At 42.1% G+C, this 144,179-nt stretch overlaps 1 protein-coding gene and 1 long non-coding RNA gene across 12 annotated transcripts; one reads left to right on the plus strand and one right to left on the minus strand.

The window, feature by feature from the left end:
* Positions 1–2,784: 2,784 nt before the first annotated feature.
* Positions 2,785–62,843, minus strand: LOC139539751 (kelch-like protein 25). Of its 11 annotated transcripts, none has more exons than XR_011668007.1 (4): positions 62,726–62,842; positions 49,351–51,202; positions 17,434–17,512; positions 16,365–17,084 (listed from the first exon to the last, which is right to left on the minus strand). XR_011668007.1 is itself a non-coding variant. In XM_071342993.1 (3 exons), the coding sequence occupies exons 1-2, from the start codon at positions 62,820–62,822 to the stop codon at positions 49,389–49,391; spliced, it is 1,911 nt and encodes a 636-aa protein (XP_071199094.1). In that variant the 5' UTR covers positions 62,823–62,843; the 3' UTR covers positions 2,785–4,840; positions 49,351–49,388. The 11 variants fall into 11 exon arrangements, 7 of the variants coding, with proteins under 7 accessions (XP_071199094.1, XP_071199096.1, XP_071199099.1 ...); XR_011668009.1 differs by lacking the exon at positions 62,726–62,842 and adding an exon at positions 55,230–55,437; XR_011668008.1 differs by lacking the exon at positions 62,726–62,842 and adding an exon at positions 55,226–55,437.
* Positions 58,800–60,635, plus strand: LOC139539266 (uncharacterized). Its single transcript, XR_011667902.1, has 3 exons — positions 58,800–59,232; positions 60,176–60,320; positions 60,485–60,635. It is a non-coding gene; the product is annotated as an uncharacterized lncRNA (long non-coding RNA).
* Positions 62,844–144,179: the final 81,336 nt, after the last annotated feature.

The raw sequence follows: 144,179 nt of genomic DNA on the forward strand, positions 1-144,179 counted from the left end.
GCACAGCCCTCCATGTGCTCGCCAGAGGTAGCCTGACTGCCATTAGGTACCGAGATGAGATCCTCAGACCCCTTGTGAGACCATATGCTGACACATGCACATGCACAAGCCTTCTTCACCACACTGTCTGTGTGGGTGGACCATTTCAGTTTGTCTGTGATGTGTACGCAGAGGAACTTAAAACTTTCGTCCTTCTCCAATGCTGTCCCTTCGATGTGGATAGGGGAGTGCTCCCTCTGCTGTTTCCTGAAGTCCACAAGCATCTCCTTTATTTTGTTGATGTTGACTGAGAGGTTGTTTTCCTGACACCAAACACCGAGTGCCCTCACCTCCTCCCTGTATGCTGTCTCGTCGTTGTTGGTAATCAAGCCCACTACTGTTGTGTCGTCTGCAAACTTGATGATTGACTTAGAGGCGTGCATAGCCACACAGTGGTGGGTGAACAGGGAGTACAGGAGGGGGCTAAGCACGCACCCTTGTAGGGCCCCAGTGTTGAGGGTCAGCAAAGTGGAGATGTTGTTTCCTACCTTCACCACCTGGGGGCGACCCATCAAAGTCCAGGACCCAATTGCACAGGGCGGGTTGAGAGGATACTATGGTGTTGAACGCTGAGCTGTAGTCAATGAACAGCATTATTACATAGGTATTCCTCTTGTCCAGATGGGATAGGGCAGTGTGATGGCGATTGCATTGTCTGTGGACCTGTTGTGGTGGTAATCAAACTGAAGTGGGTCTAGGGTGGCCGGTAAGGTGGAGGTGATATGATCCTTGACTAGTCTCTCAAAGCACTTCATGATGACAGAAGTGAGTGCTACGGGGCGGTAGTCCTTTAGTTCAGTTATCTTTGCCTTCTTGGGTACAGGAACAATGGTGGCCATCTTGAAGCATGTGGGGACAGCAGACTAGGCTAGGGAGAGATTGAATATGTCCGTAAACACACCGGCTAGGGATGCCGTCTGGGCCGGCAGCCTTGTGAGGGTTAACACGTTTAAATGTCTTACTCACGTCGGCCACGGAGAAGGAGAGCCCACAGTCCTTGGTAGCCAGCTGGTCTGCGCATGCTCTGAGGACGCGGCTAGGGATGCCGTCTGGGCCAACAATCTTGCGAGGGTTAACACGTTTAAAAGTTTTACTCACATCGGCCATGGAGAAGGAGGGGGGGGCGCAGTCCTTGTTAGCGGTCTGCGACAATGGCGCTGTATTATCCTCAAAGTGGGCAAAGAGGGTGTTTAGTTTGTCTGGAAGTGTGACATCGGTGTCCGTGACGTGGCTGGTTTTCTTTTTGTAGTCCGTGATTTCCTGTAGACCCTGCCATATACGTCTGGCTGTATTATCGGTGGGGATGTACTGTAGCATGTAGTCATTGTGCAAATACAATGCCAAAGCATGCGTATTCTGTTAGAAAACATGAAAGGACACTGAAACAAGGCATTTTGTGTTCCCTTCTCTGAACAGTAAGAAAGGTTGATGATATTTTGTTATTCAAAACAGTAGGCATTCGTTGCACTTTGAAATCCTGTGAAGTTTAGCAAGACTAAAGTGTTGCTTGAGGGTTTTCTGAACTGGGAAGAGAGGGGTGGATATGCTAAAATATACACAAGTGAAGATTCAGGATTGCTCAATTATGAAGCAGCTTATGAAAACACCTGTAACAACTCGGATGCTCCATTTCAATTAGAGAGCAACCTCCCTGTGAATGCTAACATGCTATTAGGGTCATACACAGACCATTTCATGTAGCAGTTTGGAAGTATGCAGACTGAAAGTAGTTAGGTAGAGTACTTTATGATATGGTAACACCTGTAGTCAGGAGTAAATTTGTGTGGGGGTTACAAGGGACGTCCTGGTGCACCAGGAGTGCCACCATCTCAGGATGGAAAACAGCATATAGTGGGAATTGATTACATTCCTGTTTGAAATTAGTATGGAAAATCAACTAGTTTTATGAACAGTGCCATCCCAATCTAACATGCAGGACAAGCCCACATCCTTGTACACATACCATCTTAAATGGTCATAATGAAAAGAAAAAGGAACGTGATATTAGCAGTCTCTTGTAAAAACCTAAGGGCATTAAAGTATGTGTGTTGGAGGGAGGGTGATCTTGGATGATATTGGATATCAGCGATGATGAAGGGCAGCAGGTGGTCTGTCCAGACGGCTGAGAGGCAGGTGGGATCGTCTCCTGGCAGAAGACTCACCTTCCACCTGCCCAGAGGACTTGCTACGCTGCCTGGCGACGCCTGCCTGTGCCCTTCATTGGCTGCCTTTGGAACTCCTCCTAAAGCTTCTGGGCTGACAGCCACACAGGCAGATTAGAGGTGAGGGTAAATGTGTCTGTAATGAGCTAAAAACAGAGTTGCAACAACCTTGTGGACATACTGTCACTCTGAGTGTCAGATTGAGAGATTGGTGAGTGGGTTGGTGTTATTATTTGAACGGGTTTAAGGATGAGTGGACATCTAGATCGAATATTCCCATTTTCACTACTTAAAAAGTGACCGGTGGACCATACTTCTGTTTTTAAACTTTCCTTTTAGCTAAAAAAAAAAAAAGAAAAGCTGTGAAATCTACAGTTTGCATTTATTTTCCCTGAGGGGAAATATCACTGTTGTGGTCAGCTTCCAAACCTGTCACTCCCAGCCTAATGGGTCATGCTAATATCTTCTCGCTGTAGCAGAGCAAACGTTACAGGAAAAGATCCTTGTATCCCAGGAAAGAGAGGATTGCAAGGCAAACAGTTATAAATAAAACTCTAAATAATTGATTTAGGCAGACAACATATTCAGCAGAGCAAGGTTTATTGTTACTGTTGCCTTCACTGGGCTAGCTTTAGGGTCTTTATATTGGTGCTCATGAAGGAGCGATTCTATATACAAGTGAAAATACAGAATAGGTCATTTGATGCAGCATGCTGCAAGAGTAAGTGTTTTGAATCCTATAGCAAAATAAAAAATATCGACCGAACTGTGCTTCCAAAAAATCTTGCATTAAATAATGAATCTTAGCGTTCAAGAGAACATATTTCTTGCATTGTTGTTGCTACAGCCAGTGAAGTGGACACCTCCTTCGACTACTTCTACTACTTGGCTAGCTTAGCTGTGCCTATTACCTCTTCTATTAACGTTCTCATCAGACTAACCACATCAGAAAAAGGATGAAATTCCGGAATAAATCCCTACTGGTCTTAATCTAACTCTAATTACGATCATAAGATGATTTTGTCTACTTCAAAGCCCTCTGGAATGTCTGCATTAGAGGTGTGACAAATCAGGACGGCAGGCTGAGGCACTCATTTAAGCCCCCGTCCCTGTACTTATGGAACCAACCAGTAGTCAATGTGAATTAAAAAGTCATTTATTCAAACACTTTAACAGAGTGAATTTATGACAAACCTTTCTACCAGTATTAGGCACAAGGAATTCAGTTCACAAGGAGGCCTTATTACAGTCCTTGAAGGCACCCCCCACATGGAAAAGTAACTGTAGTTTAAAAGTGAGTCTTTATCATATATATATATATATTTTTAATTCCTCCTACGGGGCTTCTGAAGAAAAAGGTTGTAGCTTCTGGGCGGCTATCATTCCACAAATAAACTCCAGAAATAAACCAAATTCACCCCCCAAAAATCCCAGTATCAAAGCTTAGTACCCTCATTGACATATTATCAAATGTATAGTGCCAAGTGCAAATGTTGTATAACTAAAACACACATCAACCACAATGTACCCACTGGGTACAGATGCAATTTCAACATCTAGTTTTGATTTTACATTTGGTTGAGTTGTCAACAAATGTGAATTCAACATGAAATCAACAAGAAATGTCACCATGTCCATTGGATTTAGGTTAAAAGGTGGGTGAAAAAAAGAAAATTCCCTTACGATGATTACTTTTTGCTAATCCAATCAGTTTTCCATGTTTTCAATGTAATCACATTTAATTTTGGGGGTGAAATGACATGGAAACAATCTTGATTAAACCAGTTTTTGACCAGTGAGTAATGGGTATTGTTTCATACCTTCAAGAAATGCTTCAATGATAAGAGGTCTACAATAGCAAATTGTGCTGTGGTGTTGACAGGATTCCCAGGCTGAATTGTTTCATAGATACGAAGTAAATACAGTACAACTGCTTATACTTTAACATGTATTTCCCCTGAAAGTTAGATGATACGTGTTGTGTTTCTTTGATATACAGTATCTCATTGTTTTAAAGAGTTGACTTGCAATGTAGTGTAGGGCTGCTTGTTGGATCTGAGTGTCTGCTGAGGCTCATTAATCGTGTGTGCTGAGAGCCTACAGCAAAGAGCCAACAAACAGCACCACATTTTATGATGGAAGGGATAGTGTTCCTGCTTACTGTAGTTTATTAATTGTCATTTACAAAAACCAATCACCCCTTAAGACTACATCGCCTGGGTTCAAAGCTGGAATGATCTAATTGGGGATCCCTCAAATAATAAGACATTTAAAAATGGCCTCAGTTAGAAATACTGAGCAATAATACCCACATCGGTTGTCTGTCTATAAACGGTCTGTTTCTCACCATGGTCATGAATAAGACTGTTAGGAAGCATGGTATGGATGTCTCCTTGTGCTGTGAGGGAGAAGATCCAGCGAATGGCATCCCTCTTGGAGGACCTTGTGTTCTGCCGTTGGATCACACACCCCTCAGATAATCTGGAACAGTCTTTACCTCCGAGGGGGTGTTTGGCGTAACAGCTATAGCTGGGCGACCCTGGCGGAACCAACCCTTCGCTTGACACATCTCGTTGCTCTACAGGCAGGCAAGCCCCAGCAAGCCTCTGCTAGTCACTATGGCCGGAAACATGTGACATCTGTGAACAGAGAGGCGGATGGATACACAGTGAAACCAAAGTCTCATGTCTCAGAGGCAAAACACTGAAACAGACAAAACAGCGCCAACGAGGAATACAGACTCAAGAAATTAACACAACTTATTGGTTTATTCAGATCCCCATTTAGATTTTGCCGAAGCAGCAGCTATTCTTCCACAGATACACTGATAGACAAGAACGGTCACACAAATGTAAAATACAACGATATACAAACAATACAACTAAAGAATGTGTAGACTGTTTAGTGTGTGCATCATTTCAGTCCCTATTGTGCCATGAGATGTTTTCTAAATTTTTAATGGTAATTTTGCTTGAGTAATTGGAGATGGAAGGGAGTTCTTTGCGATCATGGCTCTGTATAATAAATACTGTGTGTTGGCATGAATTCGTTTTGGACTTGGACTGTGAGGAGACCCCTGGTGGCATGTATTGTGGGGTCTATATGGGTGTCTGAGCTGTATGTTATTTGATTATGCAGACAATCTGGAATTTTCATCACAGTAATATTTCTCATAAAAACTAGGAGAAGCAGTTAATCTCTCGTCAACCCTCGGGGCTCACTGCATCTCAGTGCAATAGGCGTCATTACGGTCCCTGGTTTGAATCCAGGCTGAATCACATCTGGCCGTGATAGGGAGTCCCATAGGGCGGCGCACAATTGGCCCAGCGTCGTCCAGGTTTGGCCAGGGTACGCCGTCATTGTAAATAAGAATTTGTTCTTAACTGACTTGCCTAGTTAAATAAAGGTAAAATAAACCAGGAATGACTGGCATGCATGCATGTTGTTGATGTTAGTTCTGTATGTGCAATTAAACCCCCTGTAGGTTTAAGTCCTTAGATCACAATATCTACTAAGCTAATGTATGGAATTGTTATAAGTTGGTCATAAAATGTATAATTTAGCTATTTAATTTAGATTTTTTTAGGACCTATGTAGGTATATAAAAAAAAGAAAAAACATTGAATATAGCCTTTACTGCTAGAGCCCATAGAAACGCATTGAATAATTCATAAATGGCAAAACACAGTAAAAAAGTAAATAATAAGAAACAAGGTTTTGAAGTGTCTGTCCTAAATCAGAGAGATATAATAAAACTCAGGTTTGGTCATATTATTTTGGGCTCATTACACCATATGCACTTTTTACAGCCAGGTCCTGGGTTACCTTCAGATGACTCCCCTGAAGCTTGTGTGCGTCGTAGAGCAGGTCAACCGACATCTTCATGCTCATGAGAGTCTCACTTGTCGATATTTGTAGCTCACACGGTTCGGGTTTTGCAGACTATATCATGACCAATTTCTTTGCCGGATCTTCTCATGTGTAAAAGAAAGTCCACTTTCACAAGTCCAATGTTTTGGAATGGGTGCAAACTTTATAACGGCGGAAAGAGGGGATTGAGCCACTAAAGAAATGTTAAATCTCTAGCATAAACACACGGAGCTATTCAATATTCAAAATGATGTTACCGTTTGACGCTGTGGAGCTTCAATTGACTTTAGGGGGTTAAATGAAAGGCATGCTGCTCTGTTTTAGTTCTGAATTGTGTAAGTGCAAGATTATTACTGTACATTCATGTCGTGCAAAGCATTTTTTCCAAGCAGATCCGCGTCATGTGAATCCCCCCCAATGATGTACACAGTATTGAAAGAGGCACATTATTTTCCTGTCAAACGGGCTCACAGTTTGTACATCTGCTGTTGCATTCTTCTGGTTTTGGCTTTGAGGCAATCTCTTTCGCTCACTCCTCCACCCACCAACCAAACCCCTTTGTCAGCATTCCACATATTGTGTAGATGCAGCATGATCAGCGCTGGAATTAGAATGAACTGCAGCCCAGAGAACAATGGGCCAGTGAGCTCCACAGAAACACAGCCACACAATGTGAGAATGGCTGCTCACATTAAACAGGTACAGCGCCTTCATAGAGTATTCACACCTCTTGACTTACATTTACATTTAAGTCATTTAGCAGACGCTCTTATCCAGAGCGACTTACAAATTGGTGCATTCACCTTATGATATCCAGTGGAACAACCACTTTACAATAGTGCATCTAACTCTTATCCTATCCTATTTGCTTGTTCTACATTTTGTTGTAACAACCTGAATTCAAAATGGATTCAATATATATTTTTTCTAACCCATCTACAAACAATACTCCATAATGACAAAGTGAAAACATGCTAGTTGACATGTTTTGCAAATTTATTGAAAATGAAATACAGAAATATCTCATTTACATAAGCATTCAATACCCCTGACTCCATTCATGTTACAATTACCTTTGGCAACGATTACAGCTGTGGGTCTTTCTGGGTAAGTCTCTAAGAGCTTTGCACACCAGGATTGTACAATATTATTTTTAACATTCTTCAAGTTCTGTCAAGTTGGTTGTTTATAAATTGTTAGACAGCCATTTAAGTCTTGCCGTAGATTTTCAAGCCGATTTAAGTCAAAACTGTAATTAGGCCAGTCAGTAACATTCAATTTCATCTTGGTAAGCAACTCCAGTGTACATTTGGCCTTGTGTTTTAGGTTATTGTCCTAATGAAAAGTGAATGTCTCCCAGTGTCTGTTGGAAAGCACACAACCAGGTTTTCCTCTAGGATTTTACCTGTTTACCTCGATTTATATATATTTAAAAAAGCTTGCCGATGACAAGCATACCCATAACATGATGAAGCCACCACCATGCTTGGAAATATGAAAAGTTGTACTCAGTGATTTTACCCAAACATAAGGTTTTGTATTCAGAACATAAAATGAATTGCTTTGCCACATTTTTTGCATTTTTACTTTAGTGCCCTATTGCAAACAAGATGCATGTTTTGGAATATTTTTATTCTGTACAGGCTTCCTTTTCAGGCTGTCATTTCGGTTAGTATAGTTTAGAAATTACAATGTTGTTGATCCATCATCCATATCACAGCCAATCTGACTCTAACTGTTCTATGGTCCTCATTGGCCTCATGATGAAATCCCAGAGCGGTTTCCTTCCTCTTCGGCAACTGAGTTAGGAAGGACACCTGCATCTTTGTAGTGACTGGGTGTATTGATCCACCATCCAAAGTGTAATTAATAACTTCACCATGCTCAAAAGGGATATTCAATGTCTGCATTCATTTTTTTAGCTGCCCTTTCTGAGGCATTGGAAGACCTCCCTGGTCTTGTGGTTGAATCTGTGTTTGAAACTCACTGCTCGACTGAGGAACTCTACAGTTGAAGTCGGAAGTTTACATACACTTAGGTTGGAGTCATTAAAACTCGTTTTTCAACCACTCCACAAATTTCTTGTTAACAAACTATAGTTTTGGCAAGTCGGTTAGGACATCTACTTTGTGCATGACACAAGTCATTTTCCCAAGAATTGTTAACAGACAGATTATTTCACTTACAATTCACTGTATCACAATTCCAGTGGGTCAGAAGTTTACATACACTAAGTTGACTATTCCTTTAAACAGCTTGGAAAATTCCAGAAAATTATGCCATGGCTTTAGAAGCTTCTGATAGACTAATTGACTTCATTTGAGTCAATTTGAGTCAATAGGAGGTGTACCTTCAAACTCAGTGCCTCTTTGCTTGACATCATGGGAAAATCAAAAGAAATCAGCCAAGACCACAGAAAAAAAATTGTAGACCTCCACAAGTCTGGTTCATCCTTGGGAGCAATTTCCAAACACCTGAAGGTACCACGTTCATCTGTACAAACAATAGTACGCAAGTATAAAGACCATGGGACCACGCAGCCGTCATACCGCTCAAGAAGGAGATGCGTTCTTTTTCCTAGCGATGAACGTACTTTGGTTACGAAAGGTGCAGATCAACCCCAGAACAACAGCAAAGGACCTTGTGAAGATGCTGGAGGAAATAGGTACAAAAGTATCTATATCCACAGTAAACCGAGTCCTATATCAACATAACCTGAAAGACCGCTCAGCAAGGAAGAAGCCACTGCTCCAAAACCGCCATAAAAAAACAGACTACGGTTTGCAACTGCACATGGGGACAAAGATCGTACTTTTTGGAGAAATGTCCTCTGGTCTGATGAAACAAAAATAGAACTGTATGGCCATAATGACCATTGTTATGTTTGGAGGAAAAAGGGAGAGGCTTGCAAGCCGAAGAACACCATCCCAACCATGAAGCACAGGGGTGGCAGCATCATCATGTGGGAGTGCTTTGCTGCAGGAGGGACTGGTGCACTTCACAAAATAGATGGCATCATGAGGAAAGACAATTATGTGGATATATTGAAGCAACATCTCAAGACATCAGTCAGGAAGTTACAGCTTGGTTGCAAATGGGTCTTCCAAATGGACAATGACCCCAAGCATACTTCCAAAGTTGTGGCAAAATGGCTTAAAGACAACAAAGTCAAGGTATTGATTGGCCATTACAAAGCCCTGACCTCAATCCTATAGAAAATTTGTGGGCAGAACTGAAAAAGCGTGTGCGAGCAAGGAGGCCTACAAACCTAGCTCAGTTACACCAGCTCTGTCAGGAGGAATGGGCCAACATTCACCCAACGTATTGGGGGAAGCTTGTGGAAGGCTACCCGAAACATATGACCCAAGGTAAACAATTTAAAGGCAATGCTACCAAATACTAATTGAGTGTATGTAAACTTCTGACCCACTGGGAATGTGATGAAAGAAATAAAAGCTGAAATAAATCATTGTCTCTACTATTATTCTGACATTTCACATTCTTAAAATGAAGTGGTGATCCTAACTGACCTAAAACAGGGAATTTTTACTTGGATTAAATGTCAGGAATTGTGAAAAACTGAGTTTAAATGTATTTGGCTAAGGTGTATGTAAACTTCCGACTTCAACTGTAGATGAGGTAATCATTCAAATATCATGTTAAACACTATTATTGTACACAGAGTGAGTCCATGCAACTTATTATATGACTTGTTAAGCAAAGATTTACTTCTGAACTTTTTTTAGGCTTGCCATAACAAGCCACATTCCACATTATTTTGATATTTTGGGATATTGTGTGTAGGCCAGTGACACAAAATCTCAATTTAAACAATTTGGTTGCTTACCAAGATAACATTGACATTTCCTGGGTGGCCTGGCTACAGTTTTGACTTACACTGAACAAAAATATAAACAACATGTAAAGACTTGGTCCCATGTTTCATGAGATTAAATAAAATATTTTCCATACGCACAAAAAGCAAATTTCTCTCAAATGTTGTGCACAAATTTGTATACATCCCTGTTAGTGAGCATTCCTCCTTTGCCAAGATAATTTATCCACTTGACAGGTGTGTCATATGAAGAAGCTGATTAAACGGCATGATCATTACACAGGTGCACCTTGTGCTGGGGAAAATAAAAGATCAGTCTAAAATGTGCAGTTGTGTCACACAACACAATGCCACAGATGTCTCAAGTTTTGAGGGGCGTGCAGTTGGCATGCTGACTGCAGGAATGTCTACCAGAGCTGTTGCCAAATAATTTAATGTTCATTTCTCTACCATAGGCCGCCTCCAACGTAATTTTAGATAATTTGGCAGTACGTTCAACCGGCAGGCATAAGCTACGGACAACAAACACAATAGATACCGTGACAAGATGCGGATGCCCATTGTAGTGCCATTCATCCTCTGCCATCACCTCATGTTTCAGCATAATTCATGAATCCATTTTGCAAGGATCTGTACACAATTCCGGGAAGCTGAAAATGTCCCAGTTCTTCGAGGGCCTGAATAGTTACCAGACATGTCACCCATTGAGCATGTTTGGGATGCTCTCGATCAATGTGTATGACAGCGTGATCCAGTTCCCGCCAATATCCAGCAACTTCGCCCAGCCATTGCAGAGGAGTGGGACAACATTCCACAGGCCACAATCAACAGCCTGATCAACTTTGTGTGAAGATGTATCTCGCTGTACGAGGCAAATGGTAGTCACACCAGATACTGACTGGTTTTCTTATCCACGCCCCTACCTTTTTTTAAGGTATCTGTGAACAACAGTTGCTTAACTGTGTCCCCAATCATGTGAAATCCATAGATTAGGGCCTAATGAATTTATTTCAATTGACGCAGCTTTCCGAGCTAAGCACCGTTAATTCTCTCCACGTAACCTTGACATGTTTTCACTGCACTCCAACTGAATGCTAATCATTTCCCTTTGAGAGTGCAAAGGCATTAAAAGAAAGATTCAACCATTTGGAATGTTATATCGTTTTTGGGCATATCGATTCCCAGGATAATTTCATGTTTTCATGTGTTTCACAAGCTCTTCCCGTTCACGCAGGCCGGAATAAACCTGGTATGAGGTAGCATTGTGATGAAGCCACTCCCACTACTCTGCAAGTTAATAGTATGATTACTTTAAGATCTCAAAAATATCCATTATACATGTCAGATTTCAATACAGGCCAATGTCTTTTCTATAATGAGATATTGATTATATTTTTGTAATATTCCTACCTCGAAAAATCAGTGACATGGATGCCAAAGAAAGCCAGGTTCACCCAAGAAATTGACCAAGAAAAAATAAATATTTTGTCTGTTTCATAATTTTCTTTCACCTGAACGTCTCACCGGTGAAAGCATCCAAGCAAGCTAAACAGCGCCCCTCTGACTCAGTATGTGTAGGCCATCTATCTGATGCTGTCAGGTCAAAAATAGTGACATTTTTTGCGCACTTAGCACTGAATGCAAGTCAAGCCAGCAAGCATTTGGCCTCTCTTGATAAAAAAAGTATAAAATAATAGCCAATCAGTGTTGAGCTAAACTGAGAGAGCTCAACTATGCATGAATGATCCTGGTGCACAAAAAAAATTAAAGTGTAATGGGAAACCAGTTTGGATTTGTCTTCACACCAATCGAATCACGTCAAAATACCAAACATCATTGACAGAAAATAAACGAGAATTCTTGAATCTCGTTGTCCCCAGGTGGTTAACTAGCTATCTAAAAATGGCCCTTTTCTAAACTAGCCATGGATGGGGATAGGGATTTGGTTTTGTGGTTTTACTTAATTCTCCGTACTGGCCAATGATTATAAACGCAGTTCTTATCCAACCATAAATTCATACATTGTGCCCCTGGCTTGATAGGATGGGAGTTCAATATGTAGCTAGATGTAGTACGCTAATGTTAACTAGTTGGCTCATTGTGCTCATGAAAGGAAGTTAGGATAGCAAGCAAGCATTTTAGCCAGGTAGCCTAGGACAAAAAATATATGACAGTCATAGACCATTTCGTCAACATGTTTTTTCTATTTGCGTGCATGCACGCACACATCAGAACCAATGACAGACACATATTTATCTTATGTTGATTGGACTAAATTGTTTTTGGTATCTTTCAGTTGGCACTGTATAAGACTTAGCATAGGTGATTTGATGTTGAAATGTTGCTGAAATAGTGGAGGCAGCTCTTGCTTTTGCTACTTGCAGTAATTCCGTGGTTCTAAATCAATAATTGTTTAGTAGTCTGAAAATGTCGGAAGAATGTACTTGCTTGACCATGCTGTAGGTCATGTAACTGTTTGTTACATGCAAAATGCTTTGAAGACTCGTTTTGTGATGAAACAAAATGTGTGGTTAATTTTATTCTGCCAATGTGTGGTCTTATTGTATCGGTCTTAAGCACAACCAGTCAAATGTTTGGACACACCTACTCATTCAAGGGTTTTCTTTATTTTTACTATTATAGAATAATAGTGAAGACATTGGAACTATGAAATAACACATGGAATCATGTAGTAACCAAAAAAGTGTACCACAAATCAAAATATTTTATTTGAGATTCTTCAAAAGTAGCCACCCTTTGCCTTGATGACCGCTTTGCACCGTCTTGGCATTCTCTCAACCAGCTTCATGAGGAAGTCACCTGGAATGCATTTCAATTAACAGGTGTGCCTTGTTAAATGTTAATTTGTGGAATTTCTTTCCTTCTGAATGCGTTCGAGCCAATAAATTGTGTTGTGACAAGGCAGGGGTCATGTACAGATGGCCCTATTTGGTAAAATACCAAGTCCATATTATGGCAAGAACAGCTCAAATAAGGAAAGAGAAACAACAGTCCATCATTACTTTAAGACATAAAGGTCAGTCAATGCGGAAAGTTTCTTCAAGTGCAGTTGCAAAAAACATCAAGTGCTATGAAAAACTGGCTCTCATGAGCCGCCACAGGAAAGGAAGACCCAGAGTAAGTTAGATACCAGCCTCAGAAATTGCAGCCCATCTACATGCTTCAAAGTTCAAGTAACAGACATCTCAACATCAACTGTTTAGAGGAGACTGCGGGAATCAGGCCTTCACGGTCGAATTGCTGCAAAGAAACCACTACTAAAGGACACCAATAAGAAGAAGAGACTTGCTTGAGTCAAGAAACACAAGCAATGAACATTAGACTAGTGGAAATCTGTCCTTGGTCTGATGAGTCCAAATTTGAGATTATTTTTCTTATTTTATTTTTATTTCACCTTTATTAACCAGGTAGGCCAGTTGAGAACAAGTTCTCATTTACCACTGCGACCTGGCCAAGATAAAGCAAAGCAGTGCAACACAAACAACACAGAGTTTCACATGGGATAAACAAACGTACAGTCAATAACACAATAGAAAAATATATATACAGTGTGTGCAAATGTAGTAAGATTAGGGAGGTAAGGCAATAAATGGGCCATAGTGGCGAAATAATTACAATTTAGCATTAACACTGGAGTGATAGATGAGCAGAAGATGAATGTGCAAGCAGCGATAATGGTGTGGAAATTAGCAAAAAAATTATAATAATATGGGGAGGAGGTAGTTGGGTAGTCTATTTACAGATGGGCTGTGTACAGGTGCAATGATCGGTAAGCTGCTCTGACAGCTGATGCTTAAAGTTAGTGAGAGAGATATAAGACTCCAGCTTCAGTGATTTTTGCAATTCGTTCCAGTCACCGGCAGCAGAGAACTGTAAGGAAAGGCGGCCAAAGGAGGAGTTGGCTTTGGGGATGACAAGTGAAATGTACCTGCTGGTTCCAACCGCTGTGTCTTTGTAAGATGCAAAGTAGGTGAACGGATGATCTCCGCATGTGTGGTTCCCACCGTGAAGCAGGAGGTGTGATGGTGCTTTGCTGGTGACACTGTCTGTGATTGATTTAGAATTCAAGGCACACTTAACCAGCATGGCTACCACAGCATTCTGTAGCGATCCGCCATCCCATCTGGTTTGCGGTCAGCGGCACTATTATTTGTTTTTCAACAGGTCATTTGATGCAGCACTCCATCACTCTCCTTCTTGGTCAAATAGCCCTTACACAGCCTGGAGGTGTGTTGGGTCATTGTCCTGGCCTCCACAATCACCCAACCTCAACCCAATTGAGATGGTTTGTGATGAATTGGACCGCAGAGTGAAGGAAAAGCAACCAACAACTGCTCAGCATATGTGGGAAGTCCTTCAAGACTGTTTGAAAAGCATTCCAGGCCAAGCTGATTAAGAGAATGCCAAGAGTGTGCAAAGCTGTCAACAAGGCAAAGGGTGGCTACTTTGAAGAATTTGAAATACAAAATATGTTGATTTGTTTAACACTTTTTTGGTTACTACAATGTAGAAAATAGTAAAAATAAAGAAAAACCCTTGAATGAGTAGGTGTGTCCAAACTTTAAAACTGATTAAAATGTTTTTCCCACTTCAATCTACACACAATACCCCATAGCGACAAAGCAAAAACAGGTTTAGACATTTTTGGAAATATCAGATTTACATAGGTATTCAGACCCTTTACTCAGTACTTTGTTGAAGGACCTTTGGCAGCGATTACAGCCTAGAGTCTTCTTGGGTATGACACTATAAGCTTGGCACACCTGTATTTGGGGAGTTTCTCCCATTCTCCTCTGCAGATAAAGAAGCGCTGTCAGGTTGGATGGGGAGCGTTGCTGCATAGCTATTTTCAGGTCTCTTCAGAGATTTTCGATCAGGTTCAAGTCCGGGCTCTGGCTGGGCCACTCAAGGACATTCAGACTTGTCTCAAAGCCACTCCTGCGTTGTCTTGGCTGTGTACTTAGGGTCGTTGTCCTGTTGGAAGGTGAACCTTTACCCAAGTCTGAGTGCTCTGGAGCAGGTTTTCATCAAGGATCTCTCTGTACTTTGCTCCGTTCATCTTTGCCTCGATCCTGACTAGTCTCCCAGTCCCAGGCCTCTGAACGCAAGGCACTACAGACTGTAGTGCGTACAGCCCAGTACATAACCGGGGCCAAGCTTCCTGCCACCCAGGACCACTAGACCAGGCGGTGTCAGAGGAAGGCCCTAAAAATTGTCAAAGACTCCAGCCACCCTAGTCAGACTGTTCTCTCTGCTACCGCACAGCTAGGTCTAGGTTCAAGGGCTTCTAAACAGCTTCTACCCCCATGCCATTAGACTCCTGAACATCTAATAAAATGGCTACACAGACTTTTTGCATTGCCCCCCCCTCCTTCTACGCTGCTGCTACTCTGTTATTATCTATGCATAGTCACTTTAATAACTCTACCTACATGAACATATTACCTCAACTAACCGCACATTGACTCTGTACCGGTACCCCCTGTATATAGCCTCGCTATTGTTATTTTACTGCTGCTCTTTAATTATTTACCTTTTTTAAGGTATATTCTTCACTGCATTGTTGGCTAAGGGCTTGTACATAAGCATTTCACTGTAAGGTCTACATCTGTTGTATTCAGCACGTGACAAATACAATTTGATTTGAAAACATCCCCACAGCATGATGCTGCCACCACCATGCTTCACCGTAGGGATGGTGCCATGTTTCTTCCAGACGTGCCGCTTGGCATTCAGGCCAAAGAGTTTAATCTTGGTTTCATCAGAGCAGAGAATCTTGTTTCTCATGGTCTGAGAGTCTTTAGGTGCCTATTGGCAAACTCCAAGCGGGCTGTCGTGCCTTTTACTGAAGAGTGGCTTCCGTCTGGCCACTCTACCATAAAGGCCTGATTTTGGTGGAGTGCTGCAGAGATGGTTGTCCTTCTGGAAGGTTCTCCCATCTCCACAGAGGAACTCTGGCGCTCTGTCAGAGTGACCATTGGGTTCTTGGTCACGTCCCTGACCAAGACCCTTCTCCCCCAACTGCTCAGTTTGGCCAGGCGGACAGTTCTAGATAGAGTCTTGGTGGTTCCAAACTTCTTCCATTTAAGAATGATGGAGGCCACTGTGTTCTTGGGGACCTTCAATTCTGCAGGCACTTTTTGGTACCCTTCCCCAGATCTGTGCCTCGACACAATCCTGTCTCGGAGCTCTAAGGACAATTCCTTCAACCTCATGGCTTGGCTTTTGCGCTGACATGCACTGTCAACTGTGGGACCTTACATACAGGTGTGTGCCTTTCCAAATCATGTCCAATCAATTCAATTAATCACAGGTGGACTCCAAGTTGTAGAAACATCAAGGACGATCAATAGAAACAGGATGCACCTGAGCTCAATTTCGAGTGTCATAGCAACGGATCTGAATACTTTGTAAATACGGTATTTCTGTTTTTAAAAAAATGTATAAGGTTTGTTTTTTAATACAATTGCAAAAATGTACACTTAACAAAAATATAAAACACAACATGTAAAGTGTTGGTCCCATGTTTCATGAGTTGCAATAAAAGATCCCAGAAATTTTCCATACGCACAAAAATCGTATTTCTCTCACATTTTGAGCACAGTATAAGTCATTCCCCAGTGAGGGACATCACTGAGATTAACCTCCAACATTCATAAACTTGTTCAGTAGATGAGGGCAAATTTTGTCATGACATCCACAGGTTTTTAAAATGTTTTTATACATAGGAGTTTACAGGTTTTTGTTCCAGCCCTTTACCAACACCTCAATCAACTAATTATGGTCTAAATGTAAGACTTGCACACAGTGCAATTCCCCAGAAGTCAAATCTGTATTTTAGCGTATTTTAGCATCATAAATCATAAATGAGCATCATAAATTACAATGACCTGAACAATCTGCATGATAAACAATAACATGGATGAATCTATTTCTATATCAAATAAAAGTTTATTGGTCACGTCACAGATTAGCAGATGTTATAGCTGGTGCAGCGAAATGCTTATGCTTCTAGCTCCAACAGTGCAGTAAGTATCTAACATTGTGATGTTGCAAACCCCTGAAAAAAATCCTGGGATATGGTGATTGTCCTGGTGGCTGGGGGGTTCTCAAGTTCTTTACATCTGGCCAGGTGTCAGGGTGGGATCTCCTTCAACCTGGAACAAGCACAGATAAGAGGGGAGAAATTAACCTCACTGCTCAAATTTCAGTGCTGGTTCAAGTTGCTGAAGCCACAACAACCTCTTAATGTGCAATTGTTTTGTTAAGTTTTGCATATTTATAGACTTGTTGTTTACATTGAGTAGTAAAATAACTTATCCTCTAATTTTAACTAGTAAAGCCAAACCCAATGGTACAACACAATATCGTAAGAGAAAGTCAGCAAACGTTAGGTAAACAGACTCAACAGAATGCACAAATAACTTGGCTGGCAAGCAAGCCTAGATTGAACAGAACACAACTGGCTGGATTTACATTTTTCAATCAGACGTTGAAATGTCTTACCTCCAAACGAGTCAAGCATGACTGTTTCCTCCTGCTAAGCCAAATGCGTGAAATGCCAATCAGGTGCTCTCTTTAGTCCCTGAAAACAAATGGGAAAACTAATTTGCCACATGTCTTTAGCTGGCTAGCAAATTAGCCAATTCATGATAAAAAAAAATAATAATAACGTCTGGGTCTTCACAATTAACACTACGGAATCTACGATTAGTGTTCATTTCCGGTCACAACTTGTAGACTTGTTTACGTGCTGCTGTGCGGTTTGTTGCTCACCTTACTTTTCTACCTGCCAACTTCACGGTTTAAATTTTTTAATTACCGTTTATATTTTTATTTTATCCCCTTGCTCAACTTTTTTCATTCTATTTTTTTCACCCTTTTTCACTCAGGACCTCCACTAGCTGAAGCTAAATAGTAACATTAACATGATGCTTTCTTATTGCAGTCGCTGTACTCATAATATACAGGAGAACGATCACCTTATGGCGAGGAAAGCTGTGCTGCAAGCCCAGCTTCAGATGCAATCGTTAGGCAAGGGTAGGAAAGGATGAAACAGCGTATACAGTATAAATCCCCTCGCACAGTCCCCACAGCCAGACAATGTTCTCATGGCTTCTGGAAGGAAATGCTGTAGGAATGCTCAACCGGTGTCGCTCATTCAGCCGACAGAAACTTTCAACGGGTCTCCCCATTAAGCAGCGGGTCGGAGTTAGAGGCCGAACCTTCTCTGGTCTCTGACTCCTCCCATTACGGGGTCTGAGACGCCGAAGCCTCCCACCATTAGCTCTGACAAATTGAAAACCCTAGTCATTGGCGACTCCATTACCCGCAGTATTAGACTTAAAACGAATCATCCAGCGATCATACACTGTTTACCAGGGGGCAGGGCTGCCGACGTTAAGGCTAATCTGAAGGCTAATCTGAAGATGGTGCTGGCTAAAGCTAAAACTGGCGAGTGTAGAGTGTATAGGGATATTGTTATCCAAGTCGGCACCAACGATGTTAGGATGAAACCGTCAGAGGTCACCAAGCGCAACATAGCTTCAGCGTGTAAATCAGCTAGAAAGATGTGTCGGCATCGAGTAATTGTCTCTGGCCCCCTCTCAGTTAGGGGGAGTGATGAGCTCTACAGCAGAGTTTCACAACTCAATCGCTGGTTGAGAACTGTTTTCTGCCCCTCCCAAAAGATAGAATTTGTAGATAATTGGCCCTCGTTCTGGGACTCACCCACAAACAGGACCAAGCCTGGCCTGTTGAGGAGTGACGGACTCCATCCTAGCTGGAGGGGTGTTTTCATTTTATCTACGAACATAGACAGGGCTTTAACTCCCCTAGCTCTACAATGAGATAGGGTGCAGGCCAGGCAGCAGGCTGTTAGCCAGCCTGCCAGCTTAGTGGAGTCTGTCACTAGCACAGTCAGTGTAGTCAGCTCAGCTATCCCCATTGAGAATATCTGTGCTTCGACCTAAGTTGGGCAAAACTAAACATGGCGGTGTTCGCCTTAGCAATCTCACTGGAATAAAGACCTTCTCCATTCCTGACATTATTGAAAGAGATTGTGATACCTCACATCTCAAAATAGGGTTACTTAATGTTACATCCTCACTTCCAAGGCAGTTATAGTCAATGAACTAAAGGCTGATCATAATCTTGATGTGATTGGCCTGACTGAAACATGGCTTAAGCCTGATGAATATACAGTGTTAAATGAGGCCTCACCTCCTGGTTACACTAGTGACCATATAGCCCACGCATCCCGCAAAGTCAGAGGTGTTGCTAACATTTACGATAGCAAATTTCAATTTACAAAAAAAACCTGACGTTTTCGTCTTTTGAGCTTCTAGTCATGAAATCTATGCAGCCTACTCAATCACTTTTTATAGCTACTGTTTACAGGCCTCCTGGGCCATATACAGCGTTCCTCACTGAGTTCCCTGAATTCCTACCGGACCTTGTAGTCATAGCAGATAATATTCACATTTTTGGTGACTTTAATATTCACATGGAAAAGCCCACTCCAAGGTTTTCTGGAGCCATCATTGACTCAGTGGGTTTTGTCCAACATGTCTCTGGACGTACTCACTGCCACAGTCATACTTTGGACCTAGTTTTGTCGCATGGAATAAATGTTTTGGATCTGAATGTTTTTCCTCATAATCCTGGACTATCGGACCACCATTTTATTATGTTTGTAATCGCAACAAATAATCTGCTCAGACCCCAACCAAGGATCATCAAAAGTCGTACTATAAATTCTCGGACAACCCAAAGATTCCTAGATGCCCTACCAGACCCCCGCCACCCACCCAAGGACGTCAAAGTACAAAAATCAGTTAACCACCTAACTGAGGAACTCAATTTCACCTTGCGCAATACCCTAGATGGAGTCGCACCCCTAAAAACATTTGTCACAAGAAACTAGCTTCCTGATATACAGAAAATACCCAAGCTCTGAAGCAAGCTTCCAGAAAATTGGAACGGAAATGGCTCTACACCAAATTGGAAGTCGACTAGCTTGGAAAGACAGTACCGTGCAGTACCAACTTAATTGAGGAAAATAAGAACAATCCAAAATGTATTTTTGATACTGTCGCAAAGCTAACTAAAAAGCAGCATTCCCCAAGAGAGGATGGCTTTCACTTCAACAGTGATAAATTCATGAACTTCTTTGATGAAAAGATCATGATCATTAGAAAGCAAATTACGGACTCCTCTTTAAATCTGGGTATGCATCCAAAGCTCAGTTGTCCTGAGTCTGCACAACTCTGCCAGGATCTAGGATCAAGGGAGACACTCAAGTTTTTATGTACTATATATCTTGACACATTGATGAAAATAATCATGGCCTCTAAACCTTCAAGCTGCATACTGGACCCTATTCCAACTAAACTACTGAAAGAGCTGCTTCCTGTGCTTGGCCCTCCTATGTTGAACATAATAAATGGCTCTCTATCCACCGGATGTGTACCAAACTCACTAAAAGTGGCAGTAATAAAGCCTCTCTTGAAAAAGCCAAAACGTGACCCAGAAAATAAAAAAAACTATTGGCCTATATCAAATCTCCCATTCCTCTCAAAACATTTTGAAAAAGCTGTTGCGCAGCAACTGACTGCCTTCCTGAAGACTAACAATGTATACGAAACGCTTCAGTCTGGTTTTAGACCCCATCATAGCACTGAGACGGCACTTCTGAAGGTGGTAAATTAGCTTTTAATGGTATCAGACCGAGGCTCTGCATCTGTCCTCGTGCTCCTAGACCTTAGTGCTGCTTTTGATACCATTGATCACCACATTCTTTTGGAGAGATTGGAAACCCAAAATGGTCTACACAGACAAGTTCTGGCCTGGTTTAGATCTTATCTGTTGGAAAGGTATCAGTTTGTCTCTGTGGATGGTTTGTCCTCTGACAAATCAACTGTACATTTCGGTGTTCCTCAAGGCTCCGTTTTAGGATCACTATTGTTTTCACTATATATTTTACCTATTGGTGATGTCATTTGGAAACATAATGTTAACTTTCACTGCTATGCGGATGTCACACAGCTGTACATTTTGATGAAACATGGTGAAGCCCCAAAATTGCCCTCCCTGGAAACCTGTGTTTCAGACATAAGGAAGTGGATGGCGGAAAATGTTCTACTTTTAAACTCAGACAAAATAGAGGTGCTTGTTCTAGGTCCCAAGAAATACAGAGATCTTCTGTTGAATCTGACAATTAATCTTGATGGTTGTACAGTCGTCTCAAATAAAACTGTGAAGGACCTCGGCATTACTCTGAACCCTGATCTCTCTTTTGACGAACATATCAAGACTGTTTCAAGGACAGCTTTTTTCCATCTACGTAACATTGCAAAAAATCTGAAACTTTCTGTCCAAAAATGACGAGGAAAAACGTATCCATTCTTTTGTCACTTCTAGGTTAGACTACTGAAATGCTCTACTCTCCGGCTACCCGGAAAAAGCACTAAATAAACTTCAGTTAGTGCTAAACATGGCTGCTAGAATCTTGACTAGAACCAAAAAATGTGATCATATTACTCCAGTGCTAGGCTCTCTACACCGGCTTCCTGTTAAGGCAAGGGCTGAGTTCAAGGTTTTACTGCTAACCTACAAAGCATTACATGGGCTTGCTCCTACCTATCTTTCTGATTTGGTCCTGCCGTACATACCTACACGTACGCTACGGTCACAAGACGCAGGCCCCATTACTGTCCCTAGAATTTCTAAGCAAACAGCTGGAGGCAGGGCTTTCTCCTATAGAGCTCCATTTTTATGTTATGGTCTGCCTACATATGTGAGAGACGCAGACTCGGTCTCAACCTTTAAGTCTTTATTGAAGACTCATCTCTTCAGTAGGTCCTGTGATTGAGTGTAGTCTGGCCCAGAAGTGTGAAGGTGAACGGAAAGGCACTGGAGCAAGGAAAGGCACTGGAGCAAGGAACCGCCCTTGCTGTCTCGCCTGGCCGGTCCCCCTCTCTCCACCCCTATTACAGGGGCTGAGTCACTGGCTTACTGGTGATCTTCCTGTCTGTGTTGGCGCCCCCCCTTGGGTAGTGCCGGGGCGGAGATCTTTGTGGGCTATACACGGCCTTGTCTCAGGATGGTAAGTTGGTGGTTGAAGATATCCCTCTAGTGCTGTGGGGGCTGTGGGGGCTTTAGCAAAGTGGGTGGGGTTATATCCTGCCTGTTTGGCCCTGTCCGGGGGTATCGTCGAACAGGGCCACAGAGTCTCCCGACCCCTCCTGTCTCAGCCTCCAGTATTTATGCTGCAGTAGTTTGTGTCGGGGGCTAGTGTCAGTCTGTTATATCTTGAGTATTTCTTCTGTCTTAGCCAGTGTTCTGTGTGAATTTAAGTATGCTCTCTTTTTCTCTCTCGGAGGAACTGAGCCCTAGGACCATGCCTCAGGACTACCTGGCCTGATGACTCCTTGCTGTCCCCAGTCCGCCAGGCCGTGCTGCTGCTCCAGTTTAAACGGTTCTGCCTGCGGCTATGGAAACCTGACCAGTTCACCAGACGTGCTACCTGTCCCACACCTGCTGTTTTCAACTCTCTAGAGACAGCAGGAGCGGTAGAGATACTCTGAATGATCTGCTATGAAAAGCCAACTGACATTTACTCCTCAGGTGCTGACCTATTGCACCCTCAACAGCCACTGTGATTATTATTATTTGTCCCCGCTGGTCATCTATGAACATTTGAACATCTTGGCCATGTTCTGTTATAATCTCCACCCAGCACAGCCAGAAGAGAACTGGCCACCCCTCATAGCCTGGTTCCTCTCTAGGTTTCTTCCTAGCCACCGTGCTTCTACACCTGCATTGCTTCTACATTGCTTGCTGTTTGGGGTTTTTGGCTGGGTTTCTGTACAGCACTTTGTGACATCAGCTGATGTAAGAAGGGCTTTATAAATACATTTGATTAAATTTGATTGATTAGTTAGTTTAGTTGTCCATCATAGCTTTCACGTCTGACACGTCCGAGATTCTTTTTAACGTGTAAATTCAGATGGCCACACTTGCTTCGCCCTCATGTTGGTGCTAGCAAGCAGGCTAGGTATAAGCCAATCCAGTAGAGTCTGGAAACTATATTGAGCTTCGATTGGTCAACAGCAAAAGGATGTCGGAGTATTTGCATAAATGTCAGCTTTCCCCCAACTATGGTCCCACACTGTTTATGTCCCTCTCCTATTTTCGCCGCTCGCATCGCTCCAGTCATTAAAAATGGGCTTCTGTTATTTCATCGTCCCCAACGTGGATCTTGTGTTAGCTAGCTTGGCAACAGGCTGATAAACACCAGTGACTCAACATTGGAATTAATATGAAATAATTTGAACATTAACATAATTTGGTGAATAAATGTTTTAGTTAGAAGTGTTATTACTTATTCTTTTGGATTTCTCTCTCCCACAAGGGGACTTATGTCCGCCAGCACGCAGGAGGATGAATACAAACTCGACAATCCAACCATCAAATATACACGCCCTTATTAAGATAGAAGGGGTGAGGGTAGTCACTAGTTACCACAGGCACAAAGTAATAGTTTCAGCTAAACCCCACCTAGTTCTACAATAACTTTACCTTTTCAATGCACTCACTGTTCCAAAATGCGACTGACCAGTTCAAATCGGTCTTATGTAGCAAAATTTGAATAAAAGTAGCGGCGCAGAGCTACAAAATGGTATATCATACACTGCAATTAGGAACAATGGGAAAGTCATTCTGCTTTGAAAGTTGAACAAATTGTAAACTCACTTGAGAAAAGGACCAACTGGGAGCTCTCGCTTGTCTACACCCATTCAGCATTGTTCACACCCTCTTAAACCATACCCACCCATCTCTTTAAGGATTCACATGAGGTCATGTGCTAAACAGTGAGTAGTGTTTAGACAAAGACTAAAAAGGTAAAAGTAGTAGCCTACAATAAAGGAACAAATCCAGGTAAACAGTGTCCAGATAAATGTTATAGACACACTTGTATAAATTGATGGGTTATGTGAAATAAATGCTATAACCCCCAGCCACATTCAGTGGTGGAAAAATATACTAAACTGTCAAGGAAATTGAAGTGACTTATGATTTTTATATTAAACCAGACGGCACAATTTATTGGAGTGTGCCCCTGGCTCTCGTCACCACTCAGACATAATTGACAAACAAAGCATTTGTGTTTAGTGAGTCGGCCAGAACAGAGGCAGTAGGGATGTTCTCTTGATAAGTGTGTGTGAATTGGACAATTTCAATCAAAATGTAACAAGTACTTTTAGGTGTCAAGGAAAATGTATTGAGTAAAAATAATTTTCTTTACAAATGTGAAGTAAAAGTAGCCCCCCAAAAATATAGAAAGTAAAGTAGTGTACAGATACCAAACAAAATACTTCACACTACTGCCCAAATGCTTTCACACCAGTACATTCACATACTTTATAAACTGTTACACATGCACTTATCACAGTATTCCATACATAAGTTAAGGCCATGCAACCTGAGTGAGGTACACATGTACAGTACATAAAGATGCATACGCCAAATATTTCTGTAGATGACACTTGATACAGTCACACGATATTGTTGTGGTATGTTACAACCACACATACCAATATTTCGCTAAGTGAGTGGTCTCTACAGAATGTGTAAACGGTACAGCCAAATGGTTACTTGCATAGTAGCAATATCAGAAATAGACATTTATATTAACACTAACTATTAGTGATTGATGAGGTAGTTATATGTTTACAATCAGGGGTAAAGTGGGTGAGCAGCAGGATACAAACATTTAATATTAGCAGCAACGTATGGTGTGTGTGTGTGTTAGGAGAGTCATGTGAATAGAGGCACTGCAGATAGAGCTGATGACTGGTCCGTCCAAACCACGCATGAACAAGGGAATCTATTTTGGAGAGCCTGTTTCTGTCTAGCCCCTGGTGCAGGGCATGTGATGTTCATAGCTTCTTCGCAAAACTCCCTGACCGTGTCAAAAATATACATTTGTCTAGCTGTGTCCAGTTCAGGTGGTGATTTTACAGGCAGACTATGGGAGGAAGGATGCGCAGAAGCTGAAACATGGTCCCGACATTCCGAAAGCTCCTTGGCGACAACACCAGGCACCAGAGCATCGAAGCTGTAAAACAGGGAATAACAAAATTCAGAAGACATTACAACCCTGCACAACATCAATTCACCTCCCAAGTATAGATAAGAATAACCTCAATGAAAATAATTTACCTGATGTGCTGGAACTGCTTGCTCTGTGGCAGCAGCTTGAAGTACGGAGTCAGGTGTTGTTGCCAGCCATAGCTTTCCACCAGCACTGTACCATACTCCAGTCCAACCAGCTGTGAGATGTTGACCTTTCACAGTGCTGTCCTTCACAACACTAGCAATCTCAGACAAAGTGTTCACTCTGGTCTTTCTGAAGCGCCGCTTGATGAGGCCGAAGCACCAGTCGGGGGCAAACTTGGTGAGTTTTGATAACTATTTCATTTTTTTTGGTGACTATGACTATGGATTAGAGTCAGGCGTATTCTACTGATTGATGCTGGAAGACAAATACCAGATAAATATTTTTGCCTTATTATATAATAGATGCGAAATGGCATTCTGAGGTATCACTACACAGTTCATACAGGGAATGTTAGCTACTGTAGCTAGCCAGCCATCTAACGTCAGCTGGCTAGCTAACAGCAAGCTTTAACTAGCAATACAAACCGATTGTCATAGCTAGCTAAAGTTATCCAATAGGTTCAATGTTAGCTAGCTAACATTTGGCTATAACTAGCAATGCGGAATGGCATTCTGAGAACTACACCAACGTTACACACACACGTTAATGTTAGCTAGCAAACAGCAAGCTTTAACTTGGGGCATTTTGTTTAGACGTCACATTAAGTAGCTAAAATATGAAATATAATCCCAATCCATAGTGTAACGTTACTAGCAATACAAACCAATTGTCATAGCAAGCTAAAGTTAAAAGAACCTAACGTTATTTGGTTAGCAAGCCAGCCATCGAACTCCAGCTGGCTAGCTAACAGCAAGCTTTAGCTTGCAATTAAAATGTTAACAAAATTAGAAATGTATAATGTCTGAATCTGTAGCTAGATTCTTACCTGTATACATGGATGAAAGCTTCATGGCAGACTACAACCCTTGTGTTTCCGTTTAGTTCGCACAGCTTGTTTGGCCGGTTGTGTTCCACCGATTTCAAAACGTGTTATTTTCAGGAGAGAGTCAGCATTGCATGGCACGATCGTCATCCAGAAATTTGTCCATCACAACTTTTTCCCACTGACCTTTGTCGATAGCATCTGATAAATTCAGGGCAGCAATGTTATTGAGAGCAGTAGCAACATATTTGCAGTTCTCCATAGTTAAAGTTATATCTTTCAAAAACTGCATTACGAGCAGCTCATTATATAGAAAAGATGCAACACTGCAGACCAATCCACACTCACATGTATGTCCAGCCCACTCGTTATCTCAGCCAATCATGGCTAGCGGGAAGGTTGCTGTCTTTCTGTGGCTAAACCAAATAGGCTCGTAATTCAACAATTTTTTTCGTATTTAGAGGACAAAAAAGTTTGATATTAAAAAAAGGCACATGAAAGTTCACATTCCAGGAGGCATTTTATGGCTGCGCTCACATTGCCTTTGTTTTCCTTAGAAATAATAACTTTGGACATGTCTGTTCCTATCAAAGTACATGCCTTATTTTCTGTATATCGTGTTGTTTCTACTGTAGCATAACCAAATGTATGCATGTATGGAGCATAATATATTTCGTTTTAAGTACTGGTGAAAAATCATGCGTTCCAATTCTTGCATAGATTGTAATGGACGTGTGTAAAATACTTGACAGTTGTACTAACCCTAAGCTGTTCGCCAGCTACGTGTGGCACCATGTTTGTTGACATTATACCATGCATTCTGGGTGTCACAAACATCTCAGACCAAAGATTGTTATCAAATTCATGTGAAGGGATGGTTCACTCATATTTGAATGAAGTGAAGTGAATGATTGTAGACACACCGCCTTCAACATGCATACTGCAAACAGACGAAACTCATGTCTCATCTTTAGTTGACACGGGAAAAAAACACCTCCGTGAAATTTCAATTTTTTTTGATCAATGGTGAGCTCACCCGTGATGTGATTAATTGTAAATAGTAATTGCTATTAGCCTATTCATATTATGGTTTGTCAGCCGAAAGTTAACACAAGCGGTCATATTTGGGTAAGTCAATCTTTCCTCAGATAACGCTAAGAATAATGTAGCATACATTTTCTGGTTTGGATGATTGTGTTATGCGGACACGGCTTGTGTGGATGTCTGAACATTGCATCCAAAAATAAACTGGTCACATTTAGGACATTACGTTTCAAAACAATGTTCTAAATAAGCGTTCTAATCACACCAGTTTGAGCGTATGCTGCAGGGACCACTGTATAATGAACACACCCGTGTTGGTACATTAGCGACATTGCTAACCTTAAATTAAGCCCAAAAAGCAAAACTGTTTTATGAATGTTTACGATATAGCCAATTTTGACTGTGGCAACCAGGGGTGAGAGCTGAATGTTGCGAGGCTTTCTGGTAAATGTAGGAAACTGCAGAGGAAGCTTGTGGAGAGGATTGCACAATCTTGGAGGGTAAGGGAAAATGCTGTTTTATAAAATAAACAGTAAGATATGTGATTTAGCGGGTGTATTTTGTGTATTTTCACTACAGTACATGTAACGATGCTCGTAATGTATAAAAAAAATTAAAAAATTCTTATAAATATCAGCAAGCAAACAATTTCAGAGCACACCGGTGTACTGGCTATCCAGGTATCTAGAGGAAGGATAAATCTACATGCTGTGCTTACACACCTTTGATAAATACTACAGACAAAGTATAGAGGGCTTATCACAGCCTGTTATTTTCATGTCATTCAAATCTGTTCACACAGACTCAAGAATAAAGCAATAAGGTTTCCCTCATGTTGGCATATTTATTGGAAAACAGCAGCATGTTATGGATCTGACTTTTCTGCTGCAATTCTCATTACCGCAACGCGTCCAGCTCTGTCTGAACGTATGTTATGTTGTAATTTAAACAGAGCCAAACTAAATTAAAATATCCTGAAATAAATGTATGGATGTTCTAATAGATGTTTTCAAATGACAAATTATTAACTGAATATTCATGTATAATAATGAAAAAAAGTGGAAAAATTAAGTGTCCATGACTGATGTTCTCATCCGCCGCAAAATTTGAAGGACTGTTTACACAGAGAATTAATAAAGTTTGATTTTGAATGAAGCAACACATCTGCCAGTACCTTCAAGATGGCTACCAGGTAAGGAGATCTTTATATTTCTCCAGTTAAAAGTTAAACAATCTCGTCAGACTGCGTACACGACAGTATTGATTATCATTACCGATACAGGTAGTTTTCCAGATTTAGAAAAACGTTAAGTTTTTAAATCTATGAAAATATAATTCATTAATGTCTAATTATGTACATTGAGGTAAAAAATAAAAAAAGGTGCTTAGTCATCATGTCTTCTCCATTGTTAGCAAAACATGCTAAGGTTTCTCATCTACGCAAAACCATTCTCACTGCAATTTAAGGCCAGTTGCGGTAGAGAGAACTTCTGTTTCGTTAATGAGAATTTAATCAGACTATTTAATATATATAATGAACTATTAATTTAAATATTATTTACTAACTGTTGATATTTTGCTTTATGTCCTGTTTAATTGCAGACAGTCAAGTCAGCAAGTGACAAAAAGAAAGCTTTAGCGAAGGCTGACAAAATTCAGAGAAAGTTTACACCAACCCAGAACTGCTGGAAGAGTACAGAAGGAAGGCAAGAGAGGTTAGGGGTTGGAGAAGTTACAACAAGAATAATTAGCATATATATGGTCTATAGGAAGCCGATGCCCTCATACATGCCCTATAAGAAGTCAAAACCCTACAGTGTTTAGAAGTCTACACAAGCGTGCGCACATCCACCAGGCACACTCACACACAGAATCAGTAAGCCATTTAGATTATACTATAGGATGTCCACAGTCTGTAAGCCATTCAGTCACTACTATAGGATGTACACACACACGTCAGTAAGCCATTCAGTCTTTACTATAAGATGACGTGTCCATAACAGTAAGATTTTTCCCATGTTTTGAGAAATGCTCATTTCATGTCATGCTTCCTTTCCATTTCTAGATATCAAAAACAAAATTTTTAAGTCAAGAAAACTCAAGATCTGACAAAGCAGCAACATGAAAAGAAAGCACAGTGGCGGGAAAACTCAAGGTATTACAGAAAAAAATAAACATCTAAAAGCTGTATTGGACATAATACCATCAAGCGAGGAAGACGATACACTTCAACATGTTCAAGAAGCAAAATTAAGAAGTTATTCAAAATCGTCAAGAAGACAAGAGAACAGCCATTCTCACCTCAGCAGGTATATGTCCCTGCCATCAACTCCTAAAAGAAGAGACACCAGGACCAATGAAGACATCTACCCCAAAGGACTCACCCAGAAAGAGGAACCGAAGAAAGAAAACAATCAAATTGAGGTCAAAGTTGCACTACACAGAAAAGCTGCTGGAGAAGACCAAAGAGATTGTCAACCTAAAGAAAAGACTTGAGATGATGGCCAAGAGGAAGCAGGTAATTGACAACATGGAAGGCAGATAGGTCCAAAAGAAAACTACAAAGAGAGGTCATCAGAGAACATTATCCAGTAACAGCCAGAGAAGACTAATGTGCAAACTCATTAGCCACTTCCTTCATCAAGATGAAGTCTCCACTGTAATAAATGGTAAATCAGGAGAAATTCAGAAAAAGAGCCAGACATTCCATAAGAGCCCGGACGTACACTATGGAAGATTTGTCTGAGAATTCAAGGCACAACCTTTCAAAAGGCTCTACTTGCACATCATCATCTGCACATCCATCACTCCAGTGTTAATGCTAAATTGTAATTATTTCACCTCTATGGCCTATTTATTGCCTTACCTCCCTAATCTTCTACATTTGCACACACTGTACATAGATTTTTCTATTGTGTTATTGACTGTACGTTTGTTTGTGTAACTCTTGTTGTCTCACTGCTTTGCTTTATCTTGGCCAGGTTGCAGTTGTAAATGAAAACTTGTTCTCAACTGGCCTACCTGGTTAAATGAAGGTGCAATAAAAAACATCTTTAAACTTAAGCCACTTTGGATTGGCCAGAAAAGAGTCAGACAGAAACATGTGCTTGCAAAACGCATGAAAACTTTGGCTGAAAGATAAAGAAGCTGCACTAGAGCTTGGGGTCATAGACACATCAAGGGACACTGTACAGGCCAGTGTGTGTGTAGTGACAATGACATGTGCTCTAATGTTTTTGTATGCGTTTTGTTTTTAGCCTGTTTGTTATGTACTTTTGAAGCACTGCAAAATGAAATTGATTTAACTTAAATCCATGGTTGTACCAATATGATCTAATTTTCTACATTAAAATGTCATGTTTTTAACCATACCTCAGTCTTAGTATCATTACCAAAATCAACCTCATTTCCTAACCTGTGTTCATTTAATTTTAATGAATGGAAAATAGTTTGCTTTTAAATGCATATGCAGAATCTTAAAGTTACATTCTTTCAGGCTTGCCACATTTTGAAAATATGTCAGGTTAATGAAATATCAAAAATATTAGGTTGAAGATGTTGCGGTAATGAGAGAAGTCAGTCAAAATCAAATAATTTTTAATTTAAATATATTATTTCAGAGTTTCAAGTAACTTAAATCTATTGTTATTTATTTTTTAATGTGAAAATGTATTAGCTTTCCTAATGGTCTTGACGTTTTCAGACCGTTGCGGTAATGAGATTAAGGACTTGTTTTGGAAAATATGTTCAAAGAGGTGTTAAATTGCCAGTAAATGTTTTAAATTAATGCTCAAACACTTCAGACCTTGTTATTAATGCCCAAAAAGGAAATTTGTTGATGCATGTCTTTAAAGATTATGTTTGAAATCAAGATTGTGAGAATCACCCTAGCACACTCATTTAGCCAACTTAATTCTGTAATTATAATAAAATGTTGCATTGCTTACAAATCTTCCACGTCGCTTGCTCAAAATGGAGCCTCTGACAGAGCTGCTTTGACTAAGTGACAATTAGAGGTCGATCGATTAAATCGGCTTGGCCGATTAATTAGGGCCGATTTCAAGTTCTCTTAAACGGAAATCAGCATTTTTGGACGCCGATTACATTGCAATCCACGAGGAGACTGCGTGGCAGGCTGACCACCTGTTACGCGAGTGCAGCAAGGAGAAAAGGTAAGTTGCTAGCCAGCATTAAACTTATAAAAAACAATCTTAACATAATCACTAGTTAACTACACATGGTTGATGATATTACTAGTTTAACTAGCTTGTCCTGCATTGCAAATAATCAATGCGGTGCCTGTTAATTTAATCATCGAATCACAGCCTACTTCAACTTCACAAAAGCGCATTCGCGAAAAAAGCACAATCATTGCACCAATGTACCTAACCATAAACATCAATGCCTTTCTTAAAATCAATACACAAGTATATATTTTTTACACCTGCATATTTAGTAAAAGAAATGCATGTTAGCAGGCAATATTAACTAGGGAAATTGTGTCACTTCTCTTGCGTTCAGTGTAAGCAGAGTCAGGATATATGCAGCAGTTTGGGACAGAATTTTACATAATTATGACATAACACTGAAGGTTGTGCAATGTAACAGCAATATTTATACTTCTGGATGCCACCCGTTAGATAAAATACAGAACGGTTCCGTATTTCACTGAAAGAATAAACGTTTTGTTTTCTAAATGAGTTTCCGGATTTGACCATATTAATGACCTAAGGCTCGTATTTCTGTGTGTTTATTATATTATAATTAAGTCTATGATTTGACTGAGCGGTGGTAGGCAGCAGCAGGCTTGTAAGCTTTCATTCAAACAGCACTTTCCTGCGTTTCCCAGCATCTATTCTCAATGCTTGAAGCACAGCGCTGTTTATGACTTCAAGCCTATCAACTCCTGAGGTTAGGCTGGCAATACTATAGTGCCTATAAGAGCATCCAATAGTCAAAGGTATATGAAATACAAATGGTATAGAGAAAGTCCTATAATAACTATAACCTAAAACTTCTTAACTGGGAATATTGAAGACTCATGTTAAAAGTAAATCAGCTTTCATATGTTCTCATGTTCTGAGCAAGGAACTTTAGCTTTTTTACATGGCACATATTGCACTTTTAATTTCTCCTCCAACACTGTTTTTGCATTATTTAAACCAAATTGAACAGGATTCATTATTTATTTGAGACTATAGATTTTATTCAAGTATTAAAATAAGTGTTCATTCAGTATTGTTGTAATTGTCATTATACATTTCTTTTATTTTTTAAAGTCTGATTAAATCGGAACCGTCTTTTTTTGGTCCTCCAATAATTCGGTATCGGCGTTGAAAAATCATAATCGGTCGACCTCTAGTGACAATAACAAGCTATTTAGAAACGCATAGTCCTTCCTTGTATGTAGCAATGTCACAGAATTTAATACAATTTTAGACAACGCCTTTTAATTAAAATAGGCATTTATGTTCTCAAATTAGTCTCGCAAGTAAATCGAATACTAACGTCCATTTGGATATGCGAATAACTGTGCCCATCCCTACTTAAACAGCATCGAACAAGAAATTATACGATGAGTTTTGCTTTTTCTGTTGATGAAATGGGTTAAAGCACTTTAGAGGATAATATTTATGAATAATCCTGGAGATTTAACCTTCAAAGTTAGACTGTCAGAAGCTGGACTGCATTCCTTTACTATCAAAAGGAGTAAAAGGCGGAAGACAGTCAATTACCTTTTAACTTGTTCTGTATCAACCTACTATTGTGTATGGCTCTCAGACAATATGGAACATGCCCTGGAAGTTGAGACCAATAAGGTTTCATTAACAAGTCTATCAATGCTTTGTATTTTAACATCTCTGCACATCCTGCTTTCACACCCCACACAGAGTGTGGAAGAAAGGCAATTTTCTTTAAAGAAGAAACAATAGCGGATTTGGCATATCACCGGTTCATGGTAATTGTATGATGAAGGATCTCAGCCTCCTATTACAGTGTGCTGTGTAACGGCTCATGATATCCTTATCTGGACACCGGTCTAGACTGGAGCAGAATGAACATAGCTCTGCTGCATAATGCGATAAGGTTTGAAATTTCAGGGCGGATAGGGATAGTAACGAGCCAGTGGATTCCAGGAAAGGGAAGTTCAGTGCAATGCCATGTCAGCCTGTTCAGATTACTGTCAATTTACATAGGGCAGGCTGAACAAGCAACGCCTAGATCCTCCTATTCTGGGGAGAGGAAGCTGTGTTTAATATATGTAGACAGGGTTTGTGAGGGAGAGTCTAGTATGCTCTCTGTTCCCTGTGTCTAGCTACCAGCTGCATGGCGTTGCAGTTGGAGCACCAGTACATTGGGCCAAAACACCATGTTTCCTGCGACAGTAACATGTGCCACAGAGAGATCAGATTAATATCCACAAAATATGATGTAGTGCCTCTGCAACAGCCACACAATTAGCTGGTTTAGTCTTTCTGGAAGCAGGGGGTACTGGTTGGCATGGTGTCACTACTGCTTGTTCTGGCAAATGAACTGGATTACTGATCTAGGCACAGTCACAATGCAGCTACCCAATACAATCCCTCTGGACTGGAGGTAAAAGAAGCAGTAACATAAGTGTACCATGCTTTCAAACACAATGTCACGTGGTGGGACTGGGACACACATGGAGCTGCAATTTTGTTTTAAAAGCTGCAATATGCAACTTTTTGGGTGTCCCGACCAAATTCACATAGAAGTATGTGTTATAGATCTTTAATTCTCATTGAAAGCAACATAAGTACAATATCTATTGCCATTTCTATGCTTCCGTTAAGTCTAGTTTGAGTCTTAACCTGGTTTAAAAAACTGAAAGTAAAAACGGCTGGAAAATATATTTCACAGCGGTTTACATGGTGCAATGACGCCACACCAGGGGTGTCCAACCCTGTTCCTGGAGAACTACCTTCCTGTTGGTTTTTGATCCAACCACAGTTGTAACTAACCAGGTTCAGCTTATCAACCAGCTAATTATTAGAGTCGGGTGTGCTAGACTAGGGTTGGAGTGAAAACCTACAGGAACGCAGCTCTCCAGGAACCGGCTCTACACTATACTTGCTTTTTTAGTCAAACTGAAATTAGGTGAACTATTAGAATTTTAGCAACCAGGAAATGGCAGAGCAATTTCTGCATAGTGCATCTAACTAGCAAAGCTCCGCCAGTGCCATGTAAAGGGTTGGTCACATGTTTTATGAACTGAAATAAACAATCCCAGAAATGTTCCATATGCCCAAAAATGTTATTCCTCTCAAATTTTGTGCACATTTGTCAAGATAATCCATCCCCATGACAGGTGTGGCATATCAAGAAGCTGATTAAACGGCATGATCATTACACAGGTGCCCCTTGTGCTTAACACAATGCCACAGATGTCAAGATGAGGGAGCGTGCAATTGGCATGCTGACAGCAGCAAAGTCCACCAGAAATGTTGCCAAAATTTCCCTACCATAAGCCTCCTCCAATGTCATTTTAGAAAATTAGGCAGTATGTCCAACCGGCCTCACAACCACATGTAACCACACCAGCCCAGGACCTCCACATCCAGCTTCTTGATCTGCAGGATCTTCTGAGTCCAGCCACCTGGACAGCTGATGAAACTGAAGAATGTTTGTCTGTAATAAAGCCCTTGTGTGGGCAAAGAAAAATAATTGATTGGCTGGGCTTGCTCCCCAGTGCGTAAGCCAGTCTCCCAATTGAAATGGACTGATATCCTTGCGATCAGCCAAAACACACAAAGCTGAAAGTAATACCTTTCAAAAAAATAGCAACAACACTTTATTACGGATGGCTATGAGAACTGTCACAGTATGGTCAGACTTTACTGACCAAATGATTGATACTTGCAAAACAGAGATTATACAGCTTTTAAAAAAGGAGAACTCACCCCAGTCATCATTCACTTGGAAAGGTTTTGACAAACTGACTACTTGGAAAAGTAGCATCCTATAATGGTGCCACATTGAGCTCTTCAGTACGGGCCATTCTACTTCCAATGTTTGTCTACGGAGAGTGGATGGGCGTGTGCTCAATTTTATACACAGGTCAGCAACAGCTGGGGCTGAAATAGCTAAATCCTCTAATTTGAAGGGGTGTTCACATAATTTTGGCCATGCATCTCAGTGCTAGAGGCGTCACAATAGACCGGCTGTGATGCAGCCTGCATTCAAACCATGGACTGCAGTGACGCCTCTTGCACTGCGATGCAGTGCCTTAGACCGCTGCGCCACTCGGGAGCCCAAAATATATAAATCTATTGAGCTCACAAGCAACGAATGAATCGATTGTGGTGAGATATGGTTATGCACCTCAATGGATCGTAAAGGAAACCACTCATGCACTTATGGAGATCACAAATATCATGGATACATTAGAACTAGTGGATATATGGAGGCTGAAAAACCCTGACCTAGTGAGATATACATGGGAGGCTTAACTTCTCTAGGATAGGCAGCATTTGGAATTTTGGATGAAAAGCGTGCCCAAATTACACTGTCTGCTACTCATGCCCAGAAGCTAAGATATGCATATTATTAGATTTGGATAGAAAACACTGAAGTTTCTAAAAAAGTTTGAATCATGTCTGACTAACAGAACTTATTTGGCAGGCGAAACCCCGAAAACAAACCATTCAGATTTTTTTGAGGTTACTCTTTTCAATGGGAATCCAGATTTCTAAGGGACCATCTTGCAGTTCCTATCACTTCCACTGGAAGTCAACAATTGGTTGAGGTTTTTCCTTTAAGAAAGCTTTCAGGCGCGTGACCTGAAAGCTAGCTACACTTTGTTTTCCTCCGGTATTGAACACAGTATATCCCGTCTTCAATTTCATCGATTATTTACGTTAAGAAATACCTAAAGTTGTATTACAAAAGTAGTTTGAACTGTTTGGACAAAGCTTACAGGTAATTTTGTAGTCATGTTGGAACCGGTGTTTTTCTGGATCAAACGCGCCAAATAAATTGACATTTTGGATATACAGTGGGGAGAACAAGTATTTGATAACCTGCAAAATCGGCAGTGTTTCCTACTTACAAAGCATGTAGAGGTCTGTCATTTTTAATCATAGGTACACTTCAACTGTGAGAGACGGAATCTAAAACAAAAATCCAGCAAATCACATTGTATGATTTAAGTAATTCATTTATTCATTTATGCTGTCGGGGCTGGTTTTACAGTAATTAATTTGAATTTGGTGCTCTGCATTTTCTCTGGCTTTTTGCCAAGTGAGACAGTAGCGTCCTGCCTAAACTCAGATTTTTGAATATAAACTTTACCTAACAAAACATACATGTATTGTGAAACATGAAGTCCTATGAGTGTCATCTGATGAAGATCAAAGGTTAGTGATTAATTTTCTCTATTTCTGCTTTTTGTTACTCCTCTCTTTGGCTGGAAAAATGTGTTTTCTGTGGCTATCTACTGACCCAACAAACGTTTGGTGTGCTGTCGCCGTAAATCCTTTTTGAAATCAGACATGTTGGCTGGATTCACAACAAGTGTAGCTTTAAAATGTGATTTCATGAAAGTTTTATTTTTATAGTAATATATTTGAATTGGGATCTCTGCATTTTTACTGGCTTTTGGCCAAGTGGGACGGTAGCGTCCCACATATCCTAGAGAAGTTTCTAGAGAAGTTAAGGTACATGTTCCATAAGGCATTTCTGCCAAAAAACGCATTTTGATTTTTAAAAAAAGTTTACATTCAAACGGCTCTCCTGTGAAGTGGTGACCGGCAACATACGCCTAGTTTCCTGGAACGGGTCACAAATGTGGAAAAATTCAAGGGGTCTGAATACTTTCCGAAGGCACTGTATTATGCGACACTTGTCATGAGGTTTTAGTCCAGAGAGGCTAGAAAAGTGAGCAAGATATCCAAAGACTGTGCAGAATCACAGAATGCAGACTTAAGAGCTTTTGTTTTTAACACCTTGATGTTCTTGTTGCACTTAATTTTAATAGCTAGCATTTTGATGGCCATAATAGATATGGAGACAACTGACAGCCTTGTTTTACTCCTCTTAAAATACTTTGACAATTTATTTACTATTTTACACCTGGGGTTGCTGTACATACAGTTGGTTAAAGTTATGAGATTCACTGAAATTAAAGTAATCCAGGCATTTTTTAAATATAAATTCAGTCGTACTTTATCAAACGCCTTTTCGAAATCTTTCATAATGTTCCATTATTTCAAGTAATTGTCGTATATCTCGAATATGTCATCCATGTAAAACAAACCTGTCTACCAGATATTGTTCATCTTGATCAATCCTTATTCTGTGCTATGCATTTTGCAGGATTTTCACATCACATTGTTTTTTAATAAAATGGACTGGATTTTTACTTACCACCTGCATCCTGTTTCAGTAGTAATGAAATCAGACCTTCTTGAATACCTGAAAGGTCTACCATTTTCATAAGAGTAATTAAACACGTTAATATGTACTTTGATGTACTCAAAGATCTGCTATACCGCTACTGGTATACCCTCAAGCCCTGGTTTTTCCAGACTGAAAATATTTAATTGCCTCAAGTTCCTCCTGTAAATTGGCCTTCACACAGGTCTTTCTGTAAATGGTGTTAATTTGACGTTTATTATTTTGAAAGAAATCCTTAGTTAACGAAGCTAAGTGGCGAAGGAGACTGAAAAGGAAACATGCTTCAAATATCTTGCTTCCTCTTTCAAAATATAATTTGTTGAATCATGGATGACTTATTTGTAACGATTCTGTAAATTATTTTTGGTAGCATTTCTATGTTGAAGATTAAAGAGATTGGTAAAATGCATATTTTCCATCCAATTCGCTTTATATTTTGTATTAAACTCAGCAATAAAAGAAACGTCCCTTTTTCAGGACCCTGTCTTTCAAAGACAAGTCGTAAAAATCCAAATAAATTCACAGATCTCATTGTAAAGGGTTTAACCTGATGAGGACCAGAGGGCGCTATTTACACTTTGGGGGGAAATCGTTCCCAATTTAAACGGCATCGTACTCAATTCTTGCTCGTACAATATGCATATTATTAATACTATTGGATAGAAAACTCTAGTTTCTAAAACCGTTTGAATTTTGTCTGTGGGTAAAACAGAACTCATTTGGCAGCACACTTTCTGACCAGGAAGTGGAAAGTCTGAATTCGATGCTCTGTTTAAGCACCTGCCTATAAATGGGCATGATACGTATGACTATACGTGCACGTCATACACCTTCCCCTAGATGTCAAGAGGAAGTGAGAGGAGAAAGGAGTTGATTATCTTGGCCTGAGATGGAATTAACCCTCTTGGAATGACGCGTCCTCCATTTTTTGTTTTCTGCAAGCGCGTGGAGGGACCTGTAATTGCCTTCTGAAAAGCTGTCTTTACAGGCGAATACGATCTCCGGCTTTGATTTTATTTGATACATGTCACAATATCATCGTAAAGTATGTTTTTTCAATATAGTTTTATTAGAATATTGATATTTTTTCGGGACGTTAGGCGTGTTGCGTTGTCTGTGTTTGTTGACGATGGAGAGCTACTTGCCACTTGGCTAGTGCGCTTGCTAATTCAAGAGGGACAAAGGACATTCTAAAACCAAACAACGATTGTTCCCGACAAAGGACCTCTTGTACAACATTCTGATGGAAGCTCATAAAAAGTAGGACTCATTTTAAGATTCTATTTCATATAATCTGTCGAACTGTGTACTATTAGTTTTGCGCTCAGGTTTTGGTCACTATCTCGCCATAACCTAAGCCTTATGTCGTAAAGAAGTTATTTTTAGAATTCTAACACTGCGATTGCATTAAGAACTAGTGTATCTATCATTTCCTATACAACATGTATTTTCTTGTAATGTTTATGAATAGTTATTTGGTCAGAATAGGTGAGAGTCTAATAGAAATATCCGCACATTCTGGGAAAAAGATGCTACGTTAGCAGTGTGTAACCACTGATTTCAGCTCTAAATATGCACATTTTCAAACAAAACATAAGTGTATGTATAACCTGATGTTATAGGACTGTCATCTGATGGAGCTTATCAAGGTTAATCAAAAATTATATATCTTTTGCTGGTTTGTTACGATCGCTAACGTGCCTATTGCTATCGCTAACGTGCCTTGATGAATGAATGCGGTAGTGTGGTAGGCTATTGTAGTAAGCTAATATAATGCTATATTGTGTTTGCTGTAAAACACTTAAAAAAATCTGAAATATTGGCTGGATTCACAAGATCTTTGTCTTTCATTTGCTGTACACCATCGATTTTTCAGAAATGTTTTATGACGAGTATTTAGGTATTGCACGTTGGTGTCTGTAATTACTCTGGCTGCTTCCGTGCTATTTCTGACAGTAGCTGTTATTGTAGCTGCAATGTAAAACTGATTTATAGCTCAAATATGCACATTTTTCAAACAAAACATAGATTTATTGTATAACATGTTATAAGACTGTCATCTGATGAAGTTGTTTCTTGGTTAGTTAGGTTGGCTTTGTGCATGCTACCTGTGCTGTGAAAAATGTCTGTCCTTTTTTTGTATTTGGTGGTGAGCTAACATAAATATACGTGGTGTTTTCGCTGTAAAACATTTTAAAAATCGGACATGTTGGCTGGATTCACAAGATGTGTATCTTTCAAATGCTGTATTGGACTTGTTAATGTGTGAAAGTTAAATATTCCTAAAAAATATATTTTGAATTTCGCGCTCTGCCTTTTCAGTGGAATGTGGGAGGAGTTCCGCCTGCGGAACCCCAGAGCCAGACAGGTTAAACACCGTATACCATGCTTGTTCAATGAACCATAAACAATGAATGAACATGCACCTATGGAACGGTTGTTAAGACACTAACCGCTTACAGACAATAGGCAATTAAGGTCAGTTATGAAAACTTAGGATAGTAAAGAGGCCTTTTTACTGACTCTGAAAAACAGCAAAAGAAAGATGCGCAGGGTTACTGCTCATCTGCGTGAACGTGCCTTAGGCATGCTGCATAGAGGCATGAGGACTGCAGATGTGGACAGGGCAATAAATTGCAATGTCCGTACTGTGAGACGCCGAAGACAGCGCTACAGGGAGACAGGACGGACAGCTGATCGTCCTCACAGTGGCAGACCACGGATAACAGCTGCACAGGATCGGTACATCCGAACATCAAACCTGCGGGACAAGTACAGGATGGCAACAGCAGCTGCCTGAGTTACACCAGGAACACACAATTCCTCCATCAGTGCTCAGACTGTACGTAATAGGCTGAGAGGCTGGACTGAGGGCTTGTAGGCCTGTTGTAAGGCAGGTCCTCACCAGACATCACCGGAAACAACGTTGCCTATGGGCACAAACCCACCGTCGCTGGACCAGACAGGACCGGCAAAAAGTGCTCTTCACCGATGAGTCGCGGTTGTGTCTCACCAGGGGTGATGGTCAGATCCCCGTTTATCGTCGAAGGAATGAGCGTTACACCGGGGCCTGTACTCTGGAGCGGGATTGATTTGGAGGTGGAGGGTCCGTCATGGTCTGGGGCGGTGTGTCACAGCATCATCAGACTGCCTGCAATGACAAGCTCAATCTCAACACTGTGCGTTACAGGGAAGACATCCTCCTCCCTCATGTGTTACCCTTCCTGCAGGCTCATGCCATGGCCAGCGAAGAGCTCGGATCTCAATCCCATTGAGCACGCCTGGGACCTGTTGGATCTAAGGGTGAGGGCTAAGGCCATTTCCCCAGAAATGTCTGGAAACTTGCAGGTGCCTTGGTGGAAGAGTGGGGAAACGTCTCACAGCAAGAACTGGCAAATCTGGTGCAGTCCATGAGGAGATGCACTGCAGTACTTAATGCAGCTGGTGGCCACACCAGATACTGACTTACTTTTGATTTCAACCCCCCCTTTGTTCAGGGACACATTCCATTTCTGTTAGTCACATGTCTGTGGAACTTGTTCAGTTTATGTCTGTTGTTGAATCTTATGTTCATACAAATATTTACACATGTTAAGTTTGCTGATAGATCTATTTATGCCATACATCAACCTCAGCTCTGTAGACTTTGCTGAGAAGAGACAAGCACTAGATAATTTATTCTGATATTGACCCTACGTAGCATGTTTCTGGTCACAGGTTCAGGACTGGTAAAAAAAAAAAAAAAAACGCAGGCCTACTCAGATGTGGCGGTAATTAATGCCCATGCAGTGTTCAATGTAGAATTGTTACTCAATTTAGAAAATTCCAAGGAATGGGCATAAACTAAATTGAATGTGTGTATATCGAAAAGAGATTGGTTTGTAACCCTCAACTTGCCAAATTAAGCCCAGTTTCAAATAATAACTGAGACGTGAATCACGTCGCACCATTCTGTTATGACATGTTTTTTTTAAACTATAAAATAGGAGTCTTGACCATAAGAGCCCAGGAAACAAGTGTTTTGTCTACCAAATTAATAAAACAAGCACCACACTGCTGAGGTTACTACCTTTTTGAAGATTGTGTGCCACGACATACCCAGTTGATATTACGGTTTCAATAATTTTATCTTAAAATGGCATACACAAATGCATGTATTTTTCGTCACCCTTCCCAGAGTACTTGGGGTGGGGTGTACTCGAACAGTCAAAAGGTCAAATGCCTATCCCGAGCAGACAGAAAATCCACAGAGATGAGATGACTTGGGATTAAATAATGAAGTCATGAAACAAATGTAATATACACAACTGACATTTTTGTAAAGTAATGTGAATTAATAAGCGGTCACTACCATCATGGGACTATTAATTGTTTTATTCTGTGTTACACTATTCAGCCCACAAGAGCACATGTAACTTTTTACATTTATCTTGAAACCAAAGTGTTATAAAATATAGAACAGACACCGAACCGATATCAAAAAGCACTAACAGTAAAACTAAAGCAGGTAAATGGTCATGTGTTTAACATTGCCCATTTAGTATTCTCTACAGTGTGGATGCTTGGGGTGGAAAGTTCTGGTGAAAGAACAGGCAGACTGTAGCCTGAGGTGTGTAGCAGCATGGCAGACTCCCTCTGAGGACCATTAACTGTAGTGGAGCTCAGATGTCTGTGATATGACTGACTGGGTGCTGGGCATCTGTCCAACATCTCTGCAACTTTGTCAAATTGCCCAGGGTATTGGTGGTAAACTCAGATTGGTTCATTAAAACCTCCTTAGGCTAGGGGGCATTCCCAAGGTAACATTCCCAAGGTAAACAGACTATTTCTCAGGCCCAGATGCTAGAATAAGCATATAATTGACAGATTAGGATAGAAAACTCTAAAGTTTCCAAAACTGTGAAAATATTGTCTTTGAGTATAACAGAACTGATTTTGCCTCTTATTTGGAAAAATCCCTTTTCCATTGCCTGCCCCTCCATTTAAAGGGGTATCAACCAGATTCCTTTCCCAATGGCTTCCTCAGGCTGTGACCAGGCTTTAGACATAGTTTCAAGCTTTTATTTTTAAAAATGAGCGAGATTAATCAAAACGCATCGGGTGTCCTTTGATTAGTTCATGCGCCCGAGAGTTGTAGCTCGACATTTTCTTTCTCTGTAGTATTGAATAGTTTACCGTCCGGTTTAAATATTATCGATTATGTATGTTAAAAACAACCTGAAGATTGATTATAAAAAACATTTGACATGTTTCTACGAACATTACGGATACTTTTTGGAATTTGTCTGCCCTTCAGGACCGGAACGAGCCTGTGGTTTTCTGAACATAACGCACAAACCAAATGGCGGTTTTGGTTATGAAACTAATCTTTATCGAACAAAAATAACATTTGAGTAACTGGGAGTCTCGTGAGTGCAAACATCCGAAGATTATCAAAGGTAAGCGATTAATTTTATTGCTTTTCTGACTTTCGTGACCAAGCTAATTTGCGGCTAGCTGTTCTTACTGTTTTGTCTAGTGATTGATACACAGACGCTTGGATTGCTTTCGCTGTAAAGCATATTTTATGGATTAACAACAAGCTAAGCTGTGTTTTGGTATATTTCACTTGTGATTTCATGATTATAAATATTTTTTTGAATTTGGCGCTCTGCAATTCAGCGGTTGTTTACGAAAATGATCCCGCTAAAGGGATCTGTGCGTCAAGAGGTTAAAAGACACCATTACTGTATTTCTGTTCAGAATTATGGTCAACCATCATTATATAGTTGCCTCTGGGTCTGAGGTTCATAAAAAAACATGCTTTAAAATATAATAGCATTGGGTGGGAGCAGAAGACCTTTAGTGCAGTGCCTTGATTCATACAGTAATATTTTTATAATTTAACCAGGCAAGTCAGTTAATGACAAATTCGTATTTACAATTACGGTCTACACCGGCCAAACCCAGACGACGCTGGGCCAATTGTGTGGCGCCCTATGGGACTCCCAATCACCGCCGGTTGTGATACAAACTGGATTCGAACCAGGGTGTCTGTAGCGACACCTCAAGCACTGATATGCAGGGCCTTAGACCGCTGTGCCACTCGGGAGTACTGTAACTAGGTTACTTTAGTTTGCTGAGCGTGAAAGCGATCACGATGTTATAGTATCCCCTTATTTTCTGCTCAGGCGTAATTCAATTAAATCTGAACTCACTGTGCCTAACCACTGAGCTGGAAAACCCCCATCTCCAAGCCAGACAGACACCTCATAGCTTTGACACTGTTTTCCTCTTCCTCCCACAACCAACCACTATCACGTTGTACAGGAAGGAGTCAGCTGTAAGACACACTCAAGCCAATAAATACAATCAGCTCAAGGCCCTGTGGGTGACTGTTTCACAAACATCAGGAATGAGAAGAGGATACAGGCCTTTGTACAGTCACCATGTTGGACTGACGAGAATTCACCCCTGGGACACAGCTAAGCCGAGAGAGGCATCATCCCTGTGCCAAGAGAGCATTCTAATAGATCTACACCTCCCTATAGACATTCATTAGATTAAAAACGAAGCGCTTTGGGAGGGCAAAGCCTGTGAGACCAGCACTTTACAGCATTCTTCAGACACACTGGCAGGCCAAATTAAGCCCATCAGTACTCCAGATACATTTTCCATAATGTTTCTACCATGTTGGTATTGAAAAGGGTTTACCTAGGGGTCATGATAGGGGCTGTACCAAATGTTTGATGTATTATATTAATTGATTATACTTGTTTTATTAATAGAAGGGGAGGGGTTATAAGACCCCACCCTCCTTACATTTATAGGGTCCTAGACTACAGATTAACAATATATACTCATTCTAGAGGTTTAGTATTGTTCCAGTTTTCTAGGCTCTCTGCTTCTTATGAAGCATTTCTGAGAAATAAATCAACTTGGACATTTACTGCTAAGCTTTTATATAGCTATATAAACAAGAGTTTTAGTGTTGAGTAGGCATGGTTTTGGTCTCAGGAGTAGAAGATAATGACGTAGGCAGTGATATCCCTAGGGCTGGACTTCGGGTTTAATAAAATAATTTGGGACCTTTTAAATTTTGCAGAACTTACTCAGAAACATACACTATGTTTCTGTTGTCAACTTCTGTCTGCAAACGCATTAAAGTTTAATATTATTTAATTAAATAGTCATAATGCTAATTTCACCAATATTGACAAGGAAACAAACCAACAGTAAAGGCTTTTAATATTATAACAAATTTCCTAAATTATATTTCATAGAATCATTCCTCATATTGGATTGGATTAATAAGCATGACTATTCGACCACCCGAAACCATCCAGTGTAACCCTAGTCCTCACAGGCTGGCTTCTAGTCAGGGGGACAAACAAGGTTAGATAAAGTTATTGCTAAGTCCCCATTAAAATGTTAGAGCTTCAAGCCCTGAGATCTGATTAAGTGTAAGAGGGTACCAAAATGTCTGACAAGAGGCTCCAGTCGAATCTAAAATGATTAGGATACGCACGTCTGGCATAAAATGTGCCTACTGAGTACTGACATGCTCTTCTATTCACTGGTTTGGTCCAACACTATGGATCAACCATGTTGCTGGGGAGTCAAGACTGTCTTAAAGTTCAGTACCAGAGAGATACTTGAAAAGCAGGTGGAGTGTGGCTAGATGCAGGCAGGTAGTCTACTCTCCCTCGTCCCCTTTAGCCTTCTGCAGTTGTAAAAAAATAAATAATAATAAGTTAATAAACAGGATTCACAGGCCTACTCACAGACCAAAGCATGTGGGTGTCTGTACTGTGACCACCTCACCGACTCCTTTACAGGGGAAGTCGGTTGCAGTCATTCAAAAAATTGTGTTTAGGGAGAAATGGATGTGTGGAGAGGGTGAGGATTAAACAGCAGCTGTAAGCTCAAATCAAAATCAAATAGTATTTGTCACATACACATGGTTAGCAGATGTTAATGCGAGTGTAGTGAAACGCGTGTGCTTCAAGTTTCAACCATGCAGTAATATCTAACCTAACAATTTCACAACAACCAGAGAGTCACCCAGCTACTGTCTCCCAGGCAGCCCAGCCGCCACATTCAGTCAGGGAGAGAGGAAGGGCAGCCACCCTGGGGATCCAGCCTCTGTAGCCTGGCCCCCAGGGGCTAATTATGAAGCTGGGCCATCTGCTCCTTTGAAATGCAGCCCTGTGATGTTGGCTGTAAGGTGAGTGTTAATGATTACACAGGAGACTAAACCTCAGCTCACAGCACAGGGGTAATGTGAACTAAGTTAGTTGTTTCTGTTCTCACCAGCCTGGTAGATGACTGGACATGGACTTGAGCCTCCCTGTAGCAACATCATCCATTAAGACTACAGGGGTGATTGGGTTTGAAGGTCTTTTCAGCAATACCCCAATAGTAGCTCAGCACCAGCAAACACACTCACCTACCTCTCAGATAAGAACCATAGCATTGCACAATTCAGGCACATGCATAACCGTAAATAACTGCGATGGTCTCATTTATTCATGATAAAAACAGGACATCATTTAAGAAACTACAGGGCTGTACTTTAGACTATTTAATTGGGTTATGGTACATTTGGGAGCTACTGGCTTTCACAAGTGAACAGCACCCACCCCCATTAGAGTTGCTCTCTGGTCACTCCATGTAAAACCGATTGAGCCCCAGCGTGTTCTCCAATAGGCTAATAGCCAATTGACTGGAAAACCTCTAATGCAGCTCACAAATAAATGTCTGAGTGGCTTACTGCTCTGCTGATCCTGAGAGGCACAGCGATTTCCCCCTGATAAACCTTCTAGCCTTTACTGCTACTATAGTACTAGCAACCACTCCCAAAAGCCATCATCCAGGTACTGCAGAGTTTGTACTTTTCCTTATTCCCACTCCACCCCCCCCCTTTCTAGTGATGCACCGATATGACATTTTAGGCCAATACCGATATTTTCCTTGCCCCAAAAAATGTATATCCATTTTTTTTATCAAAAAAAATAAATACCCGATATCAATTTTTTTAGCTGCCTTAAGCGTACAGTTAAATAGTTAACACACACACGGACGGACACAGCAGTCTAAGGCAACGTCTAAAGTATAACAGAACTCATATGGCAGGCAAAAACCTGAGAAAAAATCCAAACAGGAAGAGGGAATTCTGAGGTTGGTCGATTTTCAACACAGCCCCTATTGAACACACAGTGGGATATGGATGAGTTTGCACCTCCTACGGCTTCCACTAGATGTCAACAGTCTGTAGAACCTTGTCTGATGCCTCTACTGTGGTGGGGCTGAAGGAGACATAGTCAGGTCTACCATGACCTGGCCATGCTCTGACCATACGCGTTCACATGAGGGAGCTCTGTTCCATCGCACATCTGAAGTCAATGTAATTCTCCGGTTGGAACTTTATTGAATATTTATTTAAAACATTCTAAAGATTGATTCAATACATCGTTTGACATGTTTCTACTGACTGTTACGGAACTTTGACATTTCGTCTGCTTTTAGTGAACGCGCTTCCTGACTTTGGATTTGTTTACCAAACACACTAACAAAAATAGCTATTTGGACATAAATGATGGACATTACCGAACATTTCTTGTGGAAGTGGGAGTCCTGGGAGTGCATTCCGACGAAGATCAGCAAAGTGAAGATTTATAATGCTTATTATGAGTTATGTTGACTGCACAATTTGGCGGGTAACTGTATGGCTTCCTTTTGTGGCGGAACGCTGTTCTCAGATTATTGAATATTGTGCTTTTGCCGTAAAGCTTTTTTGAAATCTGACAGCGGTTGCAAGTGTATATTTAATTATATGTAAAACATGCATCTTTCATCAAAGTTTATGATGAGTATTTATGTTATTTGACGTGGCTCTCTGCAATTTCTCCGGATATTTTGGAGGCATTTCTGGACATGGCGCCAATGTAAACTGAGGTTTTTGGATATAAGTATGAGCTTTATCGAACAAAACATATGTATTGTGTAACATGAAGTCCTATGAGTGTCATCTGATGAAGATCATAGGTTAGTGATTAATTTTATATGTATTTCTGCTTTGTGACTCCTGTCTGGCTGGAAAAATGACTTTTTCTGTGATTTTGCAGTGACCTAACATAATCGTTTGTGGTGCTTTCGCTGTAAAGCCTATTTGAAATCGGACACTGTGGTGGGATTTACAACAAGATTACCTTTAAAATGGTATAAAATACATGTATGTGTGAGGAATTTTAACTATGGGATTTGTTTGAATTTGGCACCCTGCACTTTCACTGGCTGTTGTCATATCACACAGTTTACGGGATTGCAGCCATAAGAAGTTAATGGTGGTCGGACCCATCAATGTGAAGCTAGCCACATTAAGGACTAGCCACAATAGTGGACGCTGTTAGCCTTCAAAATAAAATGGCATAATTCTACTATTTGTATTCATTTGCAACACTGTCAATGACACTTACAAATTCCACTTGTGCCTAACCCTTATTGTGGCTAGATTATGAACAATTTTATTTATCTAGGCAGGTCAGTTAAACACAAATTCTTATTTACAATGATGGCCTAGGAACACTGGGTTAAATGCCTGGTTCAGGGGAAGAACGACAGATTTTTTACCTTGTCAGCTCAGGGAGTCGATCTAGCAACCTTTCGGTTACTGCTCTAACCACTAGGCTACCTGCCGCCTCACATAACCGGGTGCGATCGAGCCTCACTAGCCAGATTAAGCTAGCTGCTTATAAAGTTATCTTTGGGCAACAGGCTTAAGTTGCTGACTGAAGTTCAATTTCAATAGCTGAACAACAAGTGGCAACCTAGCTAATACTTACAAGGATTCCAAAATCATTGCTAAGAATAATGAAAATGAGTGCAGGTAATTGTTTTCAGGCTGGTTGTATTGGTGCCAGCTAGGTACCAAGCTAAAGCTAGCTACCCCAGAAGTTGCGGTCGAACAAATAATGCTTAATTACCAACACGGTATTGTAAACACATCGTTCGTGGCTGGTGTTTGCAGACTTTTCTATACAGCTTTGACAGTGCTACTGTATCTTTTTTTGACACGCAAAGACAAACGGTGTTCTATAGTATGTATGCCGTGAAGCTAATATCAGTGACGTCATTACTGTGTAACTCCGGTAGCGCAACATCTGAAAAATAGCGCACCTGGTAGTGTGTACCAGTGCTCAACAAGTCGGCGAAAGCCAACATCACCCACAACAGAGAACGGTTGGTTGTCAAGGGCAATGAATTCCATCATCTTGGCTTTAACGGATTTTGCCTTTGAGTGGGCACGCTGAAATTTTGTTACTCTTTCAAATGACTGCTCAATCCACACAGCAGACATTGTGGGCTAGTTTAGGACTACTGTGTTGCACTTAGAGCGCAAATTTTTACGTGGCATCATTACGTCATGTACCTACGTTATATAGGTATGCATGGCAGCTTTGACATTGGTTTTGCATATTATCTAAAAACGTTAACATTGGTATCGGCCGATTCCGATATGTTCACCGATATATCGTGCATCCCTACCCCTTTCCTTGAGTAGCCACACCTCTCCTCAGCACACACAAAATACAATATGGATTCCCCTAATGACTTTAAACAGCAGAACTTAGACAATCTTAGCAGTCTGGCGTTCACTTATCCTGAGATCAGTCTGCCGAGTGTGTACATGTCAGCAGCTAGCAGACTTCTGAGGCGCTTTCACTTGAAAGCCTTTAAATTAGAAAATACATCCAGCATTTGGGGAAATATAGTACACATCTTATGGAAAGTGCTCCATGAATATGTTCAAAGGATTTACACAGTGCACATACTTTTTTTTTTACTATTACAAAACAATATGCATATGGCTTACCCAGTTCTGGAGACCACTCCTTGTTCATGTCAAGGCTGCTAGGCAGGTAGATGTTTCCAGGTGCTTACGAACGCAGTGGGAATTAGTGAGTAAGGCACTGTGGTTATACTGTTCCAGCTATCAGACGTGGGGTCATAACAGTCTAGAGTCTTGCAGCGCTGCGTCCCAAAGTAGCCCCCCACCACGTACAGTTTGTTCCCAGAGGCCACCGCATGGCAGCTCATTCTTTTAGAAGTCATGTCCCCAACACGAGACCACTGGTTGGTCTCACAGTCAAAGCGGTAGGCGGAGGCGGCGGTGAACTCCGTGTCTCCGCCCATTATGAAGATCTGGCTGCCCAGAACAGCAGCGGCTGTATATCTCCACGGTTGTGGACATTCTGCTGCGATGGCCCAGCGGTTCTCTAGAGGGTCGTAGCACTGCACCTTGGAGGCCTTGTCTCTGTGTATGGTGGTGCCACCAAATACAAACAGCTTTAGCTTGGCGCTGACCACAGCTGCATTGCTAACACCATCTCTGAGCGGCGCCATCATGGTCCATTTGTTGGTGAGTGGGTCATACCGCTCTACCTGTTTGAGGGAGACTGAGGGGGAGGCAGGGAAGATGCCTGCTATGGCAGTGTGGCCACCCACCACATACAGCCAGTTCTCCAGTTCAGCCGAACCATGGCCAAACCGTGCTATCAACATGGGAGCGCCTTTAGACCACTCCTCGTGGACCGTGTCATAGATCCAAACATCCTTGGACACCCCGTTCTCAGAACCCCTCCCCCCAGTCACGTAGACCTTACAGCCAATTGCACAGGCGCTGAACTCCTTCCTGGGACTGGGCAAGTCCGACTTAGGAATGATCTCCTTGGCTTTGTGGTCCACCTGGTAGATCTTATCACACATGAAGGTCTGTCCTCCCAAGATGAGCAGTGTGTGGCCTGCCTTGCGGGGCCGGGCACAGGGGCTGGTGACCACCCCATCGTTTTGCAGGATCTTCTTCTTGCACTGCATGGCCTCCTCCACTATCTGCCGGCTCCTCTTGTCTGACATCACCAGCTCCTCGCAGGCCACCGCCTCGATCAGACACTCAGAGGGCAGCAGGGCCAGGCGGATTCCACCCAGCAGCTCAGGGAGGTAGTCTCTGCGGCCGTCCAGGTCGTAGCGTACCCAGCGCATCACAGAGTTGAACACGATATGCTCGTCCTCGATCTCCAGCTCGTCGCTGAGGATCAGGTCCAGCAGCTTGTCTTTGTTGAGGCCGTAGAAGTCCTCTGTGTCCCGCAACGCCTCAAAGTGCACCAGGCACATCCTCCAGGAGAGCTCATACAGCTGTTTGCACTGGTGGGCATCAGACAGTAGCATCATACCCAGGCAGTTGGACAAGTGCAGGTTCTTCTCCAGGAACGCCGCAGCAGCGTCTCTGATGTCGTGGAACTGCAGCATGTCTCCCGCCTCCAGCAACGACTCTGCGTTCTCCTCGTTGATGATGACACGTGACGAGTAGGCAAAGTCCAGCAGCAGCTCCAACACCTCTGGATGCACACTGTCTCTGAAGTTCACCTTGTTGTCCAGGCTCTCACGGAGCCCGCCGCTGAACATCGCCTCAAAGTAGCGGCTGCATGCGGCGAGTACCGCCCGATGGCAGGGGAAGGAGCGGTCCCCCGCCCACAGCGTCACGTCAGTGAACATGCACTGCTTGCGGAGGGTGTTGAGGTGGGTGAGCACGCTGTCTGGATGCGAGGGCTTATGGAACAGAGAGATGTTCATGGAGCACGTGCTGGTCCGGGACTTACGGTTTTCGTGGACGCTGACTGACATGATTTCAGAGCCCTCCAGGGAGTCGCTTGTCCTAATTTCTCCAACTACGGATAAACAAAAACAGAAAATGAGATGCAAAACAAACTGGTGGATGTTTTTCCCAACATACAATTTACTTCTAAAGTTGATCTCAATGGGGATTTATTGTTAAATCAAATAAACAGATTCTTTACATCTACTCATTGGCCCAAAGTTGAGGGCGGACTTAAAATATCAATTACATTTTTTTATTTATCCAACTGATCATAGACAACCAAATGGGGGAAATGTATTCAATTACTAGGCAACATCTAGATCATGTGATAACGTGCTGCTTATTTGAATGCCATTCCTACATTGGAATAATGCCTATTACAACACCGCTAAGCCTAATTGCAGAAAATGAATCATCCTAAAGTGCATATACCTATTTAAATCAAAGTTAGGCCTATGATTTGGGTTAGGCTATCTATTGAAATCAATCCAATTAGTGCATCTAAAAAAAAAATCTTCAGCAAAGTCTAATTTAAATTAACAGTGCTTAGTAGGTACAACATGATATTTATCACCTGATGTCTGAAATTATTCAGCAGTCTCAGCATTTTTTATTAGAGCTCACACACACACACTGCAGAGAAGGCCCACAGAGTAGTGGGCAGAATGCACTCCTCAGCTATATTGCACATTCAAGCCACTTAATGAATCTCCTGAGTAACGCATAGCCTAATTGTTAAGAGTTTGTGGAAAAACCTTTCAAAATCAACCTTCCTTCAAAGTAACCAACGCCTATTTATTAAATTGTAGTAGATACAGTTCCTAGCCTATGTAATGTCTTAGATGGCCTACATGCATATTAAATCATTAAGCAGACTCCCTGGCACGTTTCATAGCAGATCAGCAAATATACAGTTGAGCCAGTTTATTAATAGTCAGTCAACACAGGGCATCCCTTTTTAAAACGGTTTCTCCCACTTAACATCAAAGTCCACAAAGCAATATAACAGCAATTCATATAAACCGCTTCAGAGCTTTCAAACCATTATTATACCACAGAGCATTGGATTAGTGAAGTCATTCCAATCTGAAACAAGCAGACATTGCACTCAATATTCATTAGAATGCTTTTCTTTTCATCCTAACAGAGGGGAAATATTGTGGGGTGCACACTGCTGCTCAATCACTGTTAGTACTTCTACCGCATCGCAACACTCCGAACCCAAAAGGATCAAGTCTTCTTTTAACTACATGGGATGGAAACGGACAACTAAGAGAGTATATAAAAGCACTGTTTCAGCAACTTAATTTTATAGTAGCAGCTCTAGTATGTGTGTGTGTGCTGACATGCAGTTTGGGGTCCATAGCGGACAGGGGTTTGGGTTCAGTTGTGGCAGGTTGGAGGGCACAGGCAGGCATACACACATCAGCAGGGCATTTAAAATGTCAATGTCGGGTTGACAGGGAACACAATGCAGCGGGTCAGTCACAAAAACGATGGGGCACACAGCAAACCATGAAATTGAGTAAATGCAAAGCAGTGCGATTGTCCTGTACCAATTACAACAGCAAATACAGCTGATCCAGGCACAGACTGAAGAGGGTTGGGGGGGGGGGCACCATCAGATCCCCAAAAATGTTCCCTCTAGAGTCCGGTCTGATATAAATTAGGGCTGGGTGATATTTCATGCAGTCAACAAAGTGTTTTAAGTCTGGAAAAGTGCTATGCAGCTTGTGAGCTCGTACATTACTTAGGCCGGGGAACCACAAAATGGCCAAAGGAGTTCTGGTGGTGGTTTATGTTATTCAAATAAGTTTATTGGTCGGGCACACAGTTTTGATGATGTTATCGCAGGTGCAGCAAAACACTTGGGTTTCTAGCTCCTATAGTGCAGTAATGAAGCAATACAATAAACAAAAGTAAAACTTAAAATAAAAAAATTAAGACATATCAGAACAAGCAATATCAGAGTCCGGAATATAAATATGGGAATGGTGTGTGTGTATATAGACAGTATGACTAGAAAAGGTGTGTACAGCAGTAGTCATATAGGATGAGCAATGACTAGAATACAGTAAATGTGGGTAAAACAGTACGTAAACATTTAAGTGAGCAGTGTTGACTATGTACAAAGGACAGCAGTCTAAGGTGCAGGGTAGAGTACCGGGTGGTAGCCGGTTAGTGACAGTGTAAGGTTCAGGCCAAGGTACTGGACGGAGGCCAGCTAATGATGACTGTTCAGCCTGGAGATAGAACCTGTTAATCAGCTATTACTGCCAATAATAACTGCCAGTCATGCCCAGCGTGATCAGGACGATGCTGAATCATTCTCTGTGAGACTAAATACCAAACTTCCAGGACATTCACACATGAATGGGACCTCTTAATTAGATTTGGCAATAGGCAACTCAGAAACAAAGGTCCCTATTTTCCCATCTTGTTTCTTCCCTCTGTAAACATCTCAGCCCTTCTGACTAAAAGCCTTTCCAGGATCTTTTCACATAGTGTTTGTATTCCAGTGCTACTCCCTTAGACACAGGGAGGATGGAGAACCGGGGGGGGGGGGCTTTTTCAGGAGTCTGAAGCAGGGAACTTCTCTGCATTTGTGATGCTGAATGGATCACCAGCTGGTTTGCAGTCCTAATAACCAAGAGCTTCTATCAATCCGTAGGGACTCTACATGGCCCATTGGGAAATGGCTGGTGTCTGTGCAACTGAGGGCATGTGGGTTCAATCCCTCACGCTACTTTAACAAGCCAGTGAGTGAGTAATGAAAAAGTGTTTGAAAGAACAGCCAGGGAGTCAGGGACATTCAAGCATGGAGCTTTCAAAGATGAGAATTCTTCTCTTAGTAGAATAGTTAATCCTTTATGGCTGAGAAACAATTGTTTGAGGCCACCCCCATCCTGTTCGATGGAACGGAGAGAAAAGCCAAATAGATAGTTACATTTTGGACTGAATCTGCCATCTAAAGTGGGATGAATTTATTAATGCGTCTGGTGTGACTTGGAAAAGGAAGATTTTAATTGTAAAAGTTGTCATTGTAAATGAACCTATTTTCCACAACTAAGTCTAATAAAGCTATTTTGTTTTACTGCAGCACTAACTTTATCATTATTTGAGTCACCAAGGTCCCAGTTTGCTCCTAGCCTATTATGCTATAGCCCTGGAATTATGCATTTTGCTTTCAACGTCTCAGTAGGGTGCCAAATAACATTTATTTATAAATGGAAATCAACCCTGTTTAGTGTGTTATGATTAAACAGAGACATCAAAATACACCCCTATGTGCCAGCCAGCAAGCTGTAACTACGCTAATAAATCATATTGAAACCCTGGGTGGTGGGCGGCTGGACACTTCCAAACAAATAACTGAAATAAATTATCACGTTTACGAAGTATCACCTAGGCTACAACAGCTGTTGAGTGAATCAATTTCAATTTTAAAACTCCTAGAAAAGTACAAAAAGTTGAATTCAATACATCCAAAAGGTGGTGTGGTTAGATAGCTTCGATATCCTTCAGACAATTTAACACAAGCCACATGTGGCATCATGTCATGACATCAAAGCTGGCATTCCAATAAATGTTACACTGTAGGCTAGCTAATGAAGTCCGATTATGACGATTGCGAAATTAATTGAAACGCTCACATTGTTAAGGCAAGCTAACCTGACTGCTGACAATCTTAGCCCCCAAAAATATCTTCAGAATGATCTGGTCAGGCCTTGCACGTTAACGCTAGCTAATTATCGATGGTTTCGCCAAAGGACTAGCTAACCAGTTAGCTAACTAGCTAGCTCGTTAACGTTACATGAGTTAGTTTTTTTCTATTTCTAGAGTACCACAAATTGATATCAAAGAAACCTGTTTAACCCTATGTTCTGTCAAGCTAACTAGCTAGTTATATCTATGCAAATAAGTTTAACAGCTAATTTACCTAGCCAGCCAGCTAACTAACTACCAAACAAACTTTAGCTGAAGAAACTACGTCCACCTAGCTACCCCTTCTGTCAAGACTTCAGATGACAAGCTAGTAAACATCCAGATAAACATTTGCAAAGTAGCCTATAACACTTGACTGTATACTCACATACATATGGTTGTTAAACGGGAATCCAAGAAGTGTATAGTTTCTGGTTGATTGATTAAACCATGATTTTACTATGAGTAGTTGAGGTCCTTTCAAGCCACTTTGTCTGCAACTGGGTTCGGTCTGAGGTGGGAAATCAGGAAAAAATGCATATCCAGTGGTGTGTTTCTTGCAAGTGATTGGTGTCTCTTTACCCAATTCCGGCAACCTATTTAATGCAAATCAGCACCACAACCAATAAAAGTAGATCTTTGGGTGCGATTTTGACAACTAATAGACCAATCGGATTAAACGACAGAGTGGGATCCGCCCTCTTCCTCTTGGTGGTAACAGCAAAACAATAGCATGCCCACTGACAATTAATGAATTACAGTACAGAGATAATTTGTTAGGGAAAGTGGATATCTAGTCAGTTGCACAATAAATGTGTCTAATGCATTTAACCAAATCCCTCTCGCCTCAACCTCTTCCAATTTTTTTTGTCTTAAATTATTGTTTTTCTCAAGTCTTCCCACAAAGATTAGGGCACTCCCTCTCTCCCTAGCAATGATATTACTCTAAAGACCAGTCTTGTAAAATATTCCAGATAAACTCAACAATGAAAATGAACATGAAGTTCAACCATTGAACAAGGAAAAATACATGTTACTCAATCGTTCATGTTTTGCACTAGATTGACTTTAAAAAAAACTTGGTGTGGCATCATGTCTATAATTTTGTCTTTGTCTAGTGTAGAGTTCCCTCTAGTGGAAGTAGGCCTACAACTGTACACCACTGCAGATACTGTGGCTATAGCCTAAAGTAAATAAAACTTCTCTGTTCACAGAAAAGCCATCTTCAAGGGAATGAATAAGGCACTTCAGAGGGAGGTAAGCATGCAAGGTGCATTATGCAATCCAATACTCCAATATAGAGTATAGAACTGCAATGATATCCCTTGAATGACAGAGCGCAGCAGAGAAACATCTCTAATACTGGCACTTGCTAATTAGGGACACTTGAGATCAAGTAATCAATGTAAGCTGTTGTTTTGAAGGTAACATTTTAACCACAGGATTATGTCATTATGGTTACCAATTTTTCAACACAAACAAACTTTGTATAAATTATGTTTAATTTTGACCTTTGAAACAAGGTCAGATCTTTAATGTTATATCCACTATAAGAAAAAAAGAGAATAAGATGAGCAGCACCTCCTACTGGATAATTAATCTATCTACAGCTATCCATTTGGTGTCCCATCCAGGGTTTTAACTAAGGCCAGCTCTGCTTAGCTTTGATATTTGTCACTGACTACTACCTATGTGCTATCGTGAGAATGATTATTGAGAGATCCCTTAATAACTAAATAGATTCACTGCTATCGAAGTCATTTCATAGGGTAGGTTTAACAGAGCAAATGAAATGTAACTTTACTTTATAAGTCATATAACATGAATTATAAACTGAATTGTTCGAGCTCTGAATGCTGATTGGCTGAAAACTGTGTTATAGGGGACCATATACCACGGGTATAACAAAACACTTATTTTACATTGGTAACCACTTTATAAAATCAATAAGGCACCTCGGGAGTTTGTGGTATATGGACAATATACCACGGCTAAGGTCTGTTTCCAGGTACTCTGAGTTGTGCATAAGAACAGCCCCTAGCCGTGGTAAATTGGCCATATACACCCCCCCCCCCTCGTGCCTTATAGTTTAATGATGCTAGGCCTATATATAATTTGCGTAGTCATTAACAGCTATTGGTTCAACTAAAAATAGACAATACATATAGGCCTAGGGTTTCAAGATTTGGTTGATTTGAAATGTAATATTTACATTAATAATGAGTATGTTGGATTTATGTCTCCATCTCAACCAAAAATCTAAATTAAAGAATAAGATTAACTTTATTTAAAGTGCCTTTAAAGTTAGATTGTATTCTATCCTTTAACTTAGATTTTTGGTTGAGATAGAGATAGGAATCCAACATATCAATAATTAATTTGTAAACAAACTGGATATTGAATTGTGTTTGGTTGTCAGTGCAACCAAATGTCAACATTTGAAGGTGATGTATCTACAGTGTGTTTGGAAAGTATTCAGATCCCTTGACATTTTGTTTCATTAGTCTTTTTTCCCCTCATCAATCTACACACAATATACCATAATCTTTAAGCAAAAACAGGTTTAGAATGTATTAAAAATAAAAAACTGAAATATCACATTTACATTAGTATTCAAACCCTTTACTCAATACTTTGTTGAAGCACCTTTGGCAGTGATTACAGCCTCAAGTCTCCATGCGTATGACGCTACAAGCTTAGTACACCTGTATTTGGGGAGTTTCTCACATTCTTCTCTGCAGATCCTCTCAAGCTCTGTCAGGTTGGATGGGGAGCATCGCTGCACAGTTATTTTTAGGTCTCTCCAGAGATGTTCGATCAGGTTCAAGTCCGGGCTCTGGCTGGGCCACTCAAGGACATTCAGAGACTTGTCCTGAAGCCACTCCTGCGTTGTTTTGGCTGTGTGCTTAGGGTCGTTGTCCTGTTGGAAGGTGAACATTCGCCAGTTTGAGGTCCTGAGCGCTCTGCAGCAGGTTTTCATCAAGGATCTCTCTGTACTTTGCTCTGTTCATCTTTGCCTCGATCCTGACCAGTCTCCCAATCCCTGCCACTGAAAAACATCCCCACAACATGATGCTGCCACCACCATGCTTCACCGTAGGGATGGTGCCAGGTTTCCTCCAGATGTGACAGTTGGCATTCTGGCCAAAGAGTTCAATATTGGTTTCATCAGACCAGAGAATCTTGTTTCTCATGGTCTGAGAGTCTTTAGGTGCCTTTTGGCAAACTCCAAGCGGGCTGTCATGTGCCTTTTAATGATGAGTGGCTTCCGTCTGGCCACTCTACCATGAATGCCTGATTGGTGGAGTGCTCCAGAGATGGTTGTCCTTCTGGAAGCTTGTCAATTCTCAGAGGAACTCTGGTGCTCTGTCAGAGTGACCATCGGGTTCTTGGTCACCTCCCTGACCAAAGCCCTACTCCCCCGATTGCTCAGTTTGGCCGGGCGGACAGCTCTAGAAAGAGTTTGCGTGGTTCCAAACTTCTTCCATTTAAGAATGATGGAGGACACTGTGTTCTTGGGGACCTTCAATGCTGCAGACATTTTTTGGTACCCTTTCCCCAGATCTGTGCCTTGATACAATCCTGTCTCGGAGCTCTACGGACAATTCCTTCGACCTCATGGCTTGGTTTTTGCTCTGACATGCACTGTCAAATCATGTCCAATCAATTGAATTTACCACAGGTGGACTCCAATCAAGTTGTAGAAACATCTCAAGGATGATCAATGGAAACAGGATGCGCCTGAGCTCAATTTTGAGTCTCATAGCAAAGGGTCTGAATACTTAAGTAAATAAGGTATTTCTGTTTTTAGTTGTAACAAATTTGCAAACATTTCTAAAAACCTGTTTTCACTTTGTCATTATGGGATATTGTGTCTAGATTGATGAGGATTTACATAGTGTGTTGTATTGGGGTAGTGCCACAGAGTATTATGGTGGGGGGGGGTTGATGAACTCCTTTCATTCTCTGGGGTACAGGAAAAGGTGCGAATTAAAATGAGAGTCAACATCTGCCTGATAACAGTTTCATGAAGAAAGATGAAAAGGTGAGGGCCGTTAATCAATCCGCCTGTTTTGCTGGCCTTGCCTGCTTTTTGGAAAGTCTGAGCCTTGGGCGAAAGAGGGGTACAGTGACTTGAAGAACATCGATCGTTCAGCTAAACGGCAAAAGCAGGGAGCATATACGATTCAAGCTTCTGGGGATAAAGCCGCATCGATCATGACGAAGGTTTGCGTATTCAAAATGCGCAACACAACGAGGAAGTAAGAAGAAACAGGGATGTTCTCAAGCAGTTTATCAACACCACTGAGTTTTTGGGCATGTAATAATTGGCTTTAAGAGGACACGACGAAGGAAAGTTCCGCTAACAAGTGCAACCACAAGGATCTTGTAGCGGTAATTGCACGTTACTTTACTTGCTGAACATATGGAACTTTCTACTGTTTTTTCTGGGATGTCGAAATCAATTCAGAATGATTTGATAGTTTCCATCGCATCATCCATTAACAGTTAAATTAAAGAGAGAGGTTGACGCAGCGCATGTTTTTTTCATGCGCGCTCTAGTATGCTTTCCACTTTCCTCCAGTATTTATTTAGCAAAGATGATAACACATAATCACTCCAGACAGACACAAGCAAAAACTCATTAAATAAATGTTGCAGTAACCTAGCCTACACCTAAACATTTGAGTTTTGACTCGCTATATGGGATGAAAACGAGACAATTTTTTTGTCTGATCAACTGTAGGCTACTAATAAGAGCAGATGCATCCATTTGCTGTCCATTTGTTCAGGGTAACTAATTGGTAATGTTATGTATTTATAGTCAATGTGTGTGTCAGGAGAAAATGTGAATGTGATCAAATTTGGTTAATATTCAAAATTGGGCTGGCTAGGCTGCCTATACGTTTTAAATCCAAAATTATTAACTGGGATGAATCAATCAACATAATATTGATGAGGCCTACAGTTGCATAGGCCTGCATGATGCAATCATGCATAAAGCAAGCTCAGGCCCATGAGTTCTATTGTCTATCAGTTGTTGTTTCTTTGTCTGGGTAGAGGAAATCCCCCACCTTATCTAGTCCAAATATAAGGTTGCTTGAAAGAAAAAATTGCCCCCAACTCTGGGACCTATGGTGCCACCAGTCTGCCTGCTGTTGTCAGTTATCGTCAGGTATGTGAATGATCAGGGCTTTATTCAGGAACGTTTCTTAGCTACTTTGATGTGTCAGGTGGGCGAGATGCGCTGTCTTTGTTTAACTTCATGGACAAACTTGTTGTTCAAACCTACAGTGGCGCAGCTGTAATGGAATGTATCTGCTATTTGTATTTCCAGCTAAGTCCCCTCCTGTTCCCTGATTTAAGAAGTGATGACCATTCAAATCCTCTACCATTGTCAACTCTCTCCTGACATGAACTGAAGCCACGTCTCATGTGCCCGCTCATCCACTGTTACATTTAATGTTTCCTCTTTAAGCACTGTGAGTACCCCTATCAATTTTCTCTCATTACTGTATGTAGTCAATCACATACACAATCACATTATTACACATCAATGATTTTACTCCTTGCTCGAACTAACTCATTCTTAGCTCTTTTGTTTAACTGTGTAGTGTGTTGTGTTATTGTTTTTTTGTCTTCCCAGTCAAGTCCTGTACTGCACTGAAGTCAAGCCTCTGAACACCTCAACTCATTCCTCATACCCTCATTCAATCACTGCTGTGATCCCTTCTTAAAATGGTACAAGTTGCCCTCTCATTCCCATTCCCCATAATATTGTACTATAAATGTCTTTATTAAATGCTTTATGTTAAAATAATTACTCTTTTGCAAATAAATTCATTAAAAATCCTACAATGTGATTTTCTGGATTTTTTTTCTCATTTTGTCTGTCATAGTTAGTGTACCTATGATGAAAATTACAGGCCTCTCTCATCTTTTTAAGTGGGAGAACTTGCACAATTGGTGGCTGACTAAATACTTTTTTGCCCCACTGTATTTGGCCTGGCAAATCGGTTTTATTTGTTGACTGAATTTAAGCTGATAATTATAAATTTTTTTACTCATCAGGTCTCAGGAAGAAATTACAAGTCCTCACTCTCCGAGATTGAGTCAAGAACGAGTACAAATGTGTCAGTCAAGACCGAAACACTCTGTGGTCTTGAGACTGGACTCAAGACCGAGACTGGTCTTGAGTACTACAACACTGGTATTAACAATCGCGAATTGTAATTAAAAAAATATATATATACCCCTCAAATCAAGGAATGTTCCGCTCCCGGCTCCCGGCTCAAGGTTGGGAAAACATGGACTAGAGGGTATTTATCCCAGGGACGTTCCATTTGATTCAGCAGACTAGAGGGTAGTTATCCCAGAAAACATTCTCATCTTGAATAAAATATATATTGTGCAGTAATATGTAAATGTGACTATATGTTTGAAGTGTAAAAACAGATATCTAATTTTAGCATTTTATTCTCCAAGTTATTTCAGATAAGGCTTTATGATCAGCTGAAGTTTACCTGAAATTCACTTGAAACGACTGGTTGATAACAACCGAATTACATTAGTTTGACCTATGAAATAAAAAGTGTGGTAAAAGTAATCTATTCAAAGGCGGAGCATCTGCTGTTAGATTACCGTACATAAACAATGTTCCCCGGTAGGCCGTCATTGTAAATAAGAATTTGATCTTAACTGACTTGCCTAGTTAAATAAAGGTTAAATAAAAAAAAAATTAAACGTGTTTAGTGCTGAAAAGTAGTAAAAATGAGGAGCGTGGCCTTTGGGAGGTTTTAAACATGTCGCTGGAGCATTGAAATAGAAATTAAGACCGGTGGTTTCTGTATCCTGCCATCTGGTGCTGTTTGTGTTGCGCTGTCCCCTAAGGAAAGCAGAGAGAGGCTTGGGTGAAATATGTGAGGTATTGAGACAGTGATTTATTGGGAGTTACTATGAAAATGTGAAGAATCATCATAGATGACCACCCAAAAAGGACTTTTGTCTAAGTACATCCTTTCCTGAAAATGTTCCCCCTTTGGACCACGGTTGAACCTTTGCTTTGGGCAGTGATGGGGACACTGTAATGGAAGAAAGGTGTGCTTGCATATGAAACATCCTGATTATGACCCCAAAAAAAGGGTACTTCCAATATAACAGCTTATGTATTTTTATTTTGCATATGTTCTAATTTCAAGCTGTCAGCTGTAAGCATAATATCTTCCAACATATTGTGAATTTTTTAAAATTTTACTCCCTTTTCTCCCCAATTCCGTGGTATCCAATTGTTAGTAATTACTATCTTGTCTCATCGCTACAACTCCCGTACGGGCTCGGGAGAGACGAAGGTCGAAAGCCATGCGTCACCCGAAACACAACCCAACCAAGCCGCACTGCTTCTTAACACAGCGCGCCTCCAACCCGGAAGCCAGCCGCACCAATGTGTCGGAGGAAACACCGTGCACCTGGCTACCTTGGTTAGCGCGCACTGGAGTCGCTGGTGCGCGATGAGACAAGGATATCCCTACCGGCAAAACCCACCCTAACCCGGACGACGCTAGGCCAATTGTGCATCGCCCCACGGACCTCCCGGTCACGGCCGGCTGCCACAGAGCCTGGGCGCGAACCCAGAGTCTCTCGTGGCACAGCTGGCGCTGCAATGCAGTGCCCTAGATCACTGCGTCACCCGGGAGGCCGCATATTGTTAATTTTGTATTCAGCATGAAATATCTACACTATTAAAAACAAAAAACGATGATTTAAGTGAGAATAGGCAGTGGTGACCTGTCATTCAGGGCAGGTGAGGGAAGATCCCCACCTATTTTAAGCCCCACCTTTATAGCAAAAAAAACTTGCGTACTATTGTTTGTACAGATGAACATGGTACCTTCAGGTGTTTGGAAATTGTTCCCATGGATGAACCAGACTTCTGGAGGTCTACAATGATTGTGGAGGTCTTGGCTGATTTCTTTTGATTTCCCCATGATGTCAAGCAAAGAGGCACTGAGTTTGAAGGCAGGCCATGAAATACATCCACAGGTGCACCTCCAATTGACTCAAATGAAGTCAATTAGCCTATCAGAAGCTTCTAAAGCCATGACATTTTCTGGAATTTTCCAAGCTGTTTAAAGGCACAGTCAACTTAGTGTATGTAAACTTCTGACCCACTAGAATTATGACACAGTGAATTATAAGTGAAATAATCTGTCTGTAAACAATTGTTGGAGAAATGACTTGTCATGCACAAAGTAGATATCCTAACCGACTTGCCAAAACTATAGTTTGTAAGTGGTTGAAAAACTAGTTTTAATGACTCCAACCTAAGTGTTTGTAAACTTCCGACTTCAACTGTGTGTGTTTGTGTGTGTATATATATATATATATATATATATATATATATATATATATATATATATTTCTCTCAACAAGGTAGTCACCTGAAATGCATTTAATTTAACAGGTGTGCCTTGTTAAAAGCTAATTTGTGGAATTTCTTTCCTGCTTAATGCGTTTGAGTCAATCTGTTGTGTTGTGACAAGATAGGGGTGGTATACAGAAGATAGCCCTATTTGGTAAAAGACCTAGTCCATATTATGTCAAGAACAGCTCAAATAAGCGAAGGGAAACGACAGTCCATCATTACTCTAAGACATGAAGGTCAGTCAATACGGAACATTTCAAGATCTTTGAAAGTTTCTTCAAGTGCAGTTTCAAAAACCATCAAGTGCTATGAAGAAACTGGCTCTCATGGGGACCGCCACAGGAAAGGAAGACCCAGAGTTACCTCTGCTGCAGAGGATACGTTCATTAGAGTTACCAGCCTCAGAAATTGCAGCCCAAATACATGCTTCACAGAGTTCAAGTAACAGACACATTTCAACATCAACTGTTCAGAAGAGACTACGTGAAATCAGGCCTTCATGGCCGAATTGCTGCAAAGAAACCACTACCAAAGGACACCAATAATAAGAAGAGATTTTCTTGGGCAAAGAAACACGAGCAATGGACATTAGACCATAAGAAATCTGTCCTTTGGTCTGATAAGTCCAAATTTGAGATTTTTTGTTCCAAACGCCATGTCTTTGTAAGATACAGTGTAGGTGAACAGATGATCTCCTCATTGTGTGGTTCCCACTGTGAAGCATGGAGAACATGGTGTGGGTGTGCTTTGCTGGTGACACTGTCTGGGATTATTTTCGAATTCAAGGCACACTTAACCAGCATGGCTACCACTGCATTCTGTAGTGATACTCCATCCCATCCGATTTGCGCTTAGTGGGGCTATCATTTGTTTTTCAACAGGACAATGACCCAAAACACCTCCAGGCGGTGTAATTGTTTTCTTTAATTCTTATTTAACTAGGCAAGTCAGATAAGATCTTATTTACAATGACGTCCTACCCCGGCCAATCCCTAAACCGGATGACGCTGGGCCAATTGTGATCGTTCCTATGGGACTCCCAATCACTGCCGGTTTTGATACAGCCTGGAATCGAACCAGGGTCTGTAGTGATGCCTCTAGCTCTGAGATTCAGTGCCTTAGACCGCTGCACTTCTATTTGGGCTATTTGACCAAGAAGGAGAGTGATGGAGTGCTGCATCAGATGACCTGGCCTCCACAATCACCCAACCTCAAACCAATTGAGATGGTTTGGGATGAGATGGACCACCGAGTGAAGGAAAAGCAGCCAACAAGTGCTCAGAATATGTGGGAACTCCTTCAAGACTGTTGGAAAAGCATTCCTCATGAAGCTGGTTGAGAGCATGCCAAGAGTGTGCAATGCTGTCATCTAGGAAAAGGGTGGTTACTTTGAAGAATCTCAGAATTAACACTTTTTTGGGTTACTTCATGATTCAATATGTGTTATTTCATAGTTTTGATGTCTTCACTATTATTCTACAATGTAGAAAATAGTAAAAATAAAGAAAAACAAAAAAATGAGTAGGTGTGTCCAAACTTTTGACTGGTACTGTATATAAGTTCATCAGTCAGGACTGAGCTCCAGCAGATTTGTCCCCCAGTGGGAGAGATGTTCTTATTGGATCTAATTAGGAACTGAGTTGATCAAGTCTGATTGTATTGGAATATAATGGTCATTCATTAAAAAAAAATTGTGATGCATGTTTTGCATGCTACTTTGGCATTAATACGTGTCCCATATCAGTTTGCAAACATTGTAAAAAGTGTGTTTTAAAATGTTTTCATTAATAAAGCCGCATACAAACTTGGTGTCCTTTCTTGAGTAAGGCAGCTCCAATATGCAGGTGTTTCAGCCTAGCTCAGTGCTTTCTGTGATGGTGGGGCAGCAAGTGAAAAATACAAACCGTAGGGGTTGGTAATGTTCTCTAGTTGTGCCATGATTGGCTCAGTGTTACTGATCACTCATAGGGATACTACATCACCGCCAAATCTAAGTGTAGAGCTCGCAAATTCAATCCCTTGGGGTGCTACCATAGAGTTACATTAGAAGTGCTCATCTAAAAAGGCTCAAGTTCATTGGCCACAGATACAATTACATCAAATCACATTATATCTACAGCAGCTTTGATTGGACTGATCATGTCAACATCATACTTTCAAAATCTTAGCTAGCAAGCTAGCAGTCATCATGAATCAAGTCGACAATTTACTGGCAAATCCTTTTGAATTATTGTCATATGAAGAGAAATAATGAAGAGAAATTATAGATAAAACGTATCGGTGGTCATCGGCCATTGGACATAAATATTACAGAACAAGTTGGAAATTAAAAAATGAGTGCTTTGGAAGGAATCAGTGGTTAACTGCAAGCATTGCAAAGCAATCAAGAGCGTGCTATTCAGTGGAGTAGGTGTGTGGTCCGAAGTCTGGGTTTAAGGGTCTCTTTTCCAAGCTTAAAAGGATAAACATTCAACATTGGCCATGGTGTCAATCTAGCATGACCTGCCACGCTCAAAACAACTGGGAACTGGGAACTTGGAACTGGGAAATCAGATTTCAGTGAGTTCAAGACAACTGGAAACTCGAGAGAGAGAAACTAGCTCCGACTGGGAAAATACATTTTGAACGGTCATCCAACTCAGAATTGCAGGTCGGGAACTCAGGCCTCTTTATAGAGTTCCGACCTCAAGATCACTGACGTCATCATGATTTGACCTTGTTTCTATCAGAGTTCAACGTTGTCTTGAAAGCACCATAAATCCAGAGAATACCAGACTTTGATGACAAAGTTTGATAACATTTGCCCACGAAGGACCGCCGTGCCACTTTCCTATTCAAGTGAGCATAGCACAACAAGGTGAGTCCAAAAAGGAATTGTATGCTGCTGCATAAATTATGTAACATACCAGGGAGTTATGTATTTTATTTTATTTCACCTTTATTTAACTAGGTAGGCTAGTTGAGAACAAGTTTTCATTTACAACCTGGCCAAGATAAAGCAAAGCAGTGCGACACAAACAACAACACAGAGTTACACATGGAATAACAAAACGTACAGTCAAAAACACAATAGAAAAAGTCTATATACAGTTTGTGCAAATGGCGTAAGGAGGTAAGGCAATAAATATGCCATAGTACGAATTAATTACAATTTAGCAAATTAACAATGGAGTGATAGATGTGCAGATGATGATGTGCAAGTAGAAATACTGGTGTGCAAAAGAGCAAAAAAGTAAATAAAAACAATATGGGGGATGAGGTAGGTAGTTGGACGGGCTATTTACAGATGGGCTGTGTACAGCTGCAGTGATCAGTAAGCTGCTCAGTTAGCTGATGCTTAAAGTTAGTGAGGGAGATAAGTCTCCAACTTCAGCGATTTTTGCAATTCGTTCCAGTCATTGGCAGCAGAGAACTGGAAGGAAAGGCGGCCAAAAGAGGTGTTGGCTTTGGGGATGACCAAAAAGATATACCTGCTGGAGTGCTTGCTACGGGTGGGTGTTGTTATGGTGACCAGTGAGCTGAGATAAGCAGAGCTTTGCCTAGCAAAGACTTATAGATGACCTGGAGCCATTCTAGATTTTATTTTGGATTGGAGATGTTTAATATGAGTCTGGAAGGAGAGTTTACAGTCTAGCCAGAAACCTAGGTATTTGTAGTTGTCCACATATCAGCGATCGGTTGAAGAGCATGCATTTAGTTTTACTAGCATTTAAAAGCAGTTGGAGGCCACGGAAGGAGTGTTATATGGTATTGAAGCTCGTTTGGAGGTTTGTTAACACAGTGTCCAAAGAAGGGCCAGATGTATACAGAAGGGTGTTGTCTGCATAGAGGTGGATCAAGGAATCACCCGCAGCAAGAGCGACATCGTTGATATATACAGAGAAAAGAGTCGGCCAAAGAATTTAACCCTGTGGTACCCCCATAGAGTCTGTCAGAGGACAACAGGCCCTCAGATTTGACACACTGAACTCTATCTGAGAAGTAGTTGGTGAACCAGACGAGGCAATAATTTGAGAAACCAAGGCTGTTGAGACTGCCGATAAGAATGCGGTGATTGACAGAGTCGAAAGCCTTGGCCAGGTCAATGAAGACGGCTGCACAGTACTGTCTTTTATCGATGGCGGTTATGATATTGTTTAGTACCTTGAGCGTGGCTGAGGTGCACCCGTGACCAGCTCGGAAACCGGATTGCACAGCGGAGAAGGCACTGTGGGATTCGAAATGGTCGGTGATCTGTTTGTTAACTTGGCTTTCGAAGACTTTAGAAAGTCTGAGCGGTTGGCTGGGGTTGGGGTAGCCAGAAGGAAAGCATGGCCAACCGTAGAGAAATGCTTCTTGAAATTCTCGATTTTTGTGGATTTATCAGTGGTGACAGTGTTTTCTAGCCTCAGTGCAGTGGGCAGCCTCAGTGCAGTGGGCAGCTGGGAGGAGGTGGATACCAACCTATCACCTTTTCAGTGTGTGCTGGGTTATCAGCCGGTCCTGGCACCATGGCATCAGAGCAAGATTGAGGCTCCTGCGGTGGATGAATGGTTTCGGCACTCAGAGGAGACATGGAACGCTGCCCATGTGCGGCTACAACGGGCCATCAGGAGGCAAAAGGCGTGTTTTCTCGACCCGAAACCTGCCCCTTCACCTGCCCTGCCGGAAGCTGGGTCCGCGGTTTGTGGGGCCATTCAAAGTCCTGAGGAGACTGAACGAGGTTTGTTATAGGTTACAACTCCCCCTAATTATCACATTAACCCCTCGTTCCATGTGTCTCTCCTCAGGCCGGTGGTGGCTGGTCTGCTCCAGCAGTCTGAGGTGCGGGAGGTTCCTCCGCCCCCTCTCGACATCGAGGGGGTCCCGGCGTATACCGTACGAGCCATCATGGACTCAAGGCGTCGGGCGAGGGGCCTTCAGTACCTCGTGGAGTGGGAGGGGTATGGCCCAGAGGAGAGATGCTGGGTTCCGGTGGAGGACATTCTAGATCCTTCAATGTTACAGGAGTTTCAACGTCTCCACCCGGATCGCCCTGCACCTCGCACTCCGGGTCGTCCCCGAGGCCGGTGTCGGCGCGCTGCTGGAGCCGCGCATCAAGGGGGGGTACTGTCACGACTTCCGCCGAAGTCGGCCCTTCTCCTTGTTCGGGTGGTGTTCGGCGGTCGACGTCACCGGCTTTCTAGTCACCACCGATCCATGTTTCAGTTAAGTTTTGTTTTGTACACACACCTGGTTTCAATTCCCCTATTATGTTCCCTATTTAACCCTCTGGCATACATTTCTGTTCTGCCCGTGATTGTTTGTGTTGTTAGTGGTTGTTGTATGTGCTAGTGTGTTTGTTATTATTGCTATGTGGTATTTTGCTTGTATTTTGAGTAAACTCTGTGTTGCTCAACACCTGTTTCCTGCGCCTGACTCCGCTACATATCTGCACACAATCGCTGACAGGTGCTCTTATTCTCCATGGACTTTAGTGACCAAGGGCTATATCTGTTCTTAGTTCTACATTTTTTGAAAGGGGCATGCTTATTTAAGATGGTGAGGAAATTACTTTTAAAGAACGACCAAGCATCCTCTACTGACGGGATGAGATCAATATCCTTCCAGGATACCTGGGCCAGATCGATTAGAAAGGCCTGCTCGCAGAAGTGTTTTAGGGAGCGTTTGACAGTGATGAGGGGTGGTCTTTTGACCGCGGACCCATAGCGGATACAGGCAATAAGGCAGTGATCGCATAGATCCTGATTGAAAACAGCAGAGATGTATTTGGAGGGCAAGTTGGTCAGGATAATATCTATGAGTGTGCTCATGTTTACGGATTTAGGGTTGTACCTGGTGGGTTCCTTGATTATTTGTGTGACATTGAGGGCATCTAGCTTAGATTGTACGACTGCCGGGGTGTTAAGCATATCCCAGTTTAGGCCACCTAACAGAACAAACTCTGAATAAAGATGGGGGGCAATCAATTCACATATGGTGTCCAGGGCACAGCTGGGAGCTGAGGGGGGTCTATAACAGGTGGCAACAGTGAAAGACTTATTTCTGGAGAGATAATTTTTTTTAATTAGATGCTTGAACTGTTTGGGCATAGACCTGGAAAGTATGACAGAACTCTGCAGTAGATTGCAACTCCTCCCCCTTTGGCAGTTCTATCTTGACGGAAAATGTTGTAATTGGGGATGGAAATCTCAGAATTTTTGGTGGCCTTCCTAAGCCAGGATTCAGACACAGCAAGGACCTCAGGGTTGGCGGAGTGTGCTAAAGCAGTGAGTAAAATAAACTTAGTGAGGCTTCTGATGTTAACATGCATGAAACCAAGGCTTTTACGATTACAGAAGTCAACACATGAGAGTGCCTGGGGACACACAGGGCCTGGGTTAACCTCTACATCACCCGAGGAACAGAGAAGGAGTAGGATGAGGGTACGGCTAAATGCTATCAAAACTGGTCGTCTAGTGCGTTGGGGACAGAGAATAAAAGGAGTAGATTTCTGGGCGTGGTAGGATAGATTCCAGACATAATGTATAGACGGGTATGGTAGGGTGCGGGTACAGTGGAGGTAAACCTAGGCATTGAGTGATGATGAGAGAGGTTGCATCTCTGGACACACTAGTTGTGCTGGGTGAGGTCACCGCATGTGTGGGAGATGGGACAAAAGAAGTATCTCAGGCATGTTGAGTGGGACTAGGGGCTCTGCAGTAAACGCAGTATACTATAGCTAAGAAAGGAATTCTAAGTGTATGTTGTGTAGTAAGCTGTTAGTAGCCCATGTGCCTCACCCTAATAATTTGGTCCCGTTTCCCCGCCTAATTTTTTGTTCTGTTCTGACTTGGTGGTGCACATGTAGCCTATAACCTGTTTTAGAGAAATGTAATCATCGAATATTGTAAGAGCTTTCATTGTCTGCTTATAAGCCCCCTTTTTTATCCTATGGTTCTGACTTGGTGTACAGGTAGAATACTGTAAGAACGGCCCATGTTCTGAATTCTGTTGGTGGACATTTAAAAAGTGCTGAACAAATAGTTATTTTGACTACGTCCATCCTAGCTCGTTCATTGTCTTTATCGAAATTACGGATTGCCTCTTATCCGCTCAGCGTCTCCTTATGCCATAGTTTCTACATCTGTTAGTGGAATTAAATAATTCCTACAATATACTCATTAATTAAATTCAATCTGTCTATTTATAAGAATTTGTAAGATACTTATTAACATAAAATAGACAGGATACAGTCATATTAAAATGAGATAATAGTGTTTATTCTCGGAGCACGCTCCCATTTGATCATAAACAGAGACTTATATACAAGATATGATGTCATAGGTTACAGAATGAGTCTCATTGTCCTGACAAATAGAAAACAAGTTCAAAAGTTCATTCTAACCTCACAGGCCACTCACATGAAACACCATATAATCATTTATCCTGAAGGCTCACTATAATTGATTACCACTTTAGCAGACAACTCAAGATAATGGAAGACCTAAAAAGTTTATCTAAACACCTCAGGGCTAAGTTGGGTCAGTTCAACCATAGTTTAACGACCCTTTCTGCTTATTTTATGACCCACAACACAAATCTCTTTTCACCAGGCATGCAGAGTTCAATTTGTTATAGTTTTATCTAAAGCTAGAATTTGTTTTAACTAATTATTAACAAAATTCCTAACAACATCTCAATTGTCATTAGAAACCACATTTGTTTAAGCAAGTCAGCCATATCAGCTATGTTTTTTTAAAGGCAGTAAATGAGGCTGAATTAACTGTTTCGCTGCCAGACAAGGCTGAGCTGATAGTCAGGTGTAGCAGTGGTAAGATGTTGGGACTATGCTGTTGGGACAGCTTTATGTAGGCCCTAACAGTGTGTGGGAACCGTTTGTCACCATTATAGTGCAATTAATGTATTGTTTACTGTTGTGTAGTGGGCTTGCTGACATGCATCTGAATTGTTTATTTTTTGGTTGGCCCCACCAAGATGTACATGCTAAAATTACATCGGAGAATAGGCATTGGTATGAAGCTGAAAAGGGAAATTCACATGAGCAACATTATAATACATTATACAACAGGTGTGTCCAATCCTGAATGCTGATTTGTTAAAATCGCATTCCAGCCGGGGTCTATTCCACAAGTTACCACCGGCTAAATCTATGATGTTAAAATGCCCATTTACTTTGTTCCATCTGACTGTGCAGTCCACTGTCTCATCAGCCCAGCCAGGCACTTTATAAACTTGATCTCCACTATACATTTATTTTAGACTAACAATTAGTTTTCAAGAACCAAGATTTGTATAATCCTTGCTGTGTGTATCTCTGACATTTGCAATATTGTTTTAATATTCAAGCTGTCCCATAGTGTCACGTTCCTGACCTTATTTCCTTTGTTTAGCCTTGTTTAGTTGGTCAGGACGTGAGCTGGGTGGGCATTCTATGTTATGTGTTTCTATGTTTGGTTTAGGGTTGTCAACTAGCCTGATATGGTTCTCAATCAGGGGCAGGTGTTTTACGTTTCCTCTGATTGAGAACCATATTAAGGTAGGCTGTTCTCACTGTTTGTTGGTGGGTGATTGTTGCTGTGTCTGTGTTTGTTTCACCACACGGTACTGTTTCGTTTCGTTCGTTTGTTCCTACCTGTTCGTGTTCATGTTTTATGTTCAGGTCTGTTCACGTCGTTTTGTTATTTTGTATTTTGTCAGTGTTCTGTTTTGTTGGATATCATTAAAATTCATGAACATTCACCACGCTGCGCCTTGGTCCTCCTCTCTTCCACCTAAAGACGAGCGTTACACATAGTAATGAACGTGTTGGGAGTCGGGACGAGACAGACAGGCAGGCAGCGTTTCTCAGCCAGTCGAAATCATGAATCAGATGGCATCATTTTTATGGATATATACAGTGGCAAGAAAAAGTATGTGAACCCTTTGGAAATACCTGGATTTCTGCATAAATTGGTCTTAAAATTAGATCTGAACTTCATCTAGGTCACATCAATAGACAAACACAGTCTGCTTAAACTAACACACAAACAATTATACATTTTCATGTCTTTATTGAACACACCATTAAACATTCACAGTGCAGGGTGGGAAAAGTATGTGGATTTAATAACTGATTGACTCTCCTTTGGCAGAAATAACCTCAACCAAGTAGTTGCAGATCAGACCTGCACAACGGTCAGGAGGAATTTTGGACCATTCCCCTTTACAAAACTGTTTCAGTTGAGCAATATTCTTGGGATGTCTGGTGTGAACTGCTCTCGAGGTCATGCCACAGCATCTCAATCGGGTTGAGGTCAGGCATATTTTCTTCTGTTGAAGCCATTCTGTTTTGGTTTACTTCTGTTTTGAGTCGTTGTCCTGTTGCATCACCCAATTTCTGTTGAGCTTCAATTGGCAGACAGATAGCCTAGAATTCTCCTGCAAAATGTCTTGATAAACTTGGGAATTCATTTTTCCGTTGATGATAGCAAGCTGTCCAGGCCCTGAGGCAGCCCCAAACCATGATGCTCCCTCCATCATACTTTATAGTTGGGATGAGGTTTTGATGATGGTGTGCTGTGCCTTTCTTTTTCCACACATAGTGATGTGTGTTCCTTCCAAATAACTCGACTGTAGTTTCATCTGTCCACAGAATATTTTGCCAGTAGCGCTGTGGAACATCCAGGTGCACTTTTGCAAACTTCAGATGTGCAGCAATGGTTTTTTGACAGCAGTGGCTTCTTCCGTGGTGTTATCCCATGAACACCATTCTTGTTTAGTGTTTTACGTATTGTAGACTCATCAACAGAGATGTTAGCATGTTCCAGAGATTTCTGTAAGTCTTTAGCTGACACTCTAGGATTCTTCTTAACTTCATTGATCATTCTACGCTGTGATCTTGCAGTCATCTTTGCAGGTCTTTTGAGATCTCTTTTGTTCGAGGCATGGTTCACATCAGGCAATGCTACTTGTGAATAGCAAACTCTTATTTTGTGAGTGTTTTTTATAGGGCAAGGCAGCTCTAACCAACATCTCCAATCTCATCTCATTGATTAGACTCCAAGTTAGCTGACTCTTGACTCCAATTAGCTTTGGAGAAGTCATTAGCCTAGGGGTTCACATACTTTTCCCCAACCTACACTGTGAATGTTTAAATTATGTATTCAATATAGACAAGAAAAATACAATAATTTGTGTTATTAGTTTTAGGGCACTGTTAGTCTATTGTTGTGACTTAGATGAAGACAGATCAAATTTGATGACCAAGAATTATACTTGGTCATCAAGTACTTTTTCTTGCCACTGTACAAAGAAATGTAAATTGAAAAAATGTAAAACTAAACGAAGTGCAGCTAGTTTGCTTTCTTTCTAGCTTAAGTTTAATGTAATTGTGTTAGCGGCTAGCTCCTCTGAACAACAGTGTCCTGACAAATAAGCACATTTTCCATGCCAGGCAAAATCGCGCCTCATTAGCTCATTGTTATAGATGTATCCAAATAAATGTCACTAGAAAACAGCTTAAACAAATGCAGCTACTTTGCTGTTATTCTGACTGTAAATTAGCTGTAGTTGGCTAGCTAGCAAGCAAGGTATAACAATGTTACCAGCCAGTATGGCAATGGAATATTTAGAACGAACGACTGGTCCATAGATCCATAGATACTGTCACGACTCCGACCGAGGCAGGCTCTCCTTCCCGTTCGGGTGGCGCTCGGCGGTCGTCGTCACCGGCCTATTAGCTGCCACTGATCCTTTTCTCCCCCTCCTTATGTGTTCATTGGTTACACCTGTTTTGTGTTTGTTCTTAATTAGTTGGGCTTTATTAGTCAGCCGGCCCGCCCGTTTCTTTGTGCGGGATTGTTTATTGTAAGCTTGGTGTTTGTTAGTCTGACGTTACGTGTTTGTGTTGGAGTACATTTTCTGAACTGTTTTCGTTCCCCGTGTCTGGGGCAGTTTATTGTGAGCACCCAGTGTCAAGTGGGGTGGCCGTTGTTTATCCGTGGTTCATTAAATGAACGTTATCATTGAATCCTCTGTCTTCCTGCGCCTGACTTCGCACTCCGACACCCAGGCCTTACAGATACAGAACAAAAAGACTGAACGACTGGGTCGTGTCTCTAGCAACCGAACCGATAGAACGAATGACCAGCCGGCTTGGGTAGCAACCCTAGATTTGTGTCGGGACTATATCTCGTGGAAGGATGAAATCGTATGAATAAATTAATCAAAATAAAGTTAATAAAAATATGTCAATCTTTATTTGATTGGTAACCCGTAAATGTGATAAGGCCCTCGAAGCCGGTGTTTGGAGGATATTGGCACGGTTTGCCAGCCCTCAACTTAATCTCGGGCCTAGAAACACCTGTGCCAATGTCATGACGTTGGCCTGGGGGTAGGTTTATGACAGTCATAAATACCTCTTTCCCCCTTTTTCCCTCTCCCTACTATAACTGATGTGACATAAGAAAACCCATTGGTTAACATAGAGATTCTGGGAACATCAGAAGTTGGGGGGAAATGAACTATATTCTGGTAATCCGACCAACTGAACATATGCGGTGGTACTTAAGGTATATTATGTCAGTTCGGTTGCCCTCTGACACATTCTCATCAATGATAGAATGACATAAACTCTACTGTGGAAAGTCTAAACGTCAGAGGTATCGGATTCACATGGAATTGTTGTTTAATTCAAATGTTTGAATATGAAATTATTTGTGAAGAGATGAAATATAATTTTAGCTTCCAAATGAGAGATTTGGGTTTTCATAAGTTTGGGCTTCTGCTCAACCAGGGGCCCGCCCCTGTGAAGAGACATGGGTTATAAACTTTTCAGACACACCCCTCTCCCTCCACTATAAAAGCCATTGACAAAAATATAACTTCCTGTTCCGGGGACATTAGGATGACGGTCCGATGTCAGAATGGTTCAGATAATAACTACAGAACTAAGCCAACATCAGCATGGACTTTGGTTGTGAATGGTATGAACTTTGAACTCGTATTCACTACAGAAGTGATACCTCCTAGCCGTTGAGTTAGCAACAGTTGCTACAAACGCAGGTTAGGAAGGACAGTCAGAGTATCCCGTCTACTACACATCGACGTTACTCCAACGTATCCAGTGACCACCAGAGACATTCTTCAAAGGACAGAGGACTCGGTTTGGCAAGACGGTCTTCCATCTACCACCAACCTACTGAAGCGCAGCTCAGAGTAAATATTTATTGCATTTTCCTTTTCTAAATGGGCGGTAATTTAGAATGCATAAGATACTGTATTTACGATGGTACAGCTTCGCCTATGTTCCAGTCTCCCGCTCTTTCACTAAAATCCCGCCCCTTTTCTTTGTGTAACAAGCTGTCATATCTATTCTGCCCGCTAGGGACGTTTTCCTTTATGACGGCACTTTGTAATCAAGTTATGATTTAATTGTGTATGTGTGATTGTGTGATTAGTTAGGTATTTAGTAAATAAATAATTAAACCCAATTTTGTATTGCTGATTCAACTTGTTAGCCAGGATTCTTGCAGATAACCAAGGATTTACTACTTTCAGGTGAGACTGAATAAAATGACGATTAATGTGACTGCTATGGATGTAAAATATTACTAAATCTTTAAGAGTTTATTCGGAAGATAACAGCTCTATAAATATTATTTTGTGGTGTCCCTCTCTAGTTAATTACATTATGGTCCTCTGGAGATTTTTGTCTGGTACCCGGATTGTCCAGCGGACGTCACTTGATGGTCTGAAATAATCGTTTTACGCTTTGCACTTCAAAGTAAATCTCAGCTCTGTTAAAAATACACTCAATAATATGCCCCACCAACATTAGACAATATTAATAAAAACCAAACTCAAACTGCTGAAATAAGTAAATGATGGATGTAGTTTAATTTTTTATTATACAAGGCTGTTCATTTTTATCTATTCAAACAGACCCCATTTCAAAGGAAACAAGCACTCATTAAGATAAGGTGTGGCCAACACACCTAAACACATTTAACAAGAGAGTTTTGTTGATGCTGAGAAGAACGGAATGAATATGTTTTTGGATAACGTTCTTTCAACTTTACTAAAGTTTTATTGTGGTTTTTAGGAAAGTTTTCTTAACTTTCTGAGAACGGAATGTATGTTTTTAAATAACATTTTTAGAACGTACTCTGAACGTTAGGAAAGTTTTCTTAACATTTTCGGAACAATTTTAGAACATGACTTTAAAGGTGCTACACCAAGAATTTGTCCTGTATGTGGAAGATAGGTGAATTGCAACAGCAATAGGCTGCATTCAAAACAAAATCAAGCCCCTCCCTCGCGTTCCATTTCCCCGTAACATGGCGGAAACTCGCACTTGAGCCTTTTACTTTCGGTTTTGGTCCACCAACTTGAAATAGCTGTAAAAACACTAATTTTTGTTATTGAAAAATTCATTTTACAGCGATTTGGATGGTACAATGATTCCCTACACTATTGTTTTCTCACATAAACTGAAATTTAGCAAATGACGCTCCGGCGGGAGAAATCAATAGATTTATACTGTTAGCACTAAGCCAGTGTGCCCTAGGAGGAAGTCCACTGTGAGCAGCTCACCCTGCACTAACATAAAGAACATATACTGCTGCTAAGCCTCCCAGTCAAGCAATGAAAGCAAGTAAGCATCCCAGAAGAAAAGTGCTCAAAATATCCCACGTTAATATATGTAGCTTAAGAAACAAGGTTCATGAAATCAATAATTTGCTAGTAATAGATAACATTCATATTCTGACTATCTCTGAAACTCACTTTGATAATACCTTTGACGATACAGTGGTAGCAATATAAGGTTATAACATTTATAGAAAATATAGAAATGCCAATGGTGTTGCTGTTTATATTCAGAACCACATTCCTGTAAAGATTAGAGACGATCTCTTGTCAAATACTGTTGAAGTAATATGGCTACAGGTTCATCTGCCTCACCTAAAGCCCAATCTGGTAGGAAGCTGCTGTAGACTACCAAGTGCTAACAGTCAGTATCTGGATAACATGTGTGAAGTGCTTGATAATATATGTGATATCAAAAGAGGTGTATATTTTGGGTGATTTAAATAGACTGGCTTTCATCAAGCTGCCCACTCAAGAAAAAGCTTCAAACTGTAACCAGTGCCTGCTACCTGGTTCAGGTTATGAGTCAACCTACCAGGGTAGTTACAAACAGCACAGGAATGAAATCATCAACATGTATTGATCACATCTTTACTAATGCTGCAGAAATTATCTTGAAAGCAGTATCCAGATCCATTGGATGTAGTGATCACAATATAAGTAGCCATATCTAGGAAAACCAAAGTTCGAAAGGCGGGGCCTAATATAGTGTATAAGAGGTCATACGATACATTTTGTAGTGATTCCTGTTATTGATGTAAAGAATATGTTGGTCCGTGGTGTGTAATTAGGAGCAAACAGACACTGCACTTGACACATTTATGAAATTGCTTATTCCAGTTGCTAATAAGCATGCACCCATTACGAAAATGGGCTGTAACAACTGTTAAATCCCTGTGGATTGATGAGGAATTGAAAAATTGTATGGTTGAGAGGGATGAGGCTGTAACGGTTTTCTTCCTGGGATGAAGGAGAGGACCAAAACGCAGCGCGGCTAGTGTTCAACATGATTTAATAAAGAATATATTAGAACACTACAAACAACAAAACAAGAAATGTGAAAACCGAAAAAGTCCTATCTGGTGCAGAACACAAAGACAGAAGACAACCACCCACAATCCCCAACACAAAACAAGCCACCTATATATGATTCTCAATCAGGGACAACGATTGACAGCTGCCTCTGATTGAGAACCATATTAGGCTGAACACAGAAACAGACAAACTAGACACACAACATAGAATGCCCACCCAGCTCACGTCCTGACCAACACTAAAACAAGCAAAACACATAAGCACTATGGTCAGGACGTGACAGAGGCAAAAGGAATGACAAATAAGTCTGGCTGCACAACCCATTGGCAAACTAATTCCAAATTGAGAAATCGTGACTGAACTGAATAAAAAGAAGAAGAAACTACACTATGAAGCCAAGATTAATGAAATAAAGAATGATAGTAAAGTGTTTGGAGCACCTTAAATTAAATTCTGGGGAAAAAAATCGAACTCAGCTCATCATTCATTGAAACAGATGGCTCATTCATCACAAAACCAACTGATATTGCCAACTACTTTAAGGATTTTTTCAGTGGCAAGATTAGCAAACTTAGGCATAACATGCCAGCAACAAATACTGACACTACACATCCAAGTATATCTGACAAAATTATGAAAGACAAGCATTGTAATTTTAAATTCGTAAAGTTAGTGTGGAAGAAGTGAAAAAAATATTGTTGTCTATCAACAATGACAAGCTACCGGGGTCTGACAACTTGGATGGAAAATTACTTAGGATAATAGTGGACGATATTGCCACTCCTATTTGCCACATCTTCAATTTAAGCCTACTAGAACGTGTGTGCCCTCAGGCTTGGAGGGAAGCAAACGTCATTCCACTACCTAAGAATAGTAAAGCCCCCTTTAATGGCTCAAATAGCCTACCAATCAGCCTGTTACTAACCCTTAGTAAACTTTTGGAAGAAAATATGTTTGACCAGATACAATGCTATTTTACAGTAAACAAACTGACAACAAATTTTGAGCATGCTTATAGAGAAGGACATTCAACAAGCACAGCACTTACTCAAATGACTGATGATTAGCTGAGAGAAATTGATGATAAAAAGATTGTGGGGGCTGTTTTGTTAGACTTCAGTGCAGCCTTTGTCATTATCGATCATAGTCTGCTGCTGGAAAAATGTATGTGTTATGGCTTTACACCCCCTGCTATTTTGTGGATAAAGAGTTACCTGTCTAACAGAACACAGAGGGTGTTCTTTAATGGAAGCCTCTCCAACATATTCCAGGTAGAATCAGGAATTCCCCAAGGCAGTTGTCTAGGCCCATTATTTCTTCAATCTTTCCTCATTAATTTCCACTGGCTTTGAGGAAAACCAGAGTGTCTATGTATGCGGACTCAACACTAAACATGTCAGCTACTACAGCGACTGAAATGACTGTAACACTTAACAGAGTTGCAGTTCGTTTCAGAGTGGGTGGCAAGGAACAAGTTAGTCCTAAATATTTCTAAAACTAAAAGCATTGCGTTTGGGACAAATCATTCACTAAACCTCAACTAAATCTTGTAATAAATAATGTGGAAATTGAGCAAGTTGAGGTGACTAAACTGCTTGGAGTTACCCTGGATTGTAAACTGTCATGGTCAAAACATATTGATACAATAGTAGCTAAGCTGGGGAGAAGTATGTATATGATAAGGCGCTGCTCTACCTTCTTGACAGCACTGTCAACAAGGCATGCCCTTAGAAAATTGCAATTGGTTCAGAACAGGGCAGCACGGCTGGCCCTTGGATGTACACAGAGAGCTAATATTAATAATATCCATGTCAATCTCTCCTGGCTCAAAGTGGAGGAGAGATTGACTTCATCACTGCTTGTATTTATGAGAAGTATTGACATGTTGTATGCACCGAGCTGTCTGTTTGAACTACTGGCACACAGCTCGGACACCCATGCATACCCCACAAGACATGCCACAAAAGGTCTCTTCACAGTCCCCAAGTCCAGAACAGACTATGGAAGGCGCACAGTACTAAATAGAGCCATGACTACATGGAACTCTATTCCACATCAAGTAACACATGCAAGCAGTAAAATTTTATTAAAAAACACCTTATGGAACAGCGGGGACTGTGAAGCAACACAAACATAGGCGCATTATACACACAATAGCATATACGCTATATACACACATACACATGGATTTTGTACTGTATATATGTGGTAGTGGTGGTGTAGGGGCCTGAGGGCACACAGTCTGAATGTATTGTGATGTTTTTAAAATTGTATAAACTGCCTTAATTTTGCTGGACCCCAGGAAGAGTAGCTGCTGGGGATCCATAATAAATACAAATACAAATAGGCGAATATCACCGGCAATCATAACACTGGTGGGTAAGTAATACTGTGAAACACAATGGACATTTTCTGAAATTAAAATGCAAAAATTCTAAAGATTCCTGAAACCTGTAGGAAATGTTACGCTGAAGTACTGTAATTCCCACAGAAGAATGTCAAACCATTTGGAGAACATTACCAAAATTGAAATGACATTTACTGGATGACAGTTTTTTGTTGTTGCTCTGGTTCCTGGCACCTAGTCTGACAGTAATGAAGGTTTGTGGTGTGGCAGTGAGTTATGTCTGTTTAGTTACTGAGGCAGCACTGCTTTAAACATTGTTCATTCGTACTGAGGGTTTGTATCCTAGATATGTTCTGAATGGAACAGGCCCATGGTTTTCCTCGATCGCCCTGGAAAGTTTAGGTTGAATAGTTTGGCACATTAGGTTCATGTTTGTTTTGATTGTTGCCATATCTCTTGCAAGCTGCCACAATTCACTGCAAAGGTACAGTGAAACAACTGCATATGCGTTGCTTTAGAATTATCTTACATAATTATGATGATTGATTACAAAAGTTTTCGTTCAAAGGATAAATGTGTTGCCTGTCTGCATACTGTATATCTCATGCAATTTTGATCTATTTCCATTCCACTATTTGTGTTGTGAGGAAGGCACAGGAATTGCAAGCATGTTGAGTTTTGGAATCTCGCCAAAGATAGATTAACACACACACACACACACACACACACACACACACACACACACACACACACACACACACACACACACACACACACACACACACACACACACACACACACACACACACACACACACACACACACACACTGAGGCTCTGTAACAGAGTGTGCTAAAACCTGGAGCCCACAAGCTGATCTTGATGACAAGGGAGTGTGCTGGGGTGATTTACTCCCCCTACACTCTAGAGTTCACTTATCCGTGTCACTGTTTGACATTTGGGCTGTGGTTCAATGGTAGAGTTAACGCACAAGGGCATTTTAAACACAGCCAGGTGTGTTCTTCCAGTCATAGCTCAATGGGTGGGCTGCCCCTGACACACACACACACAGTAGTAAGAGGAAGTGGAACTGACTGAGGCCCCATTTTACATGTGTCCTTTATTCCCCTTCAGGGTTAGAAACAGCACAAGCCATGCACAGCTACAGCAAATGCAGTAATTTTACCTGGAATGGAACCCTAAGAGAGATGGGTAACTACTCCTGCAGTGTTAAGCAGGATGTGCATCCTTAAAACAGTATGCATCCTTGATACAGTATGTCTTGTGCAATAACATTTCATGCTGTTACGTACACCTCTTGGAGGAGGGAACGCAACACCCTGATACATCTCAACTCCCTGTGGAGTGAAAAAGTATGTGATCGTAGGTGCGGGGAAGGACGACAGAGGCAGATTAAATACTGTTTACAGGGAATTTATTATTCCTTAACACGGTAATGTGGGGAAAAGGGGCTGGACAGAACCAAAGCAAAGAAAGTAAAAATAAAAAAGTGCCTCCTCCTACCTTACCTGCCTTCCCACTTCTTACCTAATCTTTAGCACCACCTGGCGCGCTAACCAAAATACAGGGGGTGGTCCGCCCAGGTCCTAGTGTGCATAGACAGATTAAATAAACTCAGCAAAAAAAGAAACGTCCTCTCACTGTCACCTGCGTTTATTTTCAGCAAACTTAACATGTGTAAATATTTGTATGAACATAACAAGATTCAACAACTGAGACAAACTGAACAAGTTCCATAGACATGTGACTAACAGAATTAATTAATTGAATAATGTGTCTCTGAACAAAGGGGGGGTCAAAATCAAAAGTAACAGTCAGTATCTGGTGTGGCCACCAGCTGCATTAAGTACTGCAGTGCATCTCCTCCTCATGAACTGCCCCAGATTTGTCAGTTCTTGCTGTGAGATGTTACCCCACTCTTCCACCAAGGCACCTGCAAGTTCCCGGACATTTCTGGGGGGAATGGCCCTAGCCCTCACCCTCCGATCCAACAGGCCCCAGATGTACTCAATTGGATTGAGATCCGGGCTCTTCGCTGGCCATGGCAGAACACTGACATTCCTGTTTTGCAGGAAATCACGCGCAGAACGAGCAGTATGGCTGGTGGCATTGTCATGCTGGGGGTCATGTCAAGATGAGCCTGCAGGAAGGGTACCACATGAGGGAGGAGGATGTCTTCCCTGTAACGCATAGCGTTGAGATTGCCTGCAAAGACAACTAGCTCAGTCCGATGACGCTGTGACACACCGCCCCAGACCATGACGGACCCTCCACCTCCAAATCGATCCCGCTCCAGAGTACAGGCCTCGGTGTAACGCTCATTCCTTCGACGATAAACGCGAATCCGACCATCACCCCTTGTGAGACAAAACCACGACTCGTCAGTGAAGAGTACTTTTTGCCAGTCCTGTCTGGTCCAGCAATGGTGGGTTTGTGCCCATAGGCAACGTTGTTTCCGGTGATGTCTGGTGAGGACCTGCCTTACAACAGGCCTACAAGCCCTCAGTCCAGCCTCTCTCAGCCTATTGCGCACAGTCTGAGCACTGATGGAGGAATTGTGCATTCCTGGTGTAACTCGGGCAGTTGTTCTTGCCATCCTGTACCTGTCCCGCAGGTGTGATGTTCGGATGTACCGATCCTGTGCAGGTGTTGTTACAGATGGTCTGCCACTGCGAGGACGATCAGTTGTCCATCCTGTCTTCCTGTAGCGCTGTCTTAGGCGTCTCACAGTACGGACATTGCCTCATGCCTCCTTGCAGCATGCCTAAGGCAAGTTCACGCAGATGAGCAGGGACCCTGGGCTTCTTTTTTTGTTGTTGTGTTTTTCAGAGTCAGTAGAAAGGCCTCCCTTAGTGTCCTAAGTTTTCATAACTGTGACCTTAATTGCCTACCTTCTGTAAGCTGTTAGTGTCTTAACGACCGTTCCACAGGTGCATGTTAATTAATTGTTTATGGTCCATTGAACAAGCATGGGAAACAGCTTTTAAACCTTTTCGAATGAAGATCTGTGAAGTCATTTGGATTTTTATGAATTATCTTTGAAAGCGTTATGTATGCCCGCAGGCCTCTTGCCTAACCCCTCCCCGGGAACAGATGAAACAGAATAATTTATCAATAATTTACGTGAACACTTTCAATTAACCAAAAACACAACGTCCTATTGGCGTACACATACCTCTGAAGGAGTGGCTACAAAATAATATCAACAAAACTTTCACTGACCATCAACCAACATAGGACATAAAAATAAGCTCTCCTCACTGACGAAGGAACACTGGCTTTTATCAAGCTGGAGAAGGCGTTGGTAATTGAAGAGCCAGCTGTTTCCCCTGACAAGAGGGAGGGGTCAGATCTCCAATCAGCGATGGGGCCGACCAATCAGCTGCTTTAGGATTCCAGAAAGCCATTTCCTGAAATACACACCCATACAACAACACAGAAACTAGGGAACGTAACACATGCATATAATTGTTTTATGTCACAGACATGATTATTTTTGTATCAGTGCACACATGGATCCCAGCATAGATTTGAATTTCACAATGTTAGCTTACATGCTACTTAGATATGTGATTCTAATTCATTGATGGGTTCAGTTTAGTTAGTCTGCATGCCATTGCCTCTCCCAACTTCTGTCTCCACAATAAACTCTGCAACCACCACTGCGCTTGCAAGATTTTTAGCTTACCGATATCTAGCCTAGTAGTTTCAATGTAAATCTTCCCAATTACAGTTGATTTCTTATTTAATGAGGTGTGTAGGAAAGCTCGTATTTTCTATAAAAAGCAGTTGTTATTCAATGTCATACATACTCTAAAGTATGTATACAGTATGGTGTCAGCTATTATGCCTACTTGGCAATATTTACAGTAACATCTGGGCTCCCGAGTGGCACAGCGGTCTAAGGGACTGCATCTCAGTGTACTCTTTGCTAGTAAAGCTCCGCCTTATCTCAGCTCACTGGTCACGATAACAACACCCACCCGTAGCACGCGCTCCAGCAGGTATATCTCACTGGTTATCCCCAAAGCCAACACCTCTTTTGGCCGCCTTTCCTTCCAGTTCTCTGCTGCCAATGACTGGAACAAATTGCAAAAAAGTTGGAGATTTATATTTCCCTCACTAACTTTAAGCATCAGCTATCTGAGCAGCTAACCGATCGCTGCAGCTGTACACAGCCCATCTGTAAATAGCCCATCCAATCTACCTACCTCATCCCCATATTGTTTTTATTTCCTTTTTGCACACCAGTATTTCTACTTACACACTCATCATCTGCACATCTATCACTCCAGTGTTAATTTGCAGAAATTGTAATTACTTCGCTACTATGGCCAATTTATTGCCTTACCTCCTCACGCCATTTCCACACACTGTATATAGACTTTTTTCTATTGTGGTATTGACTGTACGTTTATTTTTTCCATGTGTAACTCTGTGTTGTTGTTTGTCACACTGCTTTGCTTTATCTTGGCCAGGTCGCAGTTGTAAGTGAGAACTTGTTCTCAACTGGCCTACCTAGTTAAATAAAGGTGAAATTAAAAAATATATTAAAAAAAGAGGCGTCACTACAGTCCCTGGTTCAAATCCAGGCTGAATCACATCCGACCGTGATTGGGAGTCCCATAGTGCGGCGCACAATGGCCCAGCGTCGTCCGGGTTTGGCCGGGTAGGCCGTCCATTGTAAATAAGTATTTGATCTTAACTGACTTGCCTGGTTAAATACAATTAAAAAAAGATCTGCTACTTAATTAACTTCCTGTTGGAACCCAAGATGTTGCACAACAGCAGTATAATTTATTTGGAGATTCACTTGGGACTATATACAGAATGTCCCTCTAGCACCTTCAAGTATAATGGATATGTATAGAAATGTGTATAATCTTGTCCGGTATCTTTACAGGCCCATGCATTATAAGAAATATCCACAAAAAAACTATATTTTGGTCTCAAAATGTTTTGCATGTCAGAAGTAACATTTTCAAGATATTGGATTTCCAAGAAGCACTTGCTACAGTTTTCCTTTCAGGAGGCTTCTATGAACTAATTTAACTGGGAACTCAGTTCTCAGATGCACCTCACTAGCAAGCTATCGTGTCATGCTTTACAATACAAATGCCCTTACTTCTCCTCTTCACCCAGTTACTTCTATGGCACTATCCCTGTGATCTGTTTCCATATTGTAAAGTCACAATAGGTTATACTGTATGAGTCAAGTGTTTAACACAGTGTTGTGACTTTACTTTCATTAATCTGATGACTTATTTATCTAGTCAACTAACTATGTTTAATTGTTACCCGATTTAAATGAATCATGTAACAATTAACTCATTAGGAATTGGGGCACCACGATAGCGGTTTTTAAAGTGTTACCATCTCCCAAATTAATCTCTAAAGGTCTTTACCTATCACATCCATAAACAGTCAACGTATTAATCATGACGTCATATCATATCATTCTGAACAGTCATAACCGCCTGCATCTGAAAAAACCACAGCCTTATGATTCAGTACTACACACACACTGGTTTCATTATTTATTTACTAGCTAACTAAATGGTAACACAGGATAAACATACACACTTAATACATTAGAACTAGCGGACTGACACAATATGGCGTCTTGTTACAAAAGAGATGGAGGGGGAGGGGGCAGAGACATAATACTTTGGTACATTTAGAAACTACTCTCACAGTAATCATATACTCTGCACCCGAACCACCGTCCATTTGGAGTAAGAAATCATGAATGTATTTGTGTGTAAATGCCTTGGTTTGCCGTATTATCTCTGTTGGAACAGGCCTTATTGGAAAGATTGTTGGGCATTTCCGCGGCATGCTTGTAAGGTTCTGATTGTCCAAAAGGTGTCCCCACCCTGCTCCTACGTCTGCATCCGGCGACCAGTTGTGTAGTCCTGAACAGAACTACAGAGCTCACTCTCCTTCCACTTGCTCTGGAAGATAATTCTTTGAAGATAGGCTAGCCAGCTGTGTCGATGGTTCACAGTGGGTTGATGAGAGTAGCATATTTTGGTGAGAATGGACCCACTTAAATTCACTTTTCTAGATAATTTACTTAGGACAGCTAATCAGCCGTACCAGTGATTGTCCGGGAGGTTACGTTATCATCTCTACCATGTGTTGAGATTTCAGAGTTCAAACCACTTTGGACGTGAGTTGCAGCTAAAAGCCTCTCTGGTTGGATATGTTAATTCTTAACCCACCGTTTTATACAGTTCATTCAAAAGGGGTGGTTTGTGACTACTCACTTGTACAAAGTTATAGAAAGAATTTCCACTAATAGTTTCTAAGATCACATCCCTCTCCTAACAAAAACACTCATTTTTCATACAACGTTGAGGATGGAGACTTCTTAGATGTAGTGTATATACTTTTGAACTTACTGTATTTCCTTTATAACAATTTTAAATGACATCACAAAATAACAATCAAAATGCCATTTTATTCTTTAGATCACCTCTGACCATTCCACATGTTCTATGTGAGAAATATTCTTACAGTATTCACTTTAGAACATGTTAGACTTTTGGTGGGAAAACGTCTGAAACAAAGGCATATTCCTGTGTGAATTTGGAGAGGGAGATAGCTGAAAATTCGAATCCTTGATTTACAACAGGGTGTGAACTGTCAACGGGTGAGAGAGGGTCTGGCCCAAATCATCCACCGCAAAGCTGATCCGACCCATCTGGATCCTCACAGGACAGTCATGACAACAGTGTCTAGGAGCAGAAAGAGAGCGCAACAGGTGTAGATCATAACTCACAGACCATGTGTGGATTAGGAAGGGAAATTAGTTATGTTGTGACAGGCAGTCAGTCACCTAGCTTCATTTGCTGGGCTGTAGGGATGAGAGTTCTATGAAATGGTAGCAACTCCTCCTTAAGAAGAAGTAATTGGGTTGTGTGTGTCTTTGTCATTATAAACCTTGAACTTAACACTGACTTGTGTGTCACCAACACTAGACACCTGTGCCGGGGTAATTCAACTCTAGGGTCAGATTGTTTCTCATTAATACCAATTTATTCGAAGGCCAAAAGTTCTCTGTGTCGTTCGAGAGGAATCAGTTTGATGAAAGATGGCTCCCATCATATCCCACTGCTAACGAGCCGGTTAAGTCCTGGTTTAGCCTTTAATGTGCTAATTAGCTAGGATTTAAGTTACCTGTTATACATGCACCAACCAGATGAATGATAGGGCATCATGAGATGGTCATAAACAATAACTGGTCATGTTTCATAGTTTAGTATTTTTTCATGTTGAGAGCTCTAAATCCAGCAGAGAATATCACAGCGCGATGAATCCACAACGGTTGAATTCGCTAGACTGGTTGCGCTGTCATTCAGAGAAAGAGCAAATCGATTATTTGTCTGGGTAGGCCAGAAAATGTGACACGTCACTCTTTATGCAAATGTGGGGTCTGAAACCTGACATTTCAAGTCAGCTCCGCTGAGAGAGTGGAAGCAGAGAGCAGACAGATGGGGCTTTCTAGCACTATAAGAAACGGGACCCTACGGTGTTCAGAGAGCTTTTTACACCAAAATGTCTGTCGGAAACCTGGCCATAACCACTCAAATTCTCCCATATACAGTTGAAGTCGGATGTTTACATACACCTTAGCCAAATACATTTAAACTCAGTTTCACAATTCCTGACATTTAATCAAAGTAAAAATTCCCTGTCTTAGGTCAGTTAGGATCACCACTTTATTTTAAGAATATGAAATGTCAGAATAATAGTAGAGAATTATTTATTTCAGCTTTTATTTCTTTCAGCTTTTATTTCTTTCATCACATTCCCAGTGGGTCAGAAGTTTACATACCCTCAATTAGTATTTGGTAGCATTGCCTTTAAATTGTTTAACTTGGGTCAAACGTTGTGGGTAGCCTTCCACAAGCTTCCCACAATAGGTTGGGTGAATTTTTGCCCATTCCTCCTGACAGAGCTGGTGTAAGTCAGGTTTGTAGGCCTCCTTTCTCACACATGTTTTTTCAGTAATGCCCACAAATTATTGTATAGGGTTGAGGTCAGGGCTTTGTGATGGCCACTCCAATACCTTGACTTTGTTGTCCTTAAGCCATTTTGCCACAACTATGGAAGTATGCTTGGGGTCATTGTCCTTTTGGAAGACCCATTTGCGACCAAGCTTTAACTTCCTGACTGATGTCTTGAGATGTTGCTTCAATATATCCACATTTTTTCCTCCCTATTTTGTGAAGAGCACCAGTCCCTTCTGCAGCAAAGCACCCCCACAACATGATGCTGCCACCCCTGTGCTTCACGGTTGGGATGGTGTTCTTCGGCTTGCAAGCCTCCCCCTTTTTCCTCTAAATATAACAATGGTCAATAAGTTCTATTTTTGTTTCATCAGACCAGAGGACATTTCTCCAAAAAGTATGATCTTTGTCCCCACCTGCAGTTGCAAACCGTAGTCTGGCTTTTTTTTTTTTTAATGGTGGTTTTGGAGCAGTGGCTTCTTCCTTGCTGAGCCGCATTTCAGGTTATGTCAATATAGGACTCGTTTTACTGTGGATTTTGATACTTTTGTACCCGTTTCCTCCAGCATCTTCACAAGGTCCTTTGCTGTTGTTCTGGGATTGATTTACACTTTTCGCACCAAAGTACATTAATCTCCAGGAGACAGAACGTGTCTCCTTCCTGAGCGGTATGACGGCTGCGTGGTCCCATGGTGTTTATACTTGGGTACTATTGTTTGAACAGATGAAGGTGGTACCTTCAGGTGTTTGGAAATTGCTCCCAAGGATGAACCAGAGTTGTGGATTTCCACAATTTATTTTCTGAGGTCTTGGCTGATTTCTTTTGATTTTCCCATGATGTCATCATGAGTTTGAAGGTAGGCCTTGAAATACATCCACAGGTACACCTCCAATTGACTCAAACGATGCCATTTAGGCTATCAGAAGCTTCTAAAGCCGTGACATTTAAAGGGACAGTCAACTTAGTGTATGTAAACTTCTGACCCACTGGAATTGTGATACAGTGAATTATAAGTGAAATAATCTGTCTGTAAACAATTGTTGGAAAAATGACTTGTCATGCACAAACTAGATGTCCTAACCGACATGCCAGAACTATAGTTTGTTAACAAGAAATTTGTGGAGTGGTAGAAAAACGAGTTAATGACTCCAATCTTAGTGTACAGTTGAAGTCGGAAGTTTACATACACTTAGTTTGGAGTCATTAAAACAAATTGTTCAACCACTCCACAAATTTCTTGTTAACAAACTATAGTTTGGCAAGTCGGTTAGGACATCTGCTTTGTGCATGACACAGGTAATTTTTCACCTTTGTTTTATGACAGATACTAAGTTTCAAATCTAACAAATATATCTGCTGGAGCCAAAACAGGAATTTACTATCTGATCACCTTGTCATCAGTTTTGACCTGAGGAACTGGATGTTTAACCTACTAAACATAAATTATATGCTTCAGTGATATCTGAACCAGTAAGCAGTAATTTGACGTTTACAGCCACAACCGCCAAGCAAAGCCTTACTCATTCTCAGCCACAGGTTGTAGGCTAGATTTAGGAGTGGTCCTTTATGATTTGACACCTGTGTCTTAGTGTGTTAGGTGCATGGATAGGAAACATCGATGTGATGTAAGCTGTCATAGTAAAAGTAGAGTGTGTACCGATGATGGTTGAGATGGGGCCTCTGGATGTAATGACTACCAAGATGTGTTTCACATCATAAAGTGAGTAGCCCAGGAGATGATGTAACTTTTCAGACGACGAGACAACCTGATCACCTGTGTTATTTTCCAGGGCTTTTTATTGGGTGCTCCTGGTCATGGAGAGCAATGAGAGCAGAGGGACTGTCTGGATGCTAGTATCACTATAACTAGGCCTATAGCTATTACATGGCTCAGAAATTATGTGAAATATTTGGATTCTCACTTTAGCTGGATTACAATATTTTATGAGGCATGAATGTAGCTTTGTAGGAACAATTTGTCTCTTTCGTCCATTAAATTTCAGAATTATACAACTCATACTGCCATTAATATTTTATTGCCTGCATATACTTGATGACTGTATTCAATGCCCTTTTTGGTGTTGGGGAGGGTGAAGATTATTTTCACTGCACACATTTCACAGGCCAAAATAATTGGAGAACATGTTAGATGTTTAATAACATGTGAGGTGTCTGTCTACATATAAAGTTATAATATTTTGTTAAAATGATAGGGTCAGCCATTTGGTGCATGATCACATATTGGCTGACCACTAATTTTTTCCCTTTGAATAAGGGATGTAATTTGGCAAAGAATAGTTTAATATCAATCCCCTCCCTCACTATAATTATGTTACAACATACGCACCCCTCGGGTTCATTGTAGGTTCATACAGGTTTCCTTGACTTGAGAAAAAGTGTAGTTGGCCTCTTTTTTCCTTGATGTGAGGAAGAGCGTGTACTTGGTCCATGCTCTAAAGGCTGCTTACGGTATAATAAAGTTATCTGATCCCAGCAGCTGGCTGCTCTCCTGTCTGGTTCCTCCTCGGCACAGCCAGTTTCATCTCCCTGCCAGTGGGCTGCTGTCCTGTCTTGTGTTATCAACAGGGGTGACAGGGAGAAAAAGACATGGCTGACTTCTCAACCTCACTGGCGTCTCCATTTTGACGCCACCAACACGTACAGTACAGGAAGCCTATATATCAAGCACATAAGCTATACGCTTAAAAAACACCTGCTCTCACACAGGCATATAGCACCCATTCTCTATCCACCTCAGATCCACACACGTTAGATCTTCACATCGATTGTTATTTCTGATTTATTGCTGCATTTGCAAGTCAATGGCTGGCGAGGTTAAATCCAAGCACCTACCTTCCATTAAAGAAATGAATATTAGCTCTTTATTTCATCTGATTAGCAGTTGCATTTCACGTACATGTTTAGAAACGGCTTACAGCAAGATAATATTTCTCAACAGCTGATGTGGTTTTTGAATATGTTAAAATGTGATGGACTATATATAGGCCTAGCTATACACAGTGTACAAAACAGAGACAGTTTTGGGAGTGAAAATCCCAGCAGCGCTGCAATTCTTGACACACTCAAACCAGTGCGCCTGGCACCTACTACCATACCCCATTCAAAGGCAGTTAAGTCTTGCCCATTCACCCTCTGAATGACACACATACACAATCCATGTCTCAGCGGTGCCAAGGCTTAAAAATCATTCTTTAACCCGTCTCCTCCCCTTCATCTACACTGATTTGAAGTGGATTTAACAAGTGAAATCAGTATGGGATCATAGTGTTCACCTGGATTCACTTGGTCAGTCTGTCATGAAAAGAGTTCCTACTGTTTTGTACACTCAGTGTGTGTTGTATGTACAGTAGAGTTTTATCCACCCTATTTCTTATTAATTCTTCTTCAAGCCCTGTGTCCTGCCCTTCAGCCTGACTCCCTGAGATCTTTGAAGCCTTAGCTCTCTCCCCTTTCCCACCTTAATTGTTTGCTGTCACCCACCCAGCTTACTGCCAACTCTTTAGCCCATGAACTTCACAATGCCCTTTGCTTCACCGTTAAAAGTTCACAGCATTAATCCCAACCTGACATCATTCAAGCCATTCTGTCCAAGGAATCCTGTCTGTCAGCGTTTCCCCGCTATGGGTCCTGCTATAGGTCCAACAGACAGTTGTGATTGATCTTTGAAGATAGTAAAAACGTGGCCGTGGCTTAGCATAGCGGAGAGAGTATTACATAACATTTGTCTCCTTATGTTACGGGGTGAAAACAGTTTATGGGCACACAAATCCAAAATAAATGCAATTGTCAAAATAGAATGCTGCTAACAGAAAAGAGTCACTTTACCTTCATACTTAAAACCTAAATTGATACTGTCATTAACGTGGTTCATCAATAATTACGCGTAATACTTGTTGGATGCGCATTTGGCTCCCAGCTGATTAGTTACACCATGATACTTTCACAAATCTGATCCAGGAAGGAATTTTCCAAATGACCGCCAAGTGACGAACAGCTGTTGTTGCATTGCATGCACTATCACAAGTGCTGTAAAAAAGGTGTTTGTGAGCAGGGACGGACTGGGAGTAAAAAAAAACGGCCCTGGACTTTGATCTAGACCGGCCCACGTATACTCCACCACGTCCGCCCTGCTAATGCACGCACACACGACCAGCCCCTAATACAACCACCTAGCTGGATCACAACCATTGATCACTATTGCAGTACTACTTTAAAAAGGCTGCAGAACACACACACAAACGCTGCACATTGTTATAAAACTTCTACAGAACACACTGAATTTGTCATGATTGAGTTACCTCACATGAAGCCTAGAGTGAAAAAGAGAATCAAAAATATCCACAATACTCACCGAGACGTAGAACTGCTGCTCAGGGTCAGCTGGCTGGCTTTACGTCATGGGAGTACACCTTCTAAAAAACAATGGTTGAACACCTCTCCAAACATAGAACGTTATAAGACCCAGATGCAGACACGGGAGGCAGATGGTTAGAGTCTCTGATATTTAATATAATCCAAGGGGCAGGCAAGAGAGTGGTCGTGGACAGGTAAAAGATCATAAGCAAGGTCAGAGTCCAGGAGGTACAGAGTGGCAGGCAGGCTCGACATCAAGGCAGGCAGTATGGTCAGGCAGGTGGGTTCAGAGGCAAGGCAGGCAAGGGTCAAAACTGGAAGGACTAGAAAAAGAGAGATAAGAAAACCACGTTGGTTGACTTGACAAGACAAAATGGTAACAGACAAACAGGGAACACTGGAAAAAAATACCCAGGGACTAATGGGGAAAACGGGTGACACCTGGAGGTGGGTGGAGACAATCACAAAGACCGGTGAAACAGATCAGGGCGTGACCAACGTAACTTGTAAGAGAGCAGCACAAGCCATCATGAGTCATGATTCATCTACATCACCTGAAGCCTGGAGTAAAAAAAGAGATGCTATAATATCCATAATACTCACTGAAACATAGAACTGTCTAACTGCTGCTCAGGGTCAGCTGGCTGGCTCCACTCTGTCAAAGTACTGGACAGCAGTATTACAGACAGAAAAAGAGACATTAGAACTCTAGGAGTAAAATAATGGTCAGCAAGTTATAGGAAATATGTCCCAACTACCTGATTGGAGGAGCAATTTTCTCAACCGCTTTTCTCTGCATCTCTATCGATCACCATGTCAGTATCCAGGGCCATTAGGATGTCCTCCTCGGTGGCCATCAGCATGAAGGCCTCTAGGTGTTCTGTGAGAGAGTGCTCCTGAGTCTGCTCTTGATACACTTAGAGAAACTAGAGAAACTTTGCTCACAAGCTACCTGGGTAACTGAGAGGGTGAGTAAGAACTTGTATCCAGGGATATGGTATGCATCAGTCAGCAGGTTGTACCGTGTCAGAATCTGGTAACACAGTGGACATTCTTTGCAGGATGAGCAGCATTTATTCTTCATTTCCACCTCATCTTCATTTCCATCAGTGCCGTCCTCCACTGTTCTGGTCATGTATTCCTCCAATCCTGAACTTTTCAGTCTTTTCCACTGTACAGCTCACACTGCAAATTGTCAACAGTAGCTCGGCTATCAAATCGAAGCAAACATTTGCTGAGCTCTTGAAGGGCTGTCTCTGGAAGACCATTGGATGTTATTTGGGAGAAGTCTCTAGGGTCCAGAAGGGCTAGGTCAGCATATAGAGTGCCATGAGACAGTATCCATAGGCGCTTTCTATTTATGACTGTATCCATAATTTGATTGTGGACTTTATAGGCACTCTGCCTCTGTCAAAGCTTCATCTTGAGCCATCTCTCCAGACATGATTTTCTTCTTTCTTGCCCTTTTCTGTGGCAGAGTGGCTTCCACCTCCTCCAGCTCTGTGTCCTCATCCTGTTCTTTGATCTTCTTATTTGCAAACTGAACAAATGTGTCTATAGCTGCCTTAATGGGGTCAGTCTCTTGACATGCCTTTCAGGGTTTCCTGTGTAGCCACAACCATTCGATGGGCCGACATGATGTCCATCCCACTTGTCTGCAGGTACAGTTCTAGGTATCCAGCCCATCTGGAATTCTCCTGGTGCTCCCAGTGGCCAGTCCACTACTGTTTGTGAGGAATGTTCAGAATATTTTGGTGTCTCATTCATTTTGCCAGTGAAGACAGTTGTGCCTAGATCCACATTGGATCTAATATCCCTAGTGAATTGAGGTTGATCATCTGTTGTTGTATGCTTAATTTACAGCATGGTCTCGTTAGATATAACAGAAAGCATCCAGGTAATATGCTCATGTTTTTGTGCCTTAGATTGGACACCGATTCTACTGTGTGCATGTGTGTAGGATAGACTATTGCACAACACCCAACGCTATTCCTATTACTTATTCTGGATATAATGACAAAAAATGATACAGCCTAGTGGGCTTATTCACATTATGATCTGGTAATGAAATAATTTGACAAATACATTTTGTTTTCCATGTTTACACCTGCAATTTTAAACAATACAAGGGGCCTGAATTAGCCTACTTGAACTTAAATGTAGAGCTCAGAAATGCAAGTACTGGAATAGACCTACCTTGAAACTCAATTTGGTGCTTGAAAAGTCCTCGTAATTATTGTAGCCAGTTTATACGTTTTCCTGCTCCCTTATAATTGTCCATGATTTCATTTTTTTAAATCCGTTTTGTAAGAGATGTGGCCACTTGTTTGTTTACCGCTGCTTCAATTGAAGGGTGTTGCGCTACTCTCTTACGGTGAAACCACATGCGGTTATTATGAGGACGACAACATCTAATGTTGGCTCCAAGTTGGTGTGATGCACGCAATGTATGGTCACATTTGTGTTTTTGTACTGTTTATTTGTATTGGGGAAGAAGGCTTTTACTGAAATGTTAATGATACCGCTATTCATGGCTTTATTATGTGTATCTGCATCGCCCACATAGGCTACACAGTTGTATCAAGTTGGTTGGATGTCGTTTGGGTAGTGGAACATTCACACGGTAAACTGTTGAGGGTGAAAAATCCAGTAGCTTTGCAGTTCTTGACACAAACTGGTGCGCCTGGCACCTACTAATCAAATCAAATGTATTTATATAGCCGTTCTTACATCAGCTGATATATCAAAGTGCTGTACAGAAACCCAGCCTAAAACTCCAAACAGCAATGCAGGTGTAGAAGCACGGTGGCTAGGAAAAACTCCCTAGAAAGGCCAAAACCTAGGAAAAAACCAGGCTATGAGGGGTGGCCAGTCCTCTTCTGGCTGTGCCGGGTGAAGATTATAACAGAACATGGCCAAGATGTTCAAATGTTCATAAATGACCAGCATGGTCAAATAATAATAATCACAGTAGTTGTCGAGGGTGCAGCAAGTCAGCACCTCAGGAGTAAATGTCAGTTGGCTTTTCATAGCCGCTTTTCATACTACCATGTCCCGTTCAAAGGCACTTAAATCTTTTGTCTTGCCCATACACCCTCTGAATGGCACACATACACAATCCATGTCTCAATTGTCTCAGGGCTTAAAAATAATGTTTGATTTTTATATACTGATTTTGAAGTGGATTTAACAAATTTCACCAATAAGGGATCATGGGGCGGCAGAAAGCGTCAGGTAGCCTAGTTGTTAGAGCGTTGGACTAGTAACCGAAAGGTTGCTAGATCGAATCCCTGAGCTGACAACGGAAAAAGTCTGTCGTTCTGCCCCTGAACAAGGCAGTTAACCCATTGATCCTAGGCCGTCATTGAAAATAAGAATTTGTTCTGACTTGCCTAGTTAAATACAAAAAATAGCTTCCATCTGGTCAATTTATATCATGGAAAGAGCAGGTGTTATAAATGTTTTCCATACTCAGTATTGGGGATACACGATATATCTGTAAGCATATCGGAATCGGACGATATTAGCTAAAAATGCCGGCATCGGCCCAATGTCTAGTTTAAAGCCGATGTTCAAAACCGATGTCAAAGCTGACGTGCATATCTACAGTTGAAGTCGGAAGTTTACATACACTTAGGTTGGAGTCATTAAAACTTGTTTTTCAACCACTCCACAAATTATTTGATTTGTCACATTTATTTGATGTTTATTAATACTCTATTGTCATATTTCAATGTACATTATGATCATATTGTTGGCGTTTGTCTTTGAGAGGTTAGTCTCTGGCATGCCATAGAACAACACATGCAAATGGAATGACAATCTGATTGGGAAAGCACTGTTCAACACACCGCATCAATTTGATCTGTTTTGGAAAGAAACCTTGCTCTGAGCATTGGTTTTAGATGGATAACATAAAAAATGTGTCCCAAATGGCACCCTATTTCCTACATAGTGCACTACTTTTGAGAGGATAGGGTGCCATTTGGGACACACATCCAGTCTGACACAGTACTGGTCTTAAGTGCCCCCAAAGGATCTGAAGTACACTGTCCTAGCCTACATTAACTTTCACCATGTAGTTGTGTGGAGAAAATGTTTTTTATTTTTCATGGTAGGAATACAAATAATAATTTTAAGAAATTATAATAGATAAGTATTATATTATTCAGTCCATACGGTTTGCTGGTCACTGTTTTAGGCATTTATGTGCTGGACTGCCAGCAGTCTTATACTGTGGGTGAAGACAACATGAAACCTACCTGGACAATGTCTTCCGATATACTGTTCTCAACAGAGGACCTTCCTACCAGCTGTTATAAACAACAGTGCTATGGCATGCCATCCTCTGGAGCAAGTAAGCTATAGAGTACCCAAAAAAACAGCACACGAATGGTGTATAGTGTGGGGCATGACTTTGGGCAATAGTACGTTTTGCATGTTTTTTTATGTCTTATTTTGTTTCTAGTTTTTCTTTGTGACTTTGTATTTGAGCAAGAAGGTGTCAATTTGATGTGGTTATTAGGCAGGTTTTCATGTATAAGTACTATGTGACATCTGCGGATGTAAAAAGGGCTTTATAAATAAATGTGATTGATTTAGAAGCTTCCGATAGGCTAATTGACATCATTTGAGTCAATAGGTGTACCTGTGGATGTATTTCAAGGCCTACCTTCAAACTCAGTGCCTCTTTGCTTGACATCATGGGAAAATCTAAATAAATCAGCCAAGACCAAATAATTGTAGACCTCCACAAGTCTGGATCATCCTTGGGAGCAATTTCCAAACGCCTGAAGGTACCACATTCATCTGTACAAACAATAGTACGCAAGTATAAACACCATGGGACCACGCAGACGTCATACCGCTCAGGAAAGAGACACGTTCTGTCTCCTAGAGATGAACCTACTTTGGTGTGAAAAGTGAAAATCAATCCCAGAACAACAGCAAAGGACCTTGTGAAGATGCTGGAGGAAAAAGGTACAAAAGTATCTATATCCACAGTAAAACGAGTCCTATATTGACATAACCTGAAATGCCGCTCAGCAAGGAAGAAGCCACTGCTCCAAAACCATCTTAAAAAGCCAGACTACAGTTTGGAACTGCACACGGGGACCAAGATCATACTTGTTGGAGAAATATTCTCTGGTATGATGAAACAAAAATAGAACTATTTGGCCATAAGCACCATCGTTATGTTTGGAGGAAAAAGCGGGAGGCTTGCAAGCCGAAGAACACCATCCCAACCTTGAAGCACAGGGGTGGCAGCATCATGTTGTGGGGTGCTTTGCTGCAGGAGGGACTGGTGCACTTCACAAAATGAATGGCATCATGAGGATGGAAAATTATGTGGATATATTGAAGCAATATCTCAAGACATCAGTCAGGAAGTTAAAGCTTTGTTGCAAATGGGTCTTCCAAATGGACATTGACCCCAAGCATACTTCCAAAGTTGTGGCAAAATGGCTTAAGGACAACAAAGTCAAGGTATTGGAGTGGCCATCACAAAACCTCAATCCTATAGAAAATGTGTAGGCAGAACTGAAAAAGCGCGTGAGCAAGGAGGCCTACAAGCCTGACTTAGTTCAACCACCTCTGTCAGGAGGAATGGGCCAAAATTCACCCAACTTATTGTGGGAAGCTTGTGGAAGGCTACCCGAAACGTTTGACCCAAGTTAAACAATTTAAAGGCAATGCTACCAAATATTAATTGAGTGTATGTAAACTTCTGACCCACTGGGAATGTGATGAAATAAATAAAAGCTGAAATAAATAATTCTCTACTATTATTCTGACATTTCATATTCTTAAAATAATGTGGTGATCCTAACTGACCTAAGACAGGGCATTTTTACTAGGATTAAATGTCAGGAATTGTGAAACTGAGTTTAAATGTATTTGGCTAAGGTGTATGTCAACTTCCGACTTCAACTGTATATAACGTTGGTAGATGATGTAATGATTGCACTAAAAATACAGAGCTACACAAGGCAAAAGCAGAAAAATAATTAGTGCACACTTCCATCAACTAAACAAGTTCAAGTCGAGCAGTCATTTGAAAGAGTAAGAACATTTCAGCGAGACAATTCAAATGAGAAATCCATTAATGCCAAGATAATGTAATTCATTGCCCTTGACAATCAACCGTTGTCTGTCGTGGATGATGTTGGCTTTCGCCGACTGGTCGAGCACCTCAAGCTCCGGTACACACTACCAAGTAGGCGCTATTTGTCAGAAGTTGCCCTTCCGGAGTTACACACTATTGTTGAAACGCACATCCATGAGCTTCTTGCTGTGGTTGTCACTGCTATTAGCTTCACGACTGACATTTAGACCAGTGACGTCAGCCCCATGAGCATCCTGAGTCTGAGAGCAGTGGGTCGACGAGGATTTCGTACTGAGGAAAGCCATATTGCATGCTCAAGAATGTGCTGGTTCTCATACTACTGCTGCCATTTCAATGGCATTTGAGAACATGTTTGTAACTTGGAAACATGAACACGCTCCTAGCTCCATTCGAACAACTGACTCAAGAAATTAGCTCATCAACTGTAGCAGACGTGATACCCTATGTAATGGTATTGAAATGCCTGCTCAACAAAACTGCCGACAGACAGGGTTAAAACTTGCAAAAGTACTCTACAAGAGGCTGTGAACAAGCGATTTGGTGGCATTCTCTCTGAGCCTCTACTGTGACGCCACCATGCTCGATGCTAGGTACAAGGACTGCTACTTCGATGCAGACAAGAAACAGGGTTTACGTGAAATGTTAGACAGAGCTAGACAAGATGGAAACGGGCACACTGAGGAAGAGAGGCCTCGGACAGACAGAGCTGAAACTTCACTGCTTGACATGTATGATGAAATCCTGGTTGAGACTGAACAAATGAACAACGAAACAGCACGGCAAGTAAGTGAAAGAAATAGGTTTTGATTATATTGGTAATGGGGACATAGGTAAAGGCCAACAAAACCTTTTGGGGTGTGTGTGTTTCAACTATTTAACTGTACAAGAATGCTTTCAAAAAGGCCGCCATTTTTTAAAATATTGGTATCGGCCCAAAATGTAATATCGGTGCATTCCTACTCAGTATATTGTCCTAGGCCTATGGGTCAACTTGCATATATTCACTTGTATTCTTTTAAAGAAGAAGTTACAGGTCTGTGAGAGACAGAAATCTTGCTTGTTTGTAGGTGACCAAATACTTATTTTCCACCATAATTTGCAAATAAATTCATAAAAAATCCTACAATGTGATTTTCTGGATTTTCTTTCTTCTCATTTTGTCTGTCATAGTTGAAGTGTACCTATGATGTAAATTACAGGCCTCTCTCATCTTTTTAAGTGGGAGAACTTGCACAATTGGTGGCTGACCAAATACTTTTTTGCTCCACTGTATATCTCTCTGGTCACCCCCAAAGCCAATTCCTCCTTTGGCCGCCTCTCCTTCCAGTTCTCTGCTGCCAATGACTGGAACGAACTACAAACATCTCTGAAACTGGAAACACTTCTTTCTCACTAGCTCTAAGCACCAGCTGTCAGAGCAGCTCACAGATTACTGCACCTGTACATAGCCCATCTATAATTTAGCCCAAACAACTACCTCTTCCCTTACTGTATTTATTTATTTATTTTGCTCCTTTGCACCCCATTATTTCTATTTGCACTTTCTTCCACTGCAAATCTACCATTCCAGTGTTTTACTTGCTATATTGTATTTACTTCGCCACCATGGCCTTTTTTTGCCTTTACATCCCTTATCTCACCTCATTTGCTCACATTGTATATAGATGTATTTTTCTACTGTATTATTGACAGTATGTTTGTTTTACTCCATGTGTAACTCTGTGTTGTTGTATGTGTCGAACTGCTTTGCTTTGTCTTGGCCAGGTCGCAATTGTAAATGAGAACTTGTTCTCAACTTGCCTACCTGGTAAAATAAAGGTCTGATATTTAGAATTCAAGAAATAGGATCTAGCAATGTTTTTTTAATTCCCTTGCCTGTTTGCCTGTGAGCCAATGCTACAGATGTTAGAAAATTGAGACAAATTATGTATGTGTCATGACGTTGGCCTGGGGGTAAGTTTATGACAGTCATAAATACCTCTTTCCCCCTTTTTCCCTCTCCCTACTATACTGATGTGACATAAGAAAACCCTTTGGTTAACATAGAGATTCTGGGAACATCAGAAGTTGGGGGGAAATGAACTATATTCTGGTAATCCGACCAACTGAACATATGCGGTGGTACTTAAGGTATATTATGTCAGTTCGGTTGCCCTCTGACACATTCTCATCAATGATAGAATGACATAAACTCTACTGTGGAAAGTCTAAACGTCAGAGGTATCGGATTCACATGGAATTGTTGTTTAATTCAAATGTTTGAATAGGAAATTATTTGTGAAGAGATGAAATGTTATTTTAGCTTCCAAATGAGAGATTTGGGTTTTCATAAGTTTGGGCCTCTGCTCAACCAGGGGCCCGCCCCTGTGAAGAGACATGGGTTACAAACTTTTCAGACACACCCCTCTCCCTCCACTATATAAAGCCTTTGACAAAAATATAACTTCCTGTTCCGAGGATATGAGGGTGACGATCCCATGTCAGAATGGTTCAGGTAATAACTACAGAACTAAGCCAACATCAGCATGAACTTTGGTTGTGAATGGTATGAACTTTGAACTCGTATTCACTACAGAAGTGATACCTCCTAGCCGTTGAGTTAGCAACAGCTGCTACAAACGCAGGTTAGGAAGGACAGTCAGAGTATCCCGTCTACTACACAACGACGTTACTACAACGTATCCAGTGACCACCAGAGACATTCTTCAAAGGACAGAGGACTCGGTTTGGCAAGACGGTCTTCCATCTACCACCAACCTACTGAAGCGCAGCTCAGAGTAAATATTTATTGCATTTTCCTTTTCCAAATGGGCGGTAATTTAGAATGCATAAGATACTGTATTTACGATAGCACATTTTCGCCTCTGTTCCAGTCTCCCGCTCTTTCACTAAAACCCAGCCCCCTTTCCTTTGTGTAACAAGCTGTCGTATCTGTTCCGCCCGCTCGGGACGTTTTCCTTTATGACGGCAATTTGTAATCAAGTTATGATTTAATTGTGTATGTGTGATTAGTTAGGTATTTAGTAAATAAATAATTAAACCCAATTTTGTATTGCTGATTCAACTTGTTAGCCAGGATTCTTGCAGATAACCAAGAATTTACAACTCTAGTTAATTACATGTACCCGATTAGCTCAATCAGGTGATATTAATTACGGAGAAAGTATTTTATAGGATAGCATGTCATAGCAATTAATCTGGCATAGCCAAAGACACGACATATGTAACAAATCTAGGTAGGTTGATGTGTATGATATTAGATATGATATAATGAGAGTGTGTATGATGTCTGTATAAGAGTAAGACTATAATGTGTGATGTCCAAATAAATATGTTTGAGTGTCTATGTGTGTAACATGTAGTGCGTATAGCCTTAATATTCATAATTGTAATCCCATATCGTATCACCATCATAGTTACATCGTAATTACCTTTAACATAATTGAAAAACATATCCCAGCATTTCCATAGCAATTGATGTTTCACATGAACATGAAAGAGACCTTGCAGTACTCTAGAGACGGATTCACTACAGTACAAATGTATTTAGTACATTATGTTATTATTCCCCAATGCCCCTATTTTGATATCTTCCCCTTGCTTGTTGAAAACATATATAAACTTGTAGACAAATAAATTAAAAAGATAGACAAACAATAAACACATTCAATTATAAAACAGTTCTCGACAATAGAGAGAGGGAGAGAAGAGAAGAGAAAAGAGAGTGAGAGAAGAGAGCGAGATCAGGTGTGTGTGTGTATGTATAAGTCCGTATGTGTAAGCAAGCATGTAGTTGAGTACGTGTGTGTTCATATCCACTTCATAATGTTCAGATATTTTAAACAGTTCCCATACCTTATTTTTTTTTCGTAACCTGAAGTCGCTGTAGAATTTAGTACAGCCACGGTGTTATGGAGCTGTCTCGGAATAGCTGTCCATCTATAAAGAGTTTGTCCACAATGATAAAGGCATGCCTGCCATCCATCCTTTGTTGTCTTTATACCGGATACAGTCCATTACGATGTTTGTTTATCTCCTTTGGAAATTGGTCATTGAGACCGAATTTGGTCCCTTTAATCTCCCTTCCTCTGCTTTTGATCAGCTTCTTTTGTTGGTAGTGTTCAAATTTTGCAATGATCGGTCGGGGACCCTTGGTCTTGTCGCTCCGAGCTCCAAGTCTGTGTACTCGGTGGAAAGCCACCTTGTTAACAGTCTATATAGGAATTTTCAATGCCGGTTTCATGAATTCTCTGATTGCGCCCTCTGGATTTTGGGATTTTTTCACGCATCCTACGACTTTGTATGTCTAGTAGCGTCTCCTTCATCACCCTGTTTTCCCTGAGTAGACAATCCATGTTGTAAATTTGTATTTTTACCTTGTCTGTGAGTGTCTTGAGCTTGAGAATTTCACTCTGGCTGAACTCCAAACTCCCCCTCAGCCCTGCTACCTCCTCACACAACATTTCCATTGTTGCAAGGGTTCCAGCCAGAGCACTAGCCTCTACCTCAATGGTAAGTAAATCTTCCGTGTCTGTAGATGAATCTCTTTTTCTTTTTTCTTATGGGTTAAAGTTATTTTGTGAGGTGGTCGGATCTTTCCACGAAGGACTATGTTGTTCCTCCATAACGTAAAGCTGTTGGTACTCATCGATTTCCCTCAGGATCTGCTTGGTATCCAGATTGGCTCTATACTGCAACCAGTTGTTTTACGAAAAGATAACAATGAGTCTTTCCCACAACGACGACAGGTGTCTGTAGTACAGCCAGCTAGCACTCGCGGAATCCACGCAAAAAAAGGAACACAAACTTGCAGTCAGAGCTGTAAAGGCTAACCGCGTTGTGGAATCCTTAGTAACAAAACTTTAATTCGGATTAAAATCTATTTCATTAAAAAGTTTTAATGTAAACAACAAACCAAGTGTAGACAGTACAGTGTCCTGTTGCACGCTCTGATGACGTCTCTCTCCTGGTATGGAATATCTTGGCAAAGGAGAGATGCGCCTAGCATTTAGCTGTCAGTTTACAGCTCCCACCTTATCCCTTTCCAGATCTAAAATCATCCCAACAATATAATAAGACTGCCGCTGGTCTATTAACAAAGTTTGCACTTTTCACCACATACGGTACAGTACTGTATTGGCAGATATTTTGCATGTCTTCTATCATATGAATTCGCTCAGCTATATAAATGTCAGGGTCCGGGCCTGGATCGTGTACATCAGGTATTCCCAAACCGGGGCAATGCCGTCAGGGGTACGCCAAATAAAAATGTGATTGACATGTAAAAAGATATATACATTTTTTTTCTTTTTTTTTCTTCACATTATCAGACAGTCCATTTATATTTTCCCACAGGGCTATTCAAATGGGTGATTTTTTTTCTTGCCTGAGTAGCCTCGTTTCACTGCCAAACAAAATTAAAACATCTAGTGTTGAGCGAAATAACAACACATTGTCAGATACAGGTAGCCTAGTCAAATAATTAACATCCAATCACATTAACCGTTACTCTGTACCGGTAATTCCACTAACGGTCCATATGTAGCCAGATGTACAGTGGCTTGCAAATGTATTCAGCCCCCTTGGCAATTTTCCTATTTTATTGCCTTACAACCTGGAATCTTTAACTTTTGGGGTGTTTGTATCATTTGATTTACACAACATGCCTACCACTTTGAAGATGCAAAATATGTTTTCTTACGAAACAAACAAAAAGAAAAAAGAACTTGAGCGTGCATAACTATTCACCCCCCAAGTCAATACTTTGTAGAGCCACCTTTTGCACCAATTACAGTCGTGGCCAAAAGTTGAGAATGACACAAATATTAATTTTCACAAAGTCTGCTGCCTCAGTTTTTATGATGGCAATTTGCATATACTCCAGAATGTTATAAAGCGTGATAAGATGAATTGCAATTAATTGCAAAGTCCCTCTTTGCCATGCAAATGAACTGAATCCCCCAAAACATTTCCACAGCATTTCAGCCCTGCCACAAAAGGACCAGCTGACGACATGTCAGTGATTGTCTCGTTAACACAGGTGTGAGTGTTGACGAGGACAAGGCTGGAGATCACTCTGTCATGCTGATTAAGTTCGAATAACAGACCACCCTCAAAAGGAGGGTGGTGCTTAGAATCATTGGTCTTCCTCTGTCAGCCATGGTTACCTGCAAGGAAACACGTGCCGTCATCTTTGCTTTGCACAAAAAGGGCTTCACAGGCAAGGATATTGCTGCCAGTAAGATTGCACCTAAATCAACCATTTAGTGGATCATCAAGAACTTCAAGGAAAGTGGTTCAATTGTTGTGAAGAAGGCTTCAGGGCGCCCAAGAAAGTCCAGCAAGCACCAGGACCGTCTCTTAACTTGTTATGGCTGCAGGGGGCGTATTGAAAAACTGGAAAATATGTGCAAATTTTCAAACGGCCTCTTAATCAATTTTTGCTCTTACAATATGCATATTATTATTACTATTGGATAGAAAACAGTCTAGTTTCTAAAACCGTTTTAATTATTTCTCTAAGTGGAACAGAACTATTTTTACAGCCCATTTCCTATCCGGAAGTGAGATTTCCAAAATCGATGTCGCTCTTCAAGCCCTTGTCTATAAAAGGGCATGTCACTTAGGACTGTAGAAACACGTCATACGCCTTCCTCTGGGTGTCATGCGGAAGTGAGAGCAGAAATGACTTGATTATCTCGTCCAGGGATTGAACACAACCTCTTGGAGTGAGGTGTGCGCACTTTATTTTTTTTTCTGGGCGCGAAGTAGGACCTGGACTCGGCTCCTGGAAAACACTCTGTAAAGGTGAATATGATCTCTGGCTTCGATTTTATTTGATACATGTCACAATATCATCCTAAAGTATGTTATTTCAATATAGTTTAATTATATTATTGAAATGTATTCTGGACTTTAGACGTGATGCGACGCAAGATTTTTTTCAAGATGGAGAGGTTAGCGTCGCACTGCCAGTGTGCTTGCTAATTCAAGAGGGAAATTGTTCGTTCTGGATCGAAATAAAGACATTTCTGAACAAAGGACCCCTTGGAGAACATTCTGATGGAAGATCAACAAAGATAAGGACCCAATTTGGGATGCTTTTTCATATATCTGTCGAACTGTGCTATGCTACCGTTTGCCTTGAGTCAATGCTATTGTGATGTTAGCTATTGTAGTAAGCTAATATGACGATATATTGTGTTTTCGCTGTAAAACACTTCAAAAATCGGAAATATTGGCTCTATTCACAAGATCTTTTTTTTTCATTAGCTATCCACCATATATTTCTCTGAAATGTTTTATGATGTGTAATTAGTAGTTGACGTTGGTGTCTGTATTTTCTCTGGCTACTCCCGTGCGATTTCTGACTGTAGCTATGATGGTAGCAGTAATGTAAAACTGATTTATAGCTAAAAAATGCACATTTTTTGAACAAAACATAGATTTATTGTGTAACATGTTATAGGACTGTCATCTGAGGTAGTTTTTTCTAGGTTATTTAGGTTGGTTCTAGGTTAGTTAGGTTGGCTTGTGCATGCTACTTGCATCCTACTTGTGCTGTGAAAAATGTCTGTCCTCCTTTTTTATTTGGTGGTGAGCTAACATAAATATATGTGGTGTTTTCTCTGTAAAACATTAAAAAAATCGGACATGTTGGCTGGATTGACAAGATGTTTATCTTTCAAATGCTGTATTGGACTTGTTAATGTGTGAAAGTTAAATATAAAAAAAAAATAGATTTTGAATTTCGCACCCTGCACTTGAGCTGGATGTTGTCATAGGTGTACCGGCGTCGGGCTGCAGCCATAACAGGTTAAAGTTGATTCAGCTGCGGGATCGGGGCACCACCAGTACATTGCTTGTTCAGGAATGGCAGCAGGCAGGTGTGAGTGCATCTGCACCCACAGTGAGGCAGAGACTTTTGGAGGATGGCCTGGTGTCAAGAAGGGCAGCAATGAAGCCACTTCTCTCCAGGAAAAACATCAGGGCCAGACTGATATTCTGCAAAACGTACAGGGATTGAACTGCTGAGGACTGGGGTAAAGTAATTGTCTCTGATCAATCCCCTTTCCAACTGTTTTTGGCATTCGGATAAAAGCTTGTCTGGAGAAGACAAGGTGAGCGCTACCATCAGTCCTGTGTCATGCCAACAGTAAAGCATCCTGAGACCATTCATGTGTGGGGTTGCTTCTCAGCCAAGGGAGTGGGCTCACTCACAATTTTGCCTAAGAACACAACCATGAATAAAGACTGGTACCAATACATCCTCCGAGAGGAACTTCTCCCAACCATCCAGGAACAGTTTGGTGATGAACAATGCCTTTTCCAGCAGGATGGAGCACCTTGCCATAAGGCAAAAGTGATAACTAAGTGGCTCGGGGAACAAAACATTGATATTTTGGGTCCATGGCCAGGAAACTCCCCAGACCTTAATCCCATTGAGAACCTGTGGTCAATCCTCAAGAGGCAGGTGGACAAGCAAAAACCCACAGATTCTGACAAACTCCAAGCATTGATTATGCAAGAATGGGCTGCCATCAGTCAGGATGTGGCCCAGAAGTTAATTGACAGCATGCCAGGGCGGATTGCAGAGGTCTTGAAAAAGAAGGGTCAACACTGCAAATATTGACTTTGCATCAACTTCATGTAATTGTCAATAAAAGCCTTTGACACGTATGAAATGCTTGTAATTATACTTCAGTATTCCATAGTACCATCTGACAAAAATATCTAAAGACACTGAGGCAGCAGACTTTGTAAAAATATTTATTTGTGTCATTCACAAAACTTTTGGCCATGACTGTACAGCTGCAAGTCTCTTGGGGTATGTCTCTATAAGCTTGGCACATCTAGCCACTGGGATGTTTGTCCATTCTTCAAGGCAAAACTGCTCCAGCTCCTTCAAGTTGGATGGGTTACGCTGGTGTACAGCAATGTTTAAGTCATACCACAGATTCTCAATTGGATTGAGGTCTGGGCTTTGACTAGGCCATTCCAAGACATTTAAATGTTTCCCCTGAAACCACTCGAGTGTTGCTTTAGAAGTATGTGTAGGGTCATTGTCCTGCTGGAAGGTGAACCTACATCCCAGTCTCAAATCTCTGGAAGACTGAAACAGGTTTCCCTCAAGAATTTCCCTGTATTTAGCGCCATCCATCATTCCTTCAATTCTGACCAGTTTCCCAGTCCCTGCCGATGAAAAACATCCCCACAGCATGATGCTGCCACCACCATGCCCTCACTGTGGGGATGGTGTTCTCGGGGTGATGAGAGGTGTTGGGTTTGCACCAGACGTAGCGTTTTCCTTGATGGACAAAAATCGCAATTTTAGTCTCATCTGACCAGAGTACCTTCTTCCATATGTTTAGAGAGTCTCCCAGATGCCTTTTGGCAAACACCAACCGTGTTTCTTTTTTTTTTGCTTTTAAGAAATTGCTTTATTTCTGGCCGCTGTTCCGTAAAGCCCAGCTCTGTGGAGTGTACAAAGTGGTCCTATGGACAGATTACTTTAGAAAAAGATGTGGGCGTTGACTGCCGTTGTGTTGCTACCAGCAGTACTACACCTTCACCTGTCGATGACACAAGTTGTTCTGCTTCCACGAGCACATCCAATACTAGCATCAGTAATTCTACATTTGTTGTTAGCCCAGTGTCACGAGAATTTTTATCCCAATGGTTGACCTCAACTATCGCTATAGCTTTGACCAATTCCCAGAAGTTTGTAAGACCCTGGTTAATGAAGAATTAGACAAAGCCCCCAGTCTGCAATAGATCAATCCTTTATTCTGTCACGTTCTGACCATAGTTCTTGTGTGTTTTGCTTGTTTTAGTGTTGGTCAGGACGTGAGCTGGGTGGGCATTCTATGTTGTGTGTCTAGTTTGTCTGTTTCTATGTTTGGCCTAATATGGTTCTCAATCAGAGGCAGGTGTTTTGTGTTGTCTCTGATTGGGAATCATATATAGGTGGCTTGTTTTGTGTTGGGGTTTGTGGGTGGTTGTTTCCTGTCTCTGTTTTCTCTGCACCAGCTAGGACTGTATCGGTTTGCCACTTTGTTATTTTTGTATTGTTGTAGTGTTCACAGTTCGTTTTATTAAACATGTTGAGCACCAACTACGCTGCGTCTTGGTCCGATCCCTGCTACACCTCTTCAGACGAAGAGGAGGAAGGCTGCCGTTACATATTCAGAGAGTACTCTTAAGTCAAAAATGAGAACACAGTAATTTTATAATTCCCACAGACACACATCAATAGAAACTCCACCTCTCTTTAGGTGGGCTGTATTTTTCCAACAGGTGCTGCCAACACAGGTGCCAAACACAAAAAAGCCTTAACTGCATCAAATGCCTCTTGACACTGGGTGGACCAGATAAATTTAGCCTTGGCCTTCATCAGATTGGTCAGGGGGGACACTACTACCGAAAAGTTTACAGAAAGCACGGTAGTACCCCGCCATTCCCAGGAAGCGCATCAGTTCTTTCTTTGTGGAGGGCTGTGGGAACTGCTTCACAGCCTGAACCTTGGCTTCCACGGGACAGACAAATCCCTGACCAACAACCTTGCCTAGGTATGTGACTGTAGCTTTGGCAAACTCACATTTTGCCAAATCAATACCATTGTTCAACATATACTGCACCTCTTTATCCAATTTCAATCTCTTCTCCTCAGATACACGATAATCTCTGTTTGATAGGCTTAGCATCTCCGATGTCTATATCATGCTCAATTAAGTGGGTTTGTGATGGAGTGTCAGAAATCAAAACAGGGTAGTTTCTAATAAGAACTACCAATTCATCACGTTTCTCAGAGTCTAAATGATCTACCAAAACCCCAAGGTTTTGCAAAGTCTGGGAGTTTTTCAACCGACCTTGTAAGACCTGGTTTGGCTTACTTGTGCGCTGACACGTATGACAAGTTTTAAAAAACTGAGATACATCCCGCTTTAAACGTGGCCAGAAAAAATAACGAAGTATACGATCATAAGTTTTACGAACACCCATATGACCTGCCACATCACCATGTGAAGTTTGCAACACTTTATTTCGCAAGGTAGTGTCGTGGAAAATCGTCTAAAAAATATAACACTCGTAAGAACTTGTGAAATCAATTAGGCTTTTAATACAGAGCATTGCCAGCCGGAATGTCCCGCGGAACACACACCGCTTCCCAACCCCGGCTCCAGCATTTATACACAAATAGCATATGGGTCCACCCCATATGCAAATAAGCATACTTCCCCTAATTCTTCCTGCCATCATTATATTTTTAGTTCAGGCTTCCTGCTTGTTCACGCCTACTAACGCCCATATCTGCTTTCAGTTAGATTATAATAGTGGCCAGACCCGTGCTTGTCTTAAAAATAATATATGTCCATCTATCCTATAGGCCTATGACTTAGCCCTGTATTTAACTCAGTGTCTCAGCATGTTCTCTGGTATGTGTCCTTATTGGAATCGGCAGACTATGTGTCTCTTCTATCATTAGTGTGTCCAGTTGCCCTAGGCGCATATTTCTCTGGTATGTGTGCACTTAGTGGAATCAGCAGACTATATGTCTAGTGTGTCCAGTTGCCCTAGGAGCCTATTTCTCTGGTATGTGTGCACTTAGTGGAATCAGCAGACTATATGTCTAGTGTGTCCAGTTGTCTATTTTTAATGTTCAGCTAGCTTATACATCTATGTGCTGTCCTATACGTATATATGTTATATATGTATCTTATGTACTCCTACAAATCCCTCCTCTGAGGCTAAATAGCCACATAAATTATGCAAATATGACTTTGGAATAGTAAATGAGAATACATATGATGGACAATAAAATAAACAAACAAAGTAAAGCATATAAACCAACTGGACCAAACATCTCCAATTTGTTAATGTGAAATAGGAGTAAAAGATCCAATCAGAAACATTAAAGAAAACCTAACTAGACCAAACATATCAACATTATCCTCCCTTGCAGACACCTACCAACCTTTGTTTGATGATTAAAGACATGGTCCATAGACACTTGTAACCGGAATACCCTCTGTCACCTAACATGTTTTTGTAAAATAATCCTATTTTTAGAAGGCAAAACTAACTTTAATTAAAAGAAAATATATATGTTCATCGATATATATCTAAAAATTCAAAGAAACATATAAAGAACACAAAGCATTAGGCAAAATAAAAATGCTAAAACCCCATTATCTAGGAGCACAGTCCTCATCCTTACAAATAAGACAATCTCCTCTTTGACACTTGGCACAGGAAAAAGGTTCCGGGTGATGGTTATGACCATCCTCATGAATTTTTGTACACCACTTGCAATTGTGACGCAAATGACACTTTTTGTGGACATGTATAAGTAAACATTCATCTGAACTGGGTAATTTAACATATACATGGAAACCATCCTTACGAAAATCGTGACACGCATGACCACCCCCCCCAATCACTTCATAGAGACAGTTAGGGTTACCAAAGGGGCAGTCAAGAGGTCCTCCAACCGCATTGCAAGGCTTTCCATACTTATTGGTATAATTGCCTGGGCTTCCTGGTACAGGATCAATCACCACAGGAGGGTCATCTCTCCTCACAGACATCTGTTTAACTGTTATCTGAACCACAATTGACTTTACCAGGGGTATAACACAACAAAATGCAATACCCAGAGCCAATAACCCTCCTCCCAACATGATGGCCATCCTAGCAAACATGCTCCCCACTTTCCTAACGCTAGGTCCAACCAATCCCATACATGAAAGTCTAAACCAGCATTAGCCTTTACTTCTGCTCGTAATCCTTTGAGTTTGGCCATAGCAATATTGGGAATAAAGGTGCAACAGTCATCCCCAAACATGACACAAACTCCACCCTTCTCCGCTAAGAGCCAATTGAGAGCCTGTCTATTTTGCCAAGTCATTTTACTGGTAGCCTGTACCTGTTCCCCCAACGCCGTTAGAGCCGAGTCAGTATAGTTAATGAATCTCTTTTGGTTGTAGTATATATATAATTAATCCACTCTACATTCTTATTTGGTGTTATCCACAAGAATATAGATTCAAATCCTGATTTAACCTCATCTCTGGCCTTGAAATTCCGAGGTACACCTCTAAGCAGTCCAATTGCATTAAGGTATACCTCAAGACCCTTCTCATAAGCCCTTTTAACTCTAGATTTTACATAGTCATCATGGGGTAGTATCGGCCTTTTGCTCAGCCATCAATGAATCTCTAGAACTAGTCAACTGTTCTGTCTGGAGTTTGACTGGCAACTCAAGACTTTCTGGCTTACTCTCAATCTCCTTACGAGAGGGTGCGCGGGTAACTGCACAAACTGGAAATACCTCAGGAGAAACACAGTTTTGATCCGGAGATTCCCTTGCAGGGGACACTGAAGGTTGCTTCTTACAGATGTTTAGTTTGCCATCTGCCCACACCTTACTACCTGCCAAGTCATTCCCCAAAATCATGTGGACTCCCTCTACTGGCAACTGGGGTCTAACCCCAACATCTACATCACCCTCCACTAGACCACATTTTAGGGTAACTTAATGCAAAGGACAAGAGAATGGAACTAAACCCATACCACATACCATTACACAACGGCCAGTATCAGACTCTTTAGAGAACGGCAAAACAGATTCCAGAATAAAATAATCTAAGCTCCCGTGTCTCTTAGGATCTTGATTTTAACATTCTGGTTGCCATCTACCAGGGACACTACACCATCTGAAATAAAGGCTGAAAAATCACAGTGGGAAGACTGAGAATCAAACTCAACTAGTGGCTGAAACAGCTCACCCTGGTGGTCAGAGGCTGTAACAGGAGCTGCCATCATAGCAGGTTTAACTTGACCTGACTGTTTTGAATGAAGCCGAGGACAATCTTTCTTCCATTGTCCTTCAACTAAACAGTAGCGACAGGTATTAGCATTAACCGGTGCTTTAAATCCTCCAGACCCAAACTTCTGTTGAGGCCTTTGGAAAGAAGCTTCAAAAAAAGGTGACCTACTATTCCTAGGAGTAAAGTTAGTTGTATGGTACATGTCACTGTTTGACTCAAAATGGCTTTTATGTGTTAGCCTGTACTCATCTGCAAGGATTGCTGCATCACTTGGAGACTTAACTTTACGTTCATTCATGTATGTAGCAACCTGGTCAGACACAGAATTTTTGAACTGTTCTAACACAATCAAATTAGACAGACCCTCAAAAGTACTAACTTCAGAAGCTGTACACCAACGATTAAATGCAGAAGTCACATCACGAACAAACTCAGAATAGGTTTGTGAATCTAACTTTTTCCTGTAACGAAAACGTTAACGATATGCCTCTGGCACAAGCTCATAGACCTTCAGAACTGCTGATTTAACTTTAGCATAAACTTTACTGTCAGCTACACTCAGTGCTGCAAAAGCCTCACGTGCTTTACCTGTAAGTACACATTGCAACAACATAGTCATGTCCAAATCTGACCAAGCTCTAGCTTCCGCAATACGCTCAAATAAAGCGAAGTATGTGTCTGGATCTGACTCATCAAATTTAGGCAACAAACGAAGATTCTGTGAAACATCAAACTGTGGTAGTCTTTCTGGTCTATTAGCATTTCTCAATCGCTCTATCTCTAACTGCATTTGCAACAGTTCCCTCTGCTGCTCAAAAGTTAATGAAGGGCTAGACTGAAAACTTGCACCCTCACTACTAGCAGACTGACCGCCAAAAACACCTATTTCCCTAAGACCCTGCTTTAATCTAGTTTTAACAGTCTCTTTAATTGTTTTATCAACAATCTCAATCTGATAATGTTCAGCAATTTCAATTAACTGCTCCTTAGTACACAATTCTAAGGCTACCTCTGAAGGAGCTTGAACAAAACTACTCAAAATGGAAGACATTTTCCTCAACCAATACAACTCTTACAAATGCTCCAAAACACACAACTCACCTGCTGTCAGTCTGGGTTCAAGGACAGGAGTCACACCCCACTATCCTCCAAAAACAACTAACTAACTGGCCCTGGTCTTCGTGCAGTCACATGTAGTGGGGTTTTATGCACACAAAACCAGTGGAGTGGAAAAGACAACCAGAAACTGGCGGCCCTCCCATAACCACGGAGGTGCTCCCGAGCCGATGTAGGGGAAAAGGGATGCTCTACCCACGTTCACTGCCACCTAAAACAAAAACACCACAAGCCTCCTATTGACACTCGCTGATATGCCTGAACAGGAGAGGACTCCCACCTGAACAAAACCCAGAAAAACCCAGAGTGAATTGCTTAGCTACCAAGCTAACTGAACCAAAAGAACACATGGCTCTCAACACTCTTTTCAACAAAATTGGCCCAACCAAAACATCCCCTCCAAAAAAATGTTTTGGCAAATTAAACTAACCCAAGTTAACTACTATCCTGGACGAGTCCCCACTTGTCACAAGCCAGCTCATAGCCTGTGACAAAAATGAGGGGACACGAACAACAGGTATAGGCCAATTAAAAGTGTTCTTTATTATAAACAAAACTATTAACTTTAAACTAAGGAAAAGGAATGAGGTGTGGAAGTATCATAATGTAAGGTGTATGTAAAGTGCATGGATGCGTGAATCTGTGTGTGTGAACATGACTGAGTGAAAACTATGCAAAACTACAAAGGCACAAACAAAACATGAGCATACCTGGAGGAGCAGAGAGAAAGAGAGAGGTGATTAGTGAAATAGTTTATACCCTGAGCCCAGGTGGCTCCAATCACTAACGACCCTCCTCTGCCTGCAGGAGGAACCGCCCCTGCAAGGCAGAGGAGGAGCCGTGACACAATACTAACACAATTTCTCATTAGCTTCTACAAGCCTAGCCATTCCTAACAGTTACTCCCCCTACCTAAGTTGGGGAGTCCTCTTTCCTGTTATTTTGTTTCAGAGTTATCACAAGTCGACAGTTCAGTTGGCCTTGAATGTCTCAACTCTACCCAGCTCATATTGCGAAATAGCAACACAATGGTCTAGTCACACACATTATTAAATTATGACTCTAACACATTTCATACAATTATATGATTTCAGGGTGGAATACTTTAATCATTACTTTAAACATAGAAATTCCTTTATCAACCAGCTAAACTCAGCAAAAAAAGAAACGTCCCTTTTTCAGGACCCTGTCTTTCAAAGATAATTCATAAAACCCAAATAACTTCACAGATCTTTATTGTAAAGGGTTTACACACTGTTTCCCATGCTTGTTCAATGAACCATGAACAATGAATGAACATGACATGCACCTGTGGAATGGTCGTTAAGACACTAACAGCTTATAGACGGTAGGCAATTAAGGTCACAGTTATGAAAACTTAGGATACTAAAGAGGCCTTTCTACTGACTCTGAAAAACAGCAAAAGAAAGATGCGCAGGGTTCCTGCTCATCTGCGTGAACGTGCCTTAGGCATGCTGCAAGGAGGCATGAGGACTGCAGATGTGGCCAGGGAAATAAATTGCATTGTCCGTACTCTGAGACGCCTAAGACAGCGCTACAGGGAGACAGGACGGACAGCTGATTGTCCTCGCATTGGCAAACCACGTGTAACAACACCTGCACTTGATCGGTACATCTGAACATCACACCTGCGGGACAGGTACTGGAAGACAACAACAACTGCCCGAGTTACACCAGGAATGCAGAATCCCTCCATCAGTGTTCAGACTGTCCGCAATAGGCTGAGAGAGGCTGGACTGAGGGCTTGTAGGCCTGTTGTAAGGCAGGTCCTCACCAGACGACATCACCGGCAACAACGTCGCCTATGGGCACAAACCCACCTTCGCTGGACCAGACAGGACTGGCAAAAAATGCTCTTCACTGATGAGTCGGGGTTTTGTCTCACCAGGGGTTATGGTCGGATTCGCGTTCATCGTCGAAGGAATGAGCCTTACACCGAGGCCTGTACTCTGGAGCGGGATCGTTTTGGAGGTGGAGGATCCGTCATGGTCTGGGGCGGTGTGTCACAGCATCATCGGACTGAGCTTGTTGTCATTGCATGCAATCTCAATGCTGTGCGTTACAGGGAAGACATCCTCCTCCCTCATGTGGTACCCTTCCTGCAGGCTCATCCTGACATGACCCTGCAGCATGACAATGCCACCAGCCATACTGCACGTTCTGTGTGTGATTTCCTGCAAGACAGGATTGTCAGTTTTCTGCCATGGCCAGTGAAGAGCCCAGATCTCAATCCCATTGAGCACGTCTGGGACCTGTTGGATCGGAGTGTGAGGGCTAGGGCAATTCCCCCCAGAAATGTCCTGGAACTTGCAGGTGCTTTGGTGGAAGAGTGGGGTAACATCTCACAGCAAGAACTGGCAAATCTGGTGCAGTCCATGAGGAGTAGACGCACTGCAGTACTTAATGCAGCTGGTGGCCACACCAGATATTGACTGTTAATTTTGATTTTGAACTCCCCTTTGTTCAGGGACACATTATTCCATTTATGTTAGTCACATGTCTGTGGAACTTGTTCAGTTTATGTCTCAGTTTTTGAATCGTATTATGTTCATACAAATATTTACGCATGTGTCATGACGTTGGCAGTGGGGGTAGGTTTATGACCGTCATAAATACCTCTTTCCCCCCTCCCCCGTTCCTCTTCCCTACTGATGTGACATAAGAAAACCCCTTGGTTAACATAGAGATTCTGGGGACATCAGAAAGTGGGGGGGAAATGAACTATATTCTGGTATTCCGACCAACTGAACATATGCGGTGGTACTTAAGGTATATTATGTCAGTTCGGTTGCCCTCTGACACATTCTCATCAATGATAGAATGACAAACTCTACTGTGGAAAGTCTAAACGTCAGAGGTATCGGATTCACATGGAATTGTTGTTTAATTGAAATGTTTGAATATGACATTATTTGTGAAGAGGTGAAATGTAATTTTAGCTTCCAAATGAGAGATCTGTGCTTTCATAAGTTTTCCTCTGCTCACAGTGGCCCGCCCCTGTGAAGAGGCATGGGTTAGAAACTTTTCAGACACACCCCTCTCCCTCCACTATATAAATCCACTGACAAGAATATAACTTCCTGTTCCGGGTACACCAGGATGACGGTCCTGTGTCAGAATGGTTCAGACAATAACTACAGAACTAGGCCAACATCAGCATGGACTTTGATTGTGAATGGTATGAACTTTGAACTCGTGTTCACTACAGAAGTGATATCTCCTAGCCGTTGAGTTGGCAACAGCTGCTACAAACGCAGGTTAGGAAGGACAGTCCGAGTATCCCGTCTTCCACACACAACGTTACTACAACGTATCCCGTGACTACCAGAGACATTCTCCAAAGGACAGAGGACTCGGGTTGGCGATACGGCCTTCCATCTACCACCAACCTACTGAAGCGCAGCTCAGAGTAAATATTTATTGCATTTTCTTTTTCAAATGGGCGGTAATTTAGAATGTATAAGATACTGTATTTACGAGAGCACAGCTTCGCCTCTGTTCCAGTCTCCCGCTCTTTCACTAAGATCCCGCCCCTTTCCTTTGTGTAACAAGCTGTTATAGCTATTCCGCCCGCTAGGGACGTTTTTCTGTATGACGTAATTTGTGATCAAGTGATGATTTAATTGTGTATGTGTGTTTCTGTGTGATTAGTTAGGTATTTAGTAAATAAATAATTAAACCCAATTTTGTATTGCTGATTCAACTTGTTAGCCAGGATTCTTGCAGATAATCAAGGACTTACAACTTTCAGATGAGACTGAATAAAATGACGATTAATGTGACTGCTATTTAGTAAAATATTACTAAATCTTTAAGAGTTTATAAGAAAGATAACAGCTCTATAAATATTCTTTCGTGGTGTCCCTCTCTAGTTAATTAATATTTACATTATTAGTTCAATCTGGTAATATTAATTACGGAGAAATTATTTTATAGAATAGCATGTCATAGCAACAATCTGGCATAGTCAAAGACACGACGCATGTTAAGTTTGCTGAAAATAAATGCAGTTGACAGTGAAAGGATATTGTTTTGTTGTTGCTGTGTTTAGTATGGACACTGATAGTTGTGAATCTGATGAAGCCGAAGAGCTACTGCCCCCTTACCCGGGAAAGCACCGAAGAACAGACAGGGACGTTGGACAATGATTTGGGGTTCACTTATATTGGGAGTAGTGCCTTTCCTCAGCCACAGTGTGTTATATGTGCAAAAGTACTATCTCACAACTCCATGAAACCTTCAGTCTTGCACAGACATTTAGAAACAGAACATGCCAATTTGAAAAATAAGCCTTGGGAGTTTTTTGTGCGAGATTTAAGACGACTTTCGAGTAGTTAGACATGTATAAAAGCAACAGATACAATTAATAAGAAGGGGCTAGAAGCGTCTTATATGACAACTTGTAAGTCGCTCTGGATAAGAGCGTCTGCTAAATGACTTAAATGTAAATGTAAAATAAGGTCCCAAGTAGCTAAGACAGGCAAGCCCCATACTGTTGTGGAGGACAATTACTGCTTCGCATACAAGCCAGTGAATTCTATGCATTACAGCTGGATGAGTCAACACACCTGGCGGGCCTGGCACAGCTCCTGGTATATGCCGTTACGTTTATGGGGGGTCAATTAAGGAAGACATCCTCTTCTGGAAACCAGGACAATGTGAGAGGATATTTTTAAAGTACAGGACAGCTTTGTGACATCAAATGGACTTTGGTGTTCAAGATGTGTTGGTATCTGTATTGATGGCGCAAAAGCCATGACAGGGAGACATAGTGGAGTGGTAATGCTTGTGAAAGCAGTTGCACACGCAACTTGGGTACACTGCAGCATCCACTGAGAGGCTCTTGCTGCCAAGGGAATGCCTGACAGCTTGAATGACGTTTTGGACACTACAGTGAAAATGGTTAACTTTGTTAAAGAAAGGCCCTTGAAATCTCGTGTATTTTCTGTACTAGCCAATGACATGGGCAGCGACCATGTAACGTTTTTACAACATACATAAGTGCGCTGGTTATCAAGGGGCAAAGTATAGACACATTCTTTTAAATTGAGATACAAGCTTAAAGTTTTCTTTACTGACCATTTTCACTTGTCTGACCGCTTGCATGATGACGAGTTTCTCACACGACTGACCTATCTGGGTGATGTTTTTTCTTGCCTGAATGATCTGAATCTAGGATTACAGGGACTCTCCGCAACTATATTCAATGTGTGGGACAAAATTGAGGCTATGATGAAGAAGTTGGAGCTCCTCTCTGTCTGCATTAACAAGGACAACACACTGGTCTTTCCATCATTGTATGATTTTTTTGTGTGCAAATGAACTCAAGCTTACGGAAAATGTCAAATGTGGTGTAGCGAAACACCTGAGTGAGGTGGGTGCACAATTACGCAGGTATTTTCCCGAAACGGATGACACAAACAACTGGATTTGTTATCCCTTTCATGCCCTGCCTCCAGTCCACTTACCAGTATCTGAACAAATAAGAATTTATTCTTAACTGACTTGCCTACTTAAATAAAGGTTAAATAAAAAAATAGGGAGGAATAATAATTTTACATTGACATTTTAGTAATTTAGCAGATGCTCTTATCCAGAGCAACTTACAGCGAGTTAGTGCATTCATCTTAAGATAGTCAAGTGAGACAGCCACATATCTCAGTCATGGTATGAACATATTTCCTTAATGAAGAATAGCTTTAGTCAGTGCTAGTAGGTAAAAGTCAAGTGTGAGTTTTAGTTCACGAAAGGCAAGGGTGTTTTTTTTTGGGGGGGGGGGGGGGCGATGCTGGGTGGTAGGCTTTCTCCATTCATTTTCATTGAGATGTTTATTCTTACCCAACCCAAACTAATGAAGTGCTTATGGTAACTGGTATCAGCAGCATAAGCTGGTCTCTAAAAACATATTTTGGTCTCAAGCTATTTCGACAAGAATGAGAAGCAACGTTCATATTTCAGCGCTGAGTTGTTGTGATCTTTCCACCTAAATCACCAGCAAATTTAGACGTCCGTGTTTAAGGTCCCCAGCTAGCTTTTGGGAAATGCATTTGTGTTCCCAGTCGAGAGCAAGGTCACATAGAAGCAACAGTCGATTTTATATGGTCCTGTGCGATAAAATGTATTTGAGCTTGCGTTACTATTTACATTACATTACATTACATTAGATCCCAAATCCCTTTATTTGATTGCTTTCATTATGTTTTTGCTAAGCAGCACATACTGTATGTATTGGTCTCATCTGCTTCACGATGAAAGGAAAGCTTTGCTCCTCACGTCAAGGACTGATGAGCCTGTTGTGTCTGCGCTCCAAAACATACAGTACAGTCATCTAATGAATTCCTTTGACGGGACACTTCACATTTAATGGGTGTCCTCCAATCATAAAAAGTTCCAGCTATGAATATTTATGCACAAGGCATTATCCAATAATGCCTTTGAAGCTTTTTCCACACTAATTGCTGTGATATTTGTTCATAAACTAGGATTGCTGTGCCTGGTTAAGCAATCTATTCCACTCCTCGGACCGACAGGCAATTCACATATGTAAAAGCACCAAGAAATCATTCAAGCAAATTGACAATTTATGATCATTTGCATTGCATATCATTCAGTGCAAATTTTGCCCTCATGCTACCAAGCAGCATTTATTAATGCCTTCATGTCATTGTGGTGATTCTCACTGAGAAGTGTTTTCTTGTTATTTTAAGTGATATATGAAATAATCAAAACATACAGTATGCACAAACTGTTTTAATTCCACTGATCAAATATTTATTTTGCTCGATCACTTTTTCTACCTCATAGAATGTGAATATTTGCATCGGTGCAAACAATGTCTGTGGGTGGTCAGTCAGTTTTCAGTAGATCTGTGGGTTACTCATAGCTGTGTTTCTGTGGTGTTTTGTGTGTCTCGGTCAGACCGTCGTATTGGGATGAAGGCAGAGAAGGCCGAGGCTGTGCTGCTGACACTGACTCTGCTGATACAGGATATAAAATATACCAGGAGGACGGCAGCCTGCCTTTGGGTACTCCAGGTCTTCTGCTCCTCTGGTAGATAAACGGTCAAACTCCTTAAAGCTTCAATCACACTTTACTGCTTTGTTCATCTGATCTACTCTCAATGTCAACAGTATCCAGAAGTAATACAAAGGTTTCTATGTAACTTTGGGAGTTCAGAGAATATGAAGGAGGTCTACATTCTAAAGTGGAGCCAAAACATTTGGCTTGGTTATAGTAATGAGGATTTATTAAAAACATACTCTATATAAATATTGACCAGTGAAATTGTCAAATAACATGTCTGAGGTCACATGGTCAAAGCTGAAGCAGCTTTAAGTCTGATCATTTTTACTATCACTATAAACTGTCAATGAGTCGTTTATAAATATAAAAGTATTGTCTGTATGCATACTGTACCTAGTTTATGTGGTTGAAGTTTGAATTTTGGTTAAGTCTATTGAAATTCCCATGAGTCCAGTAGATTTCCACTGTGGACTTGTAATGGATCGGACAGGGAGAAACATCATCAATTAGCACTAGCCAGTAAAAATGCAATATTCGAAGGACATTAATATCATATTGACATTACAGTTGATCTGGAAGTATTACGTTTTTGGGGCACTAAAATAAGGGCAATTGTACGGACCAAGGCGATGTATGAGTTTACGTGAGTTTAAGTTATATTAAATACAACGTTAACTAGTTATCATCTGTCTCATTTATAGCCTGGCACAGATAGCAAAATTACATTAAATACAACGTCAACTAGATATCATCGCCACATAACTTATGTCAAATTTAATTAAAAGACACAGTCAACGTTACCGTTAGCTAGCTCGCAACGTCTGTTACACTGTAACTTACAGGCAGCCTCACATAAAAATGTATTGGTTAACAAAGCTTTGATTATGACCAAAGTCTATAGTAGTGAATACTCTCTCTCTCTCTGTTCTAACTTACCACAAATTCACATCTTGGCCTATCTGCATGAATCCGTCCTGTCAGAGCCTTTTCCTGTCAGTTTACTGTTAGCTAGCAGCCTCAAGCCACAGCAGTAGCTAACGTTAACCAAAATGTTAGCTACAGGTTGACCTAACTGTCACTAGCGCGTGCAACAGCCTCTGCAGCAGCATCCCCCCCAGGTCCTAGTGCCCGGCCTGTAAGAATTTTAAGATGCGATGGAACGGTTGACGAAGAAAAAAATAATCACAGAGAAAATATATTGACTGATATATTGATTTATTTAGGGGGGCTAATGAATATAAAGCTAATGCCCCCCTATAATAGGCCTAGTGACGTCACTGCACTCCACTACCATTGTCAACTCTCTCCTGACATGAACTGAAGCCACGTCTCATGTGCCCGCTATTCCATTGTTACATTTAATGTTTCCTCTAAGAACTGTGAGTACAACTATCAATTTTCTCTCATTACTCTATGTAGAGCCAATCACATACACAATCACATTATTACACATCAATGATTTTACTCCTTGCTTGAACTAACTCATTCTTAGCTCTTTTGTTTAACTGTGTAGTGTGTTGTGTTATTGTTTTTTTGTCTTCCCAGTCAAGTCCTGTACTGCACTGAAGTCAAGCCTCTGAACACCTCAACTCATGCCTCATACCCTCATTCAATCACTGCTGTGATCCTTTCCTTAACTTCTTGGAACTATAGGGGGTGCTGTTCCGCATTAGCATATTTGTGTCTCCAAATTAAACTGCCTCGTGCTAAATTCTTGATCGTACAATATGCATATTATTGTTATTATTGGATAGAAAACAGTCTATAGTTTCTATAGGAGTTGAAATTTTGTCTCTGAGTGGTACAGAACAATTTCTACAGCACTTTTCATGACAGGGTTCAGATTTCAGAAATTTTTACCTCTGATCTGGGGTCTGTTTATAAGGCCACAGTGAATGCTATGAAGAAACCGACACTACCTACGTCTTCCTCTGGGTGTCTGTACGTCATCACGTTTTCAATGAAGTCTATGGGACGTTCACAGCCATTATAAATGACAAAAATGTACAGAGACCCCTCTTTCTCAACGTGCGCCTCAAGCGTGAAGGCCATCGGACCTGCCTCGTTCCAAATCGTTTTCTAACCAGCAGTATTTCTCCGGTCATGTTTTCAGTCGTTATAGTTGTTAAAAACATCATAATGTAGTGAATTTTAACCGTTTTATATCAATTTATATCCGTTTAGTGCGATTTTGAGGAATTTCTTTGTCGTGCACTCTGAAAGTTTGGACACGCTTTAGGGTGTCGGTCGTTGGTGATGGACATTTCGAAGGACAGAGGACATCTATCGACCAAAAGACGTTTATAACATAGAAAGGATACATTGCCCAAGAATATGATGGAAGATCAGCTCAAAGTAAGCAATATTTAATATGATAAACCGTGTTTCTGTCGAAATATTTTAAACGCATACATCGCCATTTTGTTTGGTATAGCTTCACTTGGCCAACCCTGTATTGAAAAGTAAGGATAATTTTAAAAATGTAAATCAGCGGTTGCATTAAGAACTAATTTGTCTTTCGATTCCTGTCAACCCTGTATTTTTTAGTCAAGTATATGATTAGCTTTTAATTAAACTAGATCACTCTGATAGATGACGTCAGACATATTGAGGCTTGATTTCCTAGTATTTTCATTGTGTAACCACGGTTTTGTATGGCTAAATATGCACCTTTTCGAACAAACTGTATATGTATGTTGTAAAATGATGTTACAGGAGTGTCATCGGAAGAATTCTGAGAAGGTTAGTGAAAAAATTAATATCTTTTGGCGGTGATTACGTTATAGCGCTCTTTGCCTGGAATCGATGCTCTGGTAACGTTTTCACATGTGGTATGCTAACTTATCGATTTATTGTGTTTTCGCTGTAAAACGCTTAGAAAATCTGAAATATTGTCTGGAATCACAAGATCTGGGTCTTTCCATTGCTATGCTTTGTCTATTCTTATGAAATGTTTTATGATGAGTAAATTGGTCATACACGTTGCTCTATCTAGTAATTCTAGTGGATTTGTGATGGTCGGTGCAATTGTAAACTGTGATTTCTACCTGAAATATGCACTTTTTTCTAACAAAAACTATCCTATACCATGAATATGTTATCAGACTGTCATCTGATGGTTTTTTTTATAGGTTATTGGCTATCAATATCTTAGTTGAGCCGAATTGGTGATAGCACCTGAAGGAGTAAGAAACTGATGGAGTTAGAATAGTGGTGTATTTTGCTAACGTGTTTAGCTAATAGATTTACATATTTTGTCTTCCCTGTAAAACATTTTAAAAATCTGAAATGGTGGCTTTATTCACAAGATCTGTATCTTTCATCTGGTGTCTTGGACTTGTGATTTAATGATATTTAGATGCTACTATCTACTTCTGAAGCTATGCTATCTATGCTAATCAGTGTGTGGGGGGTGGGGGGTGATCCCGGATACGGGGTTGAGGTTCGGTAAAGGTTAAACGGTATAAGTTGCCCTCTCATTCCCTATAATATTGTACTATAAATGTATTTTATTAAATGCTTTGTTAAAATACTTACTCTTTGACGTCTCCGTGCGTTCTGTGCCTATACCGTGGGTCTCCCATTGTAACGGCAGCCTTCCTCCTCTTCGTCTGAAGAGGAGGTGTAGCAGGGATCGGACCAAGACGCAGCGTAGTTAGTGTCCATGTTTTAATAATAAACAACTGAACATGAACACAATACAAAATAACAAATGTGGCAAAACGAAACAGTCCTATCTGGTGCAATGAACACAAAGACAGAAGACAACCACCCACAAACCCCAACACAAAACAAGCTACCTAAATATGGTTCCCAATCAGAGACAATGACTAACACCTGCCTCTGATTGAGAACCATATCAGGCCATACATAGAAACGGACAAACTAGACACACAACATAGAATGCCCACCCAGCTCACGTCCTGACCAACACTAAAACAAAGAAAACACAAAAGAACTATGGTCAGAACGTGACAGTACCCCCCCCCCCCCCCCAAGGTGCGGACTCCGAACGCACAACCTAAACCTATAGTGGAGGGTCTGGGTGGGCATCTGTCCGCGGTGGCGGCTTTGGCGCTGGACGTGGACCCCACTCCACCATAGTCTTTGTCCACCTCCTTAGCGTCCTTTGAGTGGCGACCCTCGCCGCTGACCTTGGCCTAGGAACCCTAACAAAGGGCCCCACTGGACTGAGGAGCGCCTCATGACTGAGGAAACTCCTCCGGACTGAGGGACAGCTCCGAATTGAAGGGCAGCTCATGACTGAGAGGTAGCTCATGACTGAGAGGTAGCTCATGACTGAGAGGTAGCTCATGACTGAGAGGTAGCTCAGGACTGAGGGGTAGCTCCGGACTGAGAGGTAGCTCCGGACTGAGAGGTAGCTCCGGACTGAATGGCAGCTCCGGACTGAATGGCAGCCCCGGACTGAATGGCAGCTCATGACTGGAGGGCAGCTCATGACTGGAGGGCAGCTCATGACTGGAGGGCAGCTCATGACTGGAGGGCAGCTCCTGACTGGCGGGCGGCTCTGGCAGCTCCTGACTGGCGGGCGGCTCTGGCGGCTCCTGACTGGCGGGCGGCTCTGGCGGCTCCTGACTGACGGACGGCTCTAGCGGCTCAGGACAGACGGGCAGATGGCGCTGGGCAGATGGACAGCTCAGATGGCGCTGGGCAGACGGGCAGCTCAGACGGCGCTGGGCAGACGGCGCTGGGCAGACGGCAGACTCTGACCTGCTGAGGCGCACAGTAGGCCTGGTGCGTGGTGCCGGAACTGGTGGTACCGGGCTGGAGACACGCACCTCAGGGCGAGTGCGTGGAGGAGGAACAGGGCTCTGAAGACGCACAGGAAGCCTGGTGCGTGGTGTTGGCACTGGTGGTACTGGGCTGGGGCGAGGAGGTGGCACCGGATATACCGGACCGTGAAGGCGTACTGGAGCTCTTGAGCACCGAGCCTGCCCAACCTTACCTGGTTGAATACTCCCCTTAGCCCGGCGGTGAGGTGGAATAACCCGCACTGGGCTGTGCTGGCGAACGGGGGACACCATGCGTAAGGCTGGTGCCATGTACACCGGCCCAAGGAGATGCACTGGAGACCAGATGCGTTGAGCCGGCTTCATGGCACCTGGCTCGATGCCCACTCTAGCCCGGCCGATACGAGGAGCTGGGATGTACCGCACCGGGCTATGCAAACGTACAGGAAACACCGTGCGCTCTTCCGCATAACACGGTGTCTGCCCGTACTCTCGCTCTCCACGGTAAGCACGGGAAGTTGGCGCAGGTCTCCTACCTGACTTCGCCACACGCCCCTTTAGCCCCCCCCAAGACATTTTTGGGGCTGCCTCTCTGGCTTCCTGCCACGCTTCCGTGCTGCCTCCTCATACCACCGCCTCTCGGCTTTAGCTGCCTCCAGCTCTTCACGAGAGCGGCGATATTCTCCAGCTTTAGCCCAGGGTCCCTTACCGTCCAGAATTTCCTCCCATGTCCAGGAGTCCTGTGTACTAGGCCGCTGCTGCTACTGTCCCTTACCACGCTGCTTGGTCCGGTTTTGGTGGGTGGTTCTGTAACGGCAGCCTTCCTCCTCTTCGTCTGAAGAGGAGGAAGCAGGGAGGTGTAGCAGGGAGGTGTAGCAGGGATCGGACCAAGACGCAGCGTAGTTAGTGTACATGTTTTAATAATAAACAACTGACTCCAATGCATCCAATGTTAGCAAAGTGTAGCCTAACTCGGGAGAGGCAGAAGTGACTTCCTAGTACAGGAGGTTGGTGGCATCTTAATTGGGGAGGACTGGCTTGATGACTGAGCCAAATTAGTTGAATGGCATCAAATACAAATACGTTCCGTTCTGGCCATTATCATGAGCCGTCCTCCCCTCAGCAGCCTTCTGTGCCTCCTAGTACTGTTAAAAGTTATACTGTAGCACCACCATAAAGCCAAGAGCACAAAATAGAAGGTGTATTTGCTTATAGACTCAGACATTATTTTTGTTATATACAGTGCATTCAGAAAGTATTCAGACCCTTTGACTTTTTCCACATTTTGTTATGTTACAGCCTTATTCTCAAATTGATTCAATAGTTTTTTCCCCTCAATAATCTACACACAATATCCCATAATGACAAAGCAAAAACAGGTTTTTAGAAATGTTTGCAAATGTATTAAAAATGTAAAACGGAAATATTACATGTACATAAGTATTCAGAACCTTTAATCAGTATTTTGTTGAAACACCTTTGGTAGCGATTACAGCCTCGAGTCTTCTTGGGTAGGATGTTACAATCTTGGGGGAGAGTCCCTGCACAGCTATTTTCAGGCCTCTCCAGAGATGTTCAATCGCTTTCAAGTCCGGGCTCTGGCTGGGCCACTCAAGGACATTCAGAGACTTGACCCCCCCCCCCTCCCCTTGGGTTGTGCCGTGGCAGAGATCTTTGTGGGCTATACTCGGCCTTGTCTCAGGATGGTAAGTTGGTGGTTGAAGATATCCCTCTAGTGGTGTGGGGGCTGTGCTTTGGCAAAGTGGGTGGGGTTATATCCTGCCTGTTTGGCCCTGTCCGGGGGTATCATCGGATGGGGCCACAGTGTCTCCTGACCCCTCCTGTCTCAGCCTCCAGTAATTATGCTGCAGTAGTGTACGTGTCGGGGGGCTAGGGTCAGTCTGTTATATCTGGAGTACTTCTCCTGTCTTATCTGGTGTCCTGTGTGAATTTAAGTATGCTCTCTCTTTTTCTCTCTCGGAGGACCTGAGCCCTAGGACCATGCCTCAGGACTACCTGGCCTGATGACTCCTTGCTGTCCCCAGTCCACCTGGCCGTGCTGCTGCTCCAGTTTCAACTGTTCTGCCTGCGGCTATGGAACCCTGACCTGTTCATAGGACGTGCTACCTGTCCCAGACCTGCTGTTTTCAACTCTCTAGAGACAGCAGGAGCCGTAGAGATACTCTCAATGATCGGCTATGAAAAGCCAACTGACATTTACTCCTGAGGTTCTGACTTGTTGCACCCTCGACAACTACTGTGATTATTATTATTTGACCATGCTGGTCATTTATGAACATTTGAACATCTTGAACATGTTCTGTTATAATCTTCACCCGGCACAGCCAGAAGAGGACTGGCCACCCCTCATAGCCTGGTTCCTCTCTAGGTTTCTTCCTAGGGTTTGGCCTTTCTAGGGAGTTTTTCCTAGCCACCGTGCTTCTACACCTGCATTGCTTGCTGTTTGGGGTTTTAGACTGGGTTTCTGTACAGCACTTTGAGATATCAGCTGATGTAAGAAGGGCTATATAAATACATGTGCTTAAGGTCGTTGTCCTGCTGGAAGGTGAACCTTCGCCCCCAGTCTGAGGTCCTGAGCACTCTGGAGCAGGTTTTCATCAAGGATCTCTCTGTACTTTGCTCTGTTCATCTTTCCCTCGATCCTGAATAGTCTCCCAGTCCCTTCCGCTGAAAAACATCCCCACAGCATGATGCTGCCACCACAATGCTTCAACGTAGGGATGGTGCCAGGATTCCTCCAGACGTGACGCTTGGCATTCAGGCCAAAGATTTCATTCTTGGTTCATCAGACCAGAGAATCTTGTTTCACATGGTCTGAGAGTCCATTAGGTGCCTTTTGGCAAACATCAGTCTGGCCACAAAGGCCTGATTGATGGAGTGCTGCAGAGATGGTTGTCCTTCTGGAAGGTTCTCCCATCTCCACAGAGGACCTCTGGAGCTCTTTCAGAGTGACCATCGGGTTCTTGGTCACCCCCCTGACCAAGGCTCTTCTCCCCCAATTGCTCAGTTTGGCCGGGCGGTCAGTTCTAGGAAGAGTCTTAGTGGTTCCAAACTTCTTCCATTTAAGAATGACGGAGGCCACTGTGTTCTTGGGGACATTCAATGCTGCAGAAATCCTGTCTCGGAGCTACGGACAATTCCTTCGACGTTATGGCTTGGTTTGTGCTCTGACATGCACTGTGAACTCTGGAACCGTATATAGACAGGTGTGTGCCTTTCCAAATCATGTCCATTCAATTTAATTTACCACAGGTGGACTCCAACCTTTTCGCTTTGTCATTATGGGGTATTGTGTGTAGATTGATGAGGGGCAATTTTTTTTTTTAATAAGGCTGTAATGTAACAAAATGTGGAAAATGGTAAGGGGTCTGAAAGCACTCTACCTTATTAAACTTCAATTAATAGTCAGGGTGTTTATTTGCTTAAATCACTGAAAACACATGGTGATTATAAGAGACAGGCTTCTCTTTGAGACAGGCGTCTACTTCCTAATGCACACAGCTTTTGCTTATTTGCATAGTTAATTGTTTATTTCCTGCCTTCACTTCTAGCATTTTAATCAATTACTTAATGTCCTGCACTAATGTGTTATCATTTACACACTATGTCACGTTTCTTTTGTCTTAGTATGCCTCTATTTCAAAATATATATTTTCCTTGAAAATAATTATTTGACTGTGCATTTTTGGCAGGTCTTGCTTTTGCCACTGTAGGGCGATCGGCCAATTTCTATGGTGCTGTACTCCTGAAGTTGTTGACTGTTTTTGTGCTTGCCAGTTAGCTAGCAGCTGTTACCATCCAATGGCTAGCAGTTTCTTACTGATGATAAAAACAGATGATTGCCATAATTGTTTTGAATTATTTAATGTAACAAATCAAGCATTAAACCTTGTAAACAATTCATTGTAATTCATGTTAACCTCGTAAGCAATTAATTTAGACCCTGCGTTTATTTGAAACAGGCATTTATTTGCTGAAATGTGTGCCGTTGCCCTGCTATTACATAGGACAGGTGGCTATTTGAGACTGTATTTAATAAAAAATGTATGGTAGCTAAGAAATATATATTTTTCCCCTCAATGAGCAAGAGAGGTTTTCCATTTTCTAAAACTGAATCTCTTATGATGCTGAACTTTTGCGGGTCGGCACAAATTCAACAATTTGCATAAGTTTGCCTGGCTCAGATTTGTAATTAAATGTGTGCCTTAAAGCGAGAGTCCGCCGGGCAGAGAGTGAAGGAACATGCTGAACCTACATTCATCAGAACTTTCCCCAGCAGCTCATTTAGAAGGAAGTAGCTCGGTTACTCATGTTTAATGGAGTTGGATCACGGCATGGGGCATATGTATTGACACTGTCTTACTGTGCAAATGGAAAGTAATTATTACTGCCTTTGGCAGCATGGGGGAGTTTGAACACCTGACGTTCTCACTCAATTTTACCAGCCTGAAGTCCTTAATAGATTTTGTTGTAAGAAAGACAGTTTAACTAATCATAATATACAAAAACATGTTTTTAATAATACTTTACAAACACACGCTGACACATTGAATCGCAGGCCCAAATGAGGACAGTGTGTGTGATTGTGCATGCATGCGGACCTGCATGTGTGCTTCATTTAGTAATAGTTTAGAAGTGCTTATATCAACAATCCCAGCACCAGCCAGTCAGTGCTCTTCTTACTGAGTGGCATTTATTGTCCATCCATTGGTAAACAGAGTCTGACACTGGTGGCATTTCCGACCCGTCGTTCCCAGTCCACATTCTGGATTGCTGGCATCAGCTCTGAGCTGTGAGCTTTGGAGTCCGGGCTGAGTGTCTGTGTGTCTCCTGATGAAGGACAGTCTACTGCCCTGAGCCTGCTCTCAGACGCTGGAACCCTGGTGGTTTCACTGTCTCGCTCCTCTTCCCTTCCCATTCTGCTAGCGTCCAGTTCCACTGTTCTCTTCCCTGTACAGTCCTCCATTCCCCACATGGGCTATAGTTATGCAAATAGCTTGGGATAGCATTTCCTGTATCTGTCTATACAGAACAGATGCAAACCAAGGCATGTTTACTTACCCATTTCTTATGAGGTTTAAAGAAAAGGGCCTAAACCTTCTCATTCCTCCGTATTACATTAATCTCTCTGTTGTTCGGCAAACAACTGTGAGATAATGAGATGACATGAGCTCCACAGAGAGAGACTGCTGGGAAATTGGACAGGTTCCATATCAACCTGCTGATAGCTACACATCCATGCCGGGTGAAGCACCACACAGTCAATTACAGAGCTCCCTGCTCCCAGCATGGATTCTGATTAAGAATTCTGAAACATGCAGTTATTCGATCACATGCAGTTATTCGATGTGAAGTAAAACATATGGGGAATAGGAAGAGGCTTATCAGTAATGTACAGTATGTAGTGAACTGTGCCCTCAAAGCCTTTCCCCAGCATGGTATTGAAAATGCAATACTGCCAGATTTCCCTTTGTGTTGCCTATAGTGTTCAGACTGTACACTATAGGCTGTTATTGCCCATAGGGAGATCTACAGTACTGTATGGCTGCATCTCAACCACATCCCAGAGGGCTAACAATGACACACTCAGCTGGGTTTCAGAACAACAAGCTAGTCGATAAGAGGGGCTCCACAGGGCTAACCTGTGGTTATGAGCCGAGTCTTACAAAGGGCCTTAATATGACCAAGAAGCTTTTCTCAGAAGATAATTAACATGACTCTCTGTACCTTTGATGAGCTCCTCTGTGTGAGAGTGTGTGTGATCATTGATCTGTCCAGCCCTACTTTATATCCCACAGCAAAAACAACAGCCACAGCAGAGAGGAACAAATGTATGACCCCTGTTCAAATGTGCTGAAATAAATCACATTTTTCATGTGAAATCGGCAAGATAATTTATTTTTCACCAATCAAATCAGTTAGCACCATGGGCTCTTTTGCATACAGCACTGCAAGGTGCCTGTGTTGAACTGTTTAAATTGACCTGGTTCAGTTTGAGTCTGAGATGGGAAGGTGTGCTGTGTTAGTAAAACAGAGCATGTTAAACTGAATCATTTGTTAGGCTACATGATACTCTGTGTGAGTGGTATTGATGTGGAATCATCAGAGGGGAAGCACACACTGCTTATCCTTCATAATCGAGCATGTCACAGTAGCTGTGTCCTCTAAATGTGGATCAAAGACAAATCAACAGACAACACTGGCATGACATGTTCTGTGTTCCAGCGGATGCAACACTTTTGTTGTTGTGAATTGTTAGATACTACTGCACTGTTGGAGCTAGGAAGACAAGCATTTTGCTTCACCCGCAATAACATATGTGTAAGTGACCAATACAATTTGATTTGGTTTTGTTTGTCTTGTTTATGCCCTTCACCTCGGCTCTAGAGCAACATAACACACTACTACATCATCCTAATTTTGAAGACCGAACTAGGATTCATGGGGATGTAGATAACAACATTCATAATTAATCTACGTTCACACTGTTGTGGCAGAATATACTGTATGTCTGAAACCCTGAATCAGCAGTTATGTTGCTGCTAATAAATGTTTGTGATTGTATTTCTAGACCTATCGACTGCCTTTGATACTGTGAACCATCAGATCCTCCTCTCCACCCTCTCCGAGCTGGGCATCTCCGGCGCGGCCCACGCTTGGATTGCGTCCTACCTGACAGGTCGCTCCTACCAGGTGGCGTGGCGAGAATCTGTCTCCGCACCACGTGCTCTCACCACTGGTGTCCCCCAGGGCTCTGTTCTAGGCCCTCTCCTATTCTCGCTATACACCAAGTCACTTGGCTCTGTCATATCCTCACATGGTCTCTCCTATCATTGCTATGCAGACGACACACAATTAATCTTCTCCTTTCCCCCCTCTGATAACCAGGTGGCGAATCGCATCTCTGCATGTCTGGCAGACATATCAGTGTGGATGACGGATCACCACCTCAAGCTGAACCTCGGCAAGACGGAGCTGCTCTTCCTCCCGGGGAAGGACTGCCCGTTCCATGATCTCGCCATCACGGTTGACAACTCCATTGTGTCCTCCTCCCAGAGTGCTAAGAACCTTGGCGTGATCCTGGACAACACCCTGTCGTTCTCAACTCACATCAAGGCGGTGACCCGTTCCTGTAGGTTCATGCTCTACAACATTCGCAGAGTACGACCCTGCCTCACACAGGAAGCGGCGCAGGTCCTAATCCAGGCACTTGTCATCTCCCGTCTGGATTACTGCAACTCGCTGTTGGCTGGGCTCCCTGCCTGTGCTATTAAACCCCTACAACTCATCCAGAACGCCGCAGCCCGTCTGGTGTTCAACCTTCCCAAGTTCTCTCACGTCACCCCGCTCCTCCGCTCTCTCCACTGGCTTCCAGTTGAAGCTCGCATCCGCTACAAGACCATGGTGCTTGCCTACGGAGCTGTGAGGGGAACGGCACCTCCGTACCTTCAGGCTCTGATCAGGCCCTACACCCAAACAAGGGCACTGCGTTCATCCACCTCTGGCCTGCTCGCCTCCCTACCTCTGAGGAAGTACAGTTCCCGCTCAGCCCAGTCAAAACTGTTCGCTGCCCTGGCACCCCAATGGTGGAACAAACTCCCTCACGACGCCAGGTCAGCGGAGTCAATCACCACCTTCCGGAGACACCTGAAACCCCACCTCTTTAAGGAATACCTAGGATAGGATAAAGTAATCCTTCTAACCCCCCCCTCCCCCTCAAAAGAGTTAGATGCACTATTGTAAAGTGGTTGTCCCACTGGATATCATAAGGTGAATGCACCAATTTGTAAGTCGCTCTGGATAAGAGCGTCTGCTAAATGACTTAAATGTAAATGTAATGTATTGACAGGGATTTTGACATTACTATTGAAGGGGCCTCTGCTTATGTAAACTACATTGCCTTCAGAAAGTATTCATACAGTACCCCTTGACTTATACCACATTACAGTTGTTACAGCCCTTATTATGTGTTGGATATCCTCGACTCCAGCCCTTATTATGTGTTGCATAGCCTCGACTCCAGACCTTATTATGTGTTGCATAGTCTCGACTCCAGCCCTTATTATGTGTTGCATAGCCTCGACTCCAGCCCTTATTATGTGTTGCATAGCCTCGACTCCAGCCCTTATTATGTGTTGCAAAGCCTCGACTCCAGCCCTTATTATGTGTTGCATAGCCTCGACTCCAGCCCTTATTATGTGTTGCATAGTCTCGACTCCAGCCCTTATTATGTGTTGCATATCCTCGACTCCAGCCCTTATTATGTGTTGGATAGTCTCGACTCCAGCCCTTATTATGTGTTGGATATCCTCGACTCCAGCCCTTATTATGTGTTGCATAGCCTCAACTCCAGCCCTTATTATGTGTTGCATAGTCTCGACTCCAGCCCTTATTATGTGTTGCATATCCTCGACTCCAGCCCTTATTATGTGTTGGATAGTCTCGACTCCAGCCCTTATTATGTGTTGCATAGCCTCGACTCCAGCCCTTATTATGTGTTGCATAGCCTCGGCTCCAGCCCTTATTATGTGTTGCATATCCTCGACTCCAGCCCTTATTATGTGTTGCATATCCTCGGCTCCAGCCCTATTATGTGTTGCATAGCCTCGACTCCAGCCCTTATTATGTGTTGCATAGCCTCGACTCCAGCCCTATTATGTGTTGGATATCCTCGACTCCAGCCCTTATTATGTGTTGAATAGCCTCGAATCCAGCCCTTATTATGTGTTGCATAGCCTCGACTCCAGCCCTTATTATGTGTTGCATAGTCTCGAATCCAGCCCTATTATGTGTTGGATATCCTCGACTCCAGCCCTTATTATGTGTTGCATAGCCTCGACTCCAGCCCTTCTTATGTGTTGCATAGCCTCGACTCCAGCCCTTATTATGTGTTGGATGTCCTCAACTCCAGCCCTTATTATGTGTTGGATGTCCTCAACTCCAGCCCTTATTATGTGTTGGATATCCTCAAATCCAGCCCTTATTATGTGTTGCATAGGCTCGACTCCAGCCCTTATTATGTGTTGCATAGCCTCGACTCCAGCCCTTATTATGTGTTGCATAGTCTCAACTCCAGCCCTTATTATGTGTTGGATATCCTCAACTCCAGCCCTTATTATGTGTTGCATAGCCTCGACTCCAGCCCTTATTATGTGTTGCATAGCCTCGGCTCCAGCCCTTATTATGTGTTGCATAGTCTCGACTCCAGCCCTTATTATGTGTTGGATATCCTCAACTCCAGCCCTTATTATGTGTTGCATAGCCTTGACTCCAGCCCTTATTATGTGTTGCATAGTCTCGACTCCAGCCCTATTATGTGTTGGATGTCCTCAACTCCAGCCCTTATTATGTGTTGGATGACCTCAACTCCAGCCCATATTATGTGTTGGATGTCCTCAACTCCTCCCCTTATTATGTGTTGGATGTCCTCAATTCCAGCCCTTATTATGTGTTGGATGTCCTCAACTCCAGCCCTTATTATGTGTTGCATAGTCTCGACTCCAGCCCTATTATGTGTTGGATGTCCTCAACTCCAGCCCTTATTATGTGTTGGATGTCCTCGACTCCAGCCCTTATTATGTGTTGCATAGTCTCGACTCCAGCCCTTATTATGTGTTGGATATCCTCAACTCCAGACCTTATTATGTGTTGGATGTCCTGAACTCCAGCCCTTATTATGTGTTGGATGTCCTCAACTCCAGCCCTTATTATGTGTTGCATAGCCTCGACTCCAACCCTTATTATGTGTTGCATAGCCTCGGCTCCAGCCCTTATTATGTGTTGGATGTCCTCAACTCCAGCCCTTATTATGTGTTGCATAGTCTCGACTCCAGCCCTTATTATGTGTTGCATAGTCTCGACTCCAGCCCTTATTATGTGTTGCATAGCCTCGGCTCCAGCCCTTATTATGTGTTGCATAGTCTCGACTCCAGCCCTTATTATGTGTTGCATAGTCTCGACTCCAGCCCTTATTATGTGTTGCATAGCCTCGGCTCCAGCCCTTATTATGTGTTGCATAGCCTCGGCTCCAGCCCTTATTATGTGTTGCATAGCCTCGGCTCCAGCCCTTATTATGTGTTGGATGTCCTCAACTCCAGCCCTTATTATGTGTTGGATATCCTCAACTCCAGCCCTTATTATGTGTTGGATGTCCTCAACTCCAGCCCTTATTATGTGTTGCATAGTCTCGACTCCAGCCCTATTATGTGTTGCATGTCCTCAACTCCAGCCCTTATTATGTGTTGGATATCCTCAACTCCAGCCCTTATTATGTGTTGGATGTCCTCAACTCCAGCCCTTATTATGTGTTGGATGTCCTCAACTCCAGCCCTTATTATGTGTTGCATAGTCTCGACTCAGCCCTATTATGTGTTGCATGTCCTCAACTCCAGCCCTTATTATGTGTTGGATATCCTCGACTCCAGCCCTTATTATGTGTTGGATGTCCTCGACTCCAGCCCTTATTATGTGTTGGATGTCCTCGACTCCAGCCCTTATTATGTGTTGGATGTCCTCGACTCCAGCCCTTATTATGTGTTGGATGTCCTCGACTCCAGCCCTTATTATGTGTTGCATAGCCTCGACTCCAGCCCTTATTATGTGTTTCATAGCCTCGACTCCAGCCCTTATTATGTGTTGGATGTCCTCAACTCCAGCCCTTATTATGTGTTGGATGTCCTCAACTCCAGACCTTATTATGTGTTGCATGTTCTCAACTCCAGCCCTTATTATGTGTTGGATGTCCTCGACTCCAGCCCTTATTATGTGTTGCATAGCCTCGACTCCAGCCCTTATTATGTGTTGGATGTCCTCAACTCCAGCCCTTATTATGTGTTGGATGTCCTCAACTCCAGACCTTATTATGTGTTGCATGTCCTCAACTCCAGCCCTTATTATGTGTTGGATGTCATCAACTCCAGCCCTTATTATGTGTTGCATAGTCTCGACTCCAGCCCTTATTATGTGTTGCATAGCCTCGGCTCCAGCCCTTATTATGTGTTGCATAGTCTCGACTCCAGCCCTTATTATGTGTTGCATAGCCTCCACTCCAGCCCTTATTATGTGTTGGATGTCCTCGACTCCAGCCCTTATTATGTGTTGGATGTCCTCAACTCCAGCCCTTATTATGTGTTGCATAGTCTCGACTCCAGCCCTTATTATGTGTTGCATAGCCTCGACTCCAGCCCTTATTATGTGTTGCATAGTCTCGACTCCAGCCCTTATTATGTGTTGCATAGCCTCGGCTCCAGCCCTTATTATGTGTTGGATGTCCTCAACTCCAGCCCTTATTATGTGTTGGATGTCCTCGACTCCAGCCCTTATTATGTGTTGGATGTCCTCGACTCCAGCCCTTATTATGTGTTGCATAGCCTCAACTCCAGCCCTTATTATGTGTTGGATGTCCTCAACTCCAGACCTTATTATGTGTTGCATGTCCTCAACTCCAGCCCTTATTATGTGTTGCATAGTCTCGACTCCAGCCCTTATTATGTGTTGCATAGCCTCGGCTCCAGCCCTTATTATGTGTTGCATAGTCTTGACTCCAGCCCTTATTATGTGTTGCATAGCCTCGACTCCAGCCCTTATTATGTGTTGGATGTCCTCGACTCCAGCCCTTATTATGTGTTGGATGTCCTCAACTCCAGCCCTTATTATGTGTTGCATAGTCTCGACTCCAGCCCTTATTATGTGTTGCATAGCCTCGACTCCAGCCCTTATTATGTGTTGCATAGTCTCGACTCCAGCCCTTATTATGTGTTGCATAGCCTCGGCTCCAGCCCTTATTATGTGTTGCATAGCCTCGGCTCCAGCCCTTATTATGTGTTGGATGTCCTCAACTCTTATTATGTGTTGGATGTCCTCGACTCCAGCCCTTATTATGTGTTGGATGTCCTCGACTCCAGCCCTTATTATGTGTTGGATGTCCTCAACTCCAGCCCTTATTATGTGTTGCATAGTCTCGACTCAGCCCTATTATGTGTTGCATGTCCTCAACTCCAGCCCTTATTATGTGTTGGATATCCTCGACTCCAGCCCTTATTATGTGTTGGATGTCCTCGACTCCAGCCCTTATTATGTGTTGGATGTCCTCGACTCCAGCCCTTATTATGTGTTGGATGTCCTCGACTCCAGCCCTTATTATGTGTTGGATGTCCTCGACTCCAGCCCTTATTATGTGTTGCATAGCCTCGACTCCAGCCCTTATTATGTGTTTCATAGCCTCGACTCCAGCCCTTATTATGTGTTGGATGTCCTCAACTCCAGCCCTTATTATGTGTTGGATGTCCTCAACTCCAGACCTTATTATGTGTTGCATGTTCTCAACTCCAGCCCTTATTATGTGTTGGATGTCCTCGACTCCAGCCCTTATTATGTGTTGCATAGCCTCGACTCCAGCCCTTATTATGTGTTGGATGTCCTCAACTCCAGCCCTTATTATGTGTTGGATGTCCTCAACTCCAGACCTTATTATGTGTTGCATGTCCTCAACTCCAGCCCTTATTATGTGTTGGATGTCATCAACTCCAGCCCTTATTATGTGTTGCATAGTCTCGACTCCAGCCCTTATTATGTGTTGCATAGCCTCGGCTCCAGCCCTTATTATGTGTTGCATAGTCTCGACTCCAGCCCTTATTATGTGTTGCATAGCCTCCACTCCAGCCCTTATTATGTGTTGGATGTCCTCGACTCCAGCCCTTATTATGTGTTGGATGTCCTCAACTCCAGCCCTTATTATGTGTTGCATAGTCTCGACTCCAGCCCTTATTATGTGTTGCATAGCCTCGACTCCAGCCCTTATTATGTGTTGCATAGTCTCGACTCCAGCCCTTATTATGTGTTGCATAGCCTCGGCTCCAGCCCTTATTATGTGTTGGATGTCCTCAACTCCAGCCCTTATTATGTGTTGGATGTCCTCGACTCCAGCCCTTATTATGTGTTGGATGTCCTCGACTCCAGCCCTTATTATGTGTTGCATAGCCTCAACTCCAGCCCTTATTATGTGTTGGATGTCCTCAACTCCAGACCTTATTATGTGTTGCATGTCCTCAACTCCAGCCCTTATTATGTGTTGCATAGTCTCGACTCCAGCCCTTATTATGTGTTGCATAGCCTCGGCTCCAGCCCTTATTATGTGTTGCATAGTCTTGACTCCAGCCCTTATTATGTGTTGCATAGCCTCGACTCCAGCCCTTATTATGTGTTGGATGTCCTCGACTCCAGCCCTTATTATGTGTTGGATGTCCTCAACTCCAGCCCTTATTATGTGTTGCATAGTCTCGACTCCAGCCCTTATTATGTGTTGCATAGCCTCGACTCCAGCCCTTATTATGTGTTGCATAGTCTCGACTCCAGCCCTTATTATGTGTTGCATAGCCTCGGCTCCAGCCCTTATTATGTGTTGCATAGCCTCGGCTCCAGCCCTTATTATGTGTTGGATGTCCTCAACTCCAGCCCTTATTATGTGTTGGATGTCCTCGACTCCAGCCCTTATTATGTGTTGGATGTCCTCGACTCCAGCCCTTATTATGTGTTGGATGTCCTCGACTCCAGCCCTTATTATGTTTTGGATGTCCTCGACTCCAGCCCTTATTATGTGTTGGATGTCCTCGACTCCAGCCCTTATTATGTGTTGGATGTCCTCGACTCCAGCCCTTATTATGTGTTGGCTGTCCTCGACTCCAGCCCTTATTATGTGTTGCATAGCCTCGACTCCAGCCCTTATTATGTGTTGGATGTCCTCAACTCCAGCCCTTATTATGTGTTGGATGTCCTCGACTCCAGCCCTTATTATGTGTTGGCTGTCCTCGACTCCAGCCCTTATTATGTGTTGCATAGCCTCGACTCCAGCCCTTATTATGTGTTGGATGTCCTCAACTCCAGCCCTTATTATGTGTTGGATGTCCTCGACTCCAGCCCTTATTATGTGTTGGATGTCCTCGACTCCAGCCCTTATTATGTGTTGCATAGCCTCGACTCCAGCCCTTATTATGTGTTGGATAGCCTCGACTACAGCCCTTATTATGTGTTGGATGTCCTCAACTCCAGCCCTTATTATGTGTTGCATAGTCTCGACTCCAGCCCTTATTATGTGTTGCATAGCCTCGGCTCCAGCCCTTATTATGTGTTGCATAGCCTCGGCTCCAGCCCTTATTATGTGTTGCATAGCCTCGGCTCCAGCCCTTATTATGTGTTGGATGTCCTCAACTCCAGCCCTTATTATGTGTTGGATATCCTCAACTCCAGCCCTTATTATGTGTTGGATGTCCTCAACTCCAGCCCTTATTATGTGTTGCATAGTCTCGACTCCAGCCCTATTATTTGTTGCATGTCCTCAACTCCAGCCCTTATTATGTGTTGGATATCCTCAACTCCAGCCCTTATTATGTGTTGGATGTCCTCAACTCCAGCCCTTATTATGTGTTGGATGTCCTCAACTCCAGCCCTTATTATGTGTTGCATAGTCTCGACTCCAGCCCTATTATGTGTTGCACGTCCTCAACTCCAGCCCTTATTATGTGTTGGATATCCTCGACTCCAGCCCTTATTATGTGTTGGATGTCCTCGACTCCAGCCCTTATTATGTGTTGGATGTCCTCGACTCCAGCCCTTATTATGTGTTGCATAGCCTCGACTCCAGCCCTTATTATGTGTTGCATAGCCTCGACTCCAGCCCTTATTATGTGTTGGATGTCCTCAACTCCAGCCATTATTATGTGTTGGATGTCCTCAACTCCAGACCTTATTATGTGTTGCATGTTCTTAACTCCAGCCCTTATTATGTGTTGGATGTCCTCGACTCCAGCCCTTATTATGTGTTGCATAGCCTCGACTCCAGCCCTTATTATGTGTTGGATGTCCTGAACTCCAGCCCTTATTATGTGTTGGATGTCCTCAACTCCAGACCTTATTATGTGTTGGATGTCCTCAACTCCAGCCCTTATGTGTTGGATGTCCTCAACTCCAGCCCTTATTATGTGTTGCATAGTCTCGACTCCAGCCCTTATTATGTGTTGCATAGCCTCGGCTCCAGCCCTTATTATGTGTTGCATAGTCTCGAATCCAGCCCTTATTATGTGTTGGATATCCTCGACTCCAGCCCTTATTATGTGTTGGATGTCCTCGACTCCAGCCCTTATTATGTGTTGGATGTCCTCGACTCCAGCCCTTATTATGTGTTGGATGTCCTCGACTCCAGCCCTTATTATGTGTTGGATGTCCTCGACTCCAGCCCTTATTATGTGTTGCATAGCCTCGACTCCAGCCCTTATTATGTGTTGCATAGCCTCGACTCCAGCCCTTATTATGTGTTGGATGTCCTCAACTCCAGCCCTTATTATGTGTTGGATGTCCTCAACTCCAGCCCTTATTATGTGTTGCATAGTCTCGACTCCAGCCCTTATTATGTGTTGGATGTCCTCAACTCCAGCCCTTATTATGTGTTGCATAGCCTCGGCTCCAGCCCTTATTATGTGTTGGATGTCCTCAACTCCAGCCCTTATTATGTGTTGGATGTCCTCGACTCCAGCCCTTATTATGTGTTGGATGTCCTCGACTCCAGCCCTTATTATGTGTTGCATAGCCTCAACTCCAGCCCTTATTATGTGTTGGATGTCCTCAACTCCAGACCTTATTATGTGTTGCATGTCCTCAACTCCAGCCCTTATTATGTGTTGCATAGTCTCGACTCCAGCCCTTATTATGTGTTGCATAGCCTCGGCTCCAGCCCTTATTATGTGTTGCATAGTCTTGACTCCAGCCCTTATTATGTGTTGCATAGCCTCGACTCCAGCCCTTATTATGTGTTGGATGTCCTCGACTCCAGCCCTTATTATGTGTTGGATGTCCTCAACTCCAGCCCTTATTATGTGTTGCATAGTCTCGACTCCAGCCCTTATTATGTGTTGCATAGCCTCGACTCCAGCCCTTATTATGTGTTGCATAGTCTCGACTCCAGCCCTTATTATGTGTTGCATAGCCTCGGCTCCAGCCCTTATTATGTGTTGCATAGCCTCGGCTCCAGCCCTTATTATGTGTTGGATGTCCTCAACTCCAGCCCTTATTATGTGTTGGATGTCCTCGACTCCAGCCCTTATTATGTGTTGGATGTCCTCGACTCCAGCCCTTATTATGTGTTGGATGTCCTCGACTCCAGCCCTTATTATGTTTTGGATGTCCTCGACTCCAGCCCTTATTATGTGTTGGATGTCCTCGACTCCAGCCCTTATTATGTGTTGGATGTCCTCGACTCCAGCCCTTATTATGTGTTGGCTGTCCTCGACTCCAGCCCTTATTATGTGTTGCATAGCCTCGACTCCAGCCCTTATTATGTGTTGGATGTCCTCAACTCCAGCCCTTATTATGTGTTGGATGTCCTCGACTCCAGCCCTTATTATGTGTTGGCTGTCCTCGACTCCAGCCCTTATTATGTGTTGCATAGCCTCGACTCCAGCCCTTATTATGTGTTGGATGTCCTCAACTCCAGCCCTTATTATGTGTTGGATGTCCTCGACTCCAGCCCTTATTATGTGTTGGATGTCCTCGACTCCAGCCCTTATTATGTGTTGCATAGCCTCGACTCCAGCCCTTATTATGTGTTGGATAGCCTCGACTACAGCCCTTATTATGTGTTGGATGTCCTCAACTCCAGCCCTTATTATGTGTTGCATAGTCTCGACTCCAGCCCTTATTATGTGTTGCATAGCCTCGGCTCCAGCCCTTATTATGTGTTGCATAGCCTCGGCTCCAGCCCTTATTATGTGTTGCATAGCCTCGGCTCCAGCCCTTATTATGTGTTGGATGTACTCAACTCCAGCCCTTATTATGTGTTGGATATCCTCAACTCCAGCCCTTATTATGTGTTGGATGTCCTCAACTCCAGCCCTTATTATGTGTTGCATAGCCTCGACTCCAGCCCTTATTATGTGTTGCATAGTCTCGACTCCAGCCCTTATTATGTGTTGCATAGCCTCGGCTCCAGCCCTTATTATGTGTTGGATGTCCTCAACTCCAGCCCTTATTATGTGTTGGATGTCCTCGACTCCAGCCCTTATTATGTGTTGGATGTCCTCGACTCCAGCCCTTATTATGTGTTGCATAGCCTCAACTCCAGCCCTTATTATGTGTTGGATGTCCTCAACTCCAGACCTTATTATGTGTTGCATGTCCTCAACTCCAGCCCTTATTATGTGTTGCATAGTCTCGACTCCAGCCCTTATTATGTGTTGCATAGCCTCGGCTCCAGCCCTTATTATGTGTTGCATAGTCTTGACTCCAGCCCTTATTATGTGTTGCATAGCCTCGACTCCAGCCCTTATTATGTGTTGGATGTCCTCGACTCCAGCCCTTATTATGTGTTGGATGTCCTCAACTCCAGCCCTTATTATGTGTTGCATAGTCTCGACTCCAGCCCTTATTATGTGTTGCATAGCCTCGACTCCAGCCCTTATTATGTGTTGCATAGTCTCGACTCCAGCCCTTATTATGTGTTGCATAGCCTCGGCTCCAGCCCTTATTATGTGTTGCATAGCCTCGGCTCCAGCCCTTATTATGTGTTGGATGTCCTCAACTCCAGCCCTTATTATGTGTTGGATGTCCTCGACTCCAGCCCTTATTATGTGTTGGATGTCCTCGACTCCAGCCCTTATTATGTGTTGGATGTCCTCGACTCCAGCCCTTATTATGTTTTGGATGTCCTCGACTCCAGCCCTTATTATGTGTTGGATGTCCTCGACTCCAGCCCTTATTATGTGTTGGATGTCCTCGACTCCAGCCCTTATTATGTGTTGGCTGTCCTCGACTCCAGCCCTTATTATGTGTTGCATAGCCTCGACTCCAGCCCTTATTATGTGTTGGATGTCCTCAACTCCAGCCCTTATTATGTGTTGGATGTCCTCGACTCCAGCCCTTATTATGTGTTGGCTGTCCTCGACTCCAGCCCTTATTATGTGTTGCATAGCCTCGACTCCAGCCCTTATTATGTGTTGGATGTCCTCAACTCCAGCCCTTATTATGTGTTGGATGTCCTCGACTCCAGCCCTTATTATGTGTTGGATGTCCTCGACTCCAGCCCTTATTATGTGTTGCATAGCCTCGACTCCAGCCCTTATTATGTGTTGGATAGCCTCGACTACAGCCCTTATTATGTGTTGGATGTCCTCAACTCCAGCCCTTATTATGTGTTGCATAGTCTCGACTCCAGCCCTTATTATGTGTTGCATAGCCTCGGCTCCAGCCCTTATTATGTGTTGCATAGCCTCGGCTCCAGCCCTTATTATGTGTTGCATAGCCTCGGCTCCAGCCCTTATTATGTGTTGGATGTCCTCAACTCCAGCCCTTATTATGTGTTGGATATCCTCAACTCCAGCCCTTATTATGTGTTGGATGTCCTCAACTCCAGCCCTTATTATGTGTTGCATAGTCTCGACTCCAGCCCTATTATTTGTTGCATGTCCTCAACTCCAGCCCTTATTATGTGTTGGATATCCTCAACTCCAGCCCTTATTATGTGTTGGATGTCCTCAACTCCAGCCCTTATTATGTGTTGGATGTCCTCAACTCCAGCCCTTATTATGTGTTGCATAGTCTCGACTCCAGCCCTATTATGTGTTGCACGTCCTCAACTCCAGCCCTTA

This window comes from Salvelinus alpinus, chromosome 15, assembly GCF_045679555.1.
Source record: "Salvelinus alpinus chromosome 15, SLU_Salpinus.1, whole genome shotgun sequence".
Taxonomy (NCBI): domain Eukaryota; kingdom Metazoa; phylum Chordata; class Actinopteri; order Salmoniformes; family Salmonidae; genus Salvelinus; species Salvelinus alpinus.

What these genes read in the sequence shown, in the direction of transcription:
- LOC139539751 (XM_071342993.1), bottom strand. Translation starts at nt 62,822, where the DNA reads ATGGGGAAATCAAAAGAAATCAGCCAAGACCTCCACAATCATTGTAGA. An exon ending in CAATTTCCAAACACCTGAAG is followed by an intron (nt 51,203 to 62,725) that starts GTACCATGTTCA and finishes GTTTATCCGTAG; the next exon opens with TTGGAGAAATTAGGACAAGC.